This window comes from Erythrolamprus reginae, chromosome 2, assembly GCF_031021105.1.
Source record: "Erythrolamprus reginae isolate rEryReg1 chromosome 2, rEryReg1.hap1, whole genome shotgun sequence".
In the NCBI taxonomy this organism is placed as follows: Eukaryota; Metazoa; Chordata; class Lepidosauria; order Squamata; family Dipsadidae; genus Erythrolamprus; species Erythrolamprus reginae.
In genome coordinates this window covers 118318657-118440552 of record NC_091951.1, presented here as the reverse complement: position 1 = coordinate 118440552, position 121896 = coordinate 118318657, and the positions used below count along the sequence as shown (strand labels likewise).

The 121896-nt window shown below is 40.4% G+C and overlaps 1 protein-coding gene across 2 annotated transcripts; it reads right to left on the bottom strand.

The window, feature by feature from the left end:
* Window positions 1-4692: 4692 nt before the first annotated feature.
* On the bottom strand, window positions 4693-70980 carry RAD50 (RAD50 double strand break repair protein). Of its 2 annotated transcripts, none has more exons than XM_070739301.1 (27): window positions 70823-70980; window positions 70116-70280; window positions 65588-65766; window positions 63742-63825; window positions 62306-62457; window positions 59059-59244; window positions 58755-58959; window positions 57026-57154; window positions 55552-55717; window positions 51018-51211; window positions 49421-49627; window positions 48666-48848; window positions 47092-47249; window positions 42717-42892; window positions 40803-41040; window positions 39611-39800; window positions 38459-38585; window positions 34539-34732; window positions 34234-34344; window positions 31704-31796; window positions 31483-31596; window positions 27908-28035; window positions 24515-24739; window positions 11761-11846; window positions 10463-10605; window positions 6084-6217; window positions 4693-4947 (listed from the first exon to the last, which is right to left on the bottom strand). In XM_070739301.1, the coding sequence occupies exons 3-27, from the start codon at window positions 65714-65716 to the stop codon at window positions 4761-4763; spliced, it is 3939 nt and encodes a 1312-aa protein (XP_070595402.1). In that variant the 5' UTR covers window positions 65717-65766; window positions 70116-70280; window positions 70823-70980; the 3' UTR covers window positions 4693-4760. The 2 variants fall into 2 exon arrangements, with proteins under 2 accessions (XP_070595402.1, XP_070595404.1); XM_070739303.1 differs by having other exon boundaries at window positions 70686-70832.
* Between the last annotated feature and the right edge of the window lie 50916 nt (window positions 70981-121896).

Genomic DNA, 121896 nt, shown 5'->3' with positions numbered 1-121896 from the left:
TCAGACATTACTATAGCATCATCCGCAAATAAGTTTAATTTCAATTCAAGTTCCCCTATTTGATAGCCTCTCCATTCCTTATCATTTCTAATTTTATTTGCTAAGGTCTCGATTGCTAATGCAAATAGCATTGGGGATAATGGGCAACCCTGTTTAGTTCCATTTTGAATTTTAATCATTTCTGTTCTATTGCCATTTACTCTAATTTGAGCTACATTATCCTTATATATTGTTTCTATAACTTTACAAAATTTATTTCCCATATTTAAATCTTTACATAGTTGAAATAGGTATTCATGATTAACTTTATCAAAGGCCTTATAAACATCTAATTTTAAAATGCTTAATTTCCTTTTGGTACTGGTAGCATGATGTAGAACATTAATCACGTTTCTTATTGGTTCAAAGATTTTCCTTCCTTTCACAAATCCATATTGATCTTCTCCAATTATTTTTGGTAATATATTCTCCACCCTATTTGCCAATATTTTCATAAATATCTTGTAGTCCTGATTTAACAAGCTAATGGGGCGATAGGAACTAGGATCCGTTAAATCACGATCTGGTTTTGGGACCGTTATAATTTCTGACATTTTCCACGTCTGTGGAGTTTCAAAAGTTTCCATTACATTATTAAACAATTTCTCCATATACGGTAATAATTCATTCATATACACTTTATAATATTCAGCTGTAAAACCATCTGGACCAGGAGCTTTAGCAGGTTTCAATCCCTTAATAACTCTAGATATCTCCTCACTTGTAATTTTTGCATTTAACATTTGACTGTCCTCTTTCTTTAATTGCTTTTTAACCTCTGAAGTTTGTGAAACAACATACTCTTTTTTATATAATTCCCCATAAAAGTCTCTCATTATTTTTTCCATTTCTACAGTATTACGTTTTATTAGACCATCCTTATCTTTTAAAGCAGAGATAAAAGATTTCTCTTTTCTTTTTTTTAAATAATGTACCATTTGCTTCATAGATTTATTGTTCCAGCTTCTAATTCTGTTTCATAATCATCTTCATTTTATTCCAATTTTCCTCATCAAGTAATTGTAATTGCTTTTTCTTAAATGATAATAAATTCCATTCTCTGTTTCTTGTAATTTTTAAGGTTTCTTGGATTAATTCTATCTCTTTTAATAGATTATTCCTCTTAACATTCCAGGATTTCCTAAGGAAAGCTTCCGTACTAATGCAGTTACCCCTCATCACTGCTTTATGTGTATCCCAGACTATTGTTTCTTTAATCTCGCCTGTTGCATTAATACTAAAAAATCCATTGAGTTCCTTTTGTAATTTAGTTCTACTCTCCTCATTTGCAGAGACAATGGGGTTATACCTCCAAATTCTTTGTTTGTTACAAACCCCTATTTCTAACACAGCTAACATAGGAGCATGATCTAATAGCCAGATGGCTTTCACTTCTGCTTTCTTCAACTTAACCTTATCTGTTTTATTAATTAACATGTAATCTATACAGCTAAATTTATTATGTCTTGCAGAATAGAAAGTATCTCTTTTAACTACATTTTGATGAAGGTCCATCATATTAATTTTATTTAAATGTAACTTTTTCTTATCCCCCTTCCCTGTTGTTAATTCCAAATTAAAATAACCTGCTAAAACCACTATACCTTCCGCAAAGTTATCTAATTTCCGTTTTACATTTATTATAAATTGTTTTGCATTTACGTTAGGGGCATAAATAACCGCTAGAGTTACTAGATTATTTCTTATTTTCCCCTTAATAAATAACATTCTACCATCCTTGTCTCTCTTAATATTGCTTAACTGAAAATCCACTCTTCTGTGAACCAAAATTGCTACCCCTTTGGATTTATTCGTTCCTTTCGATTGATAAACTCTTTCCCATTCTATATTTGTTACTAATTTATTTGTTTTTTCCCTTCCCTTATGGGTCTCTGAAAAGAATAAAATATCTGCCTTACAGTCTTTAGCCAGCTTCATGATTCTACATCGCTTTTTCTGTGATGAAAGACCATTTACATTGAGAGATAGAAGGCCTAAATCACCCATTTACATAAACTAAATGCATTTCCTCTTTCAACAAAACAGAGCCTACCGGAGAATTGTTTATTTTCCCAATGAATCCACACCCTGGTGCCCCTAACCTGACCTCCCCGCAGGGGAAGGCAACGGAAAAAAAACCTTCCGTTACTGAGAGGCACTCTTAGATCTACGTTCCCTCTGAAAGCCCTCCCTTCTCCCCCATTTTACAAGACAATAAAAGATTCCCCCCTCCTTCCCTCCTCTCCCCTTATTAACTAGCATGAACCTTCAACAAGAAGTACAAAAGTATGAAAAAAAAAAAGTTAATTAGTTGAAAAACTTAATACCATATTAGCACGACAACTCAGTTCAGTTTATTATTTTTTTCTGTCTGGTGACACGCGGCTCATCTCGCTTCTCCGATTGCAGTGAGGCCAATTCTCTTTGAAGCTCGGCAATTTTCTCCTCTTTGGTTTGTTCTGACTCACAAAACGGTTCTGCTGCATCTGGCCGGTCGATCGATGCCTGGGTCTGCATTGCTTCCTCTGGATTTAATCCCAATTGTAAAAGCAGCTTTCTTCCTTCTTCTAATGACTTTGCCTGAAAAAATTTGGTATCTTTAAACACAATAATGGTGGCTGGATATCTCCAAGAAAATTTGATCCCATTTTCATACAGCTGAGAAGAGACCTCTCTCATCTGATTTCTCATCTTGAGAGTCTCGGCAGATAAATCTTTTAAAACACGTATTGGAAAAGCTTTATAGCGTAAGTTTAAAATCTGTTTGAGTTCTTTAAAAATCTCTGCAGCTCTTCTTTCTGAAACAAATCTAATAACAATGTCTTTTGAATCACCTTTGCGAGGTCCAAAAGCCCAATGCGCTCTTTCAAATTCTTGCAACTCACATGTAACTTTGTTATCGATAAACCACTGGAGGATCTCTTGAATAAGTTGTTTGCCCCCCCCAAAATCTTTGGGGAAGCCTCTCAAGCGTATGTTAGCACAACGCTGTCTATCTTCAAGATTTATGATGCGAATTTCCTGGCGAGATTTCCCCGCTTCCAGCTTTCCAATCCTTTGGTCTTGAGTTTTTGTTTGTTGTTTCAGTTCCGCCATTCCAGTTCCCAGTGCCGATAAATCTTTTTTCATCTCTTGGAGCAATTTGCCCATATCAGCAAAACCTTTAAGCAACGAGTCCATCTTCTCCTCCAGCTCCACAGCAGACGCCATCTTCGCTTTGTTCTTACTTCTTCACCCAACCGCGTCAAAAAGAGTTATTTACTTCAACTTTTAACTCCTTCTGGTAAAGTTTTTCGACAGTTTATTCAGTTCACTCTCCTCTCAGTCCACTTTTAGTAAGCTAGAGAGGATAGTTAAGGGTTAACTTTTATTTCTTTTTCTTCATGTGGGAGAGCTTTCCCTTGGTGCGTCAGTCCAGGCGACGCATGCGTAGATCCAAAAAGTAATGTGGTTTCTTGAAATTTAATTTCAATAGAAATTAAAGATGCTACCAGATGCTTTATACCAGGGGTTGGCAAAGTTGGTTTTTCTATGACTCGTGGACTTCAACTTCCAGAATTCCTGAGACAATCATGCTAGCTTAGGAATTCTGGGAGTTGAAGTCCACATGTCATAGAAGAGCCAACTTTGCCTACCCCTGCTTTATACTGATTAATCTTTTTCCTAAAATCTATACACTCGTGGTGGACGTGAAACCATATCTGAGGGCACGCATTGCCCTATGTAAGCTCTACTGCGCATGTGTGCGCTGGCCAGCTGGCTTTTGACCTTCCACAGGGCGGAGGCTGTTTTCATCCTCTCCAGGCTTCAGGAAAGCCTCAGGAGCTTGTGAATGGCAAAAAACAGTTTTCTGAACTTCTAGTAGGCCCGTTGGGCCATTCCCCCCCCCCAGGCTTCAGGAAAGGGGGGGGTTGTGCAGACATGCGCGGGGGGAGGAGGGCATTGCATTATGGGTGTGGGCATGTGCACGCTATTGCACGCACGCATCCACTTTTGGCACTTAATCATTAAGAAGTTTCACCATCACTGTGATATACCATCAAGTCTTACCAACCACTACATTTATTTATTTATTTTATTTATTTATTAGATTTGTATGCCTCCCCTCTCCAAAGACTCGGGGCGGCTAACAACAATAAAAAAGACAATGTAACAAATCTAATATTAAAAAATAATCTAAAAAAAAACAAAAACCCCAATTTAAGAGACCAATCATACAAACAAGCATACCATGTATAAATTCTATAAGCCTAGGGGGAAGGGAAAATTTCAATTCCCCCATGCCTGACGACAGAGGTGGGTTTTAAGGAGCTTGGGAAAGGCAAGGAGGGTGGGGGCAACTCTGATATCTGGGGGGAGCTGGTTCCAGAGGGTCGGGGCCGCCACAGAGAAGGCTCTTCTCCTGGGTCCCACCAAATGACATTGTTTAGTCGACAGGACCCGGAGAAGGCCAACTCTGTGGGACCTAACCGGTCGCTGGGATTCGTGCGGCAGGAGGCGGTCCCATGCACAATTTTATTTTTAATTACCTTCTCTCCCCTACTGCAAATATTTTAACACTGCAACTGTTTGGTACTTGTCAAATTTATCTCTCCACACATACACACTACACATTTATTTATTTGTGGGGGGAGGACAAACTCCTTCAGCAGATTTTTTTTTTTTAATCCAAAGAAGAGTCTTTATTTGGAAGAATCTTACAATAAAGTCATTGGGAAGCTCTAGTGAATCTCTGATCCCAAAGTTGTGACACTGCATTTCACAATCTCAGAACACTGGTCAAGGTTCTTCTTAATCCTATAGAATTTCTCCACATATTCGGATCGACTCAACAGCTCCACAAAATCTTCATCGTGGGTTATTACAAGCAGCTGGAAGTTATGTTGCTGAGATCTACTTTTGATTATCCTTCAAGGGAAAAACAAATGTTGCATATGTAAACGTGAAAGCTGATATAATCCAGAATGCACACTTAACTAATTTTCTTATTTGATTTTATAATTAGTTGAGAGAAGCTCTGAGAAAACTGCACCTCAGATTGCGATGAGGCCATTAGTAGATCAAGGAAAACAAAGAATGCTACTTGGAAGAGCTCAGATCCTTGTCCAGATCCCATTAGAAGTGTCAAGTCAAGTAAAAATGTAGAACAGGACCTATCTAATTTTAAGTAAACATTATTTAAATGTGCTTTCTATTAGATAACTAAAATATTTCTATTTATTAAAAGATTTACCCATACCTTTACTTCTTTAGCTAAAAAATTATTTTTCTTGCTTTTATATTAATAATTTTTAGGGTTGAGTTCCAATTTTAAATATAGGAACCTGCTGGTTTTGAGAAACAAGAATATTAAGTTCTACATCATGTTGATGTCTTTGGATCAATAAAATCCATTTTTATGATCTTGTAATCCCTGTAAGTAATCAATTTTCTAATAAATAAACAGTGAGTGGCATGCAACCGATGAAGCCTCCATTTGCTGGGTGGGGGCTTACTTCCACATCACATTAGCCAAGAGTAATTTTCCCAGTTCTACTCCACGTATGATCTTCACCAAGAAGCATTGGAGCTTTTGCCTTAGCTTGAGTAGTTGTTCAATTACATGGAGTGTGAATGCTAGCTGAACGTAGAAGAAATACTTCTGCTTTTCTTGCTGTGGTAGAGGATAGCTTTATAGGTTCCAATTTGGAACATAAAAGTGGTAGATAAATATAGAACAGATTCGCTTGAAACTGAATCTATTGCTGTTAAAATTTTACATGCAGACCCTCACCTGAATTACTTAGATGTTTATTATATATAGTTTCCACAGGCTTAAAACTTATGCCTGAGGAAAGATGACCGATGAAGACTGCTCATTGTGTGTATAAAGGTTGTCCTTGACTTACAAGTGTAATTGAGCCCAGGCATTGTAACTTTAAAACTGGATCATTTTCAAGGTTCATCATTGCCAATTGACTGGCTGAGTCAGGGACTCCCTGTAACTTTTAGTTCCATGTAAGTAAATCTTCTTAAACTTCTTAGTAAAATCTGTGGATACTTACTCTACCAAAGCATGTGCGAGAGATTCAATATTTTCTCGATCAAGATTGGTGGTAGGCTCATCCAAGGCAAGAATACCACAATTGAGACAGAAGGATTCAGCCAGAGCAAGACGGATAATGAGAGAGGCAAGAACCTAAAATTAAAATAAATATCACCATTTCATAAATGGACCAGAATATACAAATGCATTTAAAACCAATGCAGTACTATCACTAGTACTCCCTTACTATGTGAGAAAAAGGGCCCGTTCAAAATGCTAAGGGTGCTGTTAAAGATCCCCAGTTTTCTTAAATACCATATCATTTCCAAGTTTTACTCTGAAAAAAAAAAGTACAGTGATACCTCATCTTACAAACGCCTCGTCATACAAACTTTTTGAGATACAAACCCGGGGTTTAAGATTTTTTTGCCTCTTCTTACAAACTATTTTCACCTTACAAACCCACCACCGCCGCTGGGATGCCCCCTGCCTCCAGACTTCCGTTGCCAGCGAAGCGCCCATTTTTGCACTGCTGGGATTCCCCTGAGGCTACTTTCCATGGAAAACCCCACCTCCGGACTTCCGTGTTTTTGTGATGCTGCAGGGAAATTCCAGCAGGGAAATCCCAGTAGCGCAAAAATGGGTGCTTCGCTGGCAACGGAAATCCAGAGGTGGGGTTTCCCAGCGAGGGGAGCCTCAGTGAAATCGCAGCATCGCAAAAACACAGAGGTTCGGAGGTGGGGTTTCGAGGACTTCGGTGTTTTTGCGATGCTGAGATTTCACTGATGCTCCCTTTGCTGGGAAACCCCACCTCTGGACTTCTGTTGCCAGCGAAGTGCTCATTTTTGCGATGCTGGGATTCCCCTGCAGCATCACAAAAACACAGAAGTCCAGAGGTGGGGTTTCCCATGGAGGGGAGCCTCAGGAGAATCTCAGCAGCGCAAAAACGGGTGCTTCGGCTGGCAAAAGGGGTGAGTTTTGGGCTTGCACGCATTAATCGCTTTTCCATTGATTCCTATGGGAAACATTGTTTCATCTTACAAACTTTTCACCTTAAGAACCTTGTCCCGGAACCAATTAAGTTTGTAAGACAAGGTGTCACTGTATTAGGATATTTGTAGCATACATTAATTTGATTCAAGTCATTAGCCACAATTAAAATTCTTAGCCATCAAATAAAGACTTATTTTTATTATTACTGTGCTGTAAAGGTACACAAGTTATTAGTGATAATTTCAGCCTTAGAAAGACAAAATTAATTGGGGTTATTAATTTTGTCTTTCTAAGGCTGAAATTATCACTAATAACTTGTGTACCTTTACAGCACAGTAGCACTGAAACAACACCAAGCTTATCTTGACTGATCACTCTAACTTTTCTGTGGGCTGATCCTCCAGTCTCTTGGGAGGAAAACATGGATTTTCTAATCTAGATCACTTGATATATGGAGGAAAAAAGTAGTCTGCATATAAAAAAGACCCTTTAGAGATGACTAACACCTGGGGCAATCTGGCATTAGCACTTCTTATGTAAGCACTTTATGTTTTAAATGTGTAACATTAAAAGGTCTACTACATACTTGAATTGGCTGAGTCACTTTCTCCTTTCAGGAACAGAAAAAGAGAGTAGGATATTTTGCAATTATTATCCTTACAATTTTCTTAGTAAAATCCCTTCTGTTTCAAGTACAGTATTACTATGAAAATATTCATATACTTCTGGAAGGTATGATTATCAGTGTGAAAGCTTAAATGAGAGCAATAGTATGTTCTATTTCAAATGGTTAAATAGAGAAATTGGATTAATACATTTGATTGCAAATGAAAGATAGTCATGACTCATTACTATGGTTACTTCCTGAATTCAAGACTGAGTGAAAGTATATGAAAAGTTTCAAAAATTTTAATGTTTATTACAACAGGTAGCATCTATACTCTTATTTTATGAACCAAAAAAAATTGAAAATGACTAGGTAAAATGCATTCAGAACAGCACAAAAAAGTAGTTACTGGGTTTTAAACAAGCCACATAAATCTGCAACCATATCTTATGGTACACAACTATCACATCTTTTTCACCAGTAAAAAACCCGAGGTATTCCCATCTAACAGTCTTCCTCTCCTGCACTTTTCTCAACACAACTGACGCAACATACATTTCAATATGCTTTTGTCATTGAAAGATGCAATGGGGATAGGTCTCCCCCTCTCATGAAAACATTTCCTCCCCCCCCAAATTAAAATACAAAATAATTTTGCTTAATTGCAGTTGAAAGATTCCATGTACGCAAAGAGAGAATTAGAAAGGAACATTTAAAAAGAGATTGATGAGAGTTTCTTCTCTATATCAGAGGTGGCCAACTTGCAGCCCACCCAGCTTGTGTTTATGAATCTTTGCACCTCTGCATTATTTTTGTGTGTGCATGTGTGCACACGCATGCATGCACGCTTTTTAAACCTTAAGTAAGCCCTTTTTAGATGCATTAAGCATTACCTATTTTGGTTTTAAAAAAGCTCACTCTTACAAGGATTGCAACACAACGAACAGGACTTTCATGGAAACGTTTCTTTTACAGAAACCACCATTTCCTCTCATATTAAGATATTGATACTAATAATAAGCATTGTGTGCAACCTGCTCTCCTTCACAAGTGATTTTCAGTCCCAAACTGTTTGGCTAAATTTGAACAACCATCTTTCATTTAAATAAGCTAAGAAGAAAGGAATGCAAACTGTGTCTCAAAAGATGCTTTTTCAAAAGACAAGTAGACTATGTTTTTTTTCCTTGAGGAAAAAAGACGTTTCACTTCTCATCCAAGAAGCTTCATCAGTTCTTATTGGATCATGGGGGGAGGGAATAATTGGTTTTTACCATCTCCCCATCCAATCAGAACTGATGAAACTTTTTGGATGAGAAGCGAAATGTCTCCTTCCTCAAGGGAAAAAACATAGTCCACTTGCCTTTTGAAAAAGCACCTTTGAGATAACTATGACCTGGATGTCTGAGAATCTCCATAGACAATGCAAACTTATTGATTGATTGATTGATTGATTTTGTCCAATACACAATGAGGGTTTTAGTGGGTATACACATAGTATATGTGTATACAGTATATATACATGTACTGTTCCAAGCAACTACTTTACTCTTTCTAATGCTCGTGTGAAAAAAACAGGCTAAAAATACCTTCAGTGTAACTAGAGTTCCTCACGTTAGAATGTTTTGGAAGCAAAGATGATCTGAAGCTGGGAATTAAAACTATTCTAAAACAAAGAATTCTAAGTAACGCGCGCGCGGTGGGGACTCCCTAGATCCGCTTCCCAGCTGGGGAGCGAAGCTGGGATGTTCCCAAGCGTGCGCGCTTTCCCCAGCAACGCGCGCGCGGTGGGGACTCCCTAGATCCGCTTCCCAGCTGGGGAGCGAAGCTGGGATGTTCCCAAGCGAGCGGGCACCCAGGGAAGCCGTTGCGCGAGCAACGGGGTGGGCGGGCGAAGGGCGGGCGGCAGTAGAAGCAAAAACACCATCTGCGCACGCGCAGATGGTGTTTTTACTTCCGCGCCGCTACTTCGCGAATAATCGATTGTCGCGTGGGGTCCTGGAACGGAACCCTCGCGATAATCGAGGGTTCACTGTACTATTAAAACTAAAACAGCCAGCAAAACCAAACACATAACTATTAATAAAAACAGGTGAGGGCTGGGTTTTTTTCCTCTGTCATTACTTTTACCATATGCTTTAAATCAAGAGTTACTTCTCTCTTTGTTTCTCTCTCTTTCCTGTCATTCTCTGCCTCCCTTTTCTCTCTCTTGTTCTTTCTCTCTCTTGTTTTCTCTCTCTCTCTCTCTTTTGCTTTCTCTCTCTCACTCTTTCTCTCGAAGCGGCTAGCAGTCACATCAGGAGGACGAGAAGCCACAGCCACCAGTGCCGCTGCAGCCACCACTGCGGGAGGAGCCGCACCCCAAGGCGGGAAACGGAGAAGAAAGAGGGGCGGATCGGGCGGGCGGATGGGGGGGCAGCGGCGAGAAGCCAGGGGCGCGAGGGAGCCGGAGGCGCTGGAGGGGTGGGGGAGGCCGCGGCTCCTTGCGCGGCCTTGGAAAAGGGTGCGCGGGGGGTGTTTTGGGGTGCACTGCCGTGTGGCTACGCACCTTAAAGGGTACATTGTTTCTGAGTTCACTTTTTCAATAAATACTCTAGATCAGGGGTGTTAAACTGGTACCCGTGGTTCAGATGCATCAAGTGCAGGCCACGCCCATCCCAGCTCCACGAAGGGAAAAAACCATCACAATACGTCATATGATGGCAATGTGACGTGGAGAGTTTGACACCCGCGCTCTAGAGCCTATTCCTGGTATAAATGTCTACAAATCAATGAATTGGCATGAAAACAATACCACATACCTTTTGGCCAGCACTGCACCTGCCCCTCATATCTAGAGCAGTGTCTCCTTTTGTCATGACTACCCTGTAATTGTAACTCCTCCTTTTGTCAGAAGCAGAGATATTTTCATCAGCATCAGACCGAATTTCTATATAGTCAATATCTTTAGGTGGGGGGAGGGAGAAAAAAATTTATGCAGTTAGTTGCCGAAGCAACTTTATTTTCCTTAAAGCATTATCATTATTAATCATTATCTACAGAATAAATACACTCTATTATCACATAGGCATAAGTCATTTGTCCACAATATAGTCATATTAGTTCAGATTTTTGTCAAAAGCTTTTTCAGATCTTGTTTGGGTGCTTATTATGCATTTCTATTTGCATCCATTAGCCAAGGAGAATGGATTTTCCTTACAACCCACTCTCCAATGCACTGGTAAAAAAATTTTTTCCCCAGAAATGTAAATGCTAAACGTAATCTTTTTAAAAAAAGTTAAAATGAAAAAAATTTCAAAATGCATAATTCTGGTAACTCTGGTAATTGCAATATACAGAAGTCTGTTAGGAAGAAGAGAAAGATGATGATGTAACATGGCAAGTCAATAGGAAAGAATTCAAGTAAATGTATCAATTAAGATGACTCAACTGGAAACGGCATCTTGCTTATTATGAAAGATTATATAACCTCTCTAGGAATGAATGTATACATCTATTTTTATCATAAAGAAAAGTGATCTCAGAATTTTATCTCCAATACTCCCCCACTCCCAATAAAACCTACTGGAAATACTCTCTCTCTCTCTCTCTCTCTCTCTCTCTCTCTCTCTCTCTCTCTCTCTCTCTCTCTCTCTCTCTCTCTCTCTCTCTCTCTCTCTCTCTCTCTATATATATATATATATATATATATATATATATATTTGTTTTCGTAAATATACACACACACACACACACACACACACACACACGAAGGGATTGGATATTGTAGCCTAGATGATAATTCTCTGCCTTACAAGGCAAAGGTTGCAGGTTCAAGTCCCAGTGGGTATGGGTATGGCTAGCTGATGAGGCCAAAATAAGGCCGAAATAGATCTATCCTAGTCTCCCTTAATTTTCAAATTCAGCAAAAAAACATGTGACATATATATACTGTGTATGTGTATATGTATGTGTGTATATATATACATACATACATACATACATACATACATACATACATACATACATACATACATCTCGCATAGACACTCAAAATATTACACGGGGCAAAACCCGAACTCAGAACAATCTACATATATATATTTATACATATCTGTACCTTGTCCCCTGTACGTGCTTCGCCACAGGTCACGAATTATTTTGTTAATTTCTTCCATTTTCATGCTGTGAAATGTCATTATTGCTCTAAGGGATAGAAAATAGTAAACAGACATTAAAAATTTAAGTTGCTTTGCTTTAACTACACTCTGATCATGCATTTCTGTGCTTTGATATTCAAGGAAGATGCCAGAGCTATGTGAAAAGTTCTATTACAAGCATGATAGCTACGCTACTGAAACACCATATATTGAATCTTGTGTGATGCCTTCAGGTGTTCTCAAAAGATGCTATAATAAATGTCACAGCAATTTTCAAATAATTGACACCACAATCCAGCAGAAAATGAATCCATTATTATCATGGATCCAAGTACACTGCACAAAGACTGGGACTATGGTGTAGGTCTTCATTGTTTAACTATGATCAAAAATAAGGCTATAAGCAGAAACAAATTAAAAGCATTCTGCATCTGCTTGAAATAATCTTTAAAAGAACTTCATAATTTTAAAGTGGCAAATTTAATCAGGAAGTATTTAAAGGATAGTATTTATTACAGCATTAGTAATGTGAACGTCATAATATTTTCCTCCTTACAGAAGCAGAAACATATATAGTTATTAGGACCAATAGTAGGTTCCTGCCCGTATGGCTAATTGTGCGCAACTGTGTGACTCTGGCATGCGAGCACGGGGTCGAGCACAATTTTGCTTCTTGCACCTGTGCAGATAGCAAAATCTCGCACAGGGACGTATGTGTGTGCGTGTTTTGCATGGAAGCATGTGCGGAAGCAAAAAGCGTCACCAAAACATGTACGCAGGTGTGTCCCCTTGCGAGATTTTGCTACCTGCACAGTTGCAGGAAGCAAAATTGTGCTCAACCCTATGCTTGCGTGCCAGAGCCACAGCGCTGCACGCAATTAATCATACTGGCAGTAATCCACTACTGATTAGGACATATTTTGAATATAAAAAGATTGTTGATCAGTTATGCCCCCAAAAATAAACATGTAATTAATACAGCACAATTCATATATATATATGACCTCCAAATCTCTTTGATTTATGCCCAGGCAGCATTAACCTGGTGTCATTCCTCCCTTGACAAGGGCTGCCTAGTAAGCCAGGATTTCTCATTTCACCATCTCGGAATATTCAGACTTTAAAATGGCTACTCTTGAACAAATATCCAAACAAATATAAAAAAACTCAGCTATGTAGCTAGAACTTGATTTATAATCACAACTGAGCCCAATTTTTTTGTTGCTAAGTGAAACATTTGTGAGGTGAATTTTGCCCCATTTTACAACCTTTTTTTGCCATAGTTGTTAAATGAATCACTTCATTAACAGAGTTGTTCATTTAGTAACAGATTTGTTAAATAAATCTGGCTTCACCAAGCATCCTAATTTAGATTATGTGACTGTGGGGACGTGGTCATGTGATCATGTGAAAAATGGTCCTAAGTGACCTTTTTCAGTGCTGTTAAACAGTTACTAAGTGAACTTATGTAAATTGAGGACTACCTGCATTCATTAAAATGTTCAACATTATTTCCTAACATTTTTTTTTATTACATGGAAAAAATAAACATTAATCAACGTGGCAGGGGAGTAAATTCTCTTTTAACACATTATAAACTAACACTAATTTCCAGAATTTTTGAACAGACAGAAGAAAAAAATTTGGGGTTTTTTTCAGAAATAAATTGTCCCAAATGTCGTTTTATTATATGTATAATTTTGACTTTTAAAAGTTTTAAATAATGAAATACAAATTTTGAAAGAGAAAAAGAAAAATAATAGAAAAGAAAAATGAAAAGAAAAAAATCATAAACCAGCAGTTTCCAACCTTAACAGCAGTTATTAATGCATTTATATTTTATTCTTTCTCTCTGTAAGGTTAGAGCATAATATCTTTCATTCCATAATCTACCCTTTCTAATAATCAATGCTACAAAAAACAATTTCATCTTATTCCTTTTTTTAAAAAAAGCAAAATGTTTATAAAGCATTTCCATTCACTAATAATTATTGTCCTTTCTTCAATCAAACAAATCAATTTTGTCTTTTCTACTTATTCTGTGATCTTCACCAGCCATTTCACAATTGTGGGAATTTCAGTGTCTTTCCAATTTTTCTTTGCATATAATAACCTCAAGAAGTTATATATAAAACCAATTTTCTATAACTCTTTTTAAATTTTCTATTTAATAGCCCCAGCAACTCTCTGGTTTTGATTGGATATTAATGTTTCTTTGTATTCTTTGTATGTACAGTATTTGAAACAAAGATTCTGACTTTTTTGCAGTTCACAAGGTATAATAAAAAGACGCTTTGTGCATTCCATATTTTCTATAGAAATCTGAACTATTTTATACTACATAAAATAAATTATTTTTCTGGAATCATGTACCAATGTACATCATTGTATAAAAATTCTTTTCTAAATCATAATGTAAATTTCAATCCTTTCAGTCCCCCTTGTTCTGTTAATGTGTTAGGTCCAAAGTTCTTAGCTCATTTTATCATAAACTATTGTTTATTCTGTTTCATGTCTTAACAAACATTTATTTATTTTAGCAATTGCATGCTAATCATTTGTACATAGCTCAATTTCAAAATTCCGTCCTGTCCTGTTTAATTCAAAATTCCCTGTTATCTACCTTAAATCTTCCTCTTAATTGTGCATATGAAAACCATTGAAATTGAATGCCTCTGAAGTAAAGTGATCTTTGATTTCATCTTATATTCTTCAGGCTCTTGCACAACTCTCAATAGCATAACCATCTCTCTTGCTGTTTCATATCTATAAAATGCTGAAACCCTGGTTTAAAGTATTTTGGGCACAGTCTGAATTTATATTTATTCTGTAGTCTCAATGTGGCATTTCTAATATAGTGATCTTTAAAAACTACATAAACCTTAGCTTTATTGTACCAGAAAATGTCATGCTATTCACACCTCAGGTTGTGCTCGTCTGGTGCTATAAGAACCGTTGTACATACCTGAACGGTCTTCTCGATGCACTGGAAGGAGAGTCCAACATGGGTAATTCACCAATCTTATTGGTAGAGACTGAGTTAATTTAAATATTTAAATATGAGGTAGTCACCGCCCCTTAGCAGCCCCCAATACCTCAGTTTTAAAAACGAAGCCAGTTTAAGGATAACCTGTTTATTGAACAATAACCATATAACCTCATAACTGTTTAACTTGTAGCCCAAAACTCCGGCGACCTGACGAAACAACCATGCCGTGTGGGTTTGGACTCTCCTTCCAGTGCATCGAGAAGACCGTTCAGGTATGTACAACGGTTCTTCTCCACTGCATCTGGAAGGAGAGTCCAATATGGGATATGCCAAAGATTACGGCCCATGGGAGGGAAAAGGCTGAGCTACGGTCGCAGGAGTTGAACACACTTGCTGCAAAACCCGTCTCCCAAATGAAGCTTCCGCCGAAGCAACTGAGTCCAGTTGTAATGGCGTATGAAGGTAGTAGGAGACGCCCACGTAGCCGCCTTACAAATGTCCTCAATGGACGCCTGAGTACTCCAAGCAGCCGACGTGGCTGCACTTCTAGTGGAATGTGCTGTCACCCCGGTCGGTGGTAACTGAGACCGAGCTTTATAGGCCTCCTCAATGCAATCCCTTAGCCAGCGACTGATGGATCTTGATGACACCGCAAGGCCCATTGAACGTTGGCCAAAGGACACAAACAACCTTTCAGATTTCCTGAAATGTCCAGTCCGTCTGATGTAGATCTTCAAGGCCCTCCGAACATCTACCTTGTGCCACCTCAACTCGAGGGGATGTTGCCCATGTGTGCAAAAGTCCGGCAACACTAATTCCTGGGACCTGTGGAACCTCGAATTAACCTTGGGAATAAAGGTTGGGTCTAACCTCAACACAACCCTATCTGGGTGGAACACACACAAATCCGCACGCGTAGACAAAGCTGAAAGTTCTGATACTCAGCATGCTGACGTAATTGCCACTAAAAAGGCCGTCTTTAAGGAGAGCAATCGTAAAGGAATTGTCCGCATTGGCTCGAAGGGAGGAGCTGTAAGCGCCCGGAGTACTAGGGAAAGGTCCCATGTCGGGAATCTATGTACTGGAGGCGCGTGGGTGTTAATTGCGCCCTTAATAAAATCCCTAATCCAAGGATGTTGTGCTAGAGAGCGAGCATGAGGCAAACGCACGATGGTTGCCAGGGCAGCTAAGTGTCTTTTCAAGGTGTTTGGGGCTAATCCTTTGTCAACCCCAGACTGTAGGAATTGCAAGATTGAAACCACCGAAGCCTCCCCCGGATTGAGGTGTTGGTGTGAACAAAACTTACAAAAGGCCGCCCATGTGGCCTGGTAGATTCTCACCGTTGATGGACGACGAGCTGCCTGCATGGTGGATATAACCTCGTCTTGTAACAATTGATGTTTCAGACCCGCCCTTTCAAGTGCCAGGCGGTCAGTTTGAACCACTGAGGGTTCGGATGACAAACTGACCCCTGAATTAACACTACCTCGTGGTCCGGAATCCTCCACGGGGAAGACACCGACAGGGCTACCAGGTCTGCAAACCAAGGACGTCTCGGCCAATGGGGAGCTACCATTATCACCTCTGCCCCCTCCCGAATTGTCTTGTCTAGTATTCTTTGAATGAGACACGTCGGGGGAAAGGCGTACAGTAAACCTTGGGGCCACGTTGACCATAGGGCATTGACCCCTTCCGCCCCTGGTGTTGGAAACCGGGAGTAAAACCTCTCCAATTGGGTGTTCGCTGGGGTTGCGAATAGGTCCACCAATGGAAGACCAAATCGCAGCACTATCTGCTTGAAGAGCGCCGGGGCCAGTTGCCATTCCGAAGGATCCAGAGTGGCCCTGCTCAGCCAGTCCGCTTGCACATTGCTGGTCCCCGCAATATGCTCCGCCGACAAAGAGGCCAGATGAGACTCGGCCCAGTCGAAAAGCTCCGTGGCTTGAACCATGAGACGGTGTGACCTCGTATCCCCTTGGTGGTTCAGGTGGGCTTTCGTGGCCACATTGTCCGTTAAAACCAGGATATGTCTGTCCTGAACCCAGGGAGCGAAGGCCTGAAGAGCTAAGAAAACTGCTCTGAGTTCGAGAACGTTGATATTGACCTGGGTTAAGTCCTCCTGAGACCATAGGCCTTGAGCTATATGAGGACCCATATGGGCGCCCCAGCCAGACAAGCTCGCGTCTGTTGTGATAATCACGCGCTCGTGGCTGTGCAGAGAACCTTGGAGCAACGCCGGGGACAACCACCATGCCAGCGACTGTTGGACTGAAGCAGGAAGTCTCACCTTCCGGTGTGAGTGACTCACCTTGTCCCTCTGGGCCGGAAGGAGGAACCATTGGAGGCCCCTGATGTGATGCCGAGCCCATGGAACAATCCCAATGGAAGAGACAAGAGTCCCAAGCACCTTGGATAACGTTGCCAGCGGTATATGCCGTTGTCGACGTAGACTGATTACCAACCGCCGGATATTGAGTAACCTCTCTGGAGTCAGGGAAACAGTGTCTTTTTCGGTGTCTATGATGGACCCCAGATGTTGGATCCTTGTGGTAGGATGAAGATGACTCTTCTCCTCGTTGACCGTGTACCCATGCCATTCCAGAGTTTCCCGTGTGGGCGCCAGATGGTGTTGCGCTTGGGCCATAGACTTGGACAGAACGATGATGTCGTCCAAGTACGCCATGACCCGTATGGACTGGGCCCTGAGATGTGCTGTCAGGATGTCCATCAGCTTCGTGAATGTACGGGGTGCCGAAGACAGGCCGAACGGCATGGCACGGTACTGGTAGTGGACCCCGTTGAGACAAAACCTGAGAAATCGACGGTGCGCTGGCCAAACCGGAACATGCAGGTAAGCCTCTTTGAGATCGATAGAGGTGAGGAAATCGTTGTGTCGAACAGAGGCCAAGATCGATTGTAGGGAGTGCATGCGAAATCTGCGATACCGAATGAAGGTATTCAGGAGTTTCAGGTTTAGAATCATCCTGAACCCCCCCGATGACTTCGGCACTAGGAACACAATGGAATAGAATCCCGTGCCCTTGGCATGCTCGGGCACCTTCTCTATCGCTTGTATTTTGAGAAGGTGCATTATCTCCAGTTGTAGATGACGCCTTTTGAGTGGGTCTCGCGTTAGCGGACAGGTGACAAACCGGTTTGGCGGGGGCTGCAAGAACTCCAGGCGCAGTCCTCGTGATATTGTGGCTATCGCCCATTTGTCGGAGGAGGTAATCCTCCAGGAGGCACTGAAGCGTTGAAGTTTGCCTCCTATGGGCTGTAATGAAGCCAACTCATTTTGTGCGCCTGAAGCCCCTTTGGTTCCCTCTGAAAGGACGCCGAGACTGCTGGTAACCTCTGGGCCTATCCTGAAAGGCCGCACGGTCCCCTCGAAAGGTGGTTTGGCCATACTGATTTTGAGCGTATGACCTATTGTTCTGTCCGGCCGAGGAAGAGGGGTCCCAACGAAATGGCTGACGGCGAGCGTAGGGATTGGGCCTACGCTCTTGGCATCGGTATGCTCTGGGAAGGGTCTTCCGTTTGTCCTTATCCTCAATGAGAACAGGGTCCAAGGCTTCTCCAAAGAGCTTTTCCCCTTGGTATGGAGATGATGCCAGGTTCCACTTGGACTTTAGGTCCGCTGGCCAGCTCCTTAGCCAAAGGAGGCGTCTGGATGCAAGTGACGCCGCCATCCCTCTAGCCAAAAATTTTGCGGCATGTAGGGTAGCATCCGCTGAGAACTCCGCAGCTGCCAATAATTTACTCAGGTCCTGACGTAAGCGACCTTCTTCTGGACCTAGGCGGGCTTGTACGTCCTGCAGCCACATTATTGAGGCCCTATTGAAAAATGAGGCTGCGGTCGCTGCCCTAAACACCCAGCTTGCCATTTGATGGGATTTTCTTAGTAAAATTTCCGCCTTTCTATCCTCTGGTTTCAAGCTATCGCCGGTTTCAGATGGTACCAAGGCCTTAGAGATCAAAGTCATTACCGGCTGGTCTATGGGCGGAAATTCCAGCAGCTTTTCCATGTCATCATCTAAAGTATAAAACTTCCTTTCGATGACCGAAGGGCCTTGAGCTGCTGCAGGCTGCTGCCATGGGCGCTTGATGCTTTGCCTGAATATCTCCGAGGATGGGACATGATCAGTCTCGGGTTGGGGCTCCTTGAATAGTACTGCCGATGGCTTAGGGTCATCTGAGGCCTCAGTAGTCTTGGTTGGACCCGGTAAGTCTGCCACCTGCTTAGCTTTATGCAGCAGAATCTTGAAAAGGGGAGCCTTAAAAAGCCCGGCTGTCACAGGAGGATCAGGAGCTGTCTCATCATCCGAAAAGTCATATTCTTTTTCGGTGTCCTCTAGGGGCGACGGCTCCTCCATCCAGGATCCCATACCCGAGGGGGGCGGTGCAGCCCATAGGTTCCTGGGCTGTGTTGGACGGGGGTGTTGGATATTCTGTTGCACCCCCGCAGTCATCCCTTGTGAGTAAACATCAGAAATGAGTCCCTGTAGTGCAGGGGACATCTGCTGCCAGGTCTCTGGGTGCACACGCAGCCCAGCCACAGTGGGCGTAAAGGTGGCAGATGGGGCACTCCTCAAAGAGTGGCTGGCAGACCCTGGTCTCTGTTGCTGAGACCCAGATGGAGGAACTACTTGAGGCATAAAGGGGTGCTGCCTCTCTGGAGACCAATCTCTCTCTGACAAAGCTTCTGATGGTCTCAAAACAGATTGGGCCGGTGGATCCCTGGCCTGCAATAAGGGAGAGACGGTTCCTGGAGTTAAGAGGGCTGCCTCCAGTCTCTGCTCCAACGCTTTAATACGCCTCTCTGTCTCCTTGATAGAAGAAGAAGAGGCTGGAGCCTTAGATTTCTCTTTGGACTTCCCCTTGCCTTTATCCTGAGGCATGACCGTGGGGGAAGATGTTTTATCTAAGGTCTTTTCCTCCATTACTCACAGTTCACAGTTGTTATTTAACAGCAAGCCGAAAAGACACGTTGACAGACACGACTGTCAATGACCAAATGTCAGCCAAAAAAAAATGGCGTCTAGGCACCTCAGAGCCTAAGTCTGCATAGTAACAGTTGGTCGTGCCCAGTGATTGGGCGGAGAGCAATCAATACCCGCCCCAAACATGGCGGACGCGGGATTATTCGCCCCCAAAATGGCGTTCCCGCTCTTTTTTGCCGCTGTCAGCTCCCTGGGGGACTCGCCGGTAAGGGCCCTGGCCCCCCCACGCTCGAATCTGAAAGCCGATTTCATAGCTGATCTACGCGGCTTCTCCGGCTCTGCGAGCGGCTTTCGGCGGCGGCGGCTTTTTTAATAGCCGCCGAACAGCTGAGAGGCGCTGGCTGGGCGCCAAATCAAGCGGCGTTCATTTTCGGTTGGAATCGTGCCTTCCAAGCTTCCCAGTGAGGGGGGCTGACCCTCTCACCTTCAGCTGGCAGCCGGGTATGGCTACTGAGGCCGGGGACCCAAGGCTGAGGTGCTCCTCGCTGAGCATAGTACCCATTGAGGGAAGGGAAGCTCGAGGAGAGTCACGGTGGGGGTGCTTCTGCCCGCGGAGGGCAGAGACCCCTTGGAATCCTTTCTTCTTTTTCAGCATCTGCAAAAGAAAAAAGGTGAGAAAGGGGAAAAGGATTAATATCTTTATTATCATTGTTATTATTAACATTATTATTATTATCATTAATATATTAGCCTTCTGTACAGAAGAAAAAACTCAACAGTCTCTACACTAAGACTGAGTTTTTAAAACTGAGGTATTGGGGGCTGCTAAGGGGCGGTGACTACCTCATATTTAAATATTTAAATTAACTCAGTCTCTACCAATAAGATTGGTGAATTACCCATGTTGGACTCTCCTTCCAGATGCAGTGGAGAATTCTCTTATTTCTCAGAAGCATCCATTCCTTCATCCAAACCAAGCAGCAGAATGCAAAATACAGGCAGTCCTCCTCCTCTTCATTCCTTGCAGTTTGGAGATCTTTATATTTATATTTAACCCTTGACTTTTCCCCTTCCCATAAAAATCTACGTCTTTCTTCCATTACTTAAAAGGCATATCCCTTGTCAACATACATGTTGTTTGAAACAAAAACTACATTCTAGGCCAGTGATGGCAAATCTATGGCACGTGGGCCACAAGTGGCACGCAGAGCCATAACTGAGGCCATACAAGGTGCTGCCCTATGTCAGCTCCAGCGCACATGTGTGCACTGGTCAGCTGATTTTCGACCTTCTTTTCAGCCGTTTTCACTCTCCCCAGGCTCCAGGAAAGCCTCCAGAAGCCTGGGGATTGGCAAAAACGGGCCAATGGGCCAACCGGAAATTCACTTGTGTGCATCACCCCTACCCTCCTTTTTGCTGTCAGAGGCCTTCAGAAACTTCTTCAGCTATGGACAGTTGCAGCCAGGCCTCCCACACCTCAGCCCATTTCTTCTGCAGATGGAAAGGCTTTTCTGAAGGCCTGTGCAGCTGATAACAGAGCTCCAGATTGATCCGGAGCTCTGTTATTGGCTACAGAGGCCTTCAGGAAAGCTTTGCCGGCTGCAGAAGAAATGGGCCGAGGTGTGCAAGGCCTGGTTGCAACTATCTGTAGGTAAGTAGTAGGGCAGCTCCACTTCCGTTTCGTTTCAGAACTTCCTATTGGTCTGTTAGGTCATTTTCACCAAGCTTCAGGAAGCTTTTCTAAACCCTGGGGAAACCAAAAAAAACAGTTTAACAGGCCTACTGGAAGTTCGAGGCTTCAGTGAGGTTTGCGCACATGTGCGCAAGGGGGGGGCATTGCATTATGGGTGTGGGTGTGTGCGTGCTCCCTTTTGGCACCCGAGTCAAAAAAAGTTCACCATCCCTGTTCTAGGCAATGCATTCATTTTTATCACTGAAATATTCCCCAACAATGACAACTGTAATTTCTCCCATCTTAGAATATCTTGAATATAATTCCATGTCAACATAACTGTTCTGAAATAACATATAATTTATATTAATCACAGTAATGCCCAGGCACTTTTTTCTCAATCTTAAAAACATTTTTCAATCAATTATTTTGGCTTTTCCATCCCCAAACAAATCCAAATTCTGGAAAAACTAAAATACATGATATAATCTTCATTTTAAGCCAATTACTGATTTAGATTCATATTTAGATATACTGTAATACAAATAAGTTGTTTTACTCATAATATTATCATGTTTGACAACTAAACGTAACTATTTTTTTTCAAATAAAAAGTATAATTCAAAAAAGACTTTACTACTTGGGTTTACTTTGAAATAGTTTTAAAACTTTTTTGGCACTCCTGTCCGTGTGTGCATGTAGAAATGAAGATCCACAAACATTAGAGATTTTTTTAAAATCAGAAACATAGGCCACATCCAAATCAGCCATGGAATTCTTCTGTAATGAAAGCTGCACTGCTATGATAGAATTCTGCACTTGAGAATTAAACTGCCCTGCTGGTTCTCTCTCTCTCTCTCTCTCTCCATTTTTTAACTACAAGGAAATATTTGTGAACTGCGTTTTAAAAATATTTCAATTTTAGAAGGAAAAAAAATAGTGGGGGATATTTCCCACCCTGAATTTTTAGGTTTTCTCTCCTGAGCTTTATATCTTGGTTGCTCTATAACTGACTACCTACCATTAGTCATGGTCATTATCTTTGTACTTACTATATACTGTATATATCTCATTTTTCTTAATTGTTTATGCTTTTCCTATCCAATCATATATTTATGGCCACTTCATGCATATGATTATATGGAAGAACACTGTTACGTTGCACTAACCAGAAGCCAAAATGTTAATAATGCAAATCGTATTCCTATATAGCTACTAATTTTTCTTAGTAAGAAAACCTTTTGTATCATTCCATTATACTTATGATTGCATGCTAACTTCAGAAAACCTTGGGTTATGCAGTTATCTCTATGCTATACTTTTGTAATTATAATAATAGCAAAGGCATAAATAGAAAATATATAATGGAAAATACAATTTGGTAGATAGTGTAATGAAGCCCAAAGGTGTTCCAAGAACTCTTGGTTTCATTTAGTCATGCTTCCGTTGTAACACAGGATTTTATAGCAGCTTTTTGCCTGATAATATCAAACTGACTCATGGTTATTTTTTACTTGTGAACGAAGTGGCATATTTTGGATGCATCAGATAAACATACAGAAAGAGAAGCATATTTACTTATCATGTTTAATCTTATCATGTTTTAAAAAATATAAAACATTAAAAAAGCTTTCCTTTTTTAGAGAATGAAAAAGAGAAGTTATTAGTTTACTTTTTGATTTCATAAGTTGCTTCTTTTCATTTAGGCCAATGCTTCCTCAATGTTGGTAAATTACTCCAACTAGGGGTAGAAGTGCTTTTATGAATTCATTACCTATCATAAGAGTGACATTTAAATTAACTTAAACATTGCCATGTGTATTAAAATATATTTGAAAATAACTAAGAGAGTTTCTGTTGGGATGAAAAAAAATGAAATTACCAATGGTAATTTGATAAAATGACATAAAAATCGTTCATTAAAAAACAATAATACCCATAATCTGAGTTACCACCATTTGTTTAGCAACCAAAGTTATGACAGTGCTTAAGGAAGCAACTTATAATTTAGTCCTTAAAGCTTGAGAAGACTTTCTGATAAGAAGTTTTGGATAAGAGAGGAAAAGGGTGGGAACCACTGACTTAGGCTGACAAAACCTACAATGCAGAGAATCCTCAACTTATGAACACAGCGAAGCCCAAAATTTCAGTGGTGAAGCAACATAGTTATTAAGTAGTTTTGCCCCATTTTATGACCTTTCCTGCTACAGTTGTTAAGTGAATCATCACAGATGTTAAATTAGTAACACGGTTGTTAAGTGAATTTGGCTTCCCCACTCACTTTCCTTGTCAGAATATCCCAAAAGGTGATCTCATGACTCCAGGACACAGCATTCATCATAAATACATGCCAGTTGCCAAGGGTCCAAACATGAGCATGCTGCAATTGTCATAAATATGAAAAACGGCCATGAATCAATATTTTCATTTGCCATTGTAACTTTGAGTGGTCACTAAACAAATGGTTGTAAGCTAAGGACTGCCTGTATTAGAATTGAAAGTAGCTTTAATTTAAAGGTAGACTTTCATCAGAGGTCTTTTCAACAGAGGTATTTTTTGCAGACAATTACCTTCATATTCATCCCATCCGTCTAAATAAACTCTTATACATATACAGTGTTCCCTCGCTTTTCGCGGGGGATGCGTTCCAAGACTGCCCGCGAAAGTTGAATTTCCACAAAGTAGAGATGCGGAAGTAAATACACTATTTTTGGCTATGAACAGTATCACAAGCCTTCCCTTAACACTTTAAACCCCTAAATTGCAATTTTCCATTCCCTTAGCAACCATTCAGATTATTTATTATATAAATTCAGATTTATTATTTAATAAATATTATGTTTATTTATTAAAGTTTATTAAAAAAATATTTATTAAAGGCAGACGAAAGTTTGGCGATGACATATGACATCATTGGGTGGGAAAAAACATGGTATAGGGAAAAACCCCGCAAAGTATTTTTTAATTAATATTTTTGAAAAACCGTGGTATAGACTTTCCGCAAAGTTCGAACCCGTGAAAATCGAGGGAACACTTTATTAAAGAACAGCTAAATGTTATTTGGATTACCGTAGTTTGAAATATAAATATTTTGTGTATATGACATTACTCACTGATCCAGTGCTCTGTAGTAAATGTCAAGATCCTTGTTTGCCAGTTCTGTGGTCCTCATAACTATCATCATTTCTCTATATTTCTCTTCAGCATCTTTAAACTGTTGTTCTTTCAGCTCTCTCTTATATCTCAGGATCTCCTCCTCAAATCCATGCTGCCGACCAAGTGCCAAACTATGGCTTCTTTTCAAATCCTCTATTTTTTCCTCTAAATGTTTTTGATTTCTAAGTTTTTAAAAAAAGATTAACATATAGTTTTATTATTAGTTTTACATGACACAGAAAATTATGAGCAAAAAGTATTGTCTACTTGATTGCAAAAAGAAATGTACCCGAGGAATTAGGGCCCTATGGAAATGGGGAGGACATCTTCAACAGAAAGAAGCAAGAATCCTCATTTTAGAGAAAGTATAATACAATGAAAAACAAACTCTGTATAAAATGGGATGAAGACATGGGATTTTTACAGAAATGTGTATTAAATAATGTAAAGACATTATGATAACTTGCCTGAAACATGAAAACATCTAAATAATATTTAGTTGTGAAGTGTATTCAACTCTCTGAAATCAAATATTTTGGTTTATAGGAGAATAAATTTTTAAAAGATACAAAGAAAGTCACTAGCTTCACTATAGCTGAGCTGATATCCAACCATGATTCAACTATGGATGATCATAATTTTTCTTACATTCATTCAATTTATTTTATTTATTTATTTATTTATTTATATTTATTTACTTACTTACTTACTTACTTACTTACTTACTTACTTACTTACGGTACTTATTAGATTTGTATGCCGCCCCTCTCCGTAGACATCTTTAACATCTTTTCATATCATAAGGGAAATGTGGTTTTCCCATAATATTTAAAAGCCATAGTTACCATTCATCCTGATCTGTAGTTTTAATCACGATTTAAAGATAAAATAGTATGTAGTCCTCCACTTATGACTATAATTGTGTCCCCTTGTTCTTGTGTTCACTTTCCTATTAAAAACACTTCCCTCCTGGACCTTATTTAACCCTTTAATATATTTAAATGTTTCGATCATGTCCCCCCTTTTCCTTCTGTCCTCCAGACTATACAGATTGAGTTCATTAAGTCTTTCCTGATACGTTTTATGCTTAAGACCTTCCACCATTCTTGTAGCCCGTCTTTGGACCCGTTCAATTTTGTCAATATCTTTTTGTAGGTGAGGTCTCCAGAACTGAACACAGTATTCCAAATGTGGTCTCACCAGCATCCCAATCTGTATAGTCTGGAGGACAGAAGGAAAAGGGGGGACATGATCGAAACATTTAAATATATTAAAGGGTTAAATAAGGTCCAGGAGGGAAGTGTTTTTAATAGGAAAGTGAACACAAGAACAAGGGGACACAATCTGAAGTTAGTTGGGGGAAAGATCAAAAGCAACATGAGAAAATATTATTTTACTGAAAGAGTAGTAGATCCTTGGAACAAACTTCCAGCAGATGTGGTAGATAAATCCACAGTAACTGAATTTAAACATGCCTGGGATAAACATATATCCATCCTAAGATAAAATACAGAAAATAGTATAAGGGCAGACTAGATGGACCATGAGGTCTTTTTCTGCCGTCAGACTTCTATGTTTCTATGTTTCTATAATGGAACCTCCTCATTATGGTCAAAGTTTGGGATGGCCATTAAGGGAGATGGCCTGGCTTAATGACCCTTCCCTCAACCATTAAATGATATCTCAGGTGTAGGGGAGGCTCTGGGAAGTCCACCAGCCAGCTAGATCTAAAAAAGGAGGCAGATAAGCAGCAAACAGCTTTGCAAAGCCAAAAACAGCCCAGCAAGGGGGGAAAGTGGAATTACATTAAAGCCTGAGCACCACCCTGCAATGCTGAAGAGGCTTCTGCACAAGACTACATAAATGGCTGTGAGAAGCCCTGATGCTTTGAAATGCCAGGTTGGAAGCCTAGTGATCTATCCACAGGTAGCCACAGTGGATCCAATCAGCTGGCAGTCAAGAGACATAGGTTCTCCTAGGCTTTGGGGAAGCAAGCCCGCTTGTTATAGCAACACTGATAGACGACCATTCAACCTCTGCTGAAACCTTATTTCCGAGGCAGCGTTTCACAGTTGAAACGGCTTATATCAATTTACATATCAGGATGTTCTCAGCATTAGTTTCAAATCTCTTTATTTGTAACCTGAACCTGTCTGCTTGAGCCGTGTCAAGCAACAGGAAATAATTTTGCTGCATTATATTTCAAGGATTACAATGGATGTCCTCGATGAGTTTAGCCGTACCATGCATCTGATGAAATAAACTGCAGCTCATGAAGACTTATGCTTTTCATAAAAATAGTCAAAAAAGGTTCCACCAGACTCTTTCTAATTAACAGTTGCCTTGTAACTGTAAACCTACCTATAGGAATGATGTGGAAATTACAGCTGATCTATGCCTGGTCATGGTAACAAATCAATAGAGATATCAACATTAGAGGCAGAGAGCTTTGTCATACAACATGTTGAGTAAGAAACAGTGAAGCACTATTTAGTTATCAGAAATAAATGGTCTGAAACCACGAGAGCTGGGGTGGTGCAGCAGGTAGAGTGCTGTACTACAAGCCACTGAAGCTGACTGTAGATCTGTATGTCAGTGGTTCAAATCTCATCACCGGCTCAAGGTTGACTCAGCTTTCCATCCTTCCGAGGTGGGTAAAATGAGGACCCGGATTGTGGGGGCAATATGCTGGCTCTGTTAAAAAGTGCTATTGCTAACATGTTGTAAGCCGCCCTGAGTCTAAGGAGAAGGGCGGCATAAAAATTGAATAAATAAAAAAATAAAAATTTAATCAAAACAGTCGGTTTACAAGAGAGTCCTCTATCACTAGGTCAGTGCTGAAAGAGCATGCGCGTATGCTATCATGCATGCCCGAGTGCCCACACCCATAATTCAATGCCTGGGGAGGGCGAAAACAGCTTCCCCCATCCCCATGGAGGCCAGAAACGGCTTGTTTCCCAATTTCTGGTGGCCTAATAGGCTCGTGTTTTGCCCTCCCCAGGCTCCAAAGGCTTCCCTGGAGATGGGGGAGGGTAAAAATGCCCTCCCCCATCCCCCTTCGAGGCTCTCTAGAAGCCAAAAATGCCCTCTCAGAACCTCTGTGTGAGCCAAAAATCAGTTGGCCGCCACACACATGCAGGTTGGAGCTGAGCTAGGGCAACGGCTCACGTGTCAGCAGATATGACTCCGCGTGCCACCTGTGGCACCCGTGCTATAGGTTCGCCATCACTGCACTAGGCAGACACTACAAAAATACTTGACCACATTAAAACAAATACTTCAAATGCAAATACTTGAGGTCTAATGCCTTTGATTTAAGAAACTGTGTTTCTTTATAAAACAAGATATACCTTCTCAGCTGTGGCACTTGCATTTCCCCCATTTCCTTCAGAAGCTGTTCTATGTTCTCTTCGACTTCTTTTAGATCTTCATTTCTTTTTCTTAAAGTAAGATTATCTTCTAACCATCGTTCCTGAATCTAAATGCAAGTTAAATGAAAAGTGAATTATTCTATACTATTTTATCCCATTACAATCAGGAGAACATAAGCAATGGGTTTTGTTAACAAAGAATTGTTTTTAGATACTCTCCAAGATTTCAATGTACAATTCCCTTAAAATGATAAGTGAATTTTAATTTCATGAATTGTGTAGGGAAAGTGGGAGAGAGTTTGACAAAGCTCTCATTTTGCATGGATAAACTGAATTAGCTTTAAAAAAAAGGTGTGTCCCCTTACAATTTGAGAATCTCTTCAAAAATAGTCTTTACATTGCAAGATTTATATTAATCTTTTAGATCCGTGTTATTTTAGATAGCTACTTTGGTGAACAGCTAATCTACACTTAATGATCAGTCGTTTAACACCAGTTTGAAATTATGATGGCCTTGGAAATGGTGGTTTATGCCTCATAAAGGAGTTCCACCACAAAATGTTGCACACAGCCCCCCCCCCTTCCATGATCACATGATTGCGATCTGGCTGTTCATACCTATGTCCAGTTGCCAAGTGCCCCACAGTCATGTGATCACAACTTGTAACATTCGCGCCTAAAACACGATTTAAGTATTGCCCACAAGATCATATGCTGCAACATCCTACCGGTCAATGACTACTTCAGCTTCAACCGCAACAACACAAGAGCACGCAACAGATTCAAACTTAATATTAACCGCTCCAAACTTGACTGTAAAAAATATGACTTTAACAATCGAGTTGTCAAAGCGTGGAACTCATTACCGGACTCAATAGTGTCAACCCCTAACCCCCAACATTTCTCCCTTAGACTGTCCACGATTGACCTCTCCAGGTTCCTAAGAGGTCAGTAAGGGGCGTACATAAGTGCAGTAGTGTGCCTTTTGTCCCCTGTCCAATTGTCTTTCTCTTATCTCATATATCATATATATTTTCTTCCTTTCATATATCTTCTCTATTTTTACATATTATCTTTATATATTACTTCATGTCTATTCTCTTCCATATGTATTGTGTATTGGACAAATGAAGAAATAAATAAAAAAATTATCTGCCAACCTCCCAAAAGGTTAATGGGGAAGCCAGTAGGGAGAACTGCAAACTATGATTATCTGCCAACAGGACTCCCTTTCATCTCTGGGGCTGGATGAAAAAGGTCCTTGCCACAATTGAAATTCAAGCATGCACGGAGAGAGCTCCAAAGAGGCAGGAAGGGAAAGGCATCTAGCTCTGGATCTGCCTGAACCTTGGCATCCAAAATTGAAGAGTGCTTGGAGCTCCAAATCCCTTCATCTCTGCCTCTGCAGACAACGTTTCAGAGGCGGGGAAATATTCCTAGCTCTATGTCCCACAAGCCAAAATCCATTTATTTACAGAGGCCAAATTCCTCCAGTCACATGGACTCAAGTACCGCTTTGCTCAATGACCTAGTCTCCAGTCCCAATTGTAGTCACTAAGTGAATTATTGCAATAGTTAAGACATTAGGTGGGAATCTATGAAATCTAGTCCCACCTTAAGCTCAAAACCAACTTGGACTAGTCACTGTAACCTTGGACTGTTTCTCAGCTCCAGGGAAGCAAGCAATGGCAAACCACTTTTTAAATAAACTACCGTAATCAAAGTTACTGACTCGAAGGCAATAAGTTATTTTAACTGATACCAGAACTTAAACTTTTTTCCCCAAATGATACCTCACTGTGCAAGAAGAATCATGTCCAGCATAGAAAGTTATATGTAGAATCAAATTGTGTATTAAATCAGCAAAAATTACTCCCACTGCAGAATAAGTCTTTCTTACTCTTGACTTTCCATAGAGATTTTGAGGCAAATAAGGCAGCACATAGATAAGCAAGTCCCACTGTACAAGCAGATGTCAGCCAAATGCTTCATTGAAGTATATTTATCCAAGCAGCATAAATCATTTTAAAATTTCATACTATTGTATTTAGGTTTGCAGAAGAAATAGATTTCACTAGTGAAGAATAAAGCAAGTTCCAAGGAAGAGAACTAGTGCACTAATGATTGCCATTCAATAAATGGAATACTGTAGTTTATTTTCTGAAATAACTCTCAGTAATGGCATAAATCCTTACAACTTTAGTAAACATTTGAATTTATACTAGTTTTCTATCTTCACTCGTTGTTTCCTAACGTTGCTTGGTGTTAAAGCAGCATTTATTGTTTCCATCAAAACTGGTAGTGAAATTCTAATGCTTATCTAATATTTTGGGTGACTTTCCTGTTGTACCAGTCCATGTTATCTATCACATTTACATCTATTGCCCTCTCCTTCTAAGCATCAGAACATTTTGGTTGCCAATTTATATCAAGATAACACAGATGGAAATGTAAGAACTGAATATCAGCCAACAATTTTTGGTAGAGCAGGATTCCAAATGGTATTATTCATTCCTTTTCTTCTTTGCATTTGTTGTGGTTAGCTCTGGCCCAGTTCCTACCCCAAGGACTGTGGATGTAGGGGAGACATCCACATGCTGTAGGCCTGTTTTGCCCCCCAGTGGAATCTGCTGATGAAGGTTCCTCTGACCAAGAAGACATGAGTGACAGGGAGAAGAGTGTGGCAGACAGCTCAGAAGGAGATCAATTATCTAGCTCCTCCTTGGATTCAGAACAAGAGTTAATGATACAGCCATGCATGCAGAGAGAGATGCATAGGCAACAACAACTGAGAGATTATTATCAAAGAAAATGAGGCCACCTGTGGTTGGTGGGGCTGTGGTAATTAGTGAGGCTGCTATAAAGAGCAGCCTGTGGGTTTGGCCATTGTGGAGGATTATCTGATCATTGTGTTTCGTGATTGCTTTACTGACTTTGACCTTTTGTGTGCTTATTTTCCCCCGCTTTGAAACTAAACCAGAGCAATGTGTGTTTCACTTTGTGAAAGAAGAAGGACTGTGAATTGCCTCACAGCTGCAAGCTAAGTATCACAGAACTGATAAGGGACTTGTACAAATTACCAGTTTGTTTGGAGACGAGTACTCTTTGCTATATAGGGCTTGGTTTATGTGAATTTTCATTATAAAGAACATTGTTTTGAATTTTCAAACGTGTGTCTGAAATTTGTACCTGTGAATTTTTGGGAGGATTCTACCAGAGAGCCCGACAGAACAGCATTATTGTATTTGGGTACTTGAGATTACTAGTAAATTGCACCCCCATGATAAAAGCATTGGAGGCATTTCTGCTTCATTTTAATTACTTCTTAAGTACCAGAGGATTTTATTGCAATCACTACTCAATTACATTATAAAGTCCCAAGTTAAATCATATCATTTTATTAAGCCGAATAGTAATATGATAAAATGGAATGTAAGATATCACAGTAGTTTTTGTCTATTAACATTTCAGATTAAAGTATTACGAAAATGTAGAAGACACTATACACAATCTATATTGTTATACTATTAGATTAGTGGAGGAGATAAAGGTACCTTTTGTGTATCAATATCTTGCCTAATTGTTCCCATTTCTTTATTTATCTTCTCTTTCTTTTTCTCACAATCTGCTAGCTGAAGTGTGACTTCGTCCAGTTCAAATTCCTTTTGCTGCAAATGAAAAATAAATAAACATTTTACAGTTCAAAGTTTCATGTAAAATCTTGTGATGAAACTTTTTGAAAATTGTTATTATTTATTAGCCTTTTGCTAATTACCTGCTTGTATTCTTCTTTCCCTCCTTGGATATAATTCTCAATCTCTTTCATGTGATTATGGATATTTTTAACTTTTTCTTTAATGTCATTTATCTGTTAAAATACATAAGAAGTATGCTTCATTCTAAGAAATATAAATATATTAATCAATAGCCAATATTGTTCAAGTAATATATATTACAAAACACTGTAGGTTCTAACTGCACCTTACTTTAATTAGGCCAGAATGTTTTAAAGAGAAGCAATATGAAATTTGTAACATGTTCCACAGATTGAAGGAAATAAAATGTTTATTTTTCCTTATGGGTCAACTGTGATTTTTGCAAAGATTATTGTGAAGATCCATAGGTGTCTGGTTATTTTCATCCCCGCCCTTTTGTAATGTTTGTGGAGGGGGCAAGTACCATTTCAAGTGTAGATGCCTGACAGTTTTATAATTGTAGAACTGACAATTTATTCTTAACTCATTTTCTAATAATCTTTAGCACAGAAAAATGTTTCCTGTTCCATAGCTATTATGCAATGGATTAATATTAAAGCTAAGCAAATATTTTAAAACAGAAATTTTGCATTAAGTAATGAAGAAACACCTTTCTTCAAATGGTTAAGGCAGATGCTTCTTTTCTTCCATTCTAATATGTAGTTGAAGGATTTAATTTCTTGCCACTCTTCACTGTAGGAACTGTCTAGTGATTCCTGTAGTCTGCTTTCATTTCCTTCAGAGGTTGAGGATCTAGGGTACTTCCAAATGGCAGTTGCAGTATGGACCCCAAATCCCTGGCAACCCAATTTGAAACTAATCTCTGAACACCTTCACTTGTGATAGCTTCAAGCTTCTAAGTGCAGAACCATATAATTCTGTACCAATTCAAGAAGTTATAATGGGGGCAGTCTTCTTCTTTTGAAGATAAGATGCATTTTAAGCCACATTATTTGTGATACAGCAAGAATAAGACAGCATTTTTGCAACCATACATTTCCACAATAGTTCTAACCAAGGCTGAAGTTATCAGTAAAGAGTATTTTATGTTTGTGAAGAATGGAGAGAATGCAATAGCTCACTTCAGACCAGAGGCTGTGTTTGGAGTAGATTGCTTCTATAAGGGAAAATTAAGGGAGGCATTTAAAAAATTGTGAAAATGATGAGAAAGAGATTTTGAATTTTAGTTTAACTGTAAGATAGTGTTGGGGCTGATTTAAGTGGTTGTCATGCTTTAAAACCAAAAAAGAAAAAAATAACCAAAACATAACCAATAACCAAAAAATAAATTTCCTACATTTTATTTCCTTCTTTTTATCACTTTGTATCTATGTATATTGTATTTTTTATTGTTGTTGTAAGCCGTCCTGAGTCCTTTGGGATTGGGCAGCACAGAAGTGGAATAAATATTTGGGCATAATAGATCAAAAACTCAAAAAAGATCATTACTATCTGATTCAACACATAATCACAGCCACAAGAATTACAATAGCACAAAACTGGAAAAAAGAAGAAACACCATCAGAAAGAGAAAATATTAAAAAAATATATGATTGTGCAGAAATGGACAGACTAACCCAAAAACTCAAAAACAAAGAAGACTCAAAATATTATGAAATTTGGAATAAATTTTATGAATGGGTAGAAACAAGGAAAAAAGAGAAAAAATTAAAACTAAAATAAGAAGATACATTAGAATAACGATGATAGTGAATAAACACTATGTTCTGAAAATCATCAAATGATTTGATATTAAGTTCAATCCAAACTGATCCTAGATAGAGTGTATGACAGAACAAAACTTTCAAGAACCGTGGCCGCCATATGCCGCACACTAATACTTAAAAGAAATTTGGAACTGTTACAAAACAGTTCAAAGGGGGGGAACGGACCAATAAAGGGCAGTATTGTATAAAGTATTTGTATAGAAAGTTTAGAATTTAATCTCAATGATGGCATAACGATGTTTATGCTTTGAAATGACATGAAACACTTGTACAAAATAATTAAGAAGTTAAGCACAATGATTATGTAAGTATGATTATGTTTTGAAATAGCGATGTAAAATAATATATACTTGCTCTTCCTTTTTAACCTTTGTAATATAATAAAAACTATTTTTGAATTTTTTTTTTGAAAAAAAGGTGGAATAAATAAATAAGTAAATAAGTAAATATATATATATATATATATATATATATATATATATATATATATATATATATATATATATGTATATATACACATACACAGTATATATGTAACCCTTCCCTGGTGCAGAGCTGAAGGGATTGGATACTGTAGCCTAGAGCATAATTCTCTGCCTTACAAGGCAAAGGTTGCAGGTTCAAGCCCCAGTGGGTATGGCTAGCTGATGAGGCCAAAATAAGGCCGAAATAGATCTATCCTAGTCTCCCTTAATTTTCAAATTCAGCAAAAAAACATGTGACATATATATATATATATATATATATATACACACACACACATACACAGTATATACAGTATACAGTATATATATAAAAAACCAACTCAGGGCCAGCAGCCAACCTTCTCTTGTGTTATTTTGTATCTTGTATTTTTTTTGTTCGACAATTCTTCTTTTTCTTCTTGTAATTTTCCCAAAGTTGTTTCCAAAGGAGATAACTGTTCCTTTGCTTCCTGAAAAGAAAAGAAAAAAAAGCACGTAACTATGGGGGTTATTATTATTATATTTTTTGTTTTAGAAATCTGCTTTTTACCTTTACATACATGTAGCAGTCTTCTGATTATTTGACCAAATGTATAAAGCGGAACAAAACTGAAAACAAGAGAGGCACAGCAATGATAGTCCTGATATTCATTCGTTATCTTACCTTGATCTCTCTGTTTAATGATTGCACCTCAGTTGTTAATTCTACAGTCTGTTCTTCAAGTTGCTGTCGACGCTGCATGCTGCTGGAAATCTGAAGTTTCTCAGCTTTGAGTTCATTTACTGTGCACTTTAAATGCTGGACTTGATTTTGTTGGTCTTGCTTGAGTGTCTGCTTCAGTTCAATTTTGCTAGTAACTGCAAGCAGAATGAAAGGGAGTCAGTTTTGAAAAAATAGGAAAGAATGCAATAACTTGGATGAAATTCCGTCTGAAATCACGATGGCATAAATGTGTAGTAGAGTATATGGGCACCTGGCCTGCGATTCCTTAAGCACATTTTTGAATCTGAACCAGAATGATCAAGTACAGAGTTTCAAATGTGGACGAAATATATCTAGATACTTAAAGAGGAAAATATGTGTTTCATATTAGGAGTTGCGAACACGTGCAATGCTTTACTCTGTCACACCCCAGGACATGTTTTCAAAGTCTATGGTATTTCTCAGTCATCCAGGTCATGGCTGTCCCAAAGATACTTTTTCAAGAGGTAACTGGACTTTCTGGTTTTTCTTTGAAGATGTTTCCCTTTTCATCCAAAAAGCTTCTTCAGCTCAGAATGGATGGTGGGGAACAGAAGGTTTGAAAGAGAGGTCAAAGAGGACATCTCTTTGTGTTCTCTCAACAGAGGGAGGGATACAACATAATCTATCTCCAGGTGGTTCAGCAGTTCCAAGAAGGCTCCACACAGGTAAACTTCCAGGTGGCCTTAACCACTCGTTAAAAGAATGCAAATGACCAGCTGTCTGAAAGGAGTATAAATCTTATTTATTTATTTATTTGATTTTTTTATGCCGCCCTTCTCCTTAAAATCAGGGCGGCTTACAACATGTTAGCAATAACACTTTTTAACAGAGCCAGCCTATTGCCCCCACAATCCGGGTCCTCATTTAACCCAACTTGGAAAGATGGAAGGCTGAGTCAACCTTGAGCCGGTTATGAGATTTGAACTGCTGACCTGCAGATCTAGCAGTCAGCTTTAGTGGCCTGCAGTACTGCACTCTACCCACTGTGCCACCTTGGCTCTTGGACGAGAAGTGAAATACCTTCCAAGAAAAACCAGAAAGTCCAGTTGCCTCTTGAAAGCAACACATTTGAGTTAAGTTCAAGTGTTGCACAGTCATACTTAAAGGCTTTGCTTGCTTAGAAATATAGCACTACAGGTAGTTCTTGCTTGCCAAAACTGGGATGAGCAACTCCATTACTACAAGACACCTCCTGACTATAACAAAGTTAGGGAATCACTTCCATTGTGATTGTTAAATAAATCACCTGTGGTTGTTAAGCAAGACATCCCCTGATCACAACTTGTGATTTTACTGCCAGCTTCTCCATCGACTCTACTTATCGGAAATTGGCTATGAAGCACACAAATGGTAATCAGGTCATGTGCTACAGTAGTGTTTCCCAACCTTGGCAGCTTGAAGATATTTGGACTTCAACTCCCAGAATTCCCCAGCCAGCGAATGCTGGCTGGGGAATTCTGGGAGTTGAAATCCAGATATCTTCAAGTTGCCCAGGTTGGGAAACACTGTGCTACAGGATGCTGCAATGGTATAAAATGCCCATGGATCATGAAATGCCAGAATCTAAATCTTGTGACCATGGGGATATTATGACAGTCATTGGTGCAAGGACCAGTCATAAAGTTATTTTTCAATGCTGTTGTAAGTTGGAATGGTCATTAAACCAGGCAGTCGTTAAGCAGGGACTGCCAGTACTCTATTTCAATTGTTAGCTCTCATACGAAACTTCAGCTACAAGGACAACACATTGATAAGATTTGATTAACAACTAATTTATTCTGATGCATATAGTACGTGGTTGTTTGGAAATAAATTAATAGAGATACCTTCAGATTAAATTTAGATTGTAATTATTACATTTAATTGAAACAACAGGGATTTTAATGACCTAAATTAATTATATTATGTACATCAAAAATAATTGAACTCTGATTTTTTTAAAATTATGTCATTATACTTGTAAGTTTTAAAAATTGGGAAAAACTCCTGGAAATAAAGAAACTGAGCCCTGTAAGAGAGTTTCCAATATTTGAGTTAAGACAGTGATGGCGAACCTTTTTTCATTTGGGTGCCGACAGCACGTGCACACACACTATCATGCCTGCGCGAGTGCCCACACCCATAATTCAATGCCTGTGGAGGACAAAAATTGCCTCCCCCCCCTCCCCGAAGCCCGAAACATCCCATTTCCCCACTTCTGGTGGGCCTGGTAGGCCCATTTTTCACCCTCTCCAAGCTCCAGAGGCGTCCTTTGAAGCCTCTGGAGGGCAAAAACGACCTCCCCTACCCCCTTGGAATCCCTCTGGAAGCCAAAAATGCCCTCCCAGAGCCTTCAGGCAAGCAAAAAAATCAGCTGGCTGGTGCACACATATGTGCTGAAGCTAAGCTAGGGAAACGACTCGCGTGCCAGCAGATATGGCTCCATGCCTGTAGCACCTGTGCCAGAGGTTTGCCATTACTGAGTTAAGAAAAATATATTTGTTAATAATATTATTTTTATTAGTGAAAGTAAGGACAAATTTTAATTTTAGCTGTGCACTTGTAACTGTAATTATTTCTATCCTACCTTTTCTTTGGGAGCTCAAAGTAACATAAATATCACTTCTTCCTTACATTTTTAATTTAATACAGCAACTTTTAAACTAAATAGTGGATTATTTACTGATATTTCAAATCATGAGATGGGCAGCATCTATCTATCTATCTATCTATCTATCTATCTATCTATCTATCTATCTATCTATCTATCTATCTATCTATCTATCTATCGGATTTGTATGCCGCCCCTCTCTGCAGACTCGGGGCGGCTAACAGTGATAAAAAACAGCATGTAACAATCCAATACTAAACAACTAAGAAACCCCTTATTATAAAACCAAACATACATACAAACATACGATGCATAAATTGTAAGGCCTAGGGGAAAAGAATATCTCAGTTCCCCCATGCCTGACGGCAGAGGTGGGTTTTAAGAAGCTTACAAAATTTAAATTTAATTTAATAAACAAATAAATAGCTTCTTTGGGGGAAAATGATTCCATGATTCCATTACAGTGATCCCCTGATCATTGCGAGGGTTCCGTTCCAGGACCCCTGGAACGGAACCCAGGGGTTCCGCGAAGTAGCGCTGCGGAAGTAAAAACACCATCTGCGCATGCGCAGATGGTGTTTTTACTTCCGCCGCAGCAGCGAGGAGCCGAAGATTGGGGTTTCCCCGCCGCCCACGCAAACTCCTCGCTGCTGCCGCGCCCGCCGCTTGTCCGCCGCCTGCCTGCCCGCGCGCCCGCCCTTCGCCCGGCCACCCGCCGTTCGCTTGCTGCTCGCCCGGCCACCCGGGTTCGTTTGGCTTCGGGACATGCCGGCGGCGACGTTTTAAAACAGCCGCGCGGCTTCCCAACTGAGTCCCGAAGTCAAAGGCGAACTTCCGCGGGCGAGCGGCGAACGGCGGGCGAGCAGCGAGCGAACGGGTGGCCGGGCGAAGGGCAGGCGAGCGGCGAGCGAGCCGGGTGAACGGCGGGCGAGCGGGTGCTGGGGGGGGGCTTCTCGCCCTCCTGCCAGCAAGAGGAGACCCAGGGAAGCCGCCCAGCAGCTGATCTGCCCGGCACCATCTACGCATGCGTGCCCATAGAAAAAAAGGGTGCGCATGCGCAGATGGTGTTTGTACTTCCGGGTTTAAAAATCGCCATATAGCCGTTTCGCAATGATCGGGATCGCAATACCCGGGGGATCACTGTACTGTAATTGTAAAAAAATGACTTTAAGGATTTTGCATAGGAAACAAACAGTTAAGGAACACAGTTTTAATTATGAAAACATAATTTTTCCTTTTATGCCATCACCTGTGTCCCACTGATGTTTTTTTTCCTGTTTCTCTTGGCTCACTTGCAAAAGAGTTCGGCCCAAATCCACTCCCTGGAGCCTAGCAGCCTGCTGAGCAATTTTTCTTTCAACATCCTTTAGATCAATCTGGGGGGGGAAAAAACCAGAAGGAAAATGCTGAGAATCCTGAGCTGCTTAACATGAGTCATACATGATGTGCGACCATTTGTGCAGCAATCACTTGAAGTTACAATGGTGCTGAACAAATATTAGTTATGATTGGTTGTTAAAAGTTCTGCCACCAGATGATCACATGATCATAATCAAGGTATTGGGTCTCATAGAAGTCTAATTAAATAAATAAATAATCTGGGTACTTGGCAACCAGCTTCCATTTACAATCGGTCACATCCCCCCTCAATCACTTCCAGAAACTCAGTCTCATCGTCTTGCAAATGCTCTTCGTCCAGAATTGGTGCAGAACTGAGGCTTAAAGTACTGTTGTGGGAGATCTCATGATACTCATCTCGTGTGATCTCACACTACTTTAGGCCTTTGTTTTCTGCAAATGCACCAAAGTAGACAAAGGAACTGACGGCTGTCTAGATTGTTTATTTATTTATTGGACTTATATGCCACCCCTCTCCGTGGACTCGGAGTGAATCTCTACAGGCCCAGTACCTGTAGAGGGTGTGGGGGGGAGAGAAATAGGCAGGGTGCATGTTGCAGTGCTATTGCCGTGATTCATAAGTGTGAAAGACTGCCATGGTACCACAACATTTGTAACTTCGGGACTGTGTCGTAAGTACTGGAGTGGGGGTTATGTCATAACTTTAAATGGCTGCTAAGTGAACTGTGGTAACTCAAGGATCTGCATCTTAAGTTTAAGCCTGGGGTTTCAGAATATTGCAGATAAGCATAACATATTTACACAGGTGTTCCCTGCAACCTCAGTTCAAGGATTCCTTCCTATTATGTCAGTGTTTCTGGCTGGGGAATTCTGGGAGTTGAAATCCAAATATCTTCAAGTTGCCAAGGCTGGGAAACACTGTATTATGTGACCATTTGGGGTAAAAAGCTAATGGAAGAGACATTCTTTTCCAACAGACATTGCCACTTTGCCCATAAAGTGTGATAAAAGAAGTGTGCAATCTGTTAAAAAGTATCCTTACCTGATCCCTTTCCATAAGTGTAATATCCTGCAGACATGCTTTTGCACTTTCTTCCTCTGTTATCACAGTACCCAAGAGTGTTTCCTGTTCTTCTATATCAGCTTTAAGCCTTTGAATCTCTCTGTTGAGGACCTGTAGCTTGTTTCTCAACTCAGGTATATCCTTTTCATGGAGTTCAGATACTGTTTGTCTTTGTAAGAAACAGAAAATAAATATACATGGCATATTCTTCTCTGTTAAGTCCTAAAGTCAACTTTAATACCACTATATTTGGGATTCTAGTCTGAATGCCAAAATTATGTTTGTATTGATTGTGATGTCCTAAATCAGGGGTGTCAAACTCACAGCCCATGAGCCGGATGTGTCACGTGCTGGCCACGCCCGCCCCCAATTTAGTGAAGGGGGGGGGTAAGTCCCGATATGTCACTTGATGACAAGAGCTGACACCCCTGTTCTAAATCTTTCTTTTCCCTGTGTGGAATTCTCCTCATGGCATATTTGAAAAAGAGGTGGGGGGATGAATAATCTGTCTACTGTTTCTTCCTGAGCCAAATCTGCCCCTCTGTCCTTCACAACCGCATAGTCGCTGAGGCTGTCGAGAAGGACAATTCATTATCTAAGTCACTGTATTATTTTATGATGGAAACAAAGGAGGATGTTACTGCTTGATAAGACAGGAAACCCCTTTAATTTGCACATATCAAAACATGGCTTTTCCTGAAAACACCATTCACTTTTCAAAGCATAGAACTGTGGTGGCGAACCTGTGGAATGGGTGCCACAAGTTGCACGTGGAGCTATATCCACCGGCACGTGAGGCATTGCCCTACGTCAGCACCAATGTGCATGTATGAACTGCCCAGCTGATTTTCGGCCTTCCGATTGGTCATGGAAGGTTGTTTTCGCCTTTCCCAGGCTTCAGGAAAGCCTCTGGATGGCAAAAAATGGCCCAACAATGCAAACGGAAGTTTGTTTCCAAACTTCTGGTTGGGCCGCTGGGTCAGTTTTTCGCTCTCTACAGGCTCTGGAGGCTTCAGTGAGCCCTGGGGAGGGAGCAGTGCAGGATTGGGGTTGTGCATACATGCGTGGTTGGAAAGACATTACATTATGGGTGTGCGCATGCACCCTTTTGGCATCCTGGCAAAAACAGGTTCACCATCACTGGTGTAGAACATTGTGACTCCTGCTTCACCTGATAGGTTTCAAAGAAATCATATCATCACGTTTCTTCTCCCTTTTCTTAAGTTCGGATTCCGTCGTCTTCAGTTTGTCTGGAGCAAGGCGCAGTTTGGCTTGAAGATCATTTATGACATCTTGCAGGTCTGCCTCTGTTTCAAAGACCCTCTGACACACCGGGCAACATGACTGGCTTTCGTCTGTTAGTTGCGTGATGAACTGTGAATAAACTGCTGTGGCTCCTGCAAGCATTGCTGTATTGGAAAACAAATGCTTTTATAAGACAGTGGGAAGATAGAGTTTTATAAAGTATCATTTCTCACATTATTTTTGGTAAAGAGGATTAACCTCTCTTATTAATGATTGAGTTCATTTGTACCTACTTACAAAATACCCTTCAAAGCAATTTATTATCAAAGCAAAGAGGAACAGCAAAGTTAAATCAGTAAAAACATAGGCTGAAAGCCAGAATATTTCTTACATTCAAGATTTACATTAGGAGTTGCATTTCCTTTCCAACTGAATATTCCAGGTAGCCTTTGGTTAACAAGATAGTTAACAAGTTAACAATGTCGTTTGGCGGGACCCAGAGGAAGAGCCTTCTCTGTGGTGGCCCCGACCCTCTGGAACCAACTCCCCCCAGATATCAGAGTTGCCCCCATCCTCCTTGCCTTTCGTAAGCTCCTTAAAACCCACTTCTGTCGTCAGGCATGGGGGAATTGAGATATTCCCTTCCCCATGGCTTATAAAATTTATGCATGGTATGTCTGTATGTATGATTGGTTTCTTAAATTGGGGTTTTTTACATTACTTTTAATATTAGATTTGTTCATATTGTCTTTTTACTGTTGTTAGCTGCCCCGAGTCTACAGAGAGGGGCGGCATACAAATCAAATCAAATCAAATCAAATCAAGTCAAATCAAATCAATAATAAAAAAAACAAGATAACTGGAATCAGAATGTTCATCATTAACAAATGTAGTTGTAAAATGCAATGTCAAATGACCACATTACTTAGCGATGGCAATCTAGGTACTTTGAGGATTGCGGGCTATTAAGCACCTCAGAAAGGCTGCGCGCCAAAGAATTGAAGCCTTTGAACTATGGTGCTGGAGAAGAGTCCCTTGGACTACAAGCCCATCAAACCGTGGCAGCCAAAACCACAATTACAATTGCAATTATTAAGAGGAGATCAACCCTGACTGCTCTTTAGAAGGCCAGATCCTGAAGATGAAACTCAAATTCTTTGACCACCTAATGTGAAGGAAGGACTCACTGGAGAAGACCCCAATGCTGGGAAAGATTGAGGGCAAAAGAAGAAGGGGACAACAGAGAATGAGGTGGCTGGATGGCGTCACTGAAGCAGTCGGCGTGAGTTTAAATAAACTCCAGCGGATGGTAGACAGGAAGGCCTGGAGGAACGTTGTCCATGGGGTCGCAATGGGTCAGACATGACTTTGCAACTAACAACAATAATAACAACAAGCACCTCCTTGTAATTTCTCTTGACTTTCCCCAAACAAAGATAGTAGGAAAGTAACTACAGTTAGTAATACTGTAACTAACTTTCTGCTGGTACTCACATCAGTTTCCCCTTATTTCTCATAAATGCAGAAGATTTAAGCTCAATTTTACAGTTACAATTTACTCCCCCCTTTTATGAGAGCTTATGTTTAAAGAATGACAACTTAAGTGCCTGTTAACCTGACAAAATTAGTTATTAGTAAATATATTTAAAATATCGGGCAATAATTAATGCAGTGGTTCCTCTTAATTGCCCATTTTCCTATTTTGACCTCCATCTCAACTATGAATACAGTTCCTGATATTGTTTAAAATTTAGAAAGTTAATGAATATAAACAAGTACATAAGAAAAATTTGAAAATTTTTGTAGCATATGGGATTGGGAAGGAGTTATATGGACTTGCCTCGCTGCTTGGATGTTTTATCAATATCATGCTGCAGTTTATTAAGATCACTTTCAAAGTCTTGACTTCCACAGACTTCAAAAAGCTTTTCTTCATATCTGGACAATTGTTCCTCCTTTTTCCTTAGTTCGGTAGTAATATGACTTTTGTTTTGTTCTGCTGAAACAAGTTCTTTGCTGAAACATAAGCATTATAATCAGAACTAAGGTTTTGGTTTTTTTTAATCAGTGATTTGATTTTCTGGTTCTTTTCAAAAGGAAGCTTTTAAAACATGTGGGCATTTGACTACCAAATGATGTTCATCAATTCAAAGCAACTCAATCTATCTCTGTTACTTAGATTGCTGTGGAATGTATGCATGGCTTACTTCAAACAATATTAGAATCCACCCTCTATATGATTTTATTATGGCTTCGTGTATTTGTTTCTCTATTTCAGCATATCAGTAACTTCCTTAATTTCTATGATACCTCGCCCATAATTTTCCTTTTTGTATGAATCAAGAAATAGAGTTATTTTGTAAATCAAGTTCTTATCTTAGTTTGGGGTTTAACCATAATTGTAATTTTCCCAACATGGATATTATCAAAAACTAATGAAAAAAATCATACTTTAATTTAAAAAACACACTTTTTATGCTTAAATGAGTTTATAACCTTAAATGAGTTTATAACCTGAAAGGAATAGATACTTTTGTTTAAAAGAGAATAATACTCAGACGAAATGGTTCAAATTTTAGGGAGGTCAAATGGCATACACAAACATTTTTAACTTTAACACAAAGAATAACCCTCCCAATCATATATGTACTTGTAAAATTTATTTGATAAACCCAGTGGATACAATCCTTCTCCCTCCTATATCACTCAGTAACCCAAACAGTGAATCATATGATTTGCCATATTCTACAGGTCTACCACAGCTGCCGTACCGCCAGACCTCCGAGTCTGATTCTCTACATCCCTACCCTGAATCTGTCTCATCTACTTCCTTCATCAAAGTTTTGTTATGATTTAAGGTTAAAATAACCACATGCTGGGATCACTAAGAAACAGCCTTCACTCAAGCAAATTTCTTTAACTTTCAGATCTACCGAAGACAAGTTATCTGTTTCCCGTCTCCCCAACTCTCTGTTGGACTTTGTGGCAAGAGACTAGACTGTAGAGCTTTTTTAGATTTTTCTAATGTTAACCAAACATTGGCCACTTCCAATTTAATTCAATTAAATGCACTCTCTCTGATGGTACCATGATATAATGAATGCTCTAATTCAAGCCACTTAGCCTGGTCTCATTATTGCTTAATTTTCTTTTTATTAAAAATAATTTATTGAAGATTTACAAAAAAAACCCTAATACAAACTAAAAGAAAAAAGAAAAGAAAAATTGGAAAGTGCAGAAAAAGAAAAATAGAAAAGAGAGAAAAAATAAAAATTACAGGTAGTCCTCAAATTACAACCACAATTGGATCTAGAATTTCGGTCACTAAGCAATGCTGTCATAATGCAACGTAATGTCACATGACTGCAAAGCTTAGCAGCAGCAGTACAAGTACGCATGGTTGTTTTCATAACTCCAGATGCACAGATCATTAAATTAAATGGGAAGTAGATGGAGTCTCAGGTAAAGAGCGTGTATGGGGGAACAGAGAAGGCGGGGGGAGGCCCTAAGAGGTCTAATACAAGCTACATGAAAGTTGGAAAAATGAGGAGCTCAGGAAGGCCAGGGAAAGAATACGCTGCCACTCGGGGGCTTGTTACCGTGTTTCCCCGATAGTAAGACCCCCCCAATTGTAAGACATATGGGGGGTTTCAGGGGGGTCGGCTAATATAAGCCATACCCTGAAAGTAAGACATATGTCTTACTTTCGGGGAAACACGGTACTAAAAGCGAGGGAGGCGTTGGAGCAGTTCGCGGCGCCCTGGCGGCGGTTCCCTCCGCTTTGACGGCGCTGGTCCGCTCGCTCGTCCCCGCAACCGACCCGTTTCCCCGACACGCGTCTGGAGGGGAGGAGCCGCTCTGCGCAGTTGGGCAGCCCTGCCTGCCGGAAAGGAGGCGGGCGAAGGAGGGCGCAGCTCCGGCCGCCCGCTCGGCTCGCTTCTACAACTTCGGACCAGCGCCGTCCTTCGCCTCGCATTTCCGGGTTGGCGAGCCTGGATTGTTTTTTCCTGCGAGCGCTGGTCCCCGCTAAACCTTCTGCGCCTGACTCAGCGAGGCGAGAGGGAAGAAGGAGAAGTGCAAGTGGATGCGGAGCGAAGGATGGATAAATGCCTCCCGGGCGCTCCGCATCCACTTGCGCTTCTCCTTCTTCCCTCTCGCCTCGCCGAGTCAGGCGCAGAAGGCTTAGCGGGGACCAGCGCTCGCAGGAAAAACAATCCAGGCTCGCCAACCCGGAAATGCGAGGCGAAGGACGGCGCTGGTCCGAAGTTGTAGAAGCAAGCCGAGCGGGCGGGCGGAGCTGCGCCTTCCTTCGCCCGCCTCCTTTCCGGCAGGCAGGGCTGCCCAACTGCGCAGAGCGGCTCCTCCCCTCCAGACGCGTGTCGGGGAAGCGGGTCGGTTGCGGGGACGAGCGAGCGGACCAGCGCCGTCAAAGTGGAGGGAACCGCCGCCAGGGCTGCTGCCGCGCTGCCGAGCAGATCAGCTGCTGGGCGGCCGAAGAAACCTTCCCTGGGTCTTCCCGACTTCACCCTGTCAATTTGGTGAGTGGAGGCGGGAAACGGCAGGGGGGGTGTATGTAAGACATACCCCGAAAGTAAGACCTAGTGGGGCTTTTGGGGGTAAAAAGAAAGTAAGACACTGTCTTACTATCGGGGAAACACGGTAGTACACTGCAACTCTTGGGTTACAAGAAACCTCTGAGTTGCAGTGGCAGCGCGAAGCCATAGCTACCCCTGGAAGCCTCAGCTGCCCCAAAAGCATTGCTCAAAGGGCTCCTTGCCCCTGCAAAAAACTCCAGAGCTACAGCACAGTGTAAAAAAGCTGCTCCAGGAAGTCCTAGCCATCCCAGGAAACCCCACTAGTACAGATTCTTCCTCTTCCCCAGGTCTCTCAAGAACAGGCAAGCTATTTAGGTAACAGCATGCCTGATTTGGACAACAGAGAGAGTGGCCTTTGGAGGAAGGCCTAGCACTGCCGGCAGCTGCTTCTCAATGTCAGCAGTCAGAGAAAGATGGTGAAGGTCCCTGGAGGCAGCAGGGCCCCAGTTGGGGTAACTGGGGCTTTGTGCTGTGGCGGCTGGCCATGCTTAGAGGCTTGAGGCAACATCACTCAGCGGAACCACAGTGCTGAGGCTGAAGAAGATACCTGAGGGCAGTGGCAGCTGACTGAGCCTGCCAAAGATCCCGGGCTCTACTTCAACCCTAGACCCAAAGCAATTCAAAATAATTTTTAAATATTTATTTAGACCAGGGCTGTCAAACTCACAGGCCACAGGCCAGATGCAACACGCACTGGCCACGCCCGTGCCTAGATTAGTGAAGAGGGAAAAAGTCAATACAGGTAGTCCCCGGGATACGTCAGCCCCGACTTACGATGTTTTGTCGTTACGACATCTCCCTCTCTGGCAAGCTTCCCGCGGTGGAAGGGGGAGACAGCGACCCCCATACGTCCCAGGTTTTGGCAGCGGGGTCTTTAATCGCCTAAACTACATCACAATGTGCAACCCGGGGGCAGCAAGGCCTCCCAAGCGGGTGTGTGCAAGACTCTGCCCGCCTGCAGCGCTGGGGAAGGACCGGCTCCCTCGAAGCCGCCGCTGCCACCGCCTCCGTTCAGGTGAGGGGCTCTCCACGGTGGGCGGCCTTGGAGGCTGCAGTGAAGCAGGTTGGTCAGTAGCGGGGTGGGGGATGAAGAATTTGTGGGAAGGGTGGGGGGCTCAGCCCTCTCCTCCCTCTTGGGCGGCAGGGCTTACCAAGTGGGTATGTGCAAGGCTCTGTCCACTCTGCCCGCTTGCAGTGCCGGGAAGGACCGGCTGTTGCTCCCTTGAAGCTGCTGCCGTCTCCATTCTGGCAATGGGGTTTCCGCGGTGGATGGCCTTGGAGGCTGCAGCAGCGCAGCCTGGTCAGTAGTGGGGGGGGGGAGAATTTGTGGGAAGGGTGGGGGGCTCAGCCCCCTCCTCCCCCTCGGGCATTAGAGCGAAATGGAGAAAGATCAGGAATATTCCGACTTACACTGAAATTCAGCTTACGACGCCCCGTAGAAACGGATCAACGTCGTAAGTTGGGGACTACCTGTATGTCACGTGATGCTGCCGTGACAACACAAGTTTGACACCCCTGATTTAGACTCTATTCTGTACTAATGATCAAAAAGTGAAAGACAAATATAACTAATGTTAATCCCTACATTTCACTACAGCATCAAATAAAATTAATACTTACTTGAGCGTGGCAAGCTTGTCTCTTGTCTGATTAATTTCTTTAACTTTGGAGTGAAGCCAATCTTCAAGTTGATTTTTGTTTGGGAAAAATCCCAACAAGCAGATTAATTCATCATTGTGTCTAAATTTGATTTTTCTGATTTGGTCTTCTTTGTCAGCCTTAAAAAAAGAAGCAATAATTTGATCATTTATATGCAAGAAAGTATTTCTTGTTCTGTAAATATTGAACTAGCTCAGACTTACCGTAATAATAAACTACATAAAGAAAGTGTCATGCCTGCAAGTCATCTTTTGTATTGGGCCTTCAGACTGGCCATATTTACTACTGTGGAATATTAGGGAGGGGGGAGGGGGGATTGTGTAGAGCATGGGAAATAAAGGTAAAGGTCCCCCTCACACGTATGTGCTAGTTCGGTGGTGACGAACCTATGGCACACATGCCACAGGTGACATGCAGAACCATATTTGAGGGCACGCTAGGTGTTGCTCTATCTATCTATCTATCTATCTATCTATCTATCTATCTATCTATCTAATCCTATCTATCTATCTATCTATCTATCTAATCCTTCCTTCCTTCCTTCCTTCCTTCCTTCCTACCTACCTACCTACCTACCTACCTACCTACCTATCTTTCTATGCCGTCCAATCCCGAAGGACTTATGCCAGCTCCGGTTGATTTTTGGCCTCCTTTTCGGCCATTTTCACTCTCCCTTGGTAAAAACAGCCTAATGGGCCAACCGGAAGTTCAGTTGTGTGCTCAGAGGTCTTCAGGAACTTCAGCCATTTTTTCTGCAGCCAAGGAGGCTTTCCTGAAGGCATGTGTAGCTGAAAACAGAGCTCCAGATTGATCCAGAGTTCTTTAATAGGGCAGCTCCACTTCCTTTCGTTTCTGAACTTCCAATTGGCCTGTTGGGTGGTTTTTCACCATCCCCAGACTCCAGGAGGCTTTCCTGAACCCTGGGGAGAGTGAAAAACAGCCCAATGGGTCTACTGGAAGTCAAGGGGCTTTAGCAAGGCCTATGCACATGCACTGGAGGGGGAGTCCATGCACATGCGCAGGGCATTGCATTTTGGGTATAGGCATGCACACATGCACCCTTTTGACACCCAAGCCGAAAAAGGTTTGCCATCACTGTGCTAGTTGTTGGGAGGGAGGGGGAGATTGTGTAGAGCATGGGAGATATATAGTCATAATAACATTCCTTTCTCAGAGGGTTAAGGACATCTTGCTCTGCACCTGGGAGGCTGGAGCTGGGAGGCATCTCCAGTTTAGATGGCACTTTGATTAGACAATTTGATGGACATGTGGGTTTTAGGCAGGGACTTGAACATTCCTTTAGGTGGGGGAAACCCTGGAAGCTTTCAGATTTGGGGTTCCCCAGATGTGCCAATATGACATCTCTAACAAAATGTCACTTAATACTTCATGGATGTGGGAAAATATGTTAATCTGAGTACTCCAAATGATGGGTCGAGCATTACATTGGAGCTAGCTATGGCTTTCACGCAAACCTGACATCATCTGTGCTAAATATTTCAAGCATATATGGAATGTCTGATAAAATACACTACTTTATCTTTTTTCAGCATATCCATTTGGGTTATAATTGTAGTATTCAGGTTCAGTTGTTCCATCTCTTTATCCAGTTTCCGAAGAATACTGTCCAAATTTGTCTTTTCTCTTTGCAGTTCCTTAATTTCCATTTCTAGGGTTTCAACATTGCAGTTTTTCTCAGCTTCAGCTAATTCGTGTTTCTAAAAGGAAATAAAAGAAAGCAGATTTTTATCTCCATTTAGGTATGCATAAAACTGTATTCACTGAATTAATACTAATCCTAGCGATAGGTACAGGATATTCTTTGTAGCCGTAGAAGAAAGCATCTCTCAGTCATTCTCACAATAGCACTCTCCTATGGAAAAAGCATCTGGATACAGAAATAGGGCTACATTAAGTGTGGCCTTCTCAAACAGATGAGTTTCTTCCACATATGCAGGTGGAAAAGGCGATATGATCAGACTCCTGGCTATACCAAAATAGCCTCTTTTGTTCTGTTTGGATATCTGACATTTAACAAGGTGATAAATAAGAAGATATTTTGGTGGCACCTTCTTCACATTTCATCATCAAAGGGGAATGCATGGCCTGCTTTGAATTGGGCTGCATGGGGAAGCTGTGAGTATATTACCTTCCTATTTGGAAAGAATAAACGAGGGAGAACTAGTTTCAGAATATGTATTTAGAAGGTATTTAAAACAAACTATGGATGTGAACAGCTGTGTTTATTCTTTAGTTTTATTGCATATATAGTTTGTTAACCAAGGCTTACTGCTTTTGTAAGTTCTTGGTCCAGTTCTAGAAGTCGATTTGAGGATCCTTCCAGCTGTTGTAATTCATGTTTTAAATTCTTTACTTCAAGTTGTTTCTTATTCTGAATATCTGACTTTAGGACAATAGTTCTCTCAAGTCCAGTTTTTTTATCCCTTATTTCATCAATTTGTTTCTGCTTCATTGTTTCCTTCTTGCCAAATTCTTTCTGGAAAAAAAAAAGATAAAACCAGTTTATTTAAACTAAGGTTCTACTTACGACCACAATTGATCCCAAAATTTATGTTGCTAAGTGAGACATTTGTTAAACGAGTTTTGGCCCATTTTACAACCTTTCCAGCCACAGCTATTAAGTGAATCACAGCAGTTAGTAGCATGGTTATTAAGTGAATCTGGCTTCCCCATTGACTTTGTCTTGCCAGAAGGTTGCAAAAGGTGGTCGCATGATCCCAGGTCATACATATGAATCAATTGCAAAGTGTCTGAATTTTGATCACATGACCAAGTGATCATGCAAGTATGAAAAATGGTCATGTCACTTTTTCAATAATGTTGTAACTTTGAATGGTTACTAAATGAACTCTTGTAAGTCAAGGACTATCAGTACACTAAAACAAAATTAGTCCCATGCAAGTGAATTCCTGTGTAACTAAATGGGCTAGGATGACATCAAATTAAAGAATTAATGCTTAATTTGGCAATTGTGCTTGTAAATATATAGCATGTACAAATGCTCACATAATTCCCATTTCCCTTGTTCTGTGCAGAATTCTGTCACTACTGGCTCTATACACAATTATTTGTGTAATAAATAAAAAGAAAAAACAGTAACAGACTAAAATTATGAAGTGTTCCACGATTCATGCTTTTCACTGAAATATTTTACTATACTGAACCTAACTAACTTTGTGATAACTTACTTATATACACACATCACCCCAGTTAAGCTATTTATCTATTAATTAATTTAATATATGTAAATGAATTGTTTAAAATGTTTTATATTTAAAAGTCAATAAAAATCACAGATTAAGGACTGAGCTAGAATCCCTCTCATATGAGACTTTTGTCTGAAATGAGCTCTTTGCTTTTGAAACATGCCACAAATTAAGGCCAGGTTACTCACCATCTAACCTAATTTGCTGCACTTGCAGACTAACATATCAGAAGAGGTATTTTTAAAAATTTAACTAGTGACATATTCGTACTTGTAGAAGTAATCTCTAATGTGTACATAATACATTACTTTTTATATTTATTCAAAAGTAGTTCCTGGGATATTTTACTATAACAGAAATATACTGGGATGAAGCAAAGAAAAAAATCAGGATAAAAAAAGATTTTGTTCTTACTATTTTTCCTTATCTCTGTAAAATATAGTGCTTCTTCCATTAAGTTCAGTTTTCTCCAGTTACAATCGAAAAGAACATAGACTATCAATGACTGATGTGAATTTCCCTATAATGTACTATTTCAGTGTACTTTAAAGACATATGCTTTTATTTACATTCTAATATCACTACATTTTAGAATACAGAGATTATTTTCCCATTTTAGAGCAACTGAGCCTTTAAAAATGTACAAACGCAAATATTCACCATTAAATTATCAGCAGTTTCCATGTCTTTCTCCTGTCTCTCTTTTACCAGCCTCTGAAAACTACTGATTTGTCTTTCATTTAAAGGTGCTCTTTCAAATCCTTCCAATTCCAAATGAGCTGCCAAAGACTGAATTAATGAATCTCGGGTTCCAATATGCTGCTGGTAACGATCTGCCTGTAACTGAAGACGACCTTCACAGAAAAAACAGAATTTAAGCATATACAATATATTCAAGGTTTTATAGAAACATCGAAACATAGAAGACTGACGGCAGAAAAAGACCTCATGGTCCATCTAGTCTGCCCTTATACTGTTTCCTGTATTTTATCTTATAATGGATATATGTTTATCCCAGGCATGTTTAAATTCAGTTACTGTGGATTTACCAACCGCGTCTGCTGGAAGTTTGTTCCAAAGATCTACTACTCTTTCAGTAAAATAATATTTTCTCATGTTGCTTTATAGGATTATTGATAAGAGTAAAAAAAACTGTCATCTACATGTAAATGTCATCTACATGTAATTTTTTTAAAAAAAACCACTACACTTATTCCAGCTCACACTAACCATTGAGCAAGATTAATCCTGTAGTGGAAAACTCAACAATTGGCTGATTCTGATTTTTTTTGTTGCAATTAATTAATAAATATTAGATTAATTCCAAAACTAGCCACACTTGTACCTCAATGGAGGAGTAAGAGACATAGGCCAAGAGATAGCTTATATGATGTATTGATGAAACACAGTTCACATATGTGTATATAAAGGCATAAGATCCCAAATAAAACATGGCTTTATAACTGATAAGGAAACAGGACAACCAAGAAGGAAGATACAACCATCCTTCATAATATCCCTTGAGATGCAACATAACAACTTTAATATATGTGTTGTGGCATGTGTTGCTATTGTTAATGAGTGACACTGTATTTATAACTAGAAAGGATAAAGAGTTACTGTAGCATATTTCCTCAAGCACTCTCAAGATGTAAACTTTGCAATCAATTCATCATTATAAAGCACGGATTGCCACAATAATAATAAACATGTTATTCTTTAAGATATTACATGAGAAAAAAGGCAATGGATATCCATATATATAAAGAGGCATATGTATATATTTATCTCTGTCTCTCTCTCTCACATACACAAAAATATTATATAAGTTAAGCATAGGCAGATAAATAATTTATTAAATAATTAATTCAACCTGAGTTCTTATTCCAGCTCACCATAATCCTAAAGTAACTGATTCTGATTTCTTTTTGTTGAAATTCCCTCATATCTCTTCTGAAAGCTACTAATGTGGATTATGGACAGGGAAAGGGCTAGGGCCCGTGATGGCGACCTGGTGACAAGCAGAGCCCTCTCTGTGGGTATTCTTCTGGGTTACATCATGCATATGCGTGCCAGACAGCTGGTCCAGTGTGCATGCATGTGGCAGCCAGCTGCCCTTCCGGGTTCAATCGTGTGCATGCGCACTGGCCAGCTGGTCTTCAAACACCAGCGGAACCCGGAAGAGCAACTGGCCGCCATGTGCATGTATACTGGACAGGTGCCCTCTTCTAGGTTTTAGCACACGTTCCCGTTTCAGCACTCGGTGCCAAAAAGGTTTGCCATCACTGGCCTAGGATCTCAGTTACAGGATCCTAGTGAAAATGATGCAGTATTTGATGCTATTATATTTTCTAATTCAAATATGTGTAACTTTATCTGAACTGAGAAGCACTGACTACTGAGGTCACATTCATAATTTGTTTGTGTGTGATAATGTAGGTGGCCGTCCTCCTTTACCAAATTATGGTTTAATTTAGCAAGTCAATTAAATTGGTGTTAGGATGGACTGTATTCAAAAGATGTAACTGAAGCAATGAAAGAATTTAACAAATTATTTGACTAGAGAGAGATGGTATTAAAAGTAGATTTACAAATGACAGGCCAGGAGAATGACATAGGAAAGGATATTCCATTGTATTTACAAAAGAAACTGGCTGAGGTTTTAAAATTTCAAAGGCAAACACAAAGGACAAACCAAGAAAGTATTACGGATTTTTTCCTACTTATTTACAAAAGAAATTAACAAACTATGTGAGGTGAGAGGAAAAAGATTGAAAGAAAAAATGGAAAAAGATGAGACGAAGTCATAAATGTAGAGGTAAAGGATTACTATATGTATGCTTCTTGGGTTCAAGGTTGGAAGTCACTTATTTACGAGGGCCAATACGATCTAATTGGAATCACAGAAACCTGGTGGGACGAAACACACGCCTGGAACACACAGATAATGGGTTACAACCTCTTCAAGAAGAACAGGTCAAACAAGAAAGGAGGAGGTGTTGCACTATACATCAAAGACCACTACACTGCCACAGAACTACATCCAACCAAAGATGATAACCCCCTAGAAATCATATGGGTCAACATAAAAGAAAAAAAGAGCAACACCACAATTGGAGTATACTACAGACCACCCAATCAAACAGACACAATGGACGACCTCTTCACATGCCAACTAACAGACATATGCAACAAACACAGCACGACAATAATGGGGGACTTCAACTACCCAGACATCAACTGGAAAACTAACTCAGCACCAAGCGGAAAGTCTGCCAAATTTCTTTCCAGTCTAGCTGACAACTTTCTAACCCAAAAAGTTGAAACAGGAACCAGAGGGAATGCTATATTAGACCTAATACAGTGATCCCCCGGTTATTGCGTCCCCGACCATTGCGAACAGGGTAATTCGCGATTTTTCAACCCGGAAGTCAAAACACCATCTACGCATGCGTGCCCTTTTTTCTATGGGCACGCATGCGTAGATGGCACCCGGCAGATCAGCTGCTGGGCGGCTTCCCTGGGTCTTCCCCCTCTTGCTGGCGGGAGGGCGAGCAGCGGGCATCAGCAAGGAGTTTCCCCACCGCCCACGCAAACTCCTCGCTGCCGCCCGCCCTTCGCCCGCCCACACCGTTCATTCTCGCCGCTTTGGAGCTGAGTCCTGAAGCGAATTCGCTTCAGGACTCAGCTCCAAAGCGGCGAGAGCGAGCGCGGACAAGCCGTTCGCTGGCGCTAGCTCTCGCCTGCCTGCCCGCTAGCGAGGAGCCGCCTGCCTGCCCGCTAGCGAGGAGCCGAAGATTGGGGGCAGCGCGGCTGTTTTAAAACGTCCCCGCCGACATGGGGGGCTCGCTAGCACACCCCCAAACCCGGGTTGGGGGTTCGGGGGTGTGCTAGCGTTGTCTTCGGGACTCATTGGAAAGTCGCGCAGGTGTTTTAAAACGTCCCCGCCGACATGGGGGACTCCAAGACCAGGGAAGTACTAATACCACTCTACTATGCCCTGGTCAGACCCCACCTGGAGTACTGCATCCAATTCTGGTCACCTCACTATAAAAAAGACATCGAAACTCTGGAGAAGGTGCAAAAAAGAGCAACCAAAATGATTAGGGGACTCGAAACCAAGACTTACGAAGAGAGATTGAGAGAACTGGGCATGGACAGCCTAGAAAAAAGAAGGTCTAGAGTGGACATGATAGCAGTTTACAGATACTTGAGGGGTTGCCACGGTGAGGAGGGGGTCTCTTTATTCCCCAGGGCACCAGAGGGCCGGACGAGGAACAATGGTTGGAAGCTGACCAAGGAGAGATTCAACCTGGAAATAAGGAAGAACTTCCTGACGGTCAGAGCGATCAACCAATGGAACTGCCTGCCAGGGGAGGTGGTGAACTCCCCAACTCTGGACACCTTCAAGAGGAGATTGGACTTCCATTTGGCTGGGGTGCTGTAGGGTTTCCTGCTCAGGCAGGGGGTTGGACTCGATGACCTAACGGTCCCTTTCAACTCTATTAATAAAATAAAATAAATATATATATATATATATATTACTTTTTATTATACTACTTTTAGTTTATTATTTTTACTACTTCCTTCTATTATTTTTAAGTTTAGTTTGTATTAGATTTTATAACTAGTCAAATTTTATTTATTTATTAAACAAATGTATATAGTCACCCAACTCACACATGGTGACTCTGTGTGGGTTATAAAATATCCAAAGCATAAAACTGATATAATTCCATCTCTCACTCACTCACTCACTCCAAAAAGTATCATTTTATTTTCTCTGTATCTTAAAGAAAATCTTAAAGAAAAGTAATAAATTGAAGGAGCAATCTTATCTCTGGGTGGGGGTATCTTCATTCCAAAGAGAGAGATCTACTACTTTTTCTTTTTCAGACTCTTTATATTGGTCCCACCTGATTTCCCTAATAAATGGGACCCAGAGCATACTCTGCCCTCCCACTCTGGTGGGTCAAGTAGATTTAACTGGGAGAGGCAGTCCTCCAAATAACCTGGTGCCAAACCATGTAGGACTTTAAAGATGAAAAGCAGCACTTTGAATATCACTCGGAAGCAGATCAGTAACCAATGCAGCTTCTGCAAAAATCTTAATGAAAATTATATATAACGGAAAAAAAATGCTGGCATCAATTTTTATTTATTAACATGCATTAAAATGTTAATAAAAATATACCTTGTTCAACTAATAATTCTGATTTTTCGTTATTAAATCTTAGGAATTCTTTGTTTGCTGCCTCCAGTTCTCGCTGACACTCTGTTAACCGCTTCTCTTTTTCTCTCACAGTTTTCTGGTGGTTTTGATACATTCTTCTAAGTTGCTCATCACTTCCTTGAAAAACCTAATGTTGTAATGTAGGAGAGGAAAAAAACTTTTAGAATTATATATTTTTTCCAGAGTGGGAGTCTTGCAAAGGCCAAAGAATATGTGATATAAAAGGCTAGATAGTTATGATTGCCTTTACTAAATTTAAAACCTAGTCCACACCAGTCCGCATTGTTGCCATGAATACCGAGAAATACTGTAGTGGACTAGTGGATTTGCTCAGCAAAAACATTGCAATAGTAACAACTGCAAGAGGGGTGATTTATTATAAACACAACAGTTGCTGGGAACAAAAATCTAACCTTTACCATTGGGTTAGCATAACATTGCTCTCTACATGGGGCTACCTTTGAAAAGTGTTCAGAAACTTCAGATTGTGCAGAATGCGGCCGCGAGAGCCATCGTGGGGCTTCCTAGATTCGCCCATGTTTCTGCAACACCTCCACAGCCTGCACTGGCTGCCGATCGGCTTCCGGTCACAATTCAAAGTGTTGGTAATGACCTTTAAAGCCCTACATGGCATTGGGCCAGAATACATCCGGAACCGCCTTCTACCGCACGAATCCCAGCGGCCGATAAGGCCCCACATAGTTGGCCTTCTCTGGGTCCTGTCGACCAAACAATGTCATTTGGCGGGCCCCAGGGGAAGAGCCTTCTCTGTGGCGGCCCCAGCCCTCTGGAACCAACTCCCCCCAGAGATTAGAACGGCCCCTACCCTCCTTGTCTTTCGCAAATTACTTAAGACCCACCTTTGTCGCCAGGCATGGGGGAGTTAAGTTATCCTTTCCCCCTAGGCTATTACAAGTTATGCATGGTATGTTTGTGTGTATGTTTGGTTTTTTATAATAAGGGTTTTTTAGTTGTTTTTATTAATTGGATTGTTCATGTTGTTTTACCACTGTTGTTAGCCGCCCCGAGTCTGCGGAGAGGGGTGGCATACAAATCCAAATAATAATAATAATAATAATAATAATAATAATAATAATTATTATTATTATTATTATTATTATTATTATTATTATTTACATCAGTGGTGGATTGTAAATAATTTTGCTACCGGTTCGCACGTGTGCTCACTACACTTCTGCGCATGCGCAAAAGCATCCTGGGCAGGTAGGCAGAGCCACTTGCCGCCGGAGCTACCTGTTCTAAGAACTGGTCTAAACCGGGAGCAACCCATCATTTAATTTACCTGCAAGTAGCCATGGTGTTACCTAGTTTGGATAATGAGACGTTTGCAAGGAAATAACCAAACATTCCCCTTTATAAATGCAATTTATTCTGTATATTCTATTTCATGCAAACATAAACAACATAAGCAAACCTTCTCCATTTTTTGTTGCAGGTCTTGATTATCCTTTTCCATCTGCTTTCTCCGACTTTCCAGAGCTTTGCTTTCATTATCTAGTCTCATTACTTTTACAAGATTCTGTTCTATTTCCATCAAAGAGTTCTGAGAAAGGAGTAAATATTTAATGTAAGGAAGCTGCATAACAATTAGCAGTAAATAAACCCCCAAAAAACTATTTGGGCTATAAGGAAGGAAGCAAGCAAAGCTCTCTCCCATCTTCAACAACCACATTTTTAAGGTGGTCATGGAGTTCAGGCTGTCATCTATCTGGACATTAAGACCCAGCATTCAAATATCCAATTTTGGTTTTTTTTAAAAAACATTCAACTTAATGCTCTCTTCATGCTTTTTCATGGTTCATTAATTAAGCACACCTTTAACCTTCGTGCTCTGTTTGCTTTTACTCTACACTTGTACTGTTTCGGGTCCACGGAGAGGGGCGGCATACAAATCCAATAAATTATTATTATTAATTATTATATGACCCGACCTATTAAAAAGTTGATTTTGGCTACTGTAAATGTTTTTTTTAAAAAAATACCTATTTCATTATTAAACTGTATGTGAACATGGTTGATCATAAAGAAATGAAAAATGAAATTTAAACTTTCTTTTTTCCAGAAAAATGTAACACGGGATGTTTGCAATTATGTTCACTTTATACATAGACTAGGCTGCAAGTTCCAAATTACACCCTTGTTTTTAGAATGGATTTCTTGCATCTGACTAGTTGTCTGAGTATCATGTACTTTTTCAGGTCAATATGACCTGACCTATCCTATATCAGATATTCTTTATATAGCGTACCTAGTAGGACCAGGAATAGCTTTTATGATATTTTCAGTGGCCAATCTACCAGCATGACTAGGCTGCAAGTTCCAAATTAGATCCTTGTTTTTAGAATGGATTTCTTGCATCTGACTAGTTGTCTGGGTACCATGTTCTTCTTCATATTCCACTTGCATCACAATCGCAGGGTGCATCTGTATGTGTGTGATGGGCCCCCGAAACAGACCCTGTTCAAATCTGTACTCAATGCTCATCCATGCAATCAATATATCACAAGCAGTGAGAACCCCTCCTAAACAATCATTCACTCTCCTTTGTCACAATGGCACATATTAGCTTACTTCATGGCACAGTAGTCCAAAATGACTTTACAATATGCACCCTTTTGAATAATGAGATGAAGTATACAGGAAAACAAATAAATTTTGCAGGCAGAAATAATTAGTGACCTGTAAATCTGTTCAGGTCAATACTGATCCGAACAGTACAGGTGTAACAATCAGCACGCAGCAAAAAGTAAACAAAAACCCCCAACCAAAACCACTCATAGTAAGAACCCCTCAAATGAGGAAAAGTCAATTAATCACAAGTTTCAGACCTGAAAATTGTTCAGGTCATATTGACCCAAACTGTATAAGTGTAACAATCAGCGCACAGCAAAAAGTAAAAAAAACAAAAAAAAAACAAAAAAACACTCACAGTAAGAAAAGTAATTTAATCACAAGTTTCAGATCTGCAGGAAAAAAAATCTACAGGGTCTCAAATTTCATTTCGGGTCACATAGACCCAAACAGAACGTGAAGGTAAAACTAGGGTGACAATTTGGAGTCAGCAACTAATCTACAATAAGCAGATTCAAGTTGCTGGTTGAGGACACATCCACTTAATCAACATATTACAGATAATAAATCACCTTTAGAGGCTCCAGTTGGTTTTCAATCTGCCTGACATTTTCTTTAGAGGCAGCTAACTGAGTTTCCCTGCTAGTTAGGTGATTCCGGATCTCTTGTGCCTTTTCTTTATTCTGCTTCAAATACTTCAGCTCCACCTGGCATTCTTTAACTCGCTGCCCTTGCTTTAGACGCACTTGGCGAAGTGTTTCCAAAGCCTTAATATACCTTTTGGAAGGAAAAACATATGTGATTTTTAATTTAACCTGTAACCTGTAGACAACCTTTTATTATTTACTCGTCCAGGAAACCATAAATAAAGATTACCTTGTGGCTGAAAAGATCTCATCAAATTTTTGCTTCAGAGCTTTTCCTTCGCTTAGAGGCCAGTTGGAATCTTCTTGATGGCAGAAAATGACATTATTAAGCACAGATTTAGAAACCCCAAGGGAAGCAATCATCTCTCGGTCAATTTCTGCACACTTGGAACTCAGACTGACTTTCTCTCCATGCCTGCATGAACATTGGCACAAAACACAACAAGTGAATGATAAACATTATACAGCCAATTCATTTGTCTTTTTCTATAACTTCAAATCAGTGCTGACTGCTGCAACTGCCTGGAAAATTCCTTGTAATTTTCTTGGCATATTTTGGCAGTAGATTAGCATTGCCTTTTTCCTACAGCTGCGAGAGAACAACTGGCCCAAAGTCACCCCATTGGCTTCATGCCCAAGGCAGGATTAGAACTCATGATCTTTTGTGTTTTTCCATATATTTCATGATTATTTGACTTTTTTTTTTTTGAAAATAAATTTATTAAATATATACAATAAAAACCAAATACAGAAAGACAAAAGAGATATGCATATTGTACATTTTTTACACTCTACTTATGTAGTAATTGGGGAGTGGGAAAAGGGGGTTGTGAAGCGAGGGAAGTAGATATAGAAGGAAGGGGGATAGGGAAAAGAAGGAGGTGTGGATAGAGAGGCAAAAACCAGTGTTAGAGCTGGGTCTTTCATGATTTGCGGCCTGTAGTTTGATCTCGTAGTTGGTGTGTTTTACCCTAAGGCTTTATCGATATGTTTTGAATGTAGTTTTTAGTGCCAATATATATAATTCATATAGGGGTTTATTTTCTTTGTAAAGTTGGAGTTCGTGTCGATCGATGTTTACAGTTTGTTGTTTCAGTTTGATGTTATGATTTGTGATGTAAATTGCTATTTTTTCAAGTTGTTTTTGTTGGATATTTTTCTTGATGAGTAATTTTTAGATAATTCCTTTTTTTTAACCAGAGGTACCATTTATCCCAAGCTTTGTAGAAATCTGTCTCATCCTTGTTTTGCAGTTCCATTGTTAGTTTGGACATTTCTGCGCATTCCATTATTTTAATCAAGAGTGATAGAGTAGTTGGGGTTTTTTCTTGCTTCCAAAATTGTGCATATAAAATCCGTGCGGCTGTAATAATATGGATTATAATATATCTGTTTTCTTTACTAAAATTTTGTCTTGTGATTCCTAGTAGAAATAGTTCGGGTTTCGCATGGATAGTCTGAGAAGTAATTTGTTCTAGTATAGTTTTAATTTTTTCCCAATATTTTTGGGTGGTTTCACATGTCCACCAGATGTGGTAATATGTACCTGGTTTTTCTCTGCATTTCCAACATAATGGTGATAGATTTGGATACATTTTTGCAAGTCTAGCAGGTGGCAAGTGCCATCTGTAGAACATTTTATAATGGTTTTCCTTATATGAGGTTGCCATCGTTAGTTTATAGTTAGCAGTCCAATTTTTTTCCCATTCATTTAAATAAATTGTGTACCCAAAGTTTTGTGACCACGCTATCATAGATCCTTTAACTATTTCTTCAACAGTATCGTGTTGAAGGAGGATATTGTATATATTTGATATTTGCTTTTTTTGTGGACCAAAAATTATTTTATCGAGGGGGTTATTTTTTTGGAAGTCTGATTTGTTCTTATCTTCATTATATTTTGATTTTATTTGTAGGTAGTGTAGCCAATCTACTTTAATACCTTTTTCCATGAGTTTTTGCTTAGGGATTAGCTCATTATTTTCGTTTAGTAGTTGGTCGTATGTTATAATTTTATCAGGGGTTAATGCATTCGGGTATATAATGGCTTCTGTTGGTGAAATCCATTTTGGGATGCAGAGGTAGTGGGTTTTTTTAATGAAGTGCCAGGTGTTAATTAAGGTTTTTCGGATGTAGTGTGATCTGAAATATGTTGGTATTTTATCTATGTCTGTCATCAGAAACTTGTGCCACCCGGATTGAAGGTCATGGCCTTCAAGTGTTAATATTCTAGAATTTTTAAGTATTATCCATTCTTTCAGTAGGTTTACAATTGAGGCATGGTAGTATAGTTCCATGTTTGGTAACCCAAATCCACCCCTTGACCTATGGTCTTGTAGGTCCTTAAGTTTTATCCTGGCCTTTTTTTTTGTCCATATGAATTTGCGAATTTTTTTGTGTAAGTTTTTGAAAAAGGTCCTATTTAGTTTAATGGGTGCAGTTTGGAAAAGGTATAGAAATCTAGGAAGTATATTGCTTTTAATTACAGCAATTTTCCCCATTATAGAGAGTGGGAGTTTCGACCATCTGCAAAAGTCTTTGTCCATTTCATTGATTAGTTTATCGTAATTGTCTTTCTTGATAGTGCTGCAATTTGCGGTAATCCATAATCCTAAGTATTTAACTTTTTTGGCGGTTTTTATTTTAGTGGATTCTTCTAATTTCAATATGTGCTGTTTTGTCATATTTTTTGTTATCATTTTTGTTTTTTCTCTATTAATTTTTAATCCAGCAATCTCTCCAAATTTATTTATTTCATTAATTAGGATAGGTGCAGATTTTAAGGGGTCTTGTACAATGAACACCATGTCATCAGCAAAAGCTTGAAGTTTATAATGTTCATTTTTAATTTTTAATCCTTGGATTTCCTTATTGTGTCTTATTTTATTTAGTAGAACTTCTAGTGCAAAGATAAAAATCAGGGGGGCTAAGGGACAGCCCTGCCTCACTCCTTTTTTTATACTTATTGTTTCTGTCATATCATTGTTTATCAGTATTTTGGCTGTTTGTATTGAGTATAAAGTTTTAATGAGTTCTGTAAATTTATTACCAAATTGCATTATTTGACTTTTTAATATTATCCTTACATTTACTGTTTTCCAATATAACATATAAGGACACTACAGCTCTTTTCAATATCACAGAAGAAAAATATGTGCTATTAATTATATTAATATAATTACTATGGAGTCTACGGAGAGGGGCGGCATACACATCCAATAAATTATTATTAATTATTAATTATTATTATTATTTGTTCACTAAAATTAATGTAACAGAAAACAAGAGGAAGCAACAACTGAAGTACAGATAAAATAAACATATTTAGAAAGGATTCCAATCACAACTTGGTACTAGCTTACAATTCTTTTGGTGGCATGTAACAACAGAATGCACATCTACACTTCGTTTTCAGCCATACTGCACTGATATAATCCCCAAATCATATTCAATTAAAAATATGGCTGTTCACTCACTTTAGTCTTGTAATTACTCCTTCAAGAGTTTTAAATTCTGTCTTCTTTCCCTTCTGAGAACATACCATGGACCTCTGGACAGCAACAAGCTCTCCATTCACATCATGAAATTGAAGCCTTATTTGAGCTCTGACATCTGTTTCATTGGCAACCTTCCCCAATGGAAAATAAATGTTTATTTACAGGTCTAGCATGATCAACCGTTTCTTTCCCTAAGTCACATCTTTAATCATGTTTATTTATAATAAAAGTTATTTTCTGGATCATGTACACTGATGATGGACTGAATTTCCTCCAGAGTTGAGGGGCTCTTTTCGAACAGATTTGAGAACTATAAGGGGAAGCATAAGGACAAGAAACCAAAGCCGGTATTTCTATTGCATGAGAAGAAAGTTTCATGCAAACTTGTGGCGGAAAATGGAAGGCCAATAAGTTAAGAAAAAATAGTATAGAAATTGTCATGAGAACAGAATAATAAAAGTAAAACTATAGGCACTAACAAACTTTCCATCAATCAATTACAAAAAACACATTGCTTGAATCTCCTAGCTCTCTTACCTCTCTGGTCGGTCAAAGTCGGTGTTAGTGGGGGGGTCAGAGGTTAGTGGGGGGTCAGAGGTTTCTCCCTTTTGGAGTTCCTCAGGGGTCGGTCCTCTCCCCCCTGCTATTTAATATCTACATGAAAACGTTGGGTGAGATCATCCAAGGACATGGGGTGAGTTGTCATCAGTACGCTGATGACACCCAGCTGTACATCTCCACCCCATGTCTACTTGGCGAAGCAGGGGAAGTGATGTGCTGGTGCCTGGAGGCTGTTAGGGTTTGGGTGGTTGCCAACAGGTCAAACTCAACCTTGACAAGACGGAGTGGCTGTGGGTTTGCCTCCTAAGGACAATCCCATCTGTCTGTCCATTACCCTGGTGGGGGGGATCATTGACCCCCCTCAGAGAGGGTCTGCAACTTGGACGTCCTCCTCAATCCACAGCTGACTTTAGAACACCATATTTTGGCTGTAGCGAGGGGGGCGTTTGCCCAGGTTCACCTGGTGCACCAGTTGCGGCCCTATCTGGACAGGGAGTCCCTGCTCACAGTCACTCATGTCCTTAACACCTCAAGGTTCGACTACTGCAACACTCTCTACATGGGGCTACCTCTGAAGAGTGTTCGGAAACTTCAAATCGTGGGTCTTGGGTCTTCCCAGATACACCCATGTTTCTATAACACTCCACAGACTGCATTGGCTGCCGATTGGTTTCTGGACACAATTCAAAGTGTTGGTGATGGCTTATAAAGCCCTACATGGCATCGGAACAGATTACTTACGGGACCACCTTCTGCTGCACAAATAATAATGGTCATTTTTCTTGAAACAGAACTACAAATTCCTCATCAATTTAATCTACGCACTGCAATTTACTAGCAACTAAAATACTTACTTTTGGATCATGAACAAATGAATTTCCTTTGCTTCCGGGTGGAAAGTCCCCAGTACAAATATATTTAAGGCATTCTATGATAGTCTAATGGAATGGAAACAAGTATCAAAAATATATTTAATAGCTACTAAATGACTATGTCTAGATGAGCAGATTAAAAAAGTAGATCTTCTCATGTATTATTTTCTTCAACCTCCCGATGTCTAAGAAATCATAGGATTTACTCATATAATGATGTTGATGCTATCAGAAGAACTACAGATATGGAGTTTTGCTGATCACTTCTATCAGCAGGAATTCCCACCGATATTGATTTGTACAGAATTGCAAGATCCTATGCATTTTAACACAAGTCAAATTCTCATGTATACTGTTAAACAAATGAGAGAGATCACAAAATGTTTAAATTTAGTTCTTTGAAAGCATCCTCTTTTACTGAAAGAAGTATCTCACTGTTTTCCACAGTCATGTTCTTTAATATAAAACACACTATCAATATACAAAAAGATATAAATAAGAAACACCAACAAACACCATGGAACTGTTAAAAATCGATAGACTCATTCAAAATTTCTGCTAAAGATGATGCAAGTAAATGAATTTGAATGAATGTGCAAAAGAAATGCATGTGTGCTGTGGAGCAATGTTTTAAAATTTATTTAGCATTGTAATTAACCTGTTCACATATGTGATAGGTGTGATGAGAGTTTTAACTGACCCAATAAAATAGAAGTAAAAAGTTAATTGGTGTTACTTTAAAAAGAAAGCATTCACAAATTTAAGAGAATTAAAGGGAGAAAAAAAGAGAGATACTCAAGAGACAAGACAAAATAGAAAAGTTGGATTAAAAGAAAAAAAATCAGTAACCAGTGGGATGGGGAAGAAAAGAAAAGGACAGACAGGATTTTAGTACTCCTTGTGCAAATTAAACAATCTGTAAATGAGCACATAGACATTTTGGTGATCTATCTCTTTAAAAGAAAATATACATTCTACACAATTTGTTCTTTCACTGTCATTTTTAAAGAGAGTTATATTTGTAAGGAGCTAATATTTAAGACGTATGAAAAACAGAATACAATATTCCTCTAAGAGATAATCCACAAAATTTTGTTATTTAGAAACTTCAGATCGTGCAGAACACGGCCGCGAAAGCCATCGTGGGCCTTCCCAGATTCACCCACGTTTCTACAACACTCCGTGGCCTGCATTGATTGTCGATCAGTTTTTGGTCACAATTCAAAGTGTTGGTTATGACCTTTAAAGCCCTACATGGCATTGGACCAGAGTACCTCCGAAACCGCCTGCTACCGCACAAATCCCAGTGACTGATAAGGTCCCACAGAGTCGGCCTTCTCCAGGTCCCATCGACTAAACAATGTCGTTTGGCGGGCCCCAGGGGAAGAGCCTTCTGTGGCGGCCCTGGCCCTCTGGAATCAACTCCCCCTGGAGATTAGAACTGCTCCCACCCTCCTTGTCTTTTGTAAACTACTCAAGACCCACCTATACCGCCAGGCATGGGGGAGTTGAGACACCTTTCCCCCAGACTTTTTATATTTTATGTTTGGTATGTATATGTTGTTTGGTTTTTAAATATGATAGGGTTTTATATGCTTCTTTTTAATATTAGATTTGTTTTGCTGTAATATTGTTTTTTATTATTGTTGTGAGCCGCTCCAAGGGGCGGCATACAAATCTAATAAATTATTATTATTATTATTATTATTATTATTATTATTATTATTATTATTAATTAATTATTTTGGGATATTTGTAATAAGATTTTAAAATACATTTATTCCCAGAATTAAGCCACTTCTGAAGATTAAACCCACTTGAATCTTACCGTTTTTCCAGCGCCATTTGGACCCACCAAAATAGTTAGAGGGTTAAAGAAAGTAATAACTTGTTTATCTTTATCCTCCACACCAAAGCTCCTCACTCCAAGAATGCTCATTTTATCAATTTTAGACATGTTTGAAAATATTCTTCTTTCCACCACCAGTATACTGTATTCAAACTACCCTGCAGAGTAACAGTTAAATATAATAAAAAGGTTCAGTTTCAGTAATCTTTTTTCTAGATAAGGCAAACAATATTCCATATGTATTTGCTTAGGATATTTGCAAGTAACGAGATATTGAAATATAGAACTAAAAGAACGAAACACTGGTAAATATTACATCCACAATTTAAAAGGCAGACTAGCACCATCTATTCCAGACTATTGATTTATAAACTAGATGACACTTAAGTGCTCTCGCCATAGAAAACTGTGAGGACTTGGATATCACAATCAAGCTTTTTTATTAAAATCAAAAGATCTTATTTGTACCCATACATAAAATGTTTTGATTTTAGTAAAAAAAGCTTGATTGAAAATAAACACAAACTCTGGCTTTTCAAAAACCAAATTTGACTACACTAAGAAAAATAATAAGGAGGTTGCATGAGAATAGACTTATAAAGGTATTGCAAGCAGCTGGAATTTCTTAAAAATTAGAAAGAAAATGAAGCAATATCTAAAGGGGCCAGCATGGTTGAATAAATGGTTTGTAAAAAATCTGTCATTCATAAAAGATGCTTATTGGAAATGGATGGAAGAGTTAACACCAAGGAAGTTACAGAACATGCATAACTGCAATACCATCTCCCTGGCATGGCTTGTTCATTTTTGCTGCTGTTGCTTTCATTTGGAACTATTGCTTTGTATCACCCAAAGTTGTTTCAGTAATTAAAGCTGTCTATCCAAGTAACTCCAAATGTTTGTGTAATATGGTTATTTTAATTTTGTTCCAAACAGCTTGCTCATCCTCTTTCTTACATCCCCTTTCATTCATTCTGCTGAGAGATTTAAGCTCTAATATTTCTTCATACTGGATTTTTGTGTTCTTTTTCTCTATTCAATATGCTTTCATTCTAGTTTCTTTTATTTCTTCCCCTTCCTTCCAAGTCCATCTTTTTCAACATCCATTAACACAGTGTTTGAAAAATAGCATATCTTATATTTAGAGTCTCTCGTGGTCTTTGTATTCTTTGCAAGTTCTCTAAACTATTTCTCAAAAATGATTGTAATATCATACAATTTCAAATAAATTTGTGCATATGAATACACAAAAACGTGCTTAAAACACATATTAGGATTAAGTTCTTTTTCAAAGATATACAGTGGTACCTCATGATATGAACCCTTCATCTTACGAGCAAACCGAGATACGAACACGGGATTCAGAATTTTTTTGCCTCTTCTTACGAACTTTTTTCTTCTTACGAACCCACCGCCACCGCGAAGCCCCGCCGCCCGGCTGTCGCTTTTTGAAACAGCCGGGGGGCTTCTCAGCATCCTCCTGAACCCGAACGCCAAACCCGAACTTCTGGGTTCGGCGTTCGGAAGGCCGCCAAGAAGCTCCCCGGCTGTTTTAAAAGGTGACAGCTGGGCGACGGCGTTTTTTTGCGGGTTTTTTTTTTCTTTGCACGGATTAATTAATTTTACATTGTTTCCTATGGAAAACAATGTTTCGTCTTACGGACTTTTCGTCTTACGAACCTCCCCCGGGAACCAATTAGGTTTGTAAGACGAGGTATTACTATACTGGTGATTACTGAATAATCTTCATATATATTTGTTTAGCAACCTCTATCCTAAAATTTATTTTGAAAAGATCTTCAGAAGTGAAAGGGAATAAGAAGGCATCCAGAAATACACGATCTTGTTAAACCCCAAAATGTGTACTCCAACATTGTTAAAAAATGGAATTAGAGAGGGGGTATACATTTAACTGAAGGGTCTTTGGATTTTCCTATTTCATAATTGACAATTCTGGATCATATCCCTAAATATCTATATCTATATGATATCTAAATAATATTCCTGATCAACATACAGTGGAAGTGACAAATAGATTTAAGGAAGTAGATCTGATAGAGTGCCTGAAGAACTGTGGACGGAGGTTCTCAAAGTTGTACAAGAGACAACACTAAAACCATCCCAAAGAAAAAGAAATACAAGAAAACAAAATTGCTGTCTGAAGAAGCTCTACAAATAGCTGAGGAAAGAAAGGAAGCAAAAGGCAAGGGAGAAAGAGAAAGATACACCCAACTGAATGCAGAATTCCACAGAATAGCTAGAAGAGATAATATCTTCTTAAATGAACAGTGCAAAAAAATAGACAAAAAACAATAGAATAGGACTAGAGATCTCTTCAAGAAAATTGGAGATACAAAGGGAATGTTTCATGCAAAGATAGGCATGATAAAGGAATAAAATGACAGGGACATCCTAGATGTGAAGTCAAATGGGCCTTAGGAAATCTGAGCAACAACAAAGCTAATGGAGGTGACAGTATCCCAGCTGAACTATTCAAATCTTAAAAGACAATGCAGTAAAAGTGCTACACTCAATTTGCCAGCAAATTTGTAAAAAAGGTCAGTTTACATTCCAATTCCAAAGAAAGCTAATGCCAAAGAATGTTCAAACTATTGCATTCATTTCACATGCTACTAAAGTTATGCTTAAAATCCTACAAGCTGGGCTCTAGCAGTATGTTGGTTTGAGAACTACCAGAAGTACAGGAAGGATTTCGAAGAGACAGAGGAACTAGAGATCAAATTGCCAATATACGCTGGATCATGGAGAACGCTGGGAAGTTCCAGAAAAACATCTACTTCTGCTTCATTGATTGCGTGGATCACAACAAATTGTGGTAATTTCTTAAAGAGGTGGGAGTACCAGACCATCTTATTTGTCTCTTGGGAAACCTATATGCAGGTCAAGAAGCAACAGTGAAAACTGGACACGGAACCACTGATTGGTTCAAAATTGGGAAAGGAGTCTGGCAAGGTTGTATACTGTCGCCCTGCCTATATGAGAAAGGCGGGACTAGATGAATCAGAATGAGAAAGGCGGGACTAGATGAATCAAAAGTTGGAATTAAGATTGCTGGGAGAAATATCAGCAACCTCATGCTTTTCCCAGTTGCAATGAATAGCTGTCCAAGTTAGACCATAAGAAAGGCTGAGCACCAAGGAATTGAGGCCTTTGAACTCCTCCAAGACCCTTGGATTGAGCATTTCAGGAGCCTTTGGTTAACAAGGTAACTGGAATCAAAATGTTCATCATTAACAAATGTACTTGTAAAATGCAATGCCAAATGACTGCATTACTTAGCAATGGCAATCCAGGCACTATGAGGATTGCGGGCTATTAAGCAGTTCAGAAAGGTCGAATGCCAAAGAATTGAAGCCTTTGAACTATGGTGCTGGAGAAGATTCCTGAGAGTCCCTTGGACTGCAAGCCTATCAAACCGGTCAATCCTAGAGGAGATCAACCCTGACTGCTCTTTAGAAGGCCAGGTCCTGAAGATGAAACTCAAATACTTCAGCCACCAATTGAGAAGATGGAAGAAGAGCCTAATGCTGGGAAAGATTGAGGGCAAAAGAAGAACGGGACGACAGAGAATGAAGTGGCTGGATGGAGTCACTGAAGCAGTCGGCATAAGCTAAAATGGACTCCAGAGGATGGTACAGAACAAGAAGACCTGGAGGAACGTTGTCATGGAATTGCAATGGGTCAGACATGACTTTGCAACTTACAACAACAATAATTCTGGAATATACTTAAAACTGCTGTTGACAATTGAAAATCACTTCTTTATAAGCTTTAAAAAAGTTAAATATGTAAAAATAGATACAAAAAAAGAGGAAACTTTCTATCTTTTTTACCTATTAGTTTAACTTCCTTTTCAAAATTTGTATTGTTTCTCTCTTTAAAAAAACTTTATTATCCACATTTACATACATACATATACAGTTCTTGACTTATAAGAGTCCATTTAGTGACAGTTTGAAGTTACAACACTGAAAAGTGATGTAAATCCATTTTTCACACTTATGACCATTGCAGCATCTTCGTGGTCACGTGATTTACATTCAGATGCTTGACCACTGGTTCATATTTATGATGGCTGCAATGTCCCTGGGGGTCATGTGATTCACCCTATTGCAACTTTCTGACAAGCCAAGTCAATGGGGAAGCCAGATTCATTTAACAACCGTGTTACTCACGTAACAACCGCGGCGATTGACATTTTAACAAATAGGGCAAGAAAAGTCATAAAATGGGGCAAACCCCACTTCACCCATTTCTCACTCAGCAGGAGAAATTGTGGGCTTCATTGTAGTTATAAGTCAAGGGCCGCCTGTATTTGTATGCATGTATTCTGTGTATACTTTTAGATATTCATATTTGACTTCTTTTTATTGTATTTGTATCTTTTTATATTGTTGCAAGCTGCCCTGAGTCCTTTGGGATGAGGCGGCATAGAAGTCAGATTAAATAAATAAGTAAGTAAGTAAATAAATAAATAAATATTCACTTATTTATTTTAAGCGTATCACTGGAGCAGCGTTAGAAGAAGCACTCAATGGGGGTATCGGAGGAGAAGGCAGAGGATGTCCTGGTTTGGCTGACGAAGAGCATCACCACCTCTCCAGCAATTGGTTTCTCTGAGAAGATCTGAGAGTTGCCTAGCTCGCTGGTTCTGATTAAAAACAAAACAGAAGACAAAATGCCCCGAAGGTGAGTGGGCGAGGTAGGAAACACAGGCCAGTGAAAGGGCAGGAAAGCAAGGAAGCCCATTCTGGCACAAAACACCCCCCCACCACAGCGGCTTCTCGTTCTTAGCTCAGCAATTCCTCTACGGCAAAGAAGCCGCCCCCAGCACCCCACATCCCCATTTGTGGTTCAGAAGCCACGGCGGGAACAGAGGCCGGGGCTTCGAGGAAGGGGACGAGCCCAATTCCGGAGGAGGAATGCGCGCGGGGAGGGGAGCGCGCGTGGGAGTGGGGGACTCCCGCCTTCTCCGGAGAGCAGGAACTTCCCAGACGCCGCAGCGAAACGGCGGGAGAAGAAGGCCGAGGGCGGCGGCGGGGGGGGGGAACCCTACCTTTCTTAGGGGCGGGGAAGGGGGCAAAGGAGGCGATTCGGAGGGGCGGGGGGGAAAGGCACAGCAGCCTCCGGGGCCACCGAAGGGAAGGTTTGACGTGCAAGGCTGGCGCAGGGGAATCTTGCGAGAGAACCTACCGTCTTGATTGACACGCCTGGCCCACCAACGGCGTGCGGGGAGGGGCGGAGCTGATGGCTTGCCGGACGGAGCGCGAGGATTTTCCTCTACCCTCCCGGGCCGCAAACTCGGCATTACTTTCCCGCCAGCGCCGAAGAAACGTCACCTGTCTGACGTCAGCATCTTGGGAACAGAGAGATAGTCAAAGTTAAGAGTGTCTTCAGAGAACGCGGAATAGGAGACGTGACTGGGATAGTCGTTTCAAGTGATTCGACCAAGAGGCATCTCTCTCTACAGGATTTTATCTCTAGGTGCCGCGTCTCTGCATGTGATAGCCTGCCGTTTAGTAAGAAGGAAATCGCTCCAGTATGAAACATAGGTGGTCCTCAACTTACGACCACAGCTGAGCCCAAAGTTTATGTTGCTAATTCAGACATTTGTTAAGCGACGTTACCCCCATTTTACAATCTTTGTTGCCACGTTTGTTAAGTGGGTCGCATTGGCATCCTTCAGTCTCCAAAGACCATGGTATCATGCTCTGGATTACTGGAGTTGTTAAGTGGATCACTGCGGTTATTAAATTAGTATTTACTTACTTACTTACTTACTTACTTACTTACTTACTTACTTACTTACTTACTTACTTACTTACTTACTTACTTACTTACTTACTTACTTACTTACTTACTTAACTTACATTTGATTTTTATGCCTTCCAATTCCCTAGGGGACTCTGGGTGCAACATGGTTGTTAAGTGAATCTGGTTTCCCCATTGGCTTCGCTTAATCAGAAAGTCACAAAAGGGAATCGCGTGACCAGAGACATTGCAACTGTCCTAAATGTGAGTCAGGTGTCAACCACTTCAATGTTAATCACATGTGCATGGGGATTCTGCAATGGCATAGATGCTGAAAATTTTTTATTGATTGATTGACTGATTGGATTTATATGTCACCCCCTTCCGAAGACTCAGGGTGGCTAGCCTTAGAGTATATAAAAGAAACAATGATATACAATAGTTAAATCCCATTAATTAAACTAATCTAAAACCCCCAATTTTGTTAAAAATCAATCATACCCATTCAAGCAACAATCACACATGACGTAACTCACTGCTTTCAGTGCCATTGTAACTTTGAATGGTCACTAAATGAACAGTTGTAGGTCGAGGACTACCTGTAATTGAGACAATTTTAGACAGTGATATCAGAGAGGCAGAGAGGATATTAGACAGTGCTAAACAGGAAGAATTTGGTTAGCCCATGGAGGGGGAAAATTGTAGGCTGGGTTGGGAAGTTAAAAAGGATCTTGGAGAAAAATTGTGGGAAACCAATGGAGTACATGGGACCAATACATTCCAAATATGTCAATCCAAGAGCAAACCTTGAGATGTGGGATCATTTTGCTGTATTTTGTTTTTTTAAACAAAAGTTAATTGCAGAGCATGAGTTCTACATATAACAAGTTGGGTTTGGGTCAGGGAAATTTGAGGGGAGATTTTTTTTCTGTGGGTCATTGGAATTCCAAGCCATTTTCTCCTATTTGCCTCAGGCGTTCCTTCCCCAGTCTGAAATTTGAGAGATGGCTATTCATCTCATTCAACTGGCTGGAACTGAGGGTTGCAGTCTGATGCTCCTGCTCCTAAAAATACAAACAAACAAACCCCCAGCCAGCTCAGGGATTTGATAGTTTCAGAGGCTTGAATTTGATCATCTGCAAGGAATCTTCCACCTCAATCACAAAATCTGCATTGGCAATGATAGGACAATTTTTAATAGTAACATTTTAATTTTTTGAAAAATTCTACAATTAAGTGAGCACACTTGTGGTATTTTTGCTATTTGGGGGAGCATGGGCATGACCACAAATTGTAACATAGACACACAGTTCCAAATCTATCACACTGACCATGACGAATGCCCTCCTCAGTTGTTCAGAATTCTATTTTGGGGCAGGGGGCAACCTTTCCAGCCTCTATGGCTCTCAGCCTATTAGGTTCAAAAGAAAAACCTGCAGGGACGCTATTAGTAGAGTTGCTTTTGTTTAGAAAGATGAGCAGCATATACCAGTAAATTTAATAAATAGATAGAATAAAAAGAATAAGTAAATAACTATACTGTATGGGTTTGGAACCCTATTACCGGTAATTTGAGTCCTCAGTTTATGAGGTACTTTGGATGTCCACCCAAATGTAGTTATGATTTTTCCCCAGACCACTTTCCCAATTAGAAGGATGAAGGCAGAAGAAACCCAGTGCTGTTCCCATTACTATCCATGCATACAGTTCCTGAATAGCTTAAAGAGGCTAAGAAAAGTTTGCCAAACTTCCCTGTGAATGTGGAAATGATATAGCTTTTGTCTGCTTGATTTCATATCTCTTCTGACATAAATGTTTAATCTAAAGACTACAATGTTTCTTTTGATGTACCAGCTAATATTAATCAGCAGGAAGTTTTAGCATCATTGCTTTATAGATTATTTGACACCAGAAATATTTCACTGGCTAGATTAAAAATAACAAAAGCAATCAAATCATATGTCAACCAGAAAAATTGTTCAGCTTTTCTTTGGTGTATTGGTTTTACTTTCTCAATAATTAGGAGGTTGTAGTTTGCATTCTGAGTTCTGAATATCAGAATTAACAATATCAGTTAAATAATATCAGACAGCAGAGGGCAGTAATTTAGAATTGCCAACTATATGTTGGAACCAGCAGATGGCAGTCCACTGTTAAAAATCAAAATTGCCAATTTGCAACTCAGAAAACAACACCAGGTTTCCATATAATCATTTCCTCATTCACCCAAGTTTCTTCTCACATGCATAACCCAAGAATAGCTACAGGGCAGCCAAGGAATATGTATTTAGTGCAATTTTGCCTGATTTGGGGAGTTTTAATGACAACAAGAAAAATCCAGCACTTGGGCTCTTCTGCCATTATGCCTACCATCCCTGTCCTATTGCCAAATTTACCTACTTTGCTAATGTTTACTATCTTGTATGTTTTGCAAATAAATAAATGTTTAATAATGTAGGAGGTGTTAGAAGAAATATCCACCTGGTTCAGTTCCAAACCGGGGGAAAACACTGGAGACAAAATGGAGGCTGGATGGTTTAATGATGAAGCAGAACCACCAAGAATATGGCTGGTTCTGGGCAGCTGACCATATGGAATTGAGAGTGGGTGGCTTTTATACCTTCTCTTGGGCTTTGTACCTGAACTTCCTGTTCCTGTGCAAGAACATGTATTCTATTGGCTGTTGTAGGTTGTATATAGCTGGCGCTATAGGTTGAGCTCCCAGGTTTGGTTGAAGTTTGGACTGCTGATGCAATAAAGGGGCGTTGTGCAATTCCTATTGTGGCTGTGGATTAATCTTACCTTTGTATTGATCTTGCTGCGGGTAATTTTTGCCTATGAATAGAGTTGCCTAGATCAGTGTTCCCTGTAATTTTTTGGGGGGGTGGGCGGAAAAGTATAGTGTCTGAGCGACAGTCCCTTCAGGACTGGGCGGCACAGAAATATTAAATAAATAAATAAATAAATAAACAAACCCTGTTTTGCCTCAGAGAATTTCAAAATAAAATACTGTACTGTGTGTCTATAACAGTGAGCTCATAATATGGCAACTCTATCAATATCAAAATGCCACTTAAATAGTTGAGCTAGTTTCAAACTAGATTTTGATTTTCTTTCTCTCTTCCTTACTCCCATTCTTTTTCTTTCTCTTATTCTTCCTCTCTTTTTTCTATCTGTTTCTCTCTCTTCCTCTCTTCCTCTCTCTCTCCTTTCCTCTCACTCTTTCCCTCTCGGCTTCTGGACAGGTTTGGAAAACTCTGAGTTGATGATGATTTTTAAGTGAGCGATTGCTCACTGCTCAGCTTAGAGGGAACTATGGCCTAGATACTTCTACTCTTTCAATAAGCTCTTTCTTTCTTAAGTGCTGACATCTGCTGAGAGCTATTAAGAAAGGCACAGGCTGCTTTCAAAACATGCTTGTCCATTTCTCATCCAGGGAAATATAATCTGCCTTTTAAATATTTCTCAAAATATTTCATTCTTCTAAGAGAAGGGATGCTAACTTTCTTTTTTTCTTTTTTTTTAAATTTCTTTATTGTTTTCCAAAATATTTCTCACATGTTTTGTTTAAGTTTTACAGATCTTATTCCATCTCTATTACTTTTTGTATATATCTTCCATTTCTCTATATCATTTATTTAATAGTATACATTCAATTATATATATCATTGGTATAATACATCTTTAAAATAAAAGGAAAGAGGAAAAATGTTTGCTCTTCATTTCTATTGACATTCATAAGGTATTTGCTATTCTTTCTATATATACTGTTACTTTGTATTGTAATATTTTTAGTTTTTCTTTTGAATCCATTTGTACCATGATCGTTTTGATTCTTTGATTTTAGTTCCCTTAATTGAATTTGTGATTTCATCCATCTCTACACATTTGTATATTTTATCTATAATTAGCCATCAGAAAGCCATCAGAGAGGATGCTAACTTTGTACAGTGGTTTAGAAATGAACACAGAACTGCACATCCATTCTTGAGTGGAATTACTAGGAAGAAAAGACTTCAATGCATCATTTATGGTGGCATCTAATTATAGAACATTGTTAGGAACTGTATTATAATTCACTGAATATGTTTCAGGTACTCTCTAATTTTAATGTTATTCTCTATTTTATTTATGCTATTGTACTCTTTCTTTTGCACCTGTGAGTTTGTGATGTATAAATATATAACACTATATAGCAATAGCACTTAGATTTATATACCGCTTCACAGTGCTTTACAGCTCTCTCTAAACAGTTTACAGAGTCAGCATCTTACCCCCAACAATATGGGTCCTCATTTTACCCTCCTTGGAATGATGGAAGGCTAGACAACCTTGAGCCTGGTGAGATTTGAACTGGTGAACTACAGCCAATAGTTAGCAGAAGCAGCTTGCAATACTGCACTCTAAACACTGTGCCACCAAGGCATATATTGATGTATGTATTCTGAATGATTGATGTGATTTGTAAGTGATCCAGAGTGGCCACCACGCTTTGGAGAAACAGCTTTGAATAAGCAAATCTAATTCAATCTGATCTGTACTTTATAAATAGAATGGAAAATAACAGTTTACGCAATTGAATCCACAACTCAATGTGGATTTCAGTGGTATGGATTATATATATGCTCAGTAGGTGGCAGCACATGGCTGATCTTGTCTGAATTCAGAGGCTATACATAAAGCTGAATCAGATCAATGTTCAGAAAGTAGACCTAGAGAAAGTATTCCGTACAAACAATGGCCAAGCTACAGCTAAAAGAAAACAATCTTTCACTTCACCCTATGAAACAGGGGCTAAGGGGCCTTCTTGAACAACGGCTCTCTGGCATTTGGACTCTGAACGTCACAATACCAGACAAATTTCAACAAAACTGCCTTTCCTCACTTGAACCTTGCCGGAGATTTCGAGCCAAATTTAACAAATTTAGCAAATTCAGGATATGAGCCAGAGTGGCGCAGCAGGTAGAGTGCTGTACTGCAGGCCACTGAAGCTGACCGTAGATCTGTAGGTCAGCAGTTCAAATCTCATCACCGGCTCAAGGTTGACTCAGCCTTCCATCCTTCCAAGGTGGGTAAAATGAGGACCCGGATTGTGGGGGCAATATGCTGGCTCTGTTAAAAAGTGCTATTGCTAACATGTTGTAAGCTGCCCTGAGTCTAAGGAGAAGGGCGGCATAAAAATTGAATAAATCAAATCAATCAATAAAAGGCCAGGAAAGCAAAGTTACCTTTAAAGTTGATCTTGCGTTGTAATCGCTGCCATACCCATGATTTCCAGGACACAGGCCAGAAGTAGTTTGGCTCTACTGACCTGCCATTTCCGTGGCAAACAACTCATAGCCTACTAGTGGGCCACAGCCCAGGACTTGGGCACCCCTTCTTCATCTAAAGTGATTCTGCTTAGCTTCTGATCTTAGACAAGGCCACCTAGATGCTGCTGCTATCTTTTGAGATATTATGAATCAGCAGAACAGCAGCAGGAACAAAAAAAAAAAGCTAATTTGGTATGCTATGCTAAGGCTATGGTAGAATTGTGTATGGTCTGTCTGAGTTGTATGGTTTTAATAATGGGTTTTTAATGTGTTTTTTAATATAGTATATTGGATTTGTGACATTGTATTTTGTTGTGAGCCGCTCCGAGTTCTCCGAGAGGGGCGGCATACAAATAATAATAATAATAATAATAATAATAATAATAATAATAATAATAATAATAATATAGGTAATCCTCAACATGTGACAGTAATGATATCTGCACGTATAGTAGTCATATGTTGTCAAGTCTCATATACAATATCTGTGAAAATGGCAAACTTCACCACATAAATTGTGCAATTATTATGCAGATTTGGATATGTTCCACCTTAGAAATTGTGTTCTGGAACTTTGGTATTTATTTTATTTTATTTATTTATTCGATTTTTTTATGCCACCCTTCTCCTTAGACTCAGGGCGGCTTACAACATGTTAGCAGTAGCACTTTTTTTAACAGAGCTAGGCTATTGCCCCCACAATCCGGGTCCTCATTTTACCCACCTCGTAAGGATGGAAGGCTGAGTCAACCTTGAGCCGGTGATGAGATTTGAACCGCTGACCTTCAGATCTACAGTCAGCTTCAGTGGTATACAAGAGCTGTCTTAGTCTATTGTGTGGTAGGTGGCATCCAAAAGAGTCTGGCAGCAACTTTTCTGACTAAGAGAGTTTATTAAAAGATCTAAGCTTTTTTGAGCTTCAGCTACATGAAATGCATAGAAAGACTAGCTTGATATAGGATTTAATTGGGGTGAGATGGGGGACAAAATATGCAGATTCCACAGTACAGTAATAGGAATTTAAAAAAAAAAGTTCAGTTCTCTTGCCTGCACAAGTTCCTGGAGCTTTCTTGGCAAGGTTTTTGAGAAGTGATTTGCCATTGCATCCTTCCTAAGGCTGAGAGAAAGTGACTGGCTCAAATTCACCTTACTTGGCTTTGTGCCTAAGGCAACACTCAAACTCAGTATCCCTGTTTCTAGCCTGCTGCCTTAACCACTACATCAAGTTTGAAACAGAGTACAAATACCTTAATAATTATCCACTGATATATTACCCCAATTAAGTTTAATTTACTCATTAACATTAATTGCAATGTAATACACAATGTATTTAGAAGGCATTACATAATCTCCATCTGCATAACCTATCTTATTTATTTATTTGTTTGTTTAATTCAATTTGTATGCTGCCATGGCTCCCTAGGGACTCTAGGCGGCTTACAACCAAGGGGGGGGGGGGGACATTATAGTATAATATTAGGACATCTAAAAAAGAACAATTAAAACAGTTTAAAACCCACAGTAAATAAAAAAAACATACATGCTATTTATGGCCGGATCTCAATGATACACCATCCAGTCAATGGCCCCAGGCCTGCTGGAAAAGCCAGGTCTTTACAGCATTATAGAAAGCCAGTAGGATGGGGGCAGTCTGGATCTCAGGAGGCAGCTGGTTCCAGAGTGTCAGAGCCACCAAAGGAAAGGCTCTCCCCCATGGCCCTGCCAGCCAACACTGTTTAGCTGAATGGGACCCGGAAAAGACCAACTCTGTGGGCCCTTATTGGTCACTGGGAGCTGTGTAGTAGAAGGCGGTCTCGAAGATAGTCTGGCCCTAAACCATGTAGGTAATGACCCACACCTTGAATTGCACCCGGGTCCCATTATATCTATCTCTCCCAGTCATAACCATAATACTCCAGCTCTCCAACATCCCAGAGATCCACTTCCCCACCCCACTCTCTTCCCTGGCAGGCAAGGTATCTCATTCATATTAAACCAGGGGTTGAACCTGTGCCCCCACCTGCTTCTGTTTGCACACTCAATAGAGGGGGTTCTATTCATTGCCCCCAGCTCACCCAACCACTCCAAACCCATTCCCTCTATCCCCAACTCCCCGCAATCTAAACAATAAATTACAGCAAATAGTAAAAATAGTAAATTTATCAGTTAGAATTAATCAATCATTGCACGGTAATGAATTTATATTGTAGATGGTAGTAATGGGGAAGGGGAGAAGAGGGGTTGACCACGGCCACACTGGAATCCCCCGGGGGACTCCCTCTTCCTTCCTCCAGCTTCTCTTGCTTCACAAAGTTTGCCTCCGTGGTGCCCGCCCAGAATTCACCAGAATTCATCTCATGTTATTACACAATCTCCATCTGACTTCCCACCTACTGTATCTTGTCTCAATTAAATATTACATCTATCTAACCTCTTTACCTGTGGCTATGTTGGTGTAGGACAGTGTTTTTCAACCAGTGTGCCGCGGCACACTAGTGTGCCGTGAGACATGATCAGGTGTGCCGCGAAGCTCAGAGAAAGAAAACAAGAGAGAAAGAAAGAGAGAGAGAGAGAAAGAAAGAGAGAGAAAGAGAGAGAAAGAGCAAGAGAGAGAAAGCAAGCAAGAGAGAGAGAGAAATCGAGAGAAAAAGAAAGAGAACGAGAGAGAGAAAGAAAGAGAGAGAGAGAGAAAGAGAACAAGAGAGAAAGAAAGCAAGGGAGAGAGCAAGAGAGAGAGTGCAAGAGAGAGAAAGAAAGAGAGAGAGAAAGAGAGGGAGGGAGGGAAGGTGGGAGAGAGAAAGACATAGAGGGAGGTAGGGAGGGAGAGAGAAAGAGCAAAAAAGAGGAAGGAAGAGAGAAAGAAAGAGGGATGGAGAGAGAGAAAAAAAACAGAAAGAGAGAGAAAGAGGGAGGGAGGGAGAGAGAAAAAGAGTGAAAGGGAGGAAAAGAGAGAGAGAGAATTTTTTGTCCAAACTTTTTTTAGTCGCCCCCCCCCCTCAATGTGCCTCATGGTTTTGTAAATGTAAAAAATGTGCTGCGGCTCAAAAAAGGTTGAAAATCACTGGTGTAGGATATAATTTACTTTTACCTGGCTACTTTATCTGATGAAATGAATTTCAGTTCACGCACGCACACGCACACACACACATTCATAATTGGAAAATTTTGAGTAGTAACACACAATCTAGTCTTGAAATTGACTGTCCTATTATTGTTCAAAGTAAAAAAATACACTTTATAAACACTACCTACAGGATTATATCTCCCTACAGAAATTCAGCCCGGCTTCAACAGTTGTGATGAGGAGAGCAGCTGATTGTTCTCACTTCAGGGAGGTTGGGAGACTGATGCTCACAAGTGTTATTTTTCAGTGGTGGCACAGACCTTGTGGAACAACCCCCCATTTAAGCTTAGATCTTCTTTCTTGGCCCTCTTAATTAAGTAGTCAAAGTAGTTAAAGACTGAGTTCTTACACTTGACTCATGACCTCTTGGTTTGGCATTGCATTGAATGCTTCATCATTTTTCATTCTTTTATGTATTTCTTCTTTATAATATTGAAAGCTGCAGAATTTCAACCAAGTAAGAAAAGAGCAGGCTGTTATCTGAAAATAATCCTCACCCAGGATTGGATTCCTCCTGGTTCGGACCTATTCGTCCAAACCAGCTTTCAACTCAATGGTGATGTCATGATGACATCACCAACCCCATTCAGCCAGTGCTGGTCCATGGGCACCACCATCTTTTTAATTGGAGTGGGGGTGTCTTCTTTTGAGCATGCACAGAAGCTGAGTTTCCAGCACTGTGCATGCAGTCGCCATCTTGTTTTTGGCTTTTTTGGGATTTTTCGGCACTGTGCATGCACGTGGCATAGGGGGAAGCGAACCAGCAGTGAGGTAAGTTAGAACCCACCCCTGTCCTCAACATAAAAATGAGATAAAAAAGTAAAGTCCCTTGGAGTCCTGCTGGAGCCCTGGTTACTTCATAGGCATGTCCATACAATGCAGCTATACAATCAAGGCTTGGTACAGTATTTTGCCTTCAAAAATGTTTTTCAATTTCAAAGAGTTGCTGACGTAGCCCTGGAGTCTCTGCTTCAGAAACTGCTGGGTCAGGTTGATCTTTGTGGCTATTCGTTTTAACAATGACCAGGAAAAATAGCAACATACTTATGTAATAGCGGTGTTTCCTGCTCTTGTTTTGCTAACTTTGGGGCTTTCCCAAGAATTCATCTTCATCTCAAAAGCCTAGAAGAATGAAAGGCAAACAACAGAGCCCCATGGTAATAATAATTGCAGCATGATAATGCAAATAATAAGTAGTAAAAAGTGACTGATTCTGATTAACTCACGAAACTAAAAAGATATATAATTTACTATAGGAATCAAAATTAACTTTTTCAACTGAAAAGATTAAGGCCCCATAGCTGCCTCTAGATGGCACTCGGCTTCAATTCAACTCGTTTTGTGAACTTTGAAGTAATTTGATTGCAAACAATAGCAAAACTATGCCAGATCTTTTAATTTTGTTACATTCCTTTTGATCTCAGCATGTGGAGTTTTTCATTCCATTTTTGTTCATCTATTAGCCAAGATAGAAACATGAACAAACAACACGGGATAGTAGGTGTTTTTCAGGAAGGATTTGTCCCAAGCCAATGGATTTTCCCTTTGACTTTGGAACTTCCAGCTGCTGTCTGTCACACCCCATGGATCCATGCCCAGCACTGACTCACCGCAACCATAAATAGGCAGTGTAGTTAGACCTGTAGCCATCGGCAAGAGGGAGTTCTGGAGCACTGAGCTTATTCATTAGCCTCAGTCACTGTTCTTTATGACATTGCTCATGATATCACTTCATATCATTCCCAACCCATAGGTATGGCCAACTGAAACTACCTCTCTGTGTTGGCATTAAAGTACCATTGTTCTGCTTATCTCAACCCAATTTTTGATACTGATGCAAATGTGGCACCTTCATCTATGCCAGGAGTTCCCAAACTTTAAGACTTGTGCTTTCTGGGGAATTCTGGGAGTTGTAGTTAAAGTTGTCAAGTGTAGAGACCCCCGACCTATGCCATAGTTAGATGAAGGGGCACTTCATTTCTTCTATTGGGATCTTCAACTATGTGATAGGGAATCTGCCCAGCTCCTCCTGGTCACTTTGGTTCTTACTTTCAGTCATTGAGCAGCGGCCCTTATGGTCTTTCTGGCTTAAACCACAGAGATGGCCAAATACCTGGCTCCCACAGAGGCATCTGTGCACATAAAGTCTGGACATGGCTTTTTAATGTCTTTTCAAGCTCCTCCACAGTACTCAGGAGACAGAGTTATGGTAGTGACACATATCCTGAAGCATATGATTTAATGCTGTTTTGAAAGAATACTAAACAGAAGGTGGACTTAAAATGGGCGTGAGGATGAGGGCTACCAGCTCTGTGTTTCTGATTCTCTCACCAATGAGTACTTTACATACAGTATTTCCTGCTGCATCTACCACCAAGAAGCTTTTCACAATCATAATTTTTTCTCTCCTTATGGAATTTTTACATATGCAATGGAGAGACATGTGATTGCCTACTCCTGCCCTGTTTTTATTATACCACGGAGTACTGATGTTGTTGTTGCTCAGAAGGAGCTCCTTCCTATCAGTTTGGCTTATGATTGCAAACAAAATTTGATACTTTGATATTCTGAGTCAAGACTGCCATTCCCTTACAACATTGGATACAGGACAGACTTTCCTCTATTGTCCTTGGCAAAAGGCTTCCTATATCTGTATTACTTTTATTATTTCTAAGGATTCACATATAAATTGTTGCCTTAGCTAGCCAATTATCTTACAACTAGCACACTACAATTCCTGTTGCTATTTTGTGTAATGCAACATAGTTTCTGATGATGTCTGGGGATGAAAGGGCAGTGTTTCTCAATTTTGGCAACTTTAAGATATGGGGGAATTTCACAAATCCTATAGATGCCAAAGTTGAGAAAACAGGGTTAGGGAGAAGTGCTGTTGCTTTTCCTAATTCTTTCTATGCAGCACAAGCTTCCATGATGATCAATACTATTACTCAAGTATAGATCTATCCAAACCACAACTTCTTTCTAGCCATCCAGTGGCCATTTCCAGACACTGGTGCCCACAAGGTCAAAGCTGGAATCGGACTGCTTGGACTCATGCTACCATTCTCCTGCAACACAAGTCAAGGAGGAAAAAAACCCTTACTGGTTATTGATAGCTTCATCCCAGCCATCTTTGCCTGCCCACAATTAGTCCCTGCCATGTCTTAAACCAGGCAGCTCAATTAGAAGAGCTTTGCAACATGAGAGGTTGCAAATACTTGAGGAACTCTCACTGGGGTGACCCCCAAACGCCTCCCTTATGACAATGATGGCGAACCTATGGCATCACCTATGAACCTCCTTGCCTTTCGTAAGCTGCTTAAAACCCACCTCTGCCATCAGGCATGGGGGAATTGAGATCCTCTTCCCCCTAGGCCTTTACAATTCTATGCATGGTATATATGTATGTATGTTTGGTTTTTATATTAATGGGTTTTTAATCGTTTTTAACATCAGATTACTATTGTACATTGTTTTTATTGTTGCTGTTAGCCGCCCCAAGTCTCCGGAGAGGGGCGGCATACAAATCCAATAAATAAATATGTAACACAGGTGGCACGCAGAGCCATTATCTGAGGGTATGCCAGGCATTGCCCTAGGCCATCTCCAGCATGCATGCACACCCTGGCCAGCTGATTTCCCCCTTCTTTTCAGCCATTTTCACTCTCCCCAGGCTTCAGGAAAGCCTCCTGAAGCCTGAAGATGGCGACAAACAGCCCAACCAGAAGTTAGGAGGCTTCTATGAGTCCTGTGTGCATGCACATGGGAGGGGCAATGCAGGGGGGCTTGTGTGCATGTATGGGGGCAGTGGGGGGGGGGTTTCTGTGTATGCATGGTGGTAGGGCATTGCCTTAAGAGCCGGGGTGGCACAGTGGGTAGAGTGCAGTACTGCAGGCCACTAAAGCTGACTAGATCTTCAGGTCAATGGTTCAGATCTCATCACCTGTTCAAGGTTGACTCAGCCAAGGTGGGTAAAATGAGGAACCTGATTGTGGATTGTGGGGGCAATATGCTGGCTCTGTTAAAAAGTGCTATTGCTAACATGCCGTTATACCCTTTGTTAAAAGGACACTATAAATGAACGTTTATTATTATTATATTATATGGGAGTGGCCACATGCACGCGCCCCTTTTGGCATCTGAGGCAAAAAAGCTTCGCCATCACTGCCTTAGCGCCTGCCAGCTTTTATATTAGCTGAGGAATTTGACAAGTGGCCATTCCAAACACCTGCCTCCCTGCCCAACAGTGTTTTCCAACCTTGGCAACTTGAAGATATTTGGACTTCAACTCCCAGAATTCGCTGGCTGGGGAATTCTGGGAGTTGAAGTCCAAATATCTTCAAGTTGCCAAGGTTGGAAAACACTGAAGACCCCCAAGGTCCCTTTCAGCTTTATTATTCTGTATTCTCCATTGCTGCTCTCCCCAACCTATTCACCCCCCACCCACCCCCGTGGAGAACACGGCAAGATCGCCGCCCAGAAGAATCCTTCGAGCGTTTTCTCCTCATACGTAAAAGTCACCCCAACCCAAGGAATCCCAACTTCTTTTGATAATTCTCTTCTCAGGAAATTCCCTCTCTTCCTGAGCTTTGTGTGTGTGTTTTCTTTGCTGCGCGCATTTCTCTGTGTGTGGCGCTACTGCCCTGTAGTGACCCGCCGACGTCGTGGGCGATTCCGGGAAGATCCTCGATTTCATTTGAGACCGCGCTCCCTTTGCAAGAAAACGAAACTTTAAAAGGCCGGGAGACTTTGCCTTTCTGGAACGGGAAGATAAGCGCCGCCCCCCCCCTCGCCCCTCCCATCCCTCCGTGTGATTCCCTGACGCGGCCTTCCTCGGGAGCCTCTGGAGTTTCTGTAAATCAGCCGACTTGTAACCATTGGAGGGAGGCGGGGCTCCGAAGGCGGAAGGCCGAAAGTTTAGCCTGGTTTCTCTGTCAGGCGATACGCCCGGCTGCGTCCAGAGTCCTTCCTTGAGTTCGGAACGGGAGGGGTGGGTGGGAGTCCTCCGGCAGCCGCTGTGCTCGGTTGTGGGCGTGCTGTTTACTTTGAGCAGGAGACGACGCTCTGTTTGCTGAAGTGAAGGGGGGTGAGGGAAGAAAGAGGAAGGGAATGAAAGAGAGGCCGAAGAGAGAAGGAGAGGGAGGAGGTGGAGAAGTAGAAGAAGGAGGAGACGGGGAGGGAGGAGAAGGGGAGGAGGAAAAGAAGAGGGGGGAGGGGAGGAGGAGGGAGGAAGAGGAGAGGAAGGAGAAGTAGAAGAGGGAGGGGGAAGAAAAGAAGGAGGGGGAGGAAGGGGAGAGGGGAGGAGGAGGGAGAGGAGAGGAGAGGAAGGAGAATAGTAGAAGAAGGAGAGGGAGGGGGAAGAAAAGAAAAAGGAGGGGGAGGAAAAGAAGAAGATAGAGTCATGTTCCCGACTCTTGGCAATTTTATGGGCTAGGTCTCTCCATATCTAGTTTTGAATTGCTGCTTTGAGGTGTTTATTTATTTATTTATTTATTTATTTATTTATTTATTTATTTATTTTGTCCAATACATAATACACATTGAAGAGAATAGATATGTAATAATATAAATAAAGAAAAGAATAGAAGAAAAGATATAAAAGTATAGGTGAACATATTTGAAAGGAAGAAAAGATAAATGAGATAAGGAGAGACAATTGGACAGGGGATGGAAGGCACACTGGTGCACTTATGCACGCCCTTTATGTTGTGGTAAACCTGGTGTCAGGTTTATTTATTTATTTGTCAAAACGTATACAAGGCAGTAGGTATTGCTCCAAACATAAACAAAAGCAAAGTGAGTACAGGCAAATTTGGGCAATAGGACAGTAGGACACGGATGGTAGGCACGATGGTGCGCTTATGCACGCTTCTTACAGACTTCTTAGGAATGGGGTGTGGTCGACTTTAGACAGTTTTGGGGGTTTGGGGAAGAAAACACAGAATCAGGTAGTGCATTGATCACTATGTTACTGAAGTATTTTCTGCAGTCGAGTTTGAAGGTGTCTTTCAAATGTTCTCTGGTGATTTGGTTTTCTTTTACTGCTAACGGTTCACAACATGATATGGCCACAATAAGCGAGACATAATTTTGTTATTTTTCCTTCCAGTAAAGGGAGAGAGGGGGGCGTAGGTGCGGCCCAATGAATTGATTTATGGAGTTTAAACTTTCCTAACCCCTCGAATCAGATGCTCAACATGCCAAAACACGCTTTATAAAATGACATCGGCCTGCCTCTGTCCAAGATGAGACTGCTTTAACATTTATCCTTCTTCCTTCCGTCCAGCTTTTCAGTTAATTTCCTGATCATTAATCATTCTCTAGTTGGAATCCCATATACTGGTTACAAAAATGTTTGGGACCTCACTGAGTTGTCAAGATCAACTCTCAATCCAATGTTTTTAACTTCAATAAACATCACAACCCAAATCAAAGGATTGTTGTTGTGTGGAAAATCGGAGGAGAAAGGCCAGTCGCTTTCTCTCAGTCCTGGCAATAAAGTAATGGCAAAACCACTTCTACAAACTTTGCCAAAAAACCCTGCACATACTGTTCCTGATAATCTCTGAGAATTGGACATGAATGGAAGCAGTGAAGGCCTACCAAAATTTTTACTACCACACTGTGGGCGTCGCTGATCCAGGAAGCCCTACATTTCCTTTCAACATCTTTCAGTACAAATTGGGTACTCTGGGGTGGAGCTCCATTTTTGCTACCCCACCGCGTCCCCCTCCTCCAGGCAGCAGCCCACCCCTGAATGGAAGGGAGGGGTGGAATCCCAAATACATTTGCAGGCCATTCTGTTGGAGATAGCTATGCACACACACACACACTAAAACTTCTAATGCTTGTAAAGAACCATTTGTTTTGCCTTAAAAAAAAGAACAACCAGAGGCAGAAATATATAGATTGTTAAATACATTAAATCTGGGAAACACGTTTAAAAACAAGAAGATAGGTGTTATTGTTACATGCCAATAGTTTTCTAATCAGAACAATTCCTTTCAGCCTCATATGGCGATCAGTTGCATTAATATGCAAATGTAAATAGCTTAATGTGGATCATTTCAGGTCACACTGCCTCCAGGTAATCTGTGTGTAAACCTCCATAAAAGCAAAATGTGATAACTAGAAGCAAGGTTGACTTCATGAACTTTCATCATCTGGAGGTGACGTCCAGAGCAGCATCTGCAAGGCATCTTAGAATTGAGAGTACATATGCTCCACTGTCAGAGAATTCAACATGAAAAGGAAGGAAGGAAGGAAGGAAGGAAGGAAGGAAGGAAAAGAGGAGCTCTGAAACTATGACTCAGTGAAGCTGAGATTGTCTATTAGTACTCTAATTTGAATAAACCATAAAGTTAATTTATTGTTCTGCATGTATGAATTTCAATTAGAATTTATCAAATTTTCTTTTAAGATGCAAGTTTATTCTGGGCATCAAAACATATTCTCATAACTTAGTTAATCATTCTTCTAAGAAGGGAATCAAGCCATACAGCCATAAGAAACAATATGTGGTAATTATCATAGAAAAGCTAATTAATATACTTTGAAGTAATGTATGGTTTAATAAAATTTAACATAAATATATCAGGTCATTCTGTTGGAGATAGCTATTCACACACACCACATTTTTGGTTTACTGTCAAAACTTCTATTGCTTGTAAAGAACCATTTGTTTTGCCTTTATTTATTTTTCTTAAAAAAGAACAATCACAGGAAGCAATATATACATTGTTAAGTACAGTGATACCTCTATCTAAGAACGCCTCTACTTACAAACTTTTCTAGATAAGAACCAGGTGTTCAAGATTTGTTTGCCTCTTCTCAAGAACCATTGTCCATTTACAAACCTGAGCCTCCGAAACTTTAACTGGAAAAGGCAGGGAGAGCTTCCGTGGGCCTTCGCTAGGAATCTCCTGGGAGGAAACAGGGCCAGAAAAGGCAGGGAGAAGCCTCTGTGGGGCCTCTCTAGGAATCTCTTGGGAGGAAGCAGGGCCTGCACTGTCCCTGTGGTTTTCCTAATCACACACATTATTTGCTATGGGAAAAATTGCTTCTTACAAACTTTTCTACTTAAGAACGTGGTCACGGAACAAATTAAGTTCGAAAGTAGAGATACCACTGTACATTAAAAGTAACATCTGGGAAACATATTTAAAAACAGAACAAGATAGGTATTATTGTTACATGACAATAGTTTTCCAATCAGAACAATTCCTTTCAGCCTTATATGGCAGTCAACTTCATTAATGTGCAAATGTTAATGGCTTAGTGTGGATCATTTCAGGTCACTCTGCTTCCAGGTAATCTTTGTTTGAACTTCCATAAAAGCAAAATGTGATAACTGGAAGCAAGGTTGATTTCATGAACTTTCATCATCTGGAGGTGATGTCAAAAACTGATGAGAATCACACTGTAATCTTTCAGCTAAAACTTTCCATTTGTTCACTTTCTAGGGAATACTCATTATATCTTTAGTATAATAAGTTATAAGTATGAAACTACTGTACAAATACAATGCCCTAGTATTGACACAAGTAAGGGATCTGGTGTCTGAAAGCAAGTTCTAGAATCTAGAGAGATTAGCTGGATATTTCGTTCCTTAACTTTTTCTTCCAAGCTTATTTTACAAGTGGAGAAAAATAAACCTCTTGGACAAGGGTCATGCAGACCTATAATGAAAACCAGAATTTAGCTTTCAGCTTTTATTAAATATACATTATTTTGTTTTTAATCCTTCATTTTAAGCCTGAGCTACAAGTAGTCTCCTTTATTGGTTTTGATCATTGCTAGGAACTATGTTTTCTGATTCACTAATACTACTGTACTCCTTTTCCCAAAATAACCTTTTTTAGGTTCTCAAAAGAAAATTATTTTAATTTAATTGTATTCTGCAAATTTCTAGTCTCTACTGGTCTTCAGTATATCATTAATTACTTGTGAATATTAAAATATATTATTTTAAAAGTTTAAGAATTACTATTACGTTTTCAAGTAAGAATAAATATGATCAACAAGTATAAACCATCATCTGAAATTATGATAGACTAAATATGTTCCCAAAATTCTTGTCATTATTACTAATTGGGAAAAACTGCATAGCATGGCAACAATTTAGAACCAATTTAGAACCAATGGACTAATGTACCGAATCTGGGACCCATGATTCCCAAGGGAATGAAATTTGGGAAAGTTGAGGCTGTTTTGGTCTGCTCCTGTGGTGAGGATGCTGTTATGATCAAATAATGATTCTTTTGAGGGTTTTGTGACAGTTTCCCAGCCAGTCTTGCAATCCCTCGCTCCCACCCCCAAGCGACAAGGAATTGACTCAGCATCTACTGCTTAAAGAAATAGCAATTTTAAAGGATATGTTTTATTCATTTACATGCACCCTCTGTTACAAACACTCACATGTATTTATATTGCATCTTTGTTCAAGAACTCAAAGCACATGCACAATGCTCCATCTGCCTGTATTTCTTCACAACAACCTTGTAAGGCGGGTTGTGATGAAAGTCACCAAGTGAGCCACTGTGACTGCATGTCGAATAAAGACTGGATCTCAAATACATTAGACACCATAGTCCTTGCCAAATCTGTTCCGGTTTTCAACTACCGTACTTACTATTCTGAAACCAAGGGTAAACTGGCCCTTCCTTCCACCGGATCAATCAACATGATTGGTCCCACCCTAGCCCTCTGGAAGTCATGTGATCCTAGTTTTAAACTGTCTCTGACAGCTGCCTACAACTCAATGCAGAAACTGGCAGGGATTCTAAACTGTTCTGAGCAATGTATAACATTGTGGTACAAAACCCCCCAACATTTCTCCCTTAGACTCTCCATGATTGACCTCTCCAGGTTCCTAAGAGGCCAGTAAGGGGCGTACATAAGTGCACCGGTGTGCCTTTCGTCCCCTGTCCAATTGTCTTTCCTTTCTCTCACTTATCCTATATATTCTCTTCCTTTCATATATCGTCTCCTCTTAAGTTCACTTTTACCCTTATATATATTACTACATGTCTATTTTTCTTCCTATGTATTTGTGTATTGGACAAATGAATAAAAAAATATAAATGAATGAATTAAAATATTGTCAGCATAATTATGCCATGTGGAAAGCGGGGATGTTATGGTTAAAAGATGACACCAAACATTATCGTGCGGCAAAGAGGATGAAACAGGGTACACATCTTCAGAACTACAAGCAATGGTATAGGTATAGAATGAGGAGATGAGGAAAGATAGAGGAGTAAAGGGAAGATCAGCTTATGGATGCGTGGAAAATTAATTACCACAAGAGTTCCTTTAAGCCACAAGTTTTCAGCAGGAAAAGGGTGAGGCCAAATGCACCATCTGCACAATATAATATTTCTGCTGAGGTTGGTGCCATGCATGGTCAAAGTCTGCCCTCCCTGTTCCGTGTTCCTATTTCGTGAAAAAAAAATTGCCAGTTTCTTTCAGTGTATGAAGGGAAAGGTCAGGATAGGCAATTTTCAATCTCTACCAACTCCCGAATTCATATAATAATGATGAACCTACTGCAAAGGAGTTTAGGAAGAACATCAGACAATATGCAGCCTCTTTCAAATGTTATCCTTTTGTGCCCAAATTATTCTTTCAATGAGGAACAGATGGAAGCCTTCTGCAATTATTGGAGGACAAATCCATCATTGCATCAGTTATTTAAATGCCAGTTCCCAACCAGCCAGCCAAATTTATTTCATGGATCTGCAAGGCATCTTAGAATTGAGAGTGGATATGTTCCACTGTCAGAGAATTCAACATGAAATGGAAGGGAAGAAGGGAGAGAGGGAGGGAGGGAAGGAGGGAGGGAGGGAAGAAGGAAGGGAGGAAGAGAGAGGGGAAGAAAGGAGCTCTGAAACAATTACTTGGTGAGGCTGACTTTGACTACTAGTACTCTAATTTAAATAAACCATAAAGTTAATTTATTGTTCTGCATGTATAAATTTCAATTAGAATATGTCAAATTTACTTTTAAAGTGCAAGCTTGTTCTAGACATCAAAACATATTCTCACAACTTAGTTAATCATTCTTCCAAGAAGGGAATCAAGCCATACAGCCATAAAACACAATATGTGGTAATTAACAAAGAAAAGCTAATTAATATATTTTGGAGGAATGTATGGTTTAATAAAATTTAACGTAAATATAGCAAGTTGAAATGGAAGTTTACATTTTAAAACTTGTTTCATTTTAGAATGGATCCTTTAGTTATTTAAGCTTTAACAAGAAAAATCACCAAAATTTGCTCATTCTTTTTAGAGAATATACTATTCATTTTAGAAAGAATGACGATGACATCTTGTACCAATTTTCTCTGACTGTAATGTTCAGAATAAACGTAATATTCTTCTGTTGAATTTCCCATTATTGCATCTGAATTATTGCATTCAAATTCGGCATTCATTTAATCATACATTCTCAGATTCTGAAATATACTTTTTTTAACAGTTTATAAATTAAACCCAATAGATGATTCAAATTTCATGTTATAAGGTTTTTGAATTCAATCAAGTCTTATGGGATTTTCTGTTTCTGCGATTCCTTGGGCAGAGCAATATGAAGACAAAACAAATTCAAACCAACCATTTATACCATGACTACCTCCAAAAACCAATGCCCCCTTTAAAAACCTGCTTACATCAAGAGACATTCACCATATAAAAGACTTTCCAACTTTGGTGCCCTCCAGAAGTGTTGGACTACAATTTCCAGTATGCTAAGCAAAGACTGTGCTTAACATTTCTGCCAATTCTAGTCTAATTCTGAAGTACATCGGATCATAGAAAACTGCTCTAGACCATATTGGCCAAACTCCCTTAGTTGAAAGTCAGCAAAAAAGACAGCAATAACAGGAAAAACATGTTGCCACCCACTGATTCCTTAGTATCCTCAGAAATTAAAAACTGAACTTATCTAAACAAATATAACCAGAAAGACACTAGTCAAGCATTGACAATCAAATAGTCATCCAAGTTAGAACAATAAGAATGTTAAACAAACATACCACATTAGATCTTCTGTAGTAAAAAAAAAATCTTTCTTAATTTGTGGCATAGATTATAATGACCACATCTGGGCTGCAAAAATCTGCATGATTGTTAAATGGCAAAAAGGAGTCAGAAAGATAGTAACCCTTTGTTGCAATCCAATACATAAATAAATAGATAGAATCTATCTGCTTGCTTGCCTGCCTGCCTGCCTGCGAAAATTTTGACTTTAGAGAATCAGTACAGGAAATTTTGAGCATTTTGGAGAACCAGTAGTGGAAATTTTGAGTAGTTCAGAGAACCACTAAATATCCCGATCTATTCTCTGCCTCCCGAATCCCAGCTGATTGGGAGGAAATGGGCATTTTGCACTATCCTTCCCTTGCCACAGTTACCAAGCCATGCTGTACCCACCAAGCCACGCCCACAGAATCGGCAGCAAAAATTTTTGAAACCCACCACTGCTTCACACAGATGTAAAAATTCTCCTTGGACAGGCAGCTATGCATGAAGTAGGTCATAGATATGTACAGGAGGAAATTGTTAAGGGACCCATGATCGCCTGGGCAAAAAACGTTGGCTACAATATACCCCTGGTGGACAGGGAGCAAATTTGGAACAGAAATATCAAATTAACTAAGTCAACAGCCTATAAAGAAAATCAATATAAAATGTTTTATTGGTGGCATTTGGCACTGAGTAGATTGGCTAAAATATATGCAAATTGCAACCAGGCCTGCTGGAAGTGTAAAAAAGATCAGGGCACCTTCTTTCATGCATGGTGGACGTGTTCCAAAACAAGGAAATATTGGAGGAATCTCCATAGGTGGTTACAGGAAATAATAGGAACTAATATTGAATTTACCCTGGAACTATTTTTGCTAGGTATTATAAAGAAAATATATCCAAAAAGTATTAAATATTTGCTGCTACACATCATGACGGCGGCAAGAATTACCTATGAACAAAACTGGAATGTTCCAAGAATACCAGAAGATAAAGAAATAATTAAGAAAATCTGACTGTGCAGAAATGGGTCGACTAACCATGAAACTAAATGATTTAAAAAGATTCAGACTATTATTCTATCTGAACAATGTGGTATAAATGGATACGAAAAAGGACAGCCAATCTATAATGAAAACTGGTTTATTATGCAAGATTATGTGTATAGATATATAAATATATAGTATATGGATAAGAATGCAAGCTATGGATGTTGACTTACTTGAAAAATATTTAGATTTGTATTTGTATTAATGTCTGTTTATATGTTGTGTTTGTGTTTTTTAATGCATAAATTTCAATAAAAAATATTTTTTTACAAAAAGTTTATTTATACAGTTTATTTGCTATTATCATCTCCACAAAGCAAGCTTTATAATGGGCTAAATTGTTATTCAGATTTACAATTGTTGGAAGAAATACCCTTCTGCGTTCAGTTCCAAGTGGGGAAAAAGACACTGGCTTCATGGAAGCTCTTTGGAAACATTTATTAATGAACAGGATCACATGGATTGAGATGCTGAGGGCATAGATGCTGAGAATGCCTTGGTTTTATGCCCTCTGGGTTTTTGAATTTGAGTTTGTATTCTGATTAGTTGTCAGACTTCCAAGGGCCATGCAGAGGCAATTCTGTAGACTGTGTGTTGAATTCAAGTTTGGTTAAGCCTTGCTCGGCGATGTAATCTTCTCAGGTGCCCTACGGTGAGATGGGAAGAGGGCTAATCCTATCATGTCTTAATCCCACCACCCTTGAGCCAGTAGTGGCTTCTAAACCCCGTCATTACAAGTTAACTTGTGAAAGCATGTGTGTTTGCGTGTGTGTGTGGCGCTTCTGTGCATGAGCAGAAACATCCCGGATGGGTGGATGGAGCCTCCCGTCGCCGCTGCTACCACTTCGCAGAACCGGGCTGAACCAGGAGCAACTACCACTGCCTGGAGTTGAAGGTCTTTTGTGTTGTAGATAAGATGTCTTTTGTCTTTCTGGGGCTATTAAAAAAGGTGGGTTTGCTTTCCAAGAGCATGTTTCTCCTTTTCTCATCTGGGAAGGTATAATATTCTGCCTTTTTAATATTTCCTAGAAAATGTCATTTTTCTAGGAGAGGGGTGGATGCTAACTTCCTACACAATCTATCAATTTAATCTAGCTGCCTTCTGGATATATTTAATTACAATGGTTATTATTTCATGCTAACTTGGGATAAGTAGAAGTATGGTTCAGAATATTTGGAAGCCACAAGGTCATAGAAAGAAAAGGCCACACAAACATTTGCCATTGCTTCTTGACTATTGGAATACCAAGGAAAGAAAAAGAATTTTTCTTTCTTATTTTTTTAAAGAGCAAAGTGAGTAAAGTTACTGTGCAGAATCAAAACCAGTGCAACTTTAGGGCAGATATAACAAAATAATTAAAAACAATTCACTCCAGAAGGGGTTGCCTCCCAATACGCACCTCAAATTTATACTAAGGAGCTGTGCAAGGGTTAGACTGGTAGACTTGGATAGCATAGATCCAAGGTTTGAACCATCTTCACTGGGGGACTTTGGACCAGCTATTCTCCTTCAGCAATGCCTATTTCACTGGGCATTAGAAGAAACTGTAGTATGTGGCAGTACCCTCTTCCGTGCAATGACAATTGATATTGAGATCAACTGCAGACTCACCAACCTGAGGGACTGTCATGGAATAAGCTTTGCTACAAAGCTCAAAGTCTACTGAACAGTAGTGTTAACTACTCTGATGTATGCCAGTGAGACTTGGACTATATATAGGAGGCATACTAGGCAATTGAACCACTTCCACATAACCTGCCTCCATAGAATTCTGAGGATCCATTGGCAGGATAAGGTGCCAGACACAGAAATCCACTCCAGAGCAGGTCTGCCATCAATTCACACAATGCAGGCAGAGATGGGTTCCTCTCGGCTTGGACCGAATCGTCTGAACTGGTAGCGATCCGCTGGTGATGTCATGGACCCAATTTGGTTGGTGCTGATCCATGGGTGCTGGTGTCTTTAAAAAAAAATTCTTTGCAAATTTTTTCCGGTTTGATGGCTTCTCCTGTTCCACTGCTCAAAAAAGGGCCCTCCTGCCTGCCCCTGGGTTAATACTGACCTTTATTTCTTCCCCCGAAGCACAGCTGATCAGCTCCTCAGCTGTGTTTTGGGCTGATTCCTGCTACTGAGCATGTGCGGAAGGCAAATTGCATGAGGGGATATGCGTAGGGTATGTGTGCGGGGTGTATGGAACATCACAATGCAAACGGGGGCAAAGGTAAGTGGAACCCACCCCTGCCTGCTGATGAAAGCCCAGACACACTGAGCAGGCCATGTTGCAAGGATGCCAGATCATTGCATCCCTAAACAGCTCCTCTGTGGTGAGCTGTTTAAAGGAAAGCGATCATATGGGGGACAAAGGCAGCGATACAAAGACATGTTAAAAGACACCACCTCCTGGGAAACCCTGGCACAAGATCGATTAACTTGGCGCATGCTGATCCACCAAGGCTGCCAGATATCTGAGGCCAGAAGAACATTCATAGCAGAAGAGAAACAAGCACTCCACAAAGCCAGAGCCGCAAATGCTGCGACAATGGTGCCCACACATGCTTGCTCAACATGTGGCAGAACATTTCATGCTTGTATAGGCCTTACCATCCACTTGCATGGACAGCCCACAACCTGTTAGATGTTAAGGTCCTCTTCGAACACGATGGACGAACATCATCAGTAAGTGGCACTATATTCACTCTTTAGAACTCCTGGAGAGCAAGCAGGACAGATATCTAACAAAAGAAAATTTGAAATGTATAAATTGTTTTTTAGGAAACATCACTGATCACTGTACTAGGAGGGTCAAACTCGTAGTCTGTGGGCCAGATGTGTCACGCCCTTGCCACGCCCTCTCCATTTTAGCGAAGGGGGAAAGTCGTGATACATCATGTGACAACAACATGACCATGTGAGTTTGACACCCCAGTATTAGAATATAAGGCGGTAAGAAAATAGTGAATTTATGGACAAATTAATAATAAACCAAGATGAATGACTGAACACCGATTATCTAGTGCTAGATGAAAGAAAACATATATTAATTCCAGGAAATGGAACTACTGTATACCTCATTGATAATAAGACAAGAAAAAGATTTATTTATTTTTTCTCGTCACAAAGCACAAAATAAATATAAGTTAATATATTGTTATTAAGTATTTGTTGTGATTAGGGTTTTTTTCTTTATTTATTTGTTGTTTTTTCTTTTTTTTCTTTGCTATGCTTTAGTTGTATATGTATATTTGTGTATTGTATTTGTGTATGGTATGGTGTTTTTTTATATTGTATGTTATATGTTTTTTAATGAAAAAATTTAATAAAAATTATTTTTTAAAAAAAGAATATTATTAATTTATTCATTCATTCATTAATTCATTTGATTTATATGCTGCCCCTCTCCGTGGACTCGGGGCAGCTTACAACATTTTGATAAAAAAGATACAATATATAAAACATCTACGTATATATGCTTGAGCCCAGCTAAATTCTATTTTCCAAGATCATCTCTGGGTGCTAATACTATTTTAAAGAAATTATAATGAAAGATAGTCATATTATCCTGATGTGTGTAATCAAAAGGGTACTAGAAAACTACTTTATATTTTATCTTTCTGGTAACTGACTGTTTTCTGATGTGTGAAATACGGAAACTACTTTGTGAGAGTGCTGCTAAGAGTCACAATTTGTTATTCAACACTCCAAATTTTGGCATCTGTCTCAGAAAACTTGAAGATTTCTCACTACAAAATAATTTCTGTATAGGTTTTTAAATTAAAGTTTGTGCCCTAATATTATGGCATGATATTAATGTTAAATATGTTTGAAGTAAGTTTTATTTTGATTCCCTTTTGAATGCTGCTACAAGTTTCCTCTTTTAAAAATGTTTATGCTTTTATGGGTGGTTTGTTAAATCTAGCGAGATTCATGTATCATCGGCATGTTGCATCTGCACACTTACTCTGTAGTAAATTGGAAGGGTTATTTCTGAGGAATCATGCTTAAGCTTGAACGGCAAAGTTATTTTTCTGTTCAAATGTTTATAATTTCTGCAATGGAAGACAAAACAGCAGAAGAGCATAAATTATCATGCTGGCAGTTGTGGTTTCCTTTTCTTTAGTGTGTCAGGATGGAGAATGCCCAACCTGCCAAAGCTTTTCTTTCCGTGAAGCTACAGAGCAAGGGGGGCATCCTTGAGTTTTCCTTTATCAATGTAGCAATCCAGATACAAAAGCTGGATCACCCATGTTGGAAGACCATCTTCGCTTACAGAGTCCATCATGATCTGTACAATCAACTGATAAATAGTACCTTTTGTTTTCATTAGCTTTGCATAATATGTATTCACTGACTGCAGTCCTACAATGCTTTAAAACAGAAAAAAATGGAATGTGAAATTATCCATGTTTGGGTTTGCAATCCATCCATCTTTACATAAACAGTTAAGCTAACATAGAAGAGTCATCTCTTTTTGTAATATCTATTCATTACGGACATGGAAATATTTATTTTTCCCCCTTGGTCATAGTGAAATTTAATGGTGATGCAGAACTCTTGTTAAGCAAGTAAAGTTTAGTGGCAATGTTGCTTTTATTTTAGTTAACTTCTTCTTTATAATAAAAACCATGTAAATCAGCAGTGGCTGTCAAAGAATGGGTACAATTCTGATGAATTAATTACTGTTTAGTTATAGTTTTTTGAACAATTGAGGTGTAAACTCTCAGTGGTACTGATCTATGTCATGCTTCTACAGAGAGGGGCGGCATACAAATCCAATAAATTATTATTAATTATTATTAACATTGAAAAAAGTCCTATGGACAGTAGGAATAATCACTGTGTAACTTTAGAATTGCTAATAAGTATGCACATTGCAACTAGGTAATTTTCTTTTTAAAAATCATATTATTGAAATAATTTATTCATTGGAAAGCTTGTTTTTCTTTATTTTAGTGGGGAGAACTGACCATACATTATAAAAAAGATAAGAACTCTGGAGTTTTGTGGCATCCGAAGACTAATTTATTGTTATATGGTAGGTTACTCAGTCCACACTGATCCAATAAATTAGCTTTTTAGTTGCCACACTTTATTTTTCTCAAATTCCAGAAAAAGAAGAAAGGATGTTTGATAAATTCCAGACATTCTATATAACTCTGTTTCCCCTAAATGTCAAATTGTTATCTGATTGCATTGGCTAAAACAACTACCTTGATATTATTTTAAAACATTTTTTTCTAAAAAAACAAACAAACCCAGAAATGAAAACCCCAATAATTCAGCAAAATAGAAACTTTCATGCACACTTTACCTTATCTTCATCTTATCTTCATTGGTTGCAATATATTATGCAATAAAATAAACTTGCACAATAAACAATGTGCAAAGGAGTGTACTAATGGATCTTGTCTTGCCGCTTACGTTAATTAATCCCAAACTAATTGGCCATAATTGGGATAAACATTTTTATAACCCTTCAACCAGTCTTCACAGCAAAAAAGAGAAATAGTTTGATAGGAAGGTTCATTATTGGGAAAGGGAAAAAACAGTAGGAGAATAAAACGGTAAATGAAATTAAAATTTTTGCTCAGTTGTCTTAAGTTAATGAAGATATTTAGCCACCTGATGTATGAGCTTGGGCTTAGCATCTCTTAAAAATATTAAAGATAAAATCAGACTGTTAGTGCCACTCATATTTGGAAATGAAGCAAATAATAATAATAATGAACAGACAAGGGAAATACATTTAAATTCCTCTGGGAAGAGCATTCTGTAGTCTAGGATCATTAAGTAAAAAGCCCTTTTGTTGGTGCCCAATAGTCCAACTTCCATGGGGGCGTGGGGGGCAGGAATAACAATACCACATGAGCCCAGAAGGGGAACAAAATTTTGGAATCCTTAGACACAACTAGCACGTCAGGTTTAATGATTCACCTTATATTAAACCTGGTACCCAATAATCAGCCTAGGAGACTGATCTAAAGCTAATTCAATGAGCGTTCATGTTTTAGACAGGTAGACTTGATGGAGAGCTCCATTTTTCTTCAAGAACAGCTAGACATGGAAATCATAAGTAGTATAGGAATGACTAAAGGCAGACTCAAGAGTGTCGAGAAAAACAACAACTGATGGAAACAATTATCATCACTGCCATCAAAGAGGGCTATAAGGCACTATGGGGCAGTACATAAGTGCTATTGCTATAGGAATAATCCAGAGCATCCAATATATACTGTAACGTTCTTGTATCAACTACTCTCAACATTTATTTATATAGCATTACAGTATCTTTAATATTGTAAACTACCCAGAGGGGTAAGATAGGGGCAATAAATTGGATGGATAGATGGACAAACAAACAAATGAACAAACAAACAAATGAAAGTTTACTACTTCCTGATATTTTCCTAAATGAAAATTAATCCTCGGTAAGTAATATGAATATATTACTTGTTCTAGATTTGGTTCATCAAATGCTTCTTCACAACTTCTATTGTCTTTCCAGGAACTGTTGAAATGAAGCTATGATGAGAGATTGCTGACAGTCAGTAGATTACTGATGTCACACTAGCCTGTGATGGCAACCCCCTTTTCGGCTTGGGGGTGTTAAATGTTCAGAAAATGCCTTTGATTTTTCAGATGGGTCCCCCTCTGACCCCCCGTCCCCATATTCTCTATTTCCCACCCCAATCTAGGCCGTCCTGAACAGTGGCACTCAGCAGTAGCCCCAAGGCTAGGCTTGAAGTAATTGGCTAGGTCTCGATTTCAGACCCAAAACCACCACTGCAACTCAAAAAGGCTGCCTTGTGGCATTTTCCAAGTTGTGCAAACCTTGAGAAATCGTGAAATTGCCTCTGTGGCCTGGTATTCCCCAGAAACTGCCATGAGCCACTTACCTTCTGACCAATGTTCCCTCTAATTTTTTTTCGGTGTGGACAGAAAAGTATAGTGTCTGAGCGGCAGTCCCTTTGGGACTGTGCGGCATAGAAGGATAGATAGATAGATAGATAGATAGATAGATAGATAGATAGATAGATAGATAGGTAGATAGGTAGATAGATAGATAAGAAAAAAATTCCCTTCTTTTTTATTAAAAGAAATTAATAATAAAACAAAACCAAAATCTATTACTATTATTACTATCTTCTCCTCTTTTTCCATCCCTGTCTCCTCCCCCCTTGTGTGTGTGTGTGTGTGTTTGTGTGAACTCTTGAACCATTTCCAATAACAGGTGAGGGCTATTGGAAATGGTTCAAGAGTTCACATACACACACACACACAAACGGCTGGGTTTTTTTTTCTCTGTTATTATTTGGGTGCTTTTTACCATATGCTTTAAATCAAGAGTCATTTCTCTCTCTTTCTCTCTCCCCCTCTTTCTCTCTATCTCTCTCTTGTTTTCTTTCTCTCTCTCTATTGCTTTCTTTCTCTCTCACTCTTTCTATCTCTCTTGCTTTCTTTCTCTTGTTCTCTCTCTTGCTATCTCCCCTTTCTCTCTCTCTCTCTTTCTCACTTACTTTCTCTCTCCCTCCCCCTCTCTCTCTCTCTGTCAGCGAGGGGGCTGTGAGAGAGCGCTTTTTCCGAGCGCTTCGGGAACGCCTGCCCTGCCTCTACTGCAGCCCCCTTGCTGAAAGTCCGGGATGAAAGCGCTCCCAGTGAGGGGGCTGCAAGAGGGGCGGGGCGGTATTCCTGAAGCGCGTGGAGAAAACCTTCTCTCACAGCCCCTGGCTGGGAGCGCAGATGAGAACGAGGAGGAGAAGCCGCGGCCACTGCCACGGGAGAAGTCGCGCCCTAAGGCAGGAGGCAGAGGAGGAGGAGAGGGGGCGGATTGGGTGGACGGGGGCAGCGGCAAGAGGCCAGGGGCGCAAGGGGTCCGGAGGCACCGTGGGGAAGCAGGGGCGGCCGCGGCTCCCTTTCCTTCTACTGCCGGCGCCTCCCCGCCCCCCCCCCCGCAGGCTGGCAGGGGGATGGGGAGCTCACGCCCATGGAAAAAGGTGCACGGGGGTATTTTGGGGGGGCGCACATGCGCACACGCGCAGCTTACAGGGAACGCTGCTTCTGACAGTGTTTTCTTTCTATTAACGGGTCCCTGTGGTTTACCAGAGGCTACTATGGGTCGCAAGAGGCCTTCACTCTTGAAGCCAGTTTGGACAATGCTCATCTTCAGCCCCCAAAACTCCTGTTCTCCCATGATTTCCTGAGGCTCAGGAAGCATCAAGAGATCACACTCTATTTTTGCATGGCTTCCACAGTCTCTGATAATTGCACCAGAAAAAGGCATATCACCAAAAATGTTGTGGCATGTCCCCTTTCATACGTATTCACCATTTTAGCATCATTTAGAGCAGACCTGGGCCAGATGCGGCCCAAGGGCCAGATGTGGCCCGCCCGCTGTCTTTGACCGGCCCCTGGAGGTTGGCCCAACTTTTCTAGATAAGAACCGGGTGTTCAATATCTAATCTAATATCTAGTATCTAGTATCTAGTATCTAGTATCTAGTATCTAATATCTAATATCTAATATCTAATATCTAATATCTAATATCATTATAATTTATAATTTATAATTATAATATAATTAACTCAGTTCTATCCAATAATATACAGTATTGGGTAGAACTGAGTTAATTATATTACTAGTCCGGCCCTATAAAACCATCCTAATTTCTCATGCAAAATTAATTGCCCACCCCTGATTTAGATGTTTAAAAGCATATGGGAAATGTTATAAACTTGTAGCACTTAGAATATAAAAGGCCATAATGAAAAGCACTAAAACAGCTTTACTTTTAGACCAGTGGTTCCCAACGTGGAGCCCACGCCCCAGAGAGGGGCAATTTCATTTTTAATAGGGGCAATTGGAACCTTGTTTAAACCTAGTTAATGGCCTTTTAGGCTTCCTCCACGTGTTCACTTTTTGAATAATAAGAATTATATGTCATGGTGGGGGAGGCCTCAGTATTTTAGAGATGCTTAGGTGGGGCATGGCCAAAAAAAGGTTGGGAACCACTGTTTTAAACACTCTAAGGTACCCTCTAAACCAGTGATGGCGAACCTATGGTACAGGTGCCACAGTTGGCAGGCGGAGCCATATCTGCTGGCATGCAGATCGTTGCCCTAGCTCAGCTCCAATGTGCATGTGTGTGCCGGCCAGCTGATTTTTGGCTTACACAAAGGCTCTGGGAGGGCGTTTTTGGCTTCCAGAGAGTCTCTGGGCAGATAGGGGAGGGCATTTTTACCCTCCCCGGGCTCCAGGGAAGCCTTTGGAGCTTGGGGAGGGTGAAACATGAACCTACTGGGCCCATCAGAAGTTGGGAAACAGGCCGTTTCTGGCCTCAAGAGGGCTTCCATGGGGTGGGGGAAGCTGTTTTCGCCTTCCTAGGCATTGAATTATGGGTGTGGGCACTTGCGCATGCGCGATAGTGCACACCCACACTCTTTCGGCACCCAAGAGGAAAAAGGTTCACCATCAGTGCTCTAAACTCATCCCAGCTAACACACTGTCAATGTCAGCCTTCCCCAAAGGAGTGCCTTTCATCACAGAATGCAGGTGACAGATCTGAAAGCACTGAGCCGGAGGGCTGGTCAATGGTATGAGACAGGGGTGGGTTCTAACTTACCTCGCTGCTGGTTTGCTTCCTCACATGCTGCATGGCCATGCCTCGTGTATGCGCACGTGCTTTGTGCGTGCACGCATGCGCAGTGGCAAAAAGTAAAAAAATCTCCTCCAAAAGCCGAAAACAACACGTACAGTGCTAAAAACTCTGCTTCTGAGCATGGGGGGGAAAAGGGGGGGAAAACGGGATTTTTTAAAAAGAAAGAAAAAAGATGGTGACAGACCGACACCAACAGAAACGGACAGACAGACCGGCACCAACAAACCTGTTTTGGTGATGTCATCGTGACACCACCAGCAATTTGCTACTGGTTTGAGTGAATCAGGAGGAACCCACCTCTGCTATGAGATAGCCCGGAAAATTATCAGAGTCAAGTTATCTAGTGAAGCTGCTCCAACAGAGCAGTAATTCCAGTTTTCAGGGCCATACTGAGGCTGTGTTAGACTGAATGCAAGGAAACCTGGAGTTGTATCCTATTCCAGAAATGCCTTACAGGGTACCTATCTTAGCAAACACTGTTATCCAGTGGTCCTTAAAGCCTTTTTCTTTTGCAATGCACTTCAGTTCTTACAATTTGAAGGGAGAACATCACAATTCCCTTTGGGTATAAACCAATAACAAGCAGGCGTTTTAATTTGCTCCTTTCAAAACAAAGGGAATGGATATAATTAACCATCAGCATGAAACTCAGCCCCTCATTTAGGAAAGAAAGAAAGATTCAAGGGCCCATTTTTGAACCAGACCGATTTCACTGGAGTCTTTCTAACAGCCATCAAGATCATTTAATGTTAGGTAAGCAAACCTTCCCCAGAGTTCACATAATTTATCTCGCAATGTTGAAATCAAGCTCCTTCCTCATCACTTCCTCTTAGCAGTGCTGTTTATAAGAAATGGAAACAGCTTTGAGCTGATTGTGGCAAGGGAGGGAGGGAGGAGGGCGGGAGACACATAAATAACACTGCTTCTCGTAGCCGGAGCTATAGGATATTTTTTATGCTGAGTCATTTGTAGGCAGACGTTTTTTATTCTCATGGCCTGTACAAGCCCATATCTTACTCCTGCAAGATTTTTGGCAGGAAACAGATCTACACAGCAGTGAGAAGGGATGCTATTGGGTGCTGTTGAAATCATATTCGTCATTGCTGTTTCAGCTTCTCCCCAATATGTCTCATTAGTTGTTTCTGGAGTCATATACACACCAAAGAAGCAAAGATATTATTGATGATCAAGAAAAAAGAGAGCCTCCACCACCACCAAAAGATCTTCATTAGGCCAACTTGGAGTACACTGAATGGTGTAAAGATTTTTCTAAGAAAGAGAGGGAGAAATTTTGAGGGGTGTTCACGCCCTGCATGTTAGAAACCTACATAGAGAATGTGAATAATCTATCTATCTATCTATCTATCTATCTATCTATCTATCTATCTATCTATCTATCTATCTATCTATCTATCTATTAGATTTGTATGCCGCCCCACTCTGTAGACTCGGGGCAGCTCACAGCATACAATAAGACAATTCATAACAAATCTAATAAATTTAAAAACCATTAAAAAAACCCATTATTAAACCAGACATACACACAGACACACCATACATAAATTTTATAGGCCCGGGAGAGGGAGGGGGAATGCCTCAATTCCCCCATGCCTGATGGCAGAGGTGAGTTTTAAGGAGTTTGCGGAAGGCAAGGAGGGTGAGGGCAGTTTTAATTTCCGGGTGGAGCTGGTTCCAGAGAGTCAGGGCCGCCACAGAGAAGGCTCTTCCCCTGGAACCCGCCAGACGACATTGTTTAGTCAACGGGACCCGGAGAAAGCCAACTCTGTGGGACCTAATCGGTTGCTGGGATTCGTGCGGCAGAAGGCGGTCCCGGAGATATTCTGGTCCAATGCCATGAAGGGCTTTATAGGTCATAACCAACACTTTGAATTGTGACCGGAAATTGATCGGCAACCAATGCAGACTGCGGAGTGTTGGAGTGACATGGGCATACCTGGGGAAGCCCATGATTGCTCTCGCAGCTGCATTCTGCACGATCTGAAGTTTCCGAACACTTTTCAAGGGTAGCCCCATGTAGAGAGCATTACAGTAGTCGAATCTCGAGGTGATGAGGGCGTGAGTGACTGTGAGCAGTGAGTCCCAGTCCAGATAGGGTGCACCAGGCGAACCTGGGCAAACGTCCCCCTCGCCACAGCTAAAAGATGGTTCTCTAATGTGAGCTGTGGATCGAGGAGGACGCCCAAGTTGCGGACCCTCTCTGAGGGAGTCAATAATTCCCCCCCCCCCAGGGTTATGGATGGACAGATGGAATTGTCCTTGGGAAGCAGAACCCACAGCCACTCCGTCTTATCCAGGTTGAGTTGCACAGGATTTATTGGTACCTGAAATTATTGTCTGTGATTTATCCCTAAATACCACAATTCGCTTCTTACTCTGCTACAGAGCCCCGGACTACGACATCGAACATGCTAACAAATTATCCACATTACTAACGTGGGCAACCAACTGCCCATACCCCATTATCTTCCTCGGAGACCTCAACCTACCACACATCAACTGGTCCTTAGATGAATGCAGCACGGAACCCATCCATTCTACTATATATAATACCGTCACCCAACTGGGACTTGACCAACTAGTAACTAAAAATACCAGACTTGATAACTGTCTGGATCTCATCTTCTGTAACAGCAAAAGTACAATATATGGCTTACAAATAACAGAACCATTTTCCAACAGCGACCACAGCATGATAAACTTCAGTCTCAACTTAAGCCACACTATGAACCACCAAAATAATACAACACCAAAATTCAATTTCAAAAAAGCGAACTACGAACTCATTGAAGCCCACCTCTCAACATTAAACTGGAAAACTCTATTCTCTGAATGCTACACTACTGATGACCTCTACAACACATTCCTACTCGAAATGAAAATTATCATCAGACTTCATGTACCTCTAACATGTACCATAAACAAAAAAAATAACCTCCCCATCTCAATAAGAAAATTACAAACAAGAAAAAAATCTCTCTGGAGGAAAAACAAAAAAGGACAAGTTTCCAACTTCAAAAGCCGATATAAAAGCATTTGCAATCAAATAAAAGCAGAATGCCTTAACTACTACAGCAAACAAGAGGAAAACCTCCTACGCACCAAATCTAATAGAGTTTTCTACAACTTTGTCAACAATAAACTCAAAGACTCTAGACCAATCCCACCTCTCAAAGGACCCAACAACAGAGAATACCATGATGATTCATCCAAAGCCAACCTCTTCAACTCTTTCTTTGGCTCTGTCTTTGTTAACAGCAATGGCTCATCCCCCAATTTCATCAATCGCACCTCAAACTCCCTCAATGATTTAACCCAAGTAGACTTCACTGAAGACCAAGTTGAAAAAGCATTACGTGACCTTAAACCTTCTCTATCAGTTGGACCAGATGGTCTATGTGCATACTTTCTAAAAAAGCTCTCTTCTGCCATAGCTGAACCACTAAGCATAATTTTTGAAAAATCCTTCAGAACCAGCACACTTCCTAAGCTATGGTCGAAAGCAATGGTCATCCCCATCTTCAAAAAAGGAGACCCCTCTCTTGTAGATAACTACAGACCAATTTCACTATGCTGCGTCCCATGCAAAGTCATGGAATCAATTATAAACAAATCAATTACTCTCCATTTAGAAACTAATAATTTGCTCTCTAATAAACAATTTGGTTTCAGAAAAAAACTATCCTGCAACCTGCAGCTCCTCCACTGCAAAAATATATGGACAACTCATCTAGATCAAGGGAAATCTACAGATGCAATTTATATTGACTTCTGCAAAGCCTTTGATTCAGTGGTCCATGACAAACTACTCCTAAAACTCAAATCCTATGGCATCTCAGGATCCCTCCACAGCTGGATTACAGCATTCCTATCAAACAGACAACAAGTGGTCAAAATAGGAAGCACCATATCCACCCCCGTCCCAGTTAAAAGCGGTGTTCCCCAAGGTAGTGTACTGGGACCAACGCTCTTCATTCTCTACATCAATGACCTTTGCGATTACATCACAAGCAACTGTGTCCTCTTTGCCGATGATGTAAAACTCTTCAACACCACCGATAACACAACTACTCTCCAAAAAGACCTTGACGCTGTTTCTGAGTGGTCTAACACATGGCAACTCCAAATCTCAACTAGCAAATGCTCTGTCCTACACATTGGGAAGAAGAACCTGAACTCCAAATACGAACTGAATAATCAAATTATCACGGATAATCCCCACTCGGTTAAAGACCTTGGTGTACTAATAACAAAAGATTTAAGTGCCAAAGCCCACTGCAACAATATAGCCAAGAAGGCTTCAAGAGTTGTAAACCTAATCCTACGTAGCTTCTGCTCTGGCAATCTCACACTACTTACCAGAGCTTACAAAACTTTTGCCAGACCCATCCTCGAATACAGCTCATCTGTTTGGAACCCATATCGCATCTCAGACATTAACACCCTTGAAAATGTCCAAAGATACTTCACCAGAAGAGCCCTTCACTCCTCCACTCGAAATAGAATACCCTATGAGACTAGACTTTCAATCCTGGGCCTAGAAAGTTTAGAACTAAGACGCCTTAAACAAGATCTAAGTATTGCCCACAAGATCATATGCTGCAACGTCCTGCCTGTCGGCGACTACTTCAGCTTCAACCACAACAACACAAGAGCACACAACAGATTTAAACTTAATATTAACCGCTCCAAACTTGACAGTAAAAAATATGACTTCAGTAACCGAGTTGTCGAAGCGTGGAACTCATTACCGGACTCCATAGTGTCATCCCCAAACCCCCAACACTTTACCCTTAGATTATCTACGGTTGACCTATCCAGATTCCTAAGAGGTCAGTAAGGGGCGAGTACAAGTGCACTAGAGTGCCTTCCGTCCCCTGTCCTATTGCTCTCCTATATCTCCTATATACCTTTCCTCTATTCCTATATCTCTTCTTCTATTCTTTCATTGATATATTCTATTCCTATATCTTCTTTTCTATTATTTCTTAGATATATTTTACTATGAGTATCTCCTCTATAACCTTCATCATGTATTTTACTATGTGTATATTGATATATACCCACTAAAACCCTCATTGTGTATTGGACTTTTATATCCTTTCTTTATATATAATAACTCATGTCTATCCTCTTCAATATGTATTGTGCATTGGACAAAATAAATAAATAAATAAATAAATAAAAGTTTGAGTCTGTTGACACCCATCCAGACCCCAACAGCCTCCAGGCACCGGCACATCACTTCCACTGCTTCGTTGACTGGACATGGGGTGGAGATGTACAACTGGGTATCATTAATTCATTAAACTTCTAATATATATAGTTCTTCAAATATATCTTCAGACACCATTAATACTCAGTTTTAGGAAGCTGGTTTAATGGCATGTTTAACATCTGGATCCTATGTGCTTAAATGTTTCAATACTTTGCTATTAATTTGCTTGTCAGATCCAAGCTATAAAACAATTTTAGAACAATTTGAAATCTCATGGAATGTATGGGATAATTTTAATCAGGCTATCTTCAAATTATTGGTGCTGAAATTCACCACAGGAGCGTATATGAGATGCAATTGCATCTTTATTGTAAATTTAGATCCTTTTAAAAAGTACAATTAGCTTTCTTTTTTTAAAAAAAAATGTCCCTAAACACTGCTCTGAGATTAGAAGCTGAATTAATACTGAATTAGATGCTGATACTGCTAGCAGCATCTATAAGAAATGGGTGGGGTGCTGGTATTGGCAAAATAAAAGATGACAGGGTAATACAAACAGCATTTCATCATTCTGATGAAAGCCCAGGTCAAGAAGCCTCGTGTATTTGCCCCAAGGCAGGAAGGGCTTGCCGATACCACTGGCTTCTGAGAATCAAAGCCAAAATTTTATTGTAAATAAATAACATAATTAATTAACAAAGCAATGTTGTTTATTTAGTTGTTTTGCTTGGCGGAAGCTTAACGTATCTAAACAGTGTGTCACTAATAGCACTGGGGCAATGACAGGTCAAAGTGATGGAAGAACAATTACAGGCAAACTGTTGCTTTTGCTTTATCATATATTGTCAGGTTGTGATACAGCAAAACATGTAATCAGTTAGTAAAGTTGGGATTTATTCACATCCGAAAGATATTTGAACATTTAGTAACATCCCTCAGCTACAAAGAATCTCAGAAGTGTGGTCCTCAACTCTATTCATTCTGATTTACCCCAAGTGTTAGGTATTCTATCTCTCTGCCTAAACGGAGACATAGAATTAAGATCACAATGAAGTGTTAATACCTGTATACAATGCCTTGGTAAGGCCACACTTGGAATACTGCATTCAGTAAAAGGATGTGGAGGCTCTAGAAGAGTGCAGAGAAGAGCAACAAAGATGATTAGGGGACTGGGACTTGAGAACAGTTGCAGGAACTGGGTATGTCCAGTTTGATGGAAAGAAGGACCAGGGGAGACATGATAGCAGTGTTCCTATATCTCAGGGGCTGCCACAACAAAAGGGAGCGAAGCTATTCTCCAAAGCACCTGAGGGCAGGACAAGAAGCAATGGATAAAAATTAATCAAGGTGAGAAGCAATTTAGAACTAAGGAGAAATTTCCTAACAATTAGAACAATTAATGAATGGAACAACTTGCCTCCAGAAGTTGTGAATGCTCCAACACTGGAAATTTTTAAGATACAAGCTTAAAAATACACCAAATTTAAAAAAACACCAAATATAAGCTGAATAAACAAGGCCATAAAGACAACCCTCACTCCATAAAAGACCTTGGAATACTCATATCAAATTATCTAAGTGTCAAAGCCCACTGCAACAACATCGTATACAACAAATAGGCTTCACGAGTTTGTTAACTTAATCCTACGTAGCTTCTGGTCCGGTAATCTCACACTGCTAACCAGAGCAGACAAAACTTTTGCCAGACCAATTCTTAAATAGAGCTCATCTGCCTGGAACCCACACTGCATTTTGGACATAAACACTCTAGGAAATGTCCAGATATACTTTACTGGAAGAGCCTTCTACTCTTCTACTCACAACAGAATACCCTATGCAACTAGATTTACAACCCTAGGTTTAGAAAGCTTAGAACTATGTCGTCTTAAACACGACCTAAGCACAGCCTATAAAATTATCTGCTACAACATTCTTCCTGTCAACGACTACTTCAGCTTCAACCACAACAACACACGAACACACAACAGATACAAACTTAATGTAAACTGCATCAAACTAGACTGCAGAAAATACGACTGTAGTAACCAAATAGTTGATGCATCGAACTCACTACCTGACTCTGTAGTGTCATCACATAACCCCCAAAACTTTACCCTTAGGTTATCTACTGTTGACATCTCGCGATTCCTAAGAGGTCAATAAGGGGCGTGCATAAGTGCACCAGCATGCCTTCCGTACTCTGTCCTAATGTTTCTCTTTTACTAGTATCATGTAGAATAGAATAGAATTTTTATTGGCCAAGTGTGATTGGACACACAAGGGATTTGTCTTGGTGCATATGCTCTCAGCGTACATAAATAAAATATACATTTGTCAAGAATCATGTGGTTCAACACTTAATGATTTTCATAGGGGTCAAATAAGCAATGGAGAAGCCATATTAATAAAAATCTTAGGATATAAGCAACAAGTTACAGTCATACAGTCAACATGGGAGGAAATGGGTGAAAGGAATGATGAGAAAAATTAGTAGAATAGAAGTGCAGATTTAGTAGAAAGTCTGACAGTGTTGAGGGAATTATTTGTTTAGTAGAGTGATGGCGTTCGGGAAAAAAACTGTTCTTGTGTATAAACATTATAAATATAAACATCATTATATCTTTGTATACCACCAATACGCACTTGACTGACTGACTGACTAAACAAACAAACAAACAAACAAATAAATATTGGACAACCATTTGTGGTGTAGATTTTCCTGCCTAAGCAGGGGATTGGACAAGAAGCCTCCAAGGTCCTTTCCAATTCTGACATGACATGACATGACATGACATGATTATTTATTTATTTATTTATTTATTTATTTATTTATTTATTTATTTTTATGCTGTCCTTCTTAGACTCAGGGCGGCTTACAACATGCTAGCAATAGCACTTTTTTTAACAGAGCCAGCATAATGCCCCCACAATCCGGGTCCTCATTTTACCCACCTCAGAAGGGTGGTAGGCTGAGTCAACCTTGAGCCAGTGATGAGATTTGAACCGCTGACCTACAGATCTACAGTCAGTTTCAGTGGCCTGCAGTACAGCACCCTACCTGCTGTGTCACCCCGGCTCATTATTTTATATTATATTACATTGCATTACAGTATATTTTCTACAGCTCACCTTGATGTTCAAGGTGAACATCACACACATCCAACCTGGTGAAACCACACTAATCAGCAGTAACCAACTAAATATGAGCCAACCCTCACTCCGTAAAAGACCTTGGAATACTTATATCAAATTACCTAAGTGCCAAAGCCCACTGCAACAACATTGTGTACAACAAATAAGCTTCATGAGTTTGTTAACTTAATCCTACGTAACCAAGAAAGCCAATACAATCCTACAATATCTATAAAAAGGTATACATTCTAAGGCTACGGAGGTATTAATTGTGAGTGGTCCATGTCCAGCTCAGCTGGTCACGAATTTTGAGGAGGATGAGCAGGTCTGCCTGGGTATCCTAGGCCAGTGTGCTTGCCAGCTGCTCTCCTATATCTCCTATACCTTTCTTCTATTCCTATATCTCTTCTTCTATTCTTTCATTGATATGTTCTATTACTATACCTTCTTTTCTATTATTTCTTAGATATATTTTACTATGAGTATCTCCTCTATAACCTTCATCATGTATTTTACTATGTGTATATAAATATATACCCACTAAAGCCCTCATTGTGTATTGGACAAAATAAATAAATAAATAAATAGAAACTGGAGTACCATCAGAGAATGTAGAACCCCCAGCCAAGGCAGTGTCGGAGTCAGAGGACGATGGGGATGTTGAAGACCCTATATTAGACACGAGAGTCAGAAGAATATAAGCCAGACGTGAATATCTCCAGAGACGAGGGGCTAGGCATTAAATATCTCTATGGGACATTAGCCACCCCTGGCAGTATATAAGACAGGCTGATCGGGAAAGGGCGTGTGTAAAGACAACATCTGTAATGGTGTAGGTCTCACATCTAGAGTCCTAGAGATACCTTACTTGCAGACTGTTCTTGCTCATGTAAACTTTGTCAAGATCATGCCGTCGCCTGAAAAAGCCACAGAGAAATTGTAAATCTGTGTTTGAATGCTAGAAAACAATTCATAGGAATTCCCAAATTGGACTTGGCTTCTGGCCCAAGCCTCGCTCATTATCTGAGGCAATTAGGCCAGGAAAATTGGCAGCACGGACAAAAACTTCAACCTGTTTGGTACCGGACGTGCTAAAATTAATGTAGTTTCTTAGTTTGAAATCTTTAAGTTTCTGTCTGTATCTTTGTCCAATTGGACCAGGCCCAAACAGAATACTAATGCCACTCTATAACGCTCCAGTTAGACCACATCTAGAGTACTGCATTCAGTTTTGGTCACCACACTACAAAAAAGACATTGAAACACTAGCGAAGGTGCAAAAGAGAGCAACCAAGATGATAAGGGGACTGGAAACTAAAACATGCAAAGAGAGGTTGCAGGAAGTGGGCATGGCCAGTCTAGCAAAGGGAAAGACCAGGTGAGACATGATAACAGTCTTCCAATACTTGAGGGGCTGCCACAGAGAGGAGGGGGTCAGGCTGTTTACCAAAGCTCCAGAAAGCCAGATAAAGAACAATGGATGGAAGCTGACCAAAGAAAGATTTAACCTGTAAACAAGGAAGAACTTTCTGACAATGAGAGCGATCAACCACTGGAACGGCTTGCCTGAGGAGGTTGTGAATTCTCCAACACTTGAGACTTTCAAGAAGAGATTATTTATTTTATGTATTTATTTTGTCCAATACACAATGAGGGTTTTAGTGGGTATATATACACATAGTAAAATACATGATAAAGGTTATAGAGGAGATACTCATAGTAAAATATATCTAAGAAATAATAGAAAAGAAGATATAGTAATAGAACATATCAATGAAAGAATAGAAGAAGAGATATAGGAATAGAAGAAAGGTATAGGAGATATAGGAGAGCAATAGGCACTCTAGTGCACTTGTACTGATTAGACTGCCATTTCTCTGGGAGGGGTTGTAGGGTTCCTGCTCGAGCAGGAGGTTGGACTAGATGACCTACAAGGTACCTTCCAACTCAAGTCAATCAGTCAGTCAATAAATGTATGTATGTATGTATGTATGTATGTATGTATGTATGTATTTATGTATGTATTTATGTATGTATGTATGTCTGGGAACATACATAGCCAATTGCACTTTCAGGGCAAAGATAAGTGGCCTCAAGAGCTCTTATAGAATGTGCTAACTGACCAAAGGATGGCAAAGAAATACAATCCTTCCATTTCTTACCCCACTACCCCATAAAATCCATCCCCACACCACCTAGCATCAACAATCAATACCTATCCTCCATTCTTCCGCCCCCACCCCGTCACCACCAATATCACTGATGAAATTTCTTGGATGAGAAATGAAATACTTTTTACTTCTTCCTCAAGGAAAAAACAGTCTAGTTGCCTTTTGAAAAAGCATTTTTGAATTCCATTCTAGTTATTTTTTAGAGATAGATGCAGTAATCAGCCACTCACATCCAGGATCTGTCTGTGAAAATCAGGTTAAACTGGAACAGTTTTTATTCTTCTTTTATATTGGGAATATTTTTTTCAATTTTGGTAAAGATTAACCCAATCTTTATTTTAAAAATGCCCAAGTCACTATAAAATGTGGATAAAGCCTAGATTTGTGTAAGAGCATTGCAATGTTAGCATTATTGCAATAATTCATTATTCATTTTTATTGCCTTTGCTAAAAAAACTATGGCATGGATTTTTGTCTTTTATTAAGGACAGCCTATATCTCATATCTCATGTTGTGTAAAAGTAGAGTTGAGGGATTTTTATTTTTATATTGCATAACTGGCTTAAATTTGTACTTCCTCCAACTGAACTGCATTTGCTACTGGTTGGATCATTCACCATGTGTAATCCTTCTAGAATTCTTCACAGACACATTGTTTTTTTAATCATCCTGAATAGTTCATTTTTTTTGAAAATAGTGAAACTGCAAATAACCATTTTCTCTGGTTGACAAACTAGGAATCCTGTTTCAACAGATCCAGAATAATTTATACATGAGGTAGAAAATTCAAACAACCAGCCAATAATTGGATCTTCATATAAAATTGAGTTCCAAATATCTTTCATGCTGTAATACGTGTTATTTATGTTTAATGGTTTATAGAAAATATGAGGTTTCAGCCCAAATGACAACTCTCTTCCTGTCACCTTCACAGATACCTAATTACTCATCCACTCCTCTTCCGTGCGTGTGTGTGTGTGTGTTTGGTGGCTATCACAAAGTAATGGTTTACAATGCTTCAAAACAGATATTTGAGAATTAGATTAGAATATCCATAAACCAGGAGACCGTGAGGTCTAGTCCCACCTTAACCAGGAAAGTTGGCTAGGTGACTTTGGGCCAGTCTCTCTCTCTCAGCCAAACCCACAGGGTTGTTGTGGAGAAAATAGGAGGAAGAAGTAGTAATAACAATAACAATAACAACAAAAATAACAATAACAATAACAATTTATTAGATTTGTATGCTGTTCCTCTCCGAAGACTCGGAGATTAAGACTCGGAGATTAAGATTAAGTGTTTTTGCTGCCTTGAGTTACTTGTAAAGTAACTCAAGGCAGTCTCACACTACTCACAAGAGCCTACAAAACTTTTGCCAGACCCATCCTAGACTACTGCTCCTCTGTCTGGAACCCATACCACATCTCAGACATCAACACCCTTGAAAATGTCCAAAGATATTTCACCAGAAGAGCCCTTCATTCCTCCACTCGAAACAGAATACCTTACGAAAATAGACTAACAATTCTGGGCCTAGAAAGCCTAGAACTACAGCACCTAAAACACGATTTGAGTATTGCCCACAAGATCATATGCTGCGACATCCTACCGGTCAATGACTACTTCAGCTTCAACCGCAACAACACAAGAGCACGCAACAGATTCAAACTTAATACGAACCGCTCCAAACTTGACTGTAAAAAATATGATTTCAACAATCGAGTTATCGAAGTGTGGAACTCATTGCCGGACTCAATTGTGTCAACCCCTAACCCCCAACATTTCTCCCTTATACTCTCCACGATTGACCTCTCCAGGTTCCTAAGAGGCCAGTAAGGTGCATACATAAGTGCACTGGTGTGCCTTTCGTCCCCTGTCCAATTGTCTTTCCTTTCTCTCACTTATCATATATATTTTCTTTCTTTCATATATCCTCTCCTCTAAGTTCACTTTACCCTTATACTGTATATATTACTACATGTCTATTTTTCTTCCTATGTATTTGTGTATTGGACAAATGAATAAATGAATAAATAAATAAATAAATAAAATAATCAAGGTGGGATAAAATCGAATGACTAAATTATGTGAAGGAAAAATACGGCTTTCTGCATATCTGCCTGTTAGATGTTGAGACTGCCTGTTTACTCCAAGGTCTGCTGTTCAAGTGGAAAAATGAAAACTGCTGATTGGCTACACCATCTAAAAGCTCCCTATAATAGAGGAAGCTGACAGCCTGGGTCTCTGCTGGATCTTTGTACATAGTTAACAAAGAGCTGCTGTTTCAAGCCTATCTCAAGCTTCTTCAGTCCCAGAACTCAACAACTGGTGATAAAGATGGGATATTGAAGAGCTGAAAGAGATACCAAAAATTCAACCTGGTGACAGAAGAGAATGGTGGCCATTTTGCATGGTAAATTCAACTGTCCAGAATGCAGCGCGCGAGCTGTCTTGGGTGTACCTCGGTACACCCATATAACACCAACAGTCTCTGGGCACAATTCAAGGTGTTGGTTATTACCTATAAAGCCCTATATGGCTCAGGGCTAGACTATTTACAGGACTGTTTCTTGCCGCACATCTCCCAGAGACCTATAAGAGCACACAGAGCTGGCCTCCTCCAGGTCCCATCGACTAAGCAATGCAGTTTGGCAGGGCCATGGGGGAGGGCCTTCTCTGTTGCCACCCCAGCTCTATGTAATCAACTACCCCCCGATGTTTGTACTTCTTCCACCCTATTGGCTTTTCGCAAGGCCATGAAGACCTGGCTTTGCCGGCAGTTCTGGGGGCCATGAATCAACAACTATCATCTCACAACAACAAATGGACATAATGATGATGATGATGATGATGATGATAACAACAACAACAACAACAACAAACAAACAACAACAACAACAATAATAATAATAATAATAATTTATTAGATTTGTATGCCGCCTCTCTCTGGAACATCCCTACCACCTCAAACAAAGAATAGGAAAGTGCGCCCCTTACTTCCTCTAGCCACCCCAAAACCAATCCCCAACACAAGACCAATCTCAAATGTAAACTATTAAATGCTAGAAGTGTAGTCAACAAGATGTCTGAATTCCTCCTTCTACTAGAAACCTCCAGCTTCGATATAATTTTTATCTGCGAAACATGGCTAAATGCTTCCTACCCAGACTCCATTATCACATCAAAAAACTACTATGTTTTCCACTTGCACCATGAATCCCATAGAAGATGCAGAGTAGCTATATTCCACACAAAAAATCACTGAATCTAAAAAACGTCAAAATTGCACATGATCTATCGGTCCCTGAAACTATTGTCTGTGATCTATCCCTAAATACCACAATTCGCTTCTTACTCTGCTACAGAGCTATTCTATTCTATTCTACACACTATGTGCTGGTGCCATCAAAGGTCGTCAAGCGGCATGAGTTTTTCCAATGAATGTAACAAAATTATGAGCCCATCAATCAACACCTGGCAGTCCTATGCAAGGCTGCAATGGCCTGTGATTTCCAAATGCTGGACGACATCTTGATGGACCAGCTAATCTGTGGGGTGCAGGACATTCATTTACAGAGAAGACTGCTTACCGTGTCCAATGTAACTTTACAAATAGCATTGGATGAGGCAAGGGCAACTGAGCCTTCTAATAAGGCCAATGCCAGAGGTCCATGAAAATTAGTGCCAAGATGACACTGATGATGACAGTGAGGAAGGAGGAAAACTATTGAAAGGACCAGTGCTGAGGAACTGAAGTACATATGCTGCAGCCTTGCTGTAGCTGTGGGTCTGCACTCACCAGCTACCTGCAGATTCAAAGATGACATCTGCAAATGCAGTGGGAAACCGGGGCACATTGCTAAGGTCTGCTGAGAAAATCTAACTGCAAATAGATGCCCCAACTCAGAAGCCACCCAAGACGAGTCAAGACAAAACCAGAGGCAAGAACCATCAAAGCCAAAGCACCAGTTTGAACACAACAGAGCCCTAGGCACTAATCAAACCCAAATTGAACAGGCGAGTACCCCTAGCAATAGGAAGATCCATGGGAATGTTTTCTTAGAGGGGTCTCCCTGTGAAATGGAAGTCGACACAGGGCGTTCCATCTCAATAATGTCTTCGGCTGCTGTCAAGCAAGCCATTCCGGCACTCAAAAGGAGACAGCTCAAAGTGCAAAGCCTCAAGCTCAGTGACTACCAGGGCAATCACATTCCTATCCTGGGCTGCAGCAACTTCAAGATGCATTTTGGCAAATTCTAGGGGAACGTCAGGCTTGGGGGAACTGAGACATCCCCCCCCCTTGCCTACGTAGTTTTGTGCATGATATGACTGTGTGTATGTATTTTATATATTGGGTTTTTTTCTTTTTAGACTTTTTAAAGTAAAACTGTTATTTTAGATTTTAATTATTAGATTTGTTACCATGTATTGTTTTTATCACTGTTGTGATCTGCCCCGAGTCTACGGAGAGGGGTGGCATACAAATCAAATTAATAATAATAATAATAATAATAATAATAATAATAATAATAATAATAATAATAATAATGTGGTGCAAAGCTGCCTCCCTAGCCTCTTGGGCCTGGATTGGGAGTGACTGGAATCAACACGGTGTCCAGTGGCTGCACCAACGATCTGCTGAGATAATTCTGCCATGTATTTTACAACGGGATCGGCAAGTATGTGGGCACCCCTATTTCTTTTAGCCTCAATCCTAGCGTAGCACTGATCAGGATGAGGGCCCATAGAGCCCCTTTGCATTAAAACTCAGGATTGACTGAGAACTTGATAAATTAATTAGCCAGGGGATATTGGAAGCAGTTCGATCATGCAAAGTGGGAAACCCCTGTAGCTGTGGTGGCAAACGTATGGGACGTATGCCAGAAGTGGCACACAGAGCCATTTCTCCGGCCACGTGGAGCAGTTGCGCCTTGCTCTTCCAGGTTCCGGTGCACTGGCCAGCTGGTTTTCTTGCGCAGGGGCATGCCAGAAACCAAAAGAACAGTTGCCCATTGTGCATGCATGCTACAGGAAGATGATCTTCCTGTTTCCAGAGTGCACCTGCACACTAGTCTGTTTCTGGTGCTTAAGAGCACCAAGACAAGCAGCAGGCATGCGTGCCAGAAGACATAGACAGGGGATTCTGGTGGTCGCTTCCTAAGGGGGCAGAGCAAGGTAAGCTAGGCTTCCCCTCCCTCCCTGTCCACGGACTTATTGCCTGGCCCCAGGCAGCCTGGAGCGTCGATGGATGAGCAGTCTATGAGGGTGGGGTGGTGGTCTACCTGTGCAGATCAGCTCCTCCCCACTGGGAAGCAGCGAGGCTGCTGAAGGGGAAGGGAGAGAATGGAGAGAGCTGCTACCTCTGGAACCGCCTGCTACCGCACGAATCCCAGCGACCGATAAGGTCCCACAGAGTTGGCCTTCTCCTGATCCCGTCGACTAAACAATGTCATTTGGCAGGCCCCAGGGGAAGAGCCTTCTCTGTGGGGGGGCCGGCCCTCTGGAATCAACTCCCTCCGGAGATTAGAACTGCCTCCACCCTCCCTGTCTTTCGTACACTACTCAAGACTCACTTATACCGCCAGGCATGGGGGAGTTGAGACACCTTTCCCCCAGGCTCATTTATATTTTGTTTTATGTTAGCTATGAATGTGTTGTTTGGTTTTTAAAATATGATAGGGTTTTATATGTTTTTTAATATTAGATTTGTTCTACTATAATATTGTTTTTATTATTGTTATGAGCCGCCCCGAGTCTTTGGAGAGGGGCAGCATACAAATCTAATAAATTATTATTATTATTATTATTATTATTATTATTATTATTATTATTATTATTATTATTAATTATTACCAGTCAGAAATGCTCTGAATGCCCTTCCATGCCTGGAATCCTCTTGCTGGTAACCAGCAGCACCTCTCTCTGTGTGTCCCCCCCCACACACACATTGGCAGCTGGAAACATTCCGAACACACGACTATAGACTCGCCCCAGCCAGCTCCTTCTGAACGGGTCTCTCTATGTAGCCTCTCTGCTGAACTACCCCAGTGTTTGCCCACTCAAAAGGAGCCTGCACTCTGATCTCTTCTGAGGGTGCAGCTCTTTCATTCCCCTCTGCACTTAGGTAGTGGCCGGTGGCTCTGAGTAGTAGCGTCTGGTTGGTCTTGGGAGGATGTGCAGAGCTGTAACTGTTAGATATTTGCCTGGGTGACCTACCCAGACAGGGTAAAAATCAAAAGTTCAGATTTGTTTATTGCATGTTGATTGGTTGCCTTCCTTTGGCTCTTAAAATGTATCTTTGTAAAACTGCCCTGTTGTTGGGCTAGATTGTATAAATAGGAGAACTGTCATTGTATAGAGCTCTCAATACTCCATTGCTTCTTGACTGAATTGACTTCCTTGTCCTGTTAGCGAAATAAACCTTGCTTGATTCAACCTTGCTTTGAGAGTTATTACATTGGTGACGAGGAAACCGACCCTCCGTGTGCTATCATGGCTACTCCATCGGTAGTCCAGCCATCTGAATTCTTTGACCCAGAAAGAATGACCTGGACACCCTACATGGCGAAGTTTGAAATATTTTTGGAAGCGGACGGCATGAAAGACGCTGACAGTGGCCGCAAGCATGCCCTTTTCCTCAATTACTGTGGCACACAGATTTTTGAGCTGGCAGAAACCCTCACTGGCCCTGAACCGGCGAACTCAGTTTCCTGGGACACTCTCTCATCCAATATAGCCACTCACTTCAAGCCTACGAAGTAGAGGGGAAGTGCTTTTCATGCCCACAACTTGTTCATAGGGAGATCTGTTCAGAGGGACCTGAGTGGGACGACGCAGGGTGCTTGATCTTGGTGGCTGGAAGAGTGGGATTTATCCTCCAGCACAAGTCGGAAATCTGGCTGATTGTGGCCCGAGCTTGAAGTTTCCGAGAGGGGTGGGCTGGGTTTTACTCCCAGAGCGAAGCATTGGTCCAAGGGTGGCGTACCAGCAACAGCAGGCTTGGTAGCTCATTCCTCTGTGGTCCTGCCGGCTGGCTGGCTGGCTGCTGCCCGGAGCACGAGGTGGGAAGGAGGAGGAGTCACTGCCACTGCCTCTGCAAAGGAAGGCAATTCACGCCAGCAAAGATTGATCCAAAATGGGGTGCAGAGGCACCTGCGGGTTAGCAAATGTCAGTTCGGTGTCCCGAGGTGGAATTCATGGGTTCCCACCAGCAAGGGCCTTCCATCTTCGGGGCTACTGGTGCATCGTCCAAGGCTGCCGTGGGCGCGTGGGTGTCCGGCAGGTATGTGTATACCCATTGGCACAAGAGTTGGTTTCTGCACATGCTCAGCAAGCAAAATGTCATGTGAGGACACGTGTGCGAGCAAGATTTTGGTGGTTTTTACTAATATTTTTGCTTCTGCGCATGCGCAGAAGCAGGAAATCGGAAAAAATTGCTGAAAGCTCGCTCACATGAGAGTCTTCATACAAGATATTGCTTGCTGCATACGCATCTCAAAAATTGCTACTGGCCATCACTGGTTACCGCATAGATTGGGCTAGCATATCCCCCACTAAGGACAAGGTTAGGATTAGAGAGCCGGGGTGGCACAGCAGGCAGAGTGCTGTACTGCAGACCACTAAAGCTGACTGCTAGATCTGCAGGTCAGCGGTTCAGATCTCACCACCGGCTCAAGGTTGACTCAGCCTTCCATCCTTCCGAGGTGGGTAAAATGAGGACCCGGATTGTGGGGGCAATAGGCTGGCTCTATTAAAAAGTGCTATTGCTAACATGTTGTAAGCTACCACCCTAACATGTTGTTATGCCACCCTAAGGAGAAGGGTGGCATAAAAATCGAATAAATAAATCTGAGAAGTCCCTGCACCCACCAGCAAGCCCAAGCGCCAAGCCTTTTTAGGACTGCTGAACTTTTATAGCATGTCCCTTAAGAACAAGGCTATTGTTGCTGAGTCCCTGCATCGATTCCTGTCAAAAAAGGGTCTTTGGTCTGGAGGAAGACTGAAGCGACTGCCACGAGTCAACTTGTAATTGCTAATATTCAGTTATTTTTAAAAAGGTTAACACTTTAGTTCTAATCTCTAGTCATACAATATGATGTTATATAGAAACATAGAAGACTGACGGCAGAAAAAGACCTCATGGTCTATCTAGTCTGCCCTTATACTATTTTCTGTATTTTATCTTAGGATGGATATATGTTTATCCCAGGCATGTTTAAATTCAGTTACTGTGGATTTACCAACCACGTCTGCTGGAAGTTTGTTCCAAGGATCTACTACTCTTTCAGTGAAATAATATTTTCTCATGTTGCTTTTGATCTTAGGTTTAGGTTTAGGTTTAGGTTTATTGGATTTATATGCCACCCCTCTCCGCAAACTCGGGGCGGCTCACAACAATAATAAAAAACAGTACAGTACACAATACCAAATCCAATGCCCACCCATCCAGATTCCAATTGAAATTAATAATCTCATAAAAAAACAGTATATATAAAAAACAGGCACACAGTCAATCAATCAACAAAACAACATGGGCAAGGGGGAGGTGTTTTAGTTCCCCCATGCCTGACGGCAAAGGTGGGTCTTAAGGAGTTTACGAAAGGCAGGGAGGGTGGGGGCAATCCTAATCTCAGGGGGGAGCTGGTTCCAGAGGGTCGGGGCCCCCACAGAGAAGGCTCTTCCCCTGGGTCCCGCCAGACGACATTGTTTAGTCGACGGGACCCGGAGAAGGCCAACTCTGTGGGACCTAACCGGTCGCTGGGATTCGTGCGGCAGGAGGCGGTCCCGAAGATATTCTGGTCCGGTGCCATGAAGG

Excerpts from the sequence above, each read along its gene's own strand:
- RAD50 (XM_070739301.1), bottom strand. The coding sequence starts at position 65,716 with ATGTCTAAAATTGATAAAATGAGCATTCTTGGAGTGAGGAGCTTTGGT. Across the intron at positions 34,733-38,458 it reads AAAACATCAGTGGGACACAG|TTACTAGCAAAATTGAACTG; the intron begins GTGATGGCATAA and ends TTCTGCTTGCAG. Across the intron at positions 28,036-31,482 it reads AAGATATTGATACACAAAAG|ATTCAGGAACGATGGTTAGA; the intron begins GTACCTTTATCT and ends ACTTGCATTTAG.